The sequence below is a fragment of the Lithobates pipiens genome, unplaced genomic scaffold (genome assembly GCF_037356315.1).
Source record: "Lithobates pipiens isolate NorthernLeopardFrog02 unplaced genomic scaffold, aLitPip1_a1.2 Scaffold_8, whole genome shotgun sequence".
In the NCBI taxonomy this organism is placed as follows: Eukaryota; Metazoa; Chordata; class Amphibia; order Anura; family Ranidae; genus Lithobates; species Lithobates pipiens.
Window position 1 is genome coordinate 660,384,268 of NW_027507903.1, and position 144,179 is coordinate 660,528,446.

Sequence of the window (144,179 nt, forward strand, 5' to 3'; positions counted from 1 at the left end):
TCTAAACAGTGAAAACTCTGTTCCCTCAGTTTTCCCCTAATTTTGTGATTATCTGAAGAATATCTCCTGTGACCTATGGAAATGTGTGGCCGCTTTCAGTAAGGACAGGGTGTTTTATTAAAAAAAAAAAAAAAAAAAAAAAAAAAGAATTCCATCTTCCAAAACAAAAAAAAGGTTCCTTAATGGACAGACCTTGTAAATGCCCTATCCTTCTAGCCGTAGTAATGGCCAACAACAAGGCAAACTTCAGGAACAAAATTTTAACGTAAATTTGCACAATTGGCTTAAAAGGGTGTTTAGTCCTAGCTTCTAGCACCTTCAATAAATCCCAAGGAAGGATCTGTTCATTCTAATAGGAGTCTCCCTCTCCCTTGCTGCCAAAAATCGATTAACTAATGGCTACCTTGTGAGCCTCAAGCCTAGAAAATTTGACAGGGTTTGCGATCTGGCACTTTGTCTAAACACTCCCTCTATTTAAGGATTCCCCACTCAATAGCCATTTGAAAGAAGTCCTGGCTTGGGGTGTATAACTGCAGTGGAGGCACGAACAACCTCTTTACTGTTGCAAACCAGACCCTGCTTGGCCACCACGGTGTGACAAGGTTAGCCTGCACCCTGACCCAAGTACAGTACATACAGTACAAGAAAGTACATAGGCTAGGCTGATAAGTCAGACCCTAGCCAATGTGTTGATTTTCTCCCAGCTCCTACCATGGGCCATGGAAAATAACTGCTCCATCTTGCCGTTCCTTTTGTAGATGTCCATAGATCCTGCGTAACCATGAAAAAAAAAAAAAAAAAACATTTAACAGGTTCTTCTGAACACTGTAGTTGCTTTCCATGTGAAACTTCTTTTATTCAAAAAATCTGTTCAGTTTTCAGAGGAAATATAGTTTGCCTAAAGGCTTGTAAACCGCAAAAACTTGGGAGTAAAAACTTTAAAGACACTGGTTCGCTGCAACAGGGACAACTACTACTACTACAAATAAACATTTGAGGGATAGAGAGAGTCTAGGTCAGTGATTGTGAACCTTGGCACTCCAGATGTTTTGGAACTACATTTCCCATGATGTTCATGCACTTTGCAGTGAAGTTGATCATGGGAAATGTAGATCCAAAACATCTGGGGTGCCAAGGTTCACCATCACTGGTCTAGGTGATATGCCACAGTTGTTTCCAGAGGGATATGTGGACTGTCTGATCCTTTCCCATTGTGATAGGAACTGAGACAGCTTGCCTTCTATCTTGATCCTGGTGTAATTTTTGGTTTCTTTATTAGAGGGACCTGGGGAAGTAAACAACCCTCCTTTCTGCTTCCCTTTACTGTTGCTCCCTTTTTTATTTTTTTTGCCAGAATCTCACTTGGGCCTCAACTGGTTTTAGCTGAAGGGGTCATGAATAAACCTTTATTTTTAACAGGCATTTTTTCCCCTTTTCCGAGCACCTCTATAACTCCGGATCCAAGCCTGAACTGAACAACGGAGAACCTTCAGAAGACATACCACCCAGGTGTTAGACATGTAATCCCCTTCATATGCCTCGACCAGTGGTTCTCAGCATCAGTCCTCAAGTACCACCAAAAGACCTTGTTTGCAGGTTTTCCTTTATCTTGCACAGGTGCTTTTAAATCCGAGTCAATGGCTTGGTATTTTGGACAGCTATTTTATCTAAGAGAAATTCACAAAACATGGCCTGTTGGGGGTACTTGAGGACAGTGTTGAGAACCACTGATCTAGACCACTCTTCTAGTCGAGATGAGGTAGGTCTCAGACTCTAGCCATCACCCTCACCACATTCTCCAAATACGCTATCTCCTTGCCAATGACTATTGGGATTCCAAAACCTGTTCCATCTTGGCACTCTGGGACACATGCCCCATGATCCTGTCAAGCCAGAAATCCATATTTCTTACTACACAAGTGGCTGATAATGCCAGGGCCATAGATGACTCATTTATATCCAAAGCTTTCCACAAGAGTCTTTTGTCCTGCGATCCACTTGGTCTTTACTATTTCCAGAGTCCTCAAAGGACAGGTCTGATTTCTTGGAGAAACTGCCTGCAGGATATTGGAAGGAGGCAACCATTTGTCAAGAGGGAAGAAATATATATTTTTTTTACACTATGGTGAGTTTCTTTTTCCATTAAGACCGTGATCGTTACTTGCTGGTCTGCCTATTGAGTTGGGATCCCCTGGCTTGTTCTCGGTGCAAGCATAGCCAATTCCTGCCATTGTTGGTCTGATTTAATACTACAGGCTTTACACCGCTTGCCTTCTGGTAAGCGCATATGTTGTGTGGTGGAGGGTCACAAGAATCAGTGTCTTGTCTGCACTGAAGGTTTTTACTAAGTCACCATTTTCACTTATCTCACTGGACTTTTATATAATTTTCCACTATCCTCCTGAGTTTGAGGATTGGTTATATATCACGTATTGCTTAATCATTGATTATTGTGATTCAATTGTTTATTATAGTGATTATTTGGTGCAATAATTCAATTATTTATTTTTGTCACTGCATATTTTAGTTAAATTTTTTGGCGCAGCTTATTTTCCATTTCATGATTTGTCAAGAGGGATCGATGAGTACAGACAGGAGAGACTAAAGACTAATGCCCCATACACAAGAGCGGATTTTCCGTTGGAAAAATCTTGGATGGTTTTTCCGACGGAATTCCACCCAAGCTTGGCTTGCATACACACGGTCACACAAGTTTGCTGAACTTTCGACCATCAAGAACGCGGTGATGTACAACACTACGACAAGCCGAGAAAATGAAGTTCAATGCTTCCGAGCACGCGTAGGGATTTGCGCGTCGGAATTGCTACAGACTATCGGAATTTCCAATCTGAACTTTTTCCGACCGAAAAATTGAGAACCTGCTCTCAATCTTTTGCTGGCTGGAATTTGGCCAGCAAAAGTCAGATGGAGCGTACACCCGGTCGCATTTTCCAACCAAAAGCACTTCTCTGTCTTTTGCTGGCCGAATTTCCGATCATGTGTACATGGCATAAGTGTTCCTGCCACCCCTCTTGTGTGCTTGAAAGTCAGATGTGTGTTTGCCAAGGAGCTTTGTCCTGAAGAGCATAGTAAAGGAGCTGTTGCTTGGACTGTTCACCGAGGAAGGGTAAACCTCCTTAATGTTGTTATTGCAGAACCCGTCCACCATCTGATACACAGAAAGTTTAGTGCCCTCACTAATTCTCCCCCTCATTTCAGTTCAATCCTTTATTAAAACATCAAGACACCAACCCTGGACTGTTTATTGAGCTGAAGCAGTAAATGCCCAAATGTGCCTGGCAGTTGTGGGGGAAATAACTCGGCGACCTTTACAATTGCTGGCTCCTACAGGGGTCCCACTACACTTGAATTACTGGTTAATTTCCCAGGAAGGAAACCTCCTCTGTTCAGAGGCCCTGTCTGGGGTGGAAGCACTGCCGACTTTATTATAACCCCCCCCCCCCCCCTTCCACTTGGTGAAGGTTCTAGGCCTTCTAGTTACCTACAGGTTTAACACCCCAGCCTGCTTGGCCATTTCCCATAACCCCCAATGGAGGGCTACACAAGTGAAGTAAATGTCTGGATTATACGTATTTTGTGAGTTGTTGAATTTTTGCACCGCATTCCAAGAGTTTGAAAGGTTAAGTAGGGTAACCTGTTATCAATAAAATGATTAGTAATAAAGATAAACCCAATATTACATTGTGATACTGGGGAGGGTGGAAGTGAGGTTCTGGATGGCCAAGAGGCAAGTTCCCCTAAACTGACCAGAAAGGTGCATTCTATAGAGATGAGTTGGGGGGTGGAAAAAAGTGTGATAAATCGACACCTTACTATAGAAAGAAATGTCATGTTTATGTTTGTGTCTGTCCTGTAAGAACAACCAACCATGTCTTTTTAAACTTTTTTTTATTTCCCTTACAGCAATGTTCAAAGGTCCATGAAACCACTTTTGAGAATCTCGAAAATCTATTGGAGATTTTCATTTTGTCTGCTGTCAGCGATGGCGTTTACTGATCTGCTAGCTGAGCTGGAATGTTCCGTCTGTCTGAACATTTATACCGATCCTGTAATGCTGAGATGTGGACACAACTTCTGCCGGTTCTGTATGGATCGTGTGCTGGATAAACAGGAGTCCGGAGGTTACTTCTGTCCTGTATGTAGAAAAAGGTTCAAACGTCGTCCTGCACTGCACAGGAACATAACATTGAGTAACATAGTGGATAATTTCCTGTCTGCTCAGCCAGATCAGGAGGAGTCCGGGGTCTTCTGTTCTCACTGTGTGGACTCTCCTGTACCTGCTGTTAGATCCTGTCTGCACTGTGAGGTTTCTCTGTGTGATAAACACCTGAGAGTCCACAAAAAGTCCCCAGAACACGTCTTATGTGACCCCACCTTGTCCATGGAGAGCAGGAAATGCTCCGTCCATAAGAAGATCCTGGAGTATTACTGCACTGAGGATAAGACCTGTATCTGTGTATATTGTTGTGTGATTGGAGGACATAAAGGACATAAGATGGAGTCACTGGATGAGGCTTCTGAGAAGAAGAAGGCGACACTGAGGAATGTTCTGCAGAAACTTCTAACAAAGAGAGAGGAGATGGAGGAAAGAGTCCAGAGTCTGCAGGAACACAGGAGGAAAGTAGAAGAAGAAGAAGAAGAAGAAGAAGAAGCTGGTGACATCGAGAGAGTCACTGCCCTGTTTAGAGATCTCAGGAAACATCTGGAAGACCTGGAGGAGAGAGTCCTGAGGGACATCTCCAGGCACGCAGAACAGGTCTCTATCTTTATCCGGGATCTGGAAATAAAGAAGGAGGAGCTGTCCAAGAAGTTGCGTCACATTGAGGAGCTGTGTAACGTGACGGATCCACTGACTGTCTTACAGGAATCAGACACAGGTGACTTGTGTGATACTGAGGATGGAGATAATGAGGACAGAGAGAGACATGTGGAGCTCCTCCATGATGGAGGGGGTCTGGATGTGGCGGGGGTCTTACACACAGGTTTATCTGATATAATAACAGAGGTAAATGTATACTTCTATATACAGGGAGTTATAGATGTATTACTGGATATAAACACATCTCATAATACTCTGCATTTATCAGATGACAGGAAAACTGTATCCTGGTTAAGTATAAACCAGAATCACCCAGAAACACCAGAGAGATTCCAATATTATCCTCAGGTGATGAGCAGTCGGAGTTTCTCCTCAGGGAGACATTACTGGGAAGTGGATGTTGGGGGATCACAATTCTGGAAAGTGGGGATGTGTTACCCCAGTATAGCCAGAAGAGGAAGGCAGTCGGAGATTGGAAGGAATAACAAGTCCTGGGGGTTGGGGAGGTATGATGATCAGTATGGGGTGATACAGAACAGTAAATTGACCCATTTACCCACCCATCCCTCCAGTAACAGAGTCAGGATATATCTGGATTATGAGGCCGGGCGGATCTCCTTTTATGATCTGTGTGACCCGATCCGACACCTCCACACCTTCACCACCACCTTCACTGAGCCCCTCCATGCTCTGTTTGGTGTATTGGGAGGTTGTTTAAAGACGTGTGAGGGGAATACAGAGATGTGAGAACTCCGCCAGAGTTTGATGACATCACAAGGATGGGTGGTGGAATTGATCCATTGTTCCGCCAATGCTTGGAGGAAATGGTGACTCCTGGGAGAAGTAAGAGGGCTGCCATTGCAGGTCTCCTTATGAAAATGCTCGTTACCTTGCTTTGTACTTGTTCTGTGTCCAACACTGGAAGGCTATTCAATACAAAGCATAGACAAGACAGCCAGGGAAGTAGCATTCTCAAAGGGAGAGTTCAGCAATGGCAGCCCCCCATAATTCTGTTATGACAGATGCCTTATGTCCCTTTCTGCTCATTGTGTTTTTTATGTGTGTGTGTATGTATATATATTGGTGTATATTTATTTTATAGGCCTGTCCACAAGAGGTTATACCAAGATCATGACTGCTCAGCTGTGTTTGGTGTTTCAGTGTCTGATCACTTTTATAACACTGTAAATGGATGCAACCCCCCCCCCCCCCCCCAACTACTGCAGCTCTCCCAGCCTTCTTGGGAGCTTGGACATTAGTAAGTGGCCAAGACCGCATCACGCTTAAGAGATGGAGGAACATCAGTTCTGCAATCTCGTTTGGGACAAATTAATCCGCAAGTGATAATGATTTCATCACTTCCAGTTTTAGAGATTCTCCTCTGCCCTCTGGAGGTCAGTCGAAACATTGGAGGGTGATCTCTCCATAAAGAACACCTGTCAAAAGCTATCACAAAGGGGCAGTGCTGGAACAAGGTCACCCAGCGCCCAGGGCAAAGATGCCAAACTGCACCCCCCCACCCCCGTTTATGATGTGCAAGCTTAGAGGGTCCTACACCCAGTAAACTATTGCACCCATGGCCACTTTCCCTCCTGCCCATCCCTTGTCCTGGCCCTGCAAAGGGGATAACCAGTGACTATTTTATTCCTCATTTTCTATCATGTCGACAGTATTTAGTGCTGGAAATACACGTCTCCTTAATACAGGACAGAATTCTGGGAAATCTCTTGCAGAAAACATGAGCAGGAATAAGTCTACCCAATCTTTTGTGATAGTATTGTTTTGTTTTTTGTTTGCTTTTTTTATGTTTTTTGTTTCTAATTGTAAAATTTTGCAAATAAATTATTGAACAACATTTATTCGGCTACATTTTTTTTTTTTTGGTAAAAAATACCCCAAATCGGTGCATATTATTTAGTCCGTGTGAAAGTTATGGAGTCTACAAACTATGGGATATGTACAGTATTTGAAAACTGGCCCTGATGTACTGACAGCCAATCTCATTTCTTGAGGCCCTTAAAATGCCAGAACAGTGCAAATATCCCCCAAATGATTCCTTGTGGAAAGTAGACAGTCCAAGGTATTTAGTAAGAGGCATGGCAAGTTTTTATTTTATTTTTTTTTTTGATCAAATTTTCGGGGAAATTTTTTCTAGAATTGTTGTGTTTTTTTTTTGCAATTTTAACAAGTTATTTTTCATACACAATATAGGCATGCTTAGCATTACACTCCAAAACCTATTCTGTTTGCCTTCTGCGTATGGGGATACCAGACTTTTTCATAGCCTAGATGCATAGAGGGGCTCAAAATCTTAGGAACACCTTCAGGATTTCAAGGAGCATACCTTGCACATTTAATTTCCTGACTACCTATCATATGTAGCATTTCCCCTGTAAGAGCTGCTGATTTGTGTCCCCTGGCCATCCCTCTCTGTATAGCAGCAGCCAGACACACAGCAACTTCAACTTTTTTGGCTCAAACAGTCAAGGGGTTGCCTTTTTAACAGTTTATTGCAGTGTAAAAGGGGTTAACAAAAGCACAGTCGCTAAGATCTTTCTCCCTTAGGGCTTGCATTTTTCCCCTCAGATTCAAGCATGCATACTTCTATGTAAAGCTCCCAAATGTGATCCTCAGTGGCACCCCTCTTTGGCACCCAAAGAACTTGTAGAAAGATGGGCTCCCCAGCTAAGTACAGCTGGGACCTCGTGAGCAAGGCAGAATCTTGAACAGAGTGGTCAGGAAGGGCTTGTAGCCCTCTTACTGAGAACCTCTCCTCCTAGAAAAAATCTCTGCTCTCTGGGGCTCCAAACTATTTATGCACTCCCCAACCACCATCTGGGCACACCTACCAAGGGATTGGCTGGAGCTGCATACATATTCAGGCTGCTCAGTGCTCATTTGATTTTTCCACCCTCTGTTCTGGAAATCTCCAGAAAACAGGAGGAAGCAATAAAACTTGCAACCTGAAGAGCCCAGACCAACCTAAAGCAATCACACACCGGTCTGCTAATTAGAGATGGATGGGACATTTTGCAAATGCGGCCAAAAGTTCACGAACCGCAAAGTTTGCGGCGGGCCCCATTGACTTCAATGGCAGGCGAACCTTAAAAACCTACAGGTCCTATTTTCAGCCAAAAAATACTTACTAGCTGTGCACACATAGTCCCACCACATGGTCACTGACATAACAAAAGTATGAAGTGAATCTGGGATCGACAACTACGAGCATTCTTTTTTTTTAATCTGTGAAATTTTGACAATTCAGAACTCAGGAGCGCATGAAGGCAATGGAGGAGAGGAAAGGTCAGGGTAGGCTATGAAGAGGGTGCAGGAGATGATCACCAGCACCGAGATAGAGAGCACTGACACCAGCACCGAGATGGAAAGCACTGACACCACACCAGCACCGAGATAGAGAGCACTGACAGAAGCACTGATACCAGCAACTCGCTGCTGGGCCCCAAAAATGACACCGCTCAACCTCTTCAAACAGGAGGGTACGGGCATATAGTACGGTGTGCTTTTTTTTGTACAAGGAAGAGAGCCAAAGGTAGAAAAAAGGTCTGTGTGCTTGATTAAATAAATTGTTTATAGAGATATACATGGTCTACTGGTCACGTGTTGAATTCCTCTGAGATCCATGCCTCATTCATTTTTAGAAATGTGAGGTAGTTAACACTGTCGTGAGCTAGGCGAGTGCGCTTATCGGTCACTATCCCCCCTGCTGTGCTGAACGTCCTTTCGGACAGGACACTGGACGAGGGGCAAGCCAACGGTTCCAGTGAAAATTGGGCAAGCTCTGGCCAGGGGTCAAGCCTGCCCACCCAGAAGTCCAGGGGTTCATCACTCCTCAGAGCGTCCACATCGGCCGTTAACCTGATGTAGTCGGACACCTGTCGGTCTAGGCGTTCCCTGATGCTGGATCCGGATGACACCTGTCGATGGGTCGGCTGAAAGAATGACCTCATATCAGAAGACACCTCTTCAAACCGCCCTCTTCTTGCAGGCGCTGTTGGATTGGTACCCGCAACTCCTTCTCTGGGAGTGGGAATTCCTCTGCCAGTGCACGCAAAAGCAGAATGCAGCATTTCTCTATGCAAGGCCTGGAAGTGCTCCATTCTAACAGCCCTCTGTGACGGTGGTAACATTTCCACCATTTTGTTTGTACTGGGGGTCTAAGTACGTTGCCACCCAGTACTGGTCCTTGACCTTTATGCTTTTTATACGGGGGTCCCTGTTAAAACAGTGGAGCATGAAGGCCCCCATTTGCACTAAACTGGAAGTGGTGTGGTGGCCTGGCTCCTGCTAATCATCCAGGATAATTGTTGTCCTCCTCGTTCTCCTCTCGCCATCCACGGACAACAACAGGGATCCCAGAAAGGTTTAAAGCATGCTCTTCTTGCTCCTCCTCATCCACCCCGGCACCATCCTCCTCTGACTCCTGTTGTTGACTTGTCTGAGTAGCCCCCCTGGGAATTCATCCAGCATTGCGAATTCATCTTCCTGCTTCTCCACGGCTTGATCAATGACAGGACGCAATGCACGCTCCATAAAAAAGGCATAAGGTACCATGTCACTGATGGCGCCATGGCTGCGACTGACCAGTTTGGTGATCTCCTCAAATGGCCGCAGAAGTCTGCATGCGTCGCACACACCACTGGCGCGGTGAAAAAAACAAGCTCCCCAGAACCTGTTCTGCCGCAGAGTTCGTACAAGTAGACATTAACTGCACGTTTCTGCTGGAGAAGCCTATCAAGCATATAGAAGGTTGAGTTCCAATCGCAAATAAGACGTCTAACCGGCAGATTGTGTCGCCGCTGAATGTCAGCAAGGAGAGCCATGGCCGTGTAAGATCTTATGAAATGGGCCGAGATTTTCCTTGCTTGCCGCAGGATGTCCTGGACCCCAGGGTATTTGACAACGAATCGCTGCACAACCAAGTTTAAGATGTGTGCCATGCATGGCACGTGCGTAATCTTGCCCTGTTTCAATGTGCTAAGCAGATTGGCACCGTTGTCACACACCACTTTACCAACTGTCAAATTGAGCAGTGTTGGCCACTGATCGACTGTGAATGCAAAGCTGAAAGGAGTGCAGGGCCAGTGTGGCTCTTGGCTTCCAGGCACAACAAACACAGCACAGCATGGCAACGTCTCACCTGGCATGTCGAATAGGTCCTGGGGGGCTTGGGCGGCGCAGAGGAAGAGAAGCTAGCAGCGGAAAAGGAGTCAGCCGAGGAGGAGAGGGAGGAGGATGGAGGAGGAGAAGAGCCAGGCCTGCATGCAATCCGTGGCGGTAAAACCAAATCTACATGGGTGCCACGGGTTACATGCTTGACGGCCGTCAGAAGGTTCACCCAGTGGGCAGTAAAAGTGATATACCTTCCCTGCCCGTGTTGGCTAGACCACGTGTCTGTGGTAAGATGTATCTTGGCACCGACACTGTGTGCTAGAGATACATTCACTTGCCACTGAACATGGCCATATAGCTCTGGGATGCCCTTCTCTGAGAAATACTTCCTTCCTGGGACCTTCCATTGTGGTGGTCCAATGGCCACAAATTTTCGAAAGGCCTCCGAGTCCACCAGTTTATATGGCAGTAGTTGGCGGGCTATCATTTCTGACAAGTCAGCCGTCAACCGTTGGGCAAGAGGGTTATCCGGCCTCATCATTTTTTTACGCTCAAACGTTTGTCCCACGGAAGCCTGCCTTTTTCCAGAAAAAACGTGAGGATGGCGTGATGGAAGGTGGAGTGGAGGACAATTGTGAGGAGAGAGGAGAAGTAGAAGACGAGGCTGGACGGTGAGAGCCCGGAGTGTGGCTTTGTGTGTTCCGTTGCTCCCACTGGGCTCGGTGATGGCAGCTCATGTGCTTTAGGGCGGTCGTCCCTAGGTGAGTGTTGGGCTTACCGCGACTTATGCGTTGATTGCAGATGGCAACACTATTGTCAGCAGCGGTCACGTTAAAAAAAAAAAAAAAAAAAAAAGCCCACACTGCAGAGCCATGTGCCGACGTCCTGGGAGCGCCAGATGTGACCGTACATGGTTGATGCCTCGCTCCTGATACATTAGCAGTCTGCTTTGTCCCTCCTGTGTAATGTAAGTTCTTCCTGCTTCTCCTCCCTATCGGCTGGTCCATATCTCCCTCTAAACTCCCCTCCTCTTCCTCTCTTGTGGGCACCCACGTGACATCACTAGACACGTCATCATCGACGTCACCTTCCCCACCACTATAATTAGAGATCTCGGAGTAGGCAGCAACAGCGGGGACCAACCTCCTCCTTGGGCTGATCTGGGTACTGTCATCAGACTGCTGAGTGGCGGTTGTTGCTACCTCCTCTTCCTGATCCAATGCCAAGAGTGGCTGCGCATCGGCAATGTCTTGATTAGGAATGAGCTTCATGTTCGAGTCGAACATACGTTCGACTCGAACATCGGCTGTTCGCGCCAAATTCGTGTGGCGCTCACAGCCCACAATGCGCAGTGCATTGCTGGCTCATGATTGGCCAAGCATGCACTGTGACCCCGCATGCTTGGCCAATCACAGCGCTGGCAGCAAGCAGAGCCATGATTGGCCACAGGCAGGATGCCTGTGGCCAATCATAGTTCAGGCTGTGTAGTACACGCCCGCACTATATAAGGCTGCCAGCGCGGCGGCCTTGTGTAGTGTGTTGGCGTCTGTAGGAGTTAGTGGGTGTTCTGTGTACCTTCAACACGGTATACACCGATTGTTATTGGCCAATTTTGCGTTCTTGCTCTTCTGTAGTGGTTGTTGTGTGCGTGCCTTGACCGCAGTATACACCGCTATATCCACCTATATAGCTAGCTATATTTCTATTTTTTAATAGAGCTTGCAGTCAGTTGTAGGAGATTCTGCGTGCTATCTGCATGCGCTGAACCCAGTATACACTGCTGTATCCACCTATATAGCTAACTATCTTGCTCTTTTTAAATAGAGCTTGCAGTCAGTTGTAGGAGATTCTGCGTGCCCTGACCACAGTATACACCGTTATATCCACCTACATAGCTCTTCTCTAATTGAGCCATCTGCAGGAGTTAGTGGGTGTTGTGTGTGCCTCCAGCACAATATACACTACCCAACTGCTGGTTTTCCCATCTCCCTTCAGGTCATTACCATGTCTGGAAGGCCAGCAAGGAGAGGCAGACAGGCGCTAGCCGATAAAAGAGGGCAAGCAGGCTCTGTGTCTAGAGACAACAGTGCTGGCCATGGGACACACTTGTCCTTCTTTTCGGCAGCTGGACATGTTGAGCCGCAACATGCCAACGACTTGGTAGAGTGGATGACCAAGCCCTCTTCATCCTCCTCATCCTCTCTCACCCAGACTCAGGGTACTAGCAAAGCAGCATGCCAATGCATCGTCTTCCCTCCTCTCAATGTCATCATCAGTGACTCCTTCCCTAGACCCACCATGTCCTCCTGAGGAGTCTCCTGAACTCTTTGAGCACAGTGTTGAGTACATGCTCCAGGAGGATACCCAGTGTTTTGTAGGCTCTGATGATGATACTCAGCTAGAGGAAGGCAGTAGCGTGAATGCAGAGAGAGGGGATGCTCAAGAAGGACAGCAATCTGGCAGTCATGTTCCACAAGCTGCAGCATACTGCCAGGTTTGCTCCAGCGATGAAGAGGGAGGGGATGATGAGAGCACTGACTCCACGTGGGTGCCTGGTAGGAGAGAGGAGGAGGAGGCACATGTCCAACGAGGCAGGATGCCCTCCGGGGGCCAGCTTAGGGGCAGCACACCGACTGAATCACACCGCAGAGCTCCGCCTGTGCAGGGCGCTGCCTCTGCGCGTTATTGTAAAAGTTCTTTGGTGTGGGCTTTTTTGAGACGAGTGCATCAGATCGCACCGCTGCTATTTGCAACATATGTTTCAAGCGTATCTCGCGTTGCCAAAACATCAGCCGCTTGGGCACCACATGCTTGACCAGACATATGTTGACCTGCCATGCAGCTCGTTGGCAAGCGTACCTCAAAGACCCACACCAAAGAACAAAGCGGACCTCTCCTTGCTCCTCATCAGCTGGCATCTCCAACCCCACTAGACCTTCAGTCCTCTCTGAAACCTGCTCTGAGAGGAATGAAGGTGTAGAATTAGGTGTGTCGCAGCCAAGTGCTTCTGGGCACTCTGCTAGCAGTACACCCACGTCCTATTATAGCAGGCAAATGTCCCTGCCCCAGCTGCTGGACCGGCGAAAGAAGTTCACTCCCAGCCATCCACATGCCCAGCGGTTGAATGCTAGCTTGGCTAAATTGCTAGAACTTCAACTGCTGCCTTTTCAGTTGGTAGACTCAGCCCCCTTCCGTGAGTTTGTACAATGTGTGGTTCCTCAGTGGCAGGTCCCCAAACGCCACTTTTTCTCACAGAAGGCGATTCCGGCCCTCTACCGGCATGTGGAAGGCAATGTCCTTGCCTCGCTGGACAGGGCGGTCAGCAGTAAGGTGCATGTTACCGCTGACTCATGGTCCAGCAGGCATGGACAGGGACGTTACCTGTCTTTCACGGCCCATTGGGTCACTCTTCGGGCAGCTGGGAAGGATGCAGGACAAAGTACAGTAGTGTTGGAGGTTGGTTGTGACACACCTCTCTCCTCCACCCCCTCCTCTTCTTCTTCCTCCAAGGCCTCTTCCAGTGCTCTGTCCTCTGAACCAGCGGTGCTCCACAGGCGGTCAAGGGGCTATGCAAGCAAAACTATGCCATGCCCTGCTTGCGCTGGTTTGTTTGGGGGACAGGAGCCACACTGGGGCAGATATTTTGTCAGCTCTGCAGGGGCAGGCTGAGAGGTGGTTGACGCCACGCCAGCTTAAGCCAGGATTGGTGGTTTGCGACAATGGCACCAACCTCCTCTCCACCCTCCGACAGGGACAACTGACCCATGTGCCCTGTGTGGCTCATGTCCTTAACCTGGTGGTGCAGCAGTTCTTGGGCAGGTACCCGGGCTTACAGGATGTCCTGAAGCAGGCCAGGAAAGTCTTTGTGCATTTCCGCTGATCATTTAATGCCTGTGCTCGGCTGGCTGAACTCCAAAAGGAGTTGAACCTGTCCAAGAACCGCCATATATGTGACATGCCCACCAGGTGGAACTCAACATTGGCCATGCTGCAGCGGCTGCATATGCAGCAGAGGGCCATCAATGAGTACCTGTGCGACTACGGCACCAGGACAGGGTCAGGGGAGCTCGGTTTTTTTCTCCCCACGCCAGTGGGCATGATCAGACTTGGACACCTTTCCCACCGAAAATCCTCTGGCTTACTGGGTCTTGAGGATGGATCACTGGCCAGAGCTTGCACAGTATGCAATTGAGCTACTGGCCTGTCCTGCATCCAGCGTTCTTTCAGAACGCACCTTTAGTGCTGCTGGTGGCTTTGTTACCGATCACAGGGTGCACCTGTCCACTGACTGACCTTCATAAAGATGAATCAGTCTTGGATCACCCACAGCTACCAAGCACCTGAAGCTGATGTAACCGAATATTTTTTTTTTTTAAATATCACATCCTTTCAAGACAATGCTGATGCTGAGTGACTGTCCTGTTATGTTGATTGTCTATCCTTTTCCTCCTCCGCTGATATGTTGGAAGAACATTTTTGGTTCTGGGTGATGCCACCAGCCCAATTTTTCTGCCCCTGTTTAACAGGGGCATTTAATTACAATTTTTGATGCAATGCTTTGCAGCAGGGCTCATTCCTGCACTACAACTAGAGTATATGGGAGAGGTTGCAGTGTGGTGGCACCAGCACCAGTGCCTAAGGCCCAATAATTTTTCAGCCCCTGTTTAAAAGGGGCATGTAATTACAATTCTTAATATAATATTTCACAGCAGGGCCCATTCCTGTGCCCACCGAGAGTAACTGTGAGGACTTAGTGTTGTGGCACCAGCACCACAACCACTAAAGGCCCAATTTTTCTACCACTGTTCAACAATGGCATGTAATTACAATTCTTGATATAATCGTTCACAGCAGGGCGCTCCAGCGCCCACCAAGAGTCACTTTGAGGGCTTACAATGTTGTGGCAACACCAACACCTTGTTCCGCCATTTCTGCAGAGCATATAGGGCAGGCCCCTACTTTCAAACATCCAACTTACAAACGTCTCCTACTTGCAAACGGAAGGAGACAACAGGAAGTGAGATGAAAAAAGACGGACGGCAAAACAAATTATACAGGGGTGATAACCCTTCCCTATGGTTTCCAAAAAGCTTAAAAATAGATTTTTTGACTGGAGCTACACTTTAAAAATGTACCAGTTCAAAATTACAAACAGATTCTACTTAACACAACAAACCTACACAGTCCCTGTCTTGTTTGCACCGCCTGTATACTGCTGTTCTGAGTATATAGGGCCTGGGGGCCTCACGTCTTTCCTTTTTTTAATATGGATACGGGGTTCCCCTTAATATCCGTACAAGACCCATAGGGGCTGGTAATGGGCAGGGGGCTACCCATGCCATTTTTCTCAATGATTTTCATCCATATTGCCGAAACCAGATAATACATTAAAACCGCAAGCAGTTTTAAATTACTTTTTTTTTCATTAAATGTCATTTTGTGCAGGGACTGTTCTAAACACGGGAAACACATGCCACTTCACAGGGCTACTACTATAGACACCCTCCAGGCACGATATTTAACCACTTAAGCCCCGGACCAATTTGCAGCCAAAGGACCAAGCCCCTTTTTGCGATTCGGCACTGCATCGCTTTAACTGACAATTACGTTGTCATGCGATGTGGCTCCCAAACAAAATTGGCATACTTTTTTTCCCACAAATAGCGCTTTCTTTTGGTCGTATTTGATCACCTCTGCGGTTTTTATTTTTTTGCGCTATAAACAAAAATAGAGCGACAATTTTGAAAAAAGTTCAATATTTTTTACTTTTTGCTATAATAAATATCCCCAAAAAATATATAAATAAAATGTTTTTTTCCTCCGTTTAGGCCGATACGTATTCTTCTTCTACATATTTTTGGTTAAAAAAAATCGCAATTAGCGATTATTGATTGGTTTGTGCAAAAGTTATAGCGTTTACAAAATAGGGGATAGTTTTATAGCATTTTTGTTAATTTTTTTTTTTTTACTAGTAATGGCGGCGATCAGCGATTTTTATTGTGACTGCAACATTATGGCGGACAAATCAGACATTTTTGACACACTTTTGGGACCATTGTCATTTATACAGAAATCAATGCTATACAAATAAAAAATAAAAAACAAAAGAACCGCGCTCTTCTCAAAAAAAAACAAACCCAAAGCATGAACACACACCTTCCCCCAGAGACTACAGTCTCAGCCGGGAAGCTATATATGAAAAAGGAGGTATAAAGTATAACCCAATTGTGCATTTATGATAGATGCAAAACTCCATTAGCCTCCTATAGTAAACATATTCATCGTGAATTGAAATTCTGCAAAATAATAGAAAAAATAAATAAAATGCAAAATGTGAAAAACCTGTGAATAAAAAAAACACACGAAAATAAATAATCAAATTTGTCGCGTATAACAGTCCTCAAGAAAAAGGTCCATCTGTGACACACACATTAAAAATGCGAAACACCACATGTCAATTGAAGTGTTCAAAGGGAATGGTTCTTTACTTCATATTCCAATTCATGAAGTGTACCAGAGTGCACCACCACCAGAGGCCAAAATGGCTCCTTACCAAATATCACAAGTTGATTCGCATATCAGAAGTGAAGACAGACTGTACACCCTCCTCAATCCTCCAATCGCCACAATTCTTTAGAATCACCGTTCAATATCATAGACTCCAATTCATATGTGGTAAGTGATCCACCATAAGGGAGAAAAAAAAAACGCTCCAATAGTGTAAAATCGCTTATTTAATAAAAATATAACTCATATAATAACACTTACAAACATGCAACAAGATATGGCTTTTCAAGTGGGAAGCATCGGCCGTACGCACATCTCCACCAGCCTATACTTTTCCAAATGGTATGGATCTCAACTCTCAAAGCAAAAACAGTGCGTCACGCTGCCCTACGCGTTTTGTGAAATGTCACGTCGTCTCGGGGCACGGGTGAGAGTTGAGATCCATACCATTTGGAAAAGGATAGGCCGGTGGAGATGAGCGTACGGCCGATGCTTCCCACTTGAAAAGCCATATCTTGCTGCATGTTTGTAAGTGTTATTTTATGAGTTATATTTTTATTAAATAAGCGATTTTACACTATTGGAGCGTTTTTTTTTTTTTTCTCTCTTATGGTGGATTACTTACCACATATGAATTGGAGTCTATGATATTGAACGGTGATTCTACTGAATTGTGGTGTTTGGAGGATTAAGGAGGGTGTACAGTCTGTCTTCACTTCTGATATGCGAATCAACTTGTGATATTTGGTAAGGAGCCATTTTGGCCTCTGGTGGTGGTGCACTCTGGTACACTTCACGATTTGGAATATGAAGTAAAGAACCATTACCTTTGAACACTTCAATTGACATGTGGTGTTTCGCATTTTTAATGTGTGTGTCACAGATGGGCCTTTTTCTTGAGGACTGTTATACGCGACAAATTTGATTATTTATTATCATGTGTTTTTTTTTATCCACAGGTTTTTCACATTTTGCATTTTATTTATTTTTTCTATTTTGCATAATTTCAATTCACGATTGAAAATGTTTACTATAGGAGGCTAGTGGAGTTTTGCATCTATCATAAATGCACAATTGGGTTATACTTTATACCTCCCTTTTCATATATAGCTTCCCGGCTGAGACTGTAGTCTCTGGGGGAAGGTGTGTGTTCAAGCTTTGGGGTTTTTTTGAGAAGAGCGTGGTTCTTTTGTTTTTTATTTTCCTAATATATATTTTTGGTATATAATAGAACTGCAGCACTGATGTGAATTGATTTTTCTGTTTTATCACATTACTGTAGCGTGATTTTTCTTTCTTTTTAATGCTATATAAATACACTGATTCCTGTGTAAATGACACTGGCAGTGAAGGAGTTAACCACTAGGGGGCAGTGTAGGTGTTATGTGTGACGTTATGTGTTTTTTTTTATTGTAGGGGGCGTGGCCTGGCATGTGACGTCACTGATCGTCCTTCCCTATAAAAGGGAAGAGACGATCGGTGGCAGCCATACAGGGAAGCACGGGGAGAGGTTTGTTTACACAGACCTCTCCTCGTTCTTCAGCTCTGTGACCCGATCGCGGGACACCAGTGGCGATCGGGTCCGCTGGTCCCAAGGCCACGGTCGCGGACCACAGGACCGGGTCGGGAGTGCGCCGCCAGCAGCGCGCTCCCGACCCACGGCTACCACTTAAAGACCCACGGCTGGGCACTTAAAGAATGACGTACCGCCAAGTGATTGTGTCCAGCCATGCCATTCTGCCGACGTATATCGGCGTGAGGCGGTCCTTAAGTGGTTAAAGGAATATTTCACTTTTTTTTTCACTTTATTCGTCATTAAAATCAGTGCTCCCGAAAAAAACTGCAGTTTTTCACAACATTTTAGGCATTGACCCATGTCCCCTGGGGCAGGAGCCAGGACTTCAATGGAGTTCTAAAGTTCGTACGAATTTGCGGTCCGTTTGAAAAGTTCTGGTGCGAACCGAACCGGGGGTTCGGCTCATCCCTACCCACCATCACCTATACTAAATGCTGTCCACTGGGGAGATAATGAGGCATGCTTGAAAGTCCTGCCAACTGTGGTCATTAAGCCTACAATCAGCATGTTCTGCAAAGTTAAGCAAATTAGTGAGATGGAAGGTAGTGTGGGGTGTGCAGATGTGGGCAGAGAAGGAATTACAGTTTGGGGTGCACAGGTGTGCAAGGAGGGGATGTATAGAGGTAAGGAAGGTGGGTGCAAAGATGAGCAGAGGAGGCAGGTAGAGTTGAAGGGGTGGAGTGTTGGAGTGGAGAGGATGGGGGATGGTTTGGGGTGCAGAGGTTAGCAGGGGTTTAAGGATGCGAAGGTGTACTGACAGGGTGGATAAAGATGTAGGTAGCATGTAGGGCAGCCAAATGTGGAAGAAAATCCCAAACCCTTTTTCAAAATCACACAAAAACAATTAATGGCACTGCTGTGCTAAAGGCCAACACGTTTCTGTGGTGTCAGGAAAGCGATTTTGCATGCGTTACCAATACAGACAAATGTGAACGCAGGCTAAATGTCTCAGTTACATTGGGGCTTGGTGTAGAATTCTTACATCCACACTAGTGGCCAGTGTGAATGTCCCCCTTCATTGGTGGTCAGTGTAAATCCCTCCTTACATTGGTGGTTACTGTGACTGCTTCTATTACATTAGTGGTCAGTGTAAATCCACATTACATTGGTGGCCAGTGTTGGAACTCCTCTTTTATATAGGTAGTCGGTAAAAAATAAAAAATAAATCAACGTTGCCATTGATTACACCCTCCCCTCCCCCGCCAGCACTGCCACTGATCCCAGGAGCCCTAGGATCACTAGGAGTTTTCTGTCTATTAATGAGTACCCTCAATTCCCCAGTTCATAGTGTGCAGGCAGTGAGGAGATTATGTGCTGTAACTTCTAGCAACCAATCAGTAAGCAGAAATAATGTGCTGTAACCTCTAGCAACCAGCCAGTGAGTGGTAATGATAAACTGTAACCTCTGGCAACTAGTCGCTGCCCGTTCTGATTCAGTAAACATATTTTTAGTCTAGCTGCTATTTATGTCTCAGAGCAGGTGGAGAGCGAAACTGCATGGGGAGGAGGGGGCCCCAAGAAATTTTTTGCCAAGGGTCCAATCAATATTAAAGATGGCTCTGCCACCAACCGCTGTACCCAAGTGGCCGTGCCCCCTGCCTACATAAGAGCCGTTCACCTGCAGGGCGAGCAGTCAGTGGGAGGCTTCCCAGAAAGCGGAAGTGTTTTTATCCTATATTTTTCGGGGTCTGTCGGGCGTTGTGATTGACAGTGGATTTACTTTGGGGGACACTTTTTTTAAATAAAGGATTTGTCAAAAAACGATCCTCCTGTTTTTCCTTCTTTTTTGGTGAATGGGTAGGGTTATGATGTACCCGATACCCATTCACATAGGGGTCGTGGGATCTGGGGGCTCCCTTTATAAAGGGGGCTTCCAGATTCTGATAAGTCCCCCCACCCGCATACCCCAAAAACCACAGGACAGGGTTGTCAGGAAGAGCCTCCCCTGCCCCAAAGCACCCACCCCCCCCCCATGTTGAGGGCATGTGGCCTGGAATGGTTCAGGAGGGGGGTGCACGCTCAACCCCCCCCATCCTGACCTGCCAGGTTGCATGCTTGGATAAGAGTCTGGTATGGATTTTTTGGGGGACCCCACGCCAATTTTTTTTTTAAACCCCATGACATTTTTTTTCTTTCTTTTTTTTTTAAGTTGGGTGTCGACAATTGTAACCGCAAGTCATTTTTAATAGAATTTTTTTTACTTCAGAAATGTCAGTTTTGCTGTAACATGTTCTGCACATGCTACAAATACGCCACTCTACAGGCACATTAAGGGGGTCACCCCAGGCACAATATTTAAAGGGATTTTTCATTTTCATTGTTGCACTTTAAGCATCATTAAAATCACTGCTCCTGAAAAATCTATTGTTTTTTTTTTATTATTGATACATGTCCCCTAGGGCAGTACCCAGACCCCCATACCCCTTTTATGGCCAAGTACTTGCATATAATGCAATTTTTTCCTTTTTTTTATTCAGCTGTCAGTGGGGAAACCCATTGACAGCTGATGGGTCACTTGGTGTGAAGGACACTGCAGCCGGCTTTCCAGCCCCGTTCCTGTGCAGCGCTCAGTGCATTGCAGGGTGTTCATGGGGGATGAACACACTGTAAATTCAGGTGTTTGGTGAATAGCCAAACAGGCAAATGTTTGGCCCGAACTCATGCTCGGGCCAAACCGTTCACCCATCCCGAATAGTGTTGAATAGTGTATATACAGGACTAAGCTACTAGTCCGGCCACCAGTTGCCCCACTCCTAATTCTGCCCCTAAATAAGTCCTCATAAAGTATCTCATGATATTACACCGCTAAATGTTTTATGCAGAATTAAGTTACAAAAATTTATTTTTAACAACAGCAACTTTAACAATATTAACATAAAGCAATGTAAACATAAAAAGGAAAAAAGTGCTGTACATGGAAATGGCACAAAAGATGATCAGAGACTGTGGAAATGACACAAGAGATGATATCAGAGACTGCAGACATGATACAAGAGATGGTCAGAGACTGCGGACATGGCACAAGAGATATCAGACTGTGGACATGGCACAGAAGATGATATCAGAGACTGAAGACGCAATACAGGAGATGGTAAGAGACTGCAGACATGGCACAAGAGATGGTCATAGACTGCGGACATGGCACAAGAGATGGTCAGAGACTGAGGACACGATACAGGAGATGGTCAGAAACTGCAGACATGACACAAGAGATGGTCAAAAAATGCTGAAATGACACAAGAGATGATCAGAGACTGCGGACATGGAACAAGAGATGATCAGAGACTGCTAAAATGGCCCAAGAGATGATATCAGAGACTGCAGAAATGGCATAAGGGATGGTCAGAGACTGCAGACAGGACACAAGAGATGGTGAGACTGAGGACACGATACAGGAGATGATCAGAGACTGCAGACATGACACAAGAGATGGTCAGAGACTGCGGACATGGCACAAGAGATATCAGACTGTGGACATGGCACAGAAGATGATATCAGAGACTGAAGACGCAATACAGGAGATGGTAAGAGACTGCAGACATGGCACAAGAGATGGTCATAGACTGCGGACATGGCACAAGAGATGGTCAGAGACTGAGGACACGATACAGGAGATGGTCAGAAACTGCAGACATGACACAAGAGATGGTCAAAAAATGCTGAAATGACACAAGAGATGATCAGAGACTGCGGACATGGAACAAGAGATGATCAGAGACTGCTAAAATGGCCCAAGAGATGATATCAGAGACTGCAGAAATGGCATAAGGGATGGTCAGAGACTGCAGACAGGACACAAGAGATGGTGAGACTGAGGACACGATACAGGAGATGATCAGAGACTGCAGACATGACACAAGAGATGGTCAGAGACTGCGGACATGGCACAAGAGATGATCAGAGACTGTGGAAATGGCACAAGAGATGATCAGAGACTGTGGAAATGGCACAAGAGATAATCAGAGACTGCGGACATGGCACAAGAGATGATCAGAGACTGCAGACGTGACACAAGAGATAAGAGACTGCGGACATGGCACAATAGATGGTATCGGAATCTGCGGACATGACACGAGATGATATCAAAGACTGCGGACATGACACAAGCGATGATATCAGAGACTGCGGACATGGCACACAAGATGATCAGTGACTGCAGACATGACACAAACGATGATATCAGAGACTGCAGACATAGCACAAGAAATGATATCAGAGACTGCGAACATGGCACAGGAGATGATATCAGAGACTGCGAACATGGCACAGGAGATGATATCAGAGACTGACGACACAATACAGGAGATGGGTCAGAGACTGCGGACATGACACAAGAGATGGGTCAGAGACTGCGGACATGGCACAATAGATGATGTCAGAGACTGCGGACATGGCACAATAGATGATGTCAGAGACTGCGGACATGGCACAATAGATGTCAAAGACTGCGGACATGACACAAGAGATGATATCAGAGACTACGCATTTGGCACAAGAGATGATCAGAGACTGCGGACATGACACAAGAGAGATGGACAGAGACTGCAGGCAAACTACAGGATATGGTCAGAGACTGGTTTACCAGATGTTGCACTGTTTACTCACTGTGTCTGTGTCGTGCCCCTCTTCATGGTGTGGTGGTGTGTGTCCTCTTTGAGACTGCACCGGAGGGCACAGCGGGTACTTTATAATACAATATACTGTACTTTTACTCTATTCACTATTTTGCTGTGACACTTTGAAGCCATGAAATGCATTGATGGTGTATTTTACAGTTCTTGTCCAATAAACTCCGACCTTTTAAAGAAAACATTTCAAAGTTTCCTCCTTTACCATGGGAGCTTCTGCTGACCTTACCTTTGTGTTCTTGGTGGGGTAAAAGCCCCCCCTGGGATCCAAATACTGCTTAGTAAAGCCAATCTCAACGAAGGTTCCTCCAGAAGTTGCTACAAGTTCTTTAAGCTGTGGTTGGTTGAACTCCTATCGGATGGTGTCTAGATAGATCTGGGTCTAACACCACTTGCCAAAGCCGACACACCAATGTTCTTTTTAGGTGTTTGAAAGGCGGGCATTCTGACCACCATTAGTGGTTTTGCCAATGACTGCTCATGTAAGGGGGATTTTTTTCCCACTACCCCCCCTCCCCCAATTTTAGCAGGGGTTCCCTAAGACCTGAAAATAGTTTCAGGGGTTCCTCTTGGGTAAAAAAAATGTTGAGAAAGGCTGCCTTTATATATGATCATCAAGATATCCCTAATGACCACCAAGTGTGACCGCATATCAAAGACCCCACTCACTAAAAGATCGACTTGTGAGGAGTCACTCTACCCACAGGGGTAGGGAAAATAATATCGCGGGCAATTTCCCTTGTGGAAGGTGTAACTATGGTCCATTATCCTGAAGGGTCATAAGGTAACCCTTCCCAGCGATTGGCAATCGGAAGGTAAACTGTTAGCCCTTCTACACACGGTCAGAGTTTGCGACGGAATGTGTCCGATCGGAGCGTTTTGTCGGATATTCCGACTGTGTGTGGTCTCCATCGGACTGTTTCTGTCGGAGTATCCGACAGACCAAGTTTTCCAACTTGTTGGTAACATTTTCTGACAAAATGCTCCGATCGGACATACTCCGATCATGTGTAGATAATTCCGATCGGACAAAGTGCCACGCATGCTCAGATCAAATTCCTACATCAAAGCTATTGGCTACTAGCCTGAACATAGTCCCGTCGTAACGAAATAATGTCATCACATCGGATTTTCTGACAACTTTGTCCGACCGTGTGTATGCAACAGTTTCGGACAAAATCCGACGGACAGAATCCGACGGACAAAATCCGACGGATTTGGTTGTCGGAATCTCCGACCGTGTGTACAAGGGCTTAGGGTTATTCTTCTCTTGTGATCAGTCAAACTCCAGGTGTATTGAGAAGCAGACAATCTATTTCTGATGTGTCACACAAAAGAGAGAAGCTTACAGGGCAAAATATCCAGTAAGACTCGCACAAAGGAATGTATATTCCTCCTTCTAATACCTACAATAATACAGCCTTTACGCATCTATTGGCTGAGGAAACGCAGATAGCGTGCCTGGTACACGATGGTACTTTATTTTGGCTAATTAGGGTTTCCTGTACAATCTTATGCTACCATATATGGTTAAGCCTAATCATCCTACAACTTACTATGGAGTTAGTTAATAGTTAGTGTTGCTTACCTAATGAAATCAGTGGTGCCCTTTATATAGGGAAAACGAAACGGGAGTTTTTTAATCAAAATTGTAATTAAGTTTTTTTTTCCGAAAAACAAAATGGAGCCACCAATTAGTATACACGTGGGTTTACACCATGATTTTACTTTAATGGGACACAAATTGGATATTATACAGTATATTCAATTCTACCCAATACCTGGGTTTAAACGATTCTATTAGTTACAAACCTTTTTTATAATTATCTAAATTTTTGCACACGTATCAGCCCTTTTTGCTATGTGTAAATGGTCACTATTTTGATAACATTTTGATAATTGGCTATATTCAATTTATTTGTATTATTTGAATTATGTTTTTGTGTTTGTTATCGATTTTGTAAAATTTCAAATATTTTATTTGTAATAGTGTAATGGATATGATTGAAATATCAAAATGAAATGTCTATTCCATAATATGTTTTTAAATATATACAGTAAGTACATGTTTCAAACAAGCTTCTGCTTATTAGCCTTAAACTCATATTCAATAGATAATGTGAACAACCCACCCCTCCCTAATCATGGAACAGCAAGAGTTAACGAAAAGACTGCGCCTGCTTCTACACCCAAAAAGACGACATCGATGTCGAGGAGCAAGGTACCTACCCTCCTACCCTATATGGCTTTAATAGAATGCTACTACCCTATGTGGACAAGGACCCAGCTTAAAATCTATGTACTGTCGTGCATTATCATAATTATCATAAGATGTATACGTTTTTGTGGTCACTTTGTAGTTTGCATAAGCCTGCCTAGTCTGATAACGAAATGTCCGGCTATCAGTATCGCTTTAGAAGTTCAAAACAGGAACTGAAATAAACAGAAAGTTGATACGCTGATACTGTGTCTGTCTCGGTGAATTTTGCTTTTGGTGTGCTAACACCCTAATAATGTTAATCTGACCAGGGGCAGAAATTATCTTGGACCTTGACTGGTTCTAACCAAAACAATAGATGTCCCGCCCATCACTTTGTGGCCACATTTTATCTATAAGTGTACAAGGATCTGTCTTGTCTGCACCCTGGTTGTCATCTTTAAGGTGAGTGAAGTGACAACTGTATGCATGCCCGGGGCACATTGAGATGGACCGAGGTATTCGTGAATTTTCCTGGGCCTTGGTGCACCTGCTGTGCCAGTTTGGCCTGCTGCTGCTTATGCCATTTTGCCCACCTTCTTTTCACCCTGTCCCTTCTACGCACAGTTGCCCTAGTGGTGCGCTGTGTGTGGAGTGGATGGAAACGGGGGGTTGACTGGTGCACTGCAGTTCCTCCTATCCTATGGGGGAGCTGTGTGTGCGGCGGGGATGTACCTTTGTATACATTGTTTGTATTGTTTTGGAAAATTGAATGAGGTTACAATTTGTTTGATGTTTTAGTTGATAATGTACACAGTGTTTTGCTGTTTTACCATCAGATACTCGCCACTGGGCTCAATGATGAAAAAAAAAAATTATATAAACGGGTTGATCATATCATTGCCATTACCCTGCTAGGGACATAGATAAAACTCTCCTCGCTCCGGCCTTGTCACCTAGAGATGTTGGTTGAGCCCTTCCCTTACCAGCCTCATCACATTTGACCTGCATGAGATGTAGGTAGAACTCCCCTTCCACCAACCCCATAACCATTGTCCTGCTATACCATTGTCCAATTATATATAGAACTTCCCTCTCTCTGTGCTCTTAGACTCTGATCCCCCTGGACCCCTGTCTCCTAGACTTTGATCTCTTATGCCGCGTACACACGAGCGGACTTTTCAACATCCAAAGTCCGACGGACTGATTCCGTTAGACTATTCCATCGTGTGTGGGCTGCAACGGACTTTTGATTCGCCAAAGTCTGACGGACTTTAGAATATGGAACATGCTTCAAATTTTTCCCGATGGAACTCCGCCGGACCCGGTCCCTTCGAAAAATTCGCTCGTGTGTATGCTATTCCGACGGACTAAAACCGACGCTAGGGCAGCTATTGGCTACTGGCTATGAACTTCCTTATTCGAGTCGAGTCGTACGTCATCACGTTCGAACCCGTTGGAGTTTAGTGTGATTGTGTGTGGCCAAGTCCGTTCAGTCGAAAAGTCCGTCAGAACTCTGTCGGAACTCCGGCAGAACTCCTTCGGAAGTCTGTCGGACATAAGTCCTCTCGTGTGTACGGGGCTTTAGATTCTGATCCCGTGGACCTCTGTCTCCTAGACTTTGATCTCTTAGATTCTGATCCCCTGGACCCCCGTCTTCTAGACTTTGATCTCTTAGGCCGCGTACACACGGGCGGACTGTTCGCCCAACTTTGTCCGCTGAACAGTGTTTCAGCGGACAGTCCGCTCGTGTGTGGGCTTCAGCGGACTGTTTCAGCGAACAGTCTGCTGAACAAAGTTTTTCGGAATTTCCACTCGTGTGTAGGCTTGTTCGCCAAACTAAGTTGCGCGCATGCTCAGAAAGGATTTTCACGGCGAAGGTTGCATTGCAGTGTATTGGACGTCGAATTTCTCGTCCCGTCGTACGTGCTGTATACGTCATCGCGCTAGGTTTCAGCGGACTGTTCGTTCGTCGTGTGTGGGCAAGTCCATTCATGCAAATTTTGAGCGGACTGTTTCGGAAACTGTTTGACGAACAAGGTTGAGCGAACAGTCCCCGCGTGTGTACGCGGCCTTAGATTCTGATCCCATGGACCCCCGTCTCCTAGACTTTGATCTCTTAGATTCTGATCCCCTGGACCCCCGTCTCCTCGATTTTGATCTCTTATGCCACGTACACACGATCGGCATTCCGGCCAGAAAAAGACAGATGAGAGCTTTTCATTGGAAAATGCGACCGTGTGTATGCTCCATCGGAATTTAGCTGTCTGAATTTCTGCCAGCCAAAAATTGATAGCATGTTCTCAATTTTCCCGATGGAAAAACTTTCTATCGGTAATTCCGATTGTGTGTATCCAATTCCGACACGCCAAAAATCACGCATGCTCAGATTCAACTACGAGACATAAGCTATTGGCTACTGTCTATTGAACTTCCTTTTTCTAGTCCCGTCGTATGTGTTGTACGTCACGGCGTTATAAAAGATCGGAATTTGGTGTGGCCGTGTGTAGGCAAGACAGCCTGAGCCAAATTCCGTTGGGAAAACCATCAGAGCTTTTTCCGATGAGAATTCCGATCGTGTGTACGTGGCATTAGACTGTCCACAGAGGAGAATTGGAATGAAGGATGGAGATCACCCCCCTACTGTCCTCATCCCTCCACAGAGGAAAATTGGGATAAATGACTGAGATTGCCCCCACTGTCCTCATCCATTCACAGAGGGAAATTGGGATAAATGACTGAGATCACCCCCCACTGTCCTCATCCATTCACAGAGGAGAATTATGATGAAGGATGGAGATCACCCCCTACTGTCCTCCTTCCTTCGCAGAGCAAAATTGGTATAAATGACTGAGATCGCCCCACTGTCCTCATCCATCCACAGAGGAAAATTGGGTTGAAGGATAGAGATTTGCCCCCACTGTCTTCATCCATCCACAGAGGAAAATTGGGTTGAAGGATAGAGATTTGCCCCCACTGTCCTCATCCATCCACAGAGGAAAATTGAGTTGAAGGATAGAGATTTGCCCCCACTGTCCTCATCCATCCACAGAGGAAAATTGGGTTGAAGGATAGAGATTTGCCCCCACTGTCCTCATCCATCCACAGAGGAAAATTGGGTTGAAGGATAGAGATTTGCCCCCAATGTCCTCATCCATCCACAGAGGAAAATTGGGTTGAAGGATAGAGATTTTCCCCCAATGTCCTCATCCATCCACAGAGGAAAATTGGGTTGAAGGATAGAGATTTACCCCCACTGTCCTCATCCATCCACAGAGGAAAATTGGGTTGAAGGATAGAGATTTGCAACCACCGTCCTCATCCATCCACAGAGGAGAATATGGATGAAGCATGGGGATCTCCCCCCCCCCCCCACTGCCCTGGAGGAATCTTCATGTCATGAACAGGAATTTCCCAGCATGCTGGTCTCATCAGTGGTGTCAGTTTTGGTGTGAAGATCCAAAAATCACATTTGTTTTATGTAATATATGAATAAATTACCAATACGATATAAAACTTAGGAATCGGAGGAAGATCACCGCTCAGATCATTTCGGAATAATGTTCAGTAGATATCAATCAGTAGTATCATCATCATCTGTATGTGAAGAAAAGGAAAATGATGAATAATCAGCGTCAAGAACAGGTTACTTGGATACAATTCCATTCTTGACATTCTCTTAAACAGGATCTGTGTATTACCTGCAGGGGGGAGTGGAGCTCCCACAGACCATTTTCTTATCTTCTTCTGTTTATAGATGCAATCCAAAAACTTCTAATCCTTCATAGAGGAATAAAATGAGAGTGTTAGAGGAGAAAATGCTCCTGTGATGATGGAAAATGGGGAACTCATACTGTGCTCAGAAAAGGTCCGACAGAATCATTCCGTCGGATATTCCGATCATGTGTGGGATAATCAGTTTTTCAAAACAAAATTCAGACGGACCTAGAAATAGAACATGTTTCAAATCTTTCCAACGGAATCAATGCCTAGCGGGAAAAACGTTGGTCTGTATGCTGGTCCGACGGACCAAATACGACGCAAGCTATGTTATTGGCTACTGGCTATAGAACTTCCTTTTCTAGTCCCGTCGTATATTATCACGTTCAAAAAGAACGGACTTTGGTCCGTTCATGTGTGGGCATGTCCGTTTGGTCGGAAACTCAGTCGGAACTCCGTCGGGAAGACCGTCGGACCTTTTTTGCCGGAAAGTCTGGGCGTGTGTACGTGGCATAAGAAATGATTAAAAAAGGGGGAGCTCGTACTATTCTCTGTAAGAAATTATGAAAAGGGGGGAGGGGCACGTACTGTGCTCTGTAAGATATTATGGAAAAGTGGGGGCTTGTACTGTGCTCTGTAAGAAATTATGGAAAAGGGGGGGCTTGTACTGTGCTCTGTAAGAAATTATGAAAAGGGGGGGCTTGTACTGTGCTCTGTAAGAAATTATGAAAAGGGGGGGGCACGTACTGTGCTCTGTAAGAAATGATGGAAAAGGGGGGCTCATACTGTGCTCTAAGAAATGATGGAAAAGGGGGGCTGGTACTGTGCTCTGTAAGAAATGATGGAAAAGGGGAGGCTTGTACTGTGCTCTGTAAGAAATTATGAAAAGGGGGGCACGTACTGTGCTCTGTAAGAAATTATGGAAAAGGGGGAGCTGGTACTGTGTTCTGTAATAAATAATTGAAAAGGGGGGCTTGTACTGTGCTCTGTAAGAAATAATTGAAAAGAGGGGGGCTCATACTATGCTCTGTAAGAAACTATGGAAAAAGGGGGGGCTCGTACTGTGCTCTGTAAGAAATGATGGAAAAGGGGGGGCTCGTACTGTGCTCTGTAAGAAATTATGGAAAAGGGGGCACTCGTAGTGTGCTCTGTAAGAAATGATGGAAAATGGGGGGATCGTACTGTGCTCTGTAAGAAATTATGGAAAATGGGGGGCTTGTACTGTGCGCTGTAAGAAATTATGAAAAGGGGGGGCACGTACTGTGCTCTGTAAGAAATGATGGAAAAGGGGGGGATCGTACTGTGCTCTGTAAGAAATTATGGAAAATGGGGGGCTTGTACTGTGCTCTGTAAGAAATTATGAAAAGGGAGCACGTACTGTGCTCTGTAAGAAATTATGGAAAATGGGGGGCTTGTACTGTGCTCTATAATAAATTATGAAAAGGGGGGGCACGTACTGTGCTCTGTAAGAAATGATGGAAAAGGGGGGCTCATACTGTGCTCTGTAAGAAATGATGGAAAAGGGGGGGGCTCGTACTGTGCTCTGTAAGAAATGATGGAAAAGGGGGGGCTTGTACTGTGCTCAGTAAGAAATTATGAAAAGGGGGGGCACGTACTGTGCTCTGTAAGAAATTATGGAAAATGGGGAGCTGGTACTGTGTTTTGTAATAAATAATTGAAAAGGGGGGCTTGTACTGTGCTCTGTAAGAAATAATTGAAAAGGGGGGGGCTCATACTGTGCTCTGTAAGAAACTATGGAAAAAGGGGGGGCTCGTACTGTGCTCTGTAAGAAATGATGGAAAAGGGGGGCTCGTACTGTGCTCTGTAAGAAATTATGGAAAATGGGGGGCTTGTACTGTGCTCTGTAAGAAATTATGGAAAATGGGGGGCTTGTACTGTGCTTTGTAAGAAATTATGAAAGGGGGGGGGCACGTACTGTGCTCTGTAAGAAATGATGGAAAAGGGGGGCTCATACTGTGCTCTGTAAGAAATTATGGAAAAGGGGGGGGCTGGTACTGTGCTTTGTAAGAAATTATGAAAGGGGGGGGCACGTACTGTGCTCTGTAAGAAATTATGGAAAATGGGGAGCTGGTACTGTGTTTTGTAATAAATAATTGAAAAGGGGGGCTTGTACTGTGCTCTGTAAGAAATAATTGAAAAGGGGGGGCTCATACTGTGCTCTGTAAGAAACTATGGAAAAAGGGGGGGCTCGTACTGTGCTCTGTAAGAAATGATGGAAAAGGGGGGGCTCATACTGTGCTCTGTAAGAAATGATGGAAAAGGGGGGCTCGTACTGTGCTCTGTAAGAAATTATGGAAAATGGGGGGCTTGTACTGTGCTCTGTAAGAAATTATGGAAAATGGGGGGCTTGTACTGTGCTTTGTAAGAAATTATGAAAGGGGGGGGCACGTACTGTGCTCTGTAAGAAATGATGGAAAAGGGGGGCTCATACTGTGCTCTGTAAGAAATGATGGAAAAGGGGAGGGCTCGTACTGTGCTCTGTAAGAAACTATGGAAAAAGGGGAGCTAGTATTGTTCTCTCTAAGAAATGATGGAAAAGGGGGGGGGGGGTCGTAATATGCTCTGTAAGAAATGATGAAAAAGGGGGGGCTAGTATTGTACTCTGTAAGAAATTATGGCGGGATGGCTCGTACTATGCTCTGTATAAGAAAAGATGGAAGGGGGGGTGGACTTGTACTGTGCTCAGTAGGAAATTATGGAAAAGGGGGGGCTTGTATTTTGCTCTGTAAGAAGTGATGGAAAAGTAGGAGCTCATACTGTGATCTGTAATTCTGTAATAAATAGAGGACATTTGTATACACAATAAAATGGGAAGTGTTTTTCTGTCTTCCTGGAAATGTGTACGATGTGCAGATCGGCAGCTGTACAATGTACATCAGTGGTCTCCTATGCTGGGAGTAGATCTGACGTAGTTTGTATGTAGATGGTGGGATGTGTGATCTCATCTCTTCATAAATGACCCCACTATGCAAATACACCAAACCATCCCCTCTGTCCTCACACTTTAGGGGTTAAAAGTTGTCCCCTTTAATAGTCCCTCACCACCTTGCACATTACCCACCTAATAATGAGGGGTCATCACACTCATGGCCATCCAGCCATTGGGATAGCAGACTCTATACCTGGTATGCTGGGCTGTCCTGTGTACAGGCTGAGAACACACATCTAATTGGTTCAGTATTACAGATATATTGGATATACATTGGAGGATGGGGGTATTTAATTAAATTAATGTTATTTTTATTTCATGGTAAAACCTTGTGGAACATTGTAGGACCTAAGATTATTATTGAAGGATCTGATTTTCCCCATCTGTAATGATAAAACTTGGGATGAGGAATACATTTCCCATCATCTGGGAATTCGGTGACTGGCACAGGAAATCTCAATCATCTCTCTCGTAAACTGTACAACTACAGAAACCTCCAATGGTTTCAACAGAAATTGTATAGAATCTTTGTCACCCTGTCCTTCCATTTTCATTACAGTGCAGCCCGGGGGAAAGAAGACCTCCCAACAACGTTCTACTTCCATCTTCTCATCGATACCCAATGTTGTCTACATTTTACTATTCAGACTTAGTATGTACAGTATGTTACCTCCGATATAAACAGTTCTTACCCTCTTTCCACAGTGAAGCCAGCATCCCTGAGGACCTCACAACAACGATCTGTTTCTGAGTCTGATATCTTCTCAGCACCATACAATAACATCCTCAGCCAGGTCAGAGTTTGGTTTGTGGGGATAACGGAGCAAAGATCATTGCAGCACGATAATGTCCAATTACCGCAATTTACACTGGTGGGAGAAGGAGGAAAGAGGAGAAATGTTCTTCCAGTGATGGGCAAAAGTAGACACATCTAATAAATAATTAGTGGGTGTGGTCTTAGAAAATGAAATGTTGGGACATTTGGATGGATGATTTCATGGAATATTGGTTGGACCTCCCCTGTGAAATGGAGGTAAGTTTTCACCCACCTTAAAAGTCTTATGCCGCGTACACACAGTCGGAATTTCCGACGGGCAAATATTCAATGGGAGCTTGTTGTCAGAAATTCTGACCGTGTGTAGGCTCCATCGGACATTTTCCATCGGAATTTCCATCGCACAAAATTTGAGATCTGGATCTCAAATTTTCCGACAACAAAATCCGTTGTTGTAAATTAAATTTTTCTCGGCTTGTCGTACGTGTCGTACATCACCGCATTCTTGTCACTTGCAATTTCCGACCAACTTTGTGTGACCGCGTGTATGCAAGACAAGTTTGAGCCAACATCCGTCAGAAAAAAAACATGGAATTAGTTTTTGGAATGCGCGATCACGTGTACGCGGCATTAGTCTGGAGTTATACTGTTGCGGGTACAGTCTCGGGCAGAACCAGGTGATGTAATTTCCCGCCTGTAATGCCGTGTACACACGATCAGACTATCCGGCGGACATAGTCTGGCAGACAAACCGCTGGAAAGTCCGCCGGACTTTCCGAATGAGCGGACCTGCCCACACACAACCGGACTTTTCTGGCGCACCAAGTCCGCCAGACTACGGCGGGAGTCCGCCGGACTTTTGAAATGAACGGACCTGCCCACACACAGAGTAAAGTCCGTTCATTTTGGAGGTCTTCTCGCCGGACTCCTCCGCTATCTTCTGCTCTTTTGCTAGCTCTTTTACTAGCGGAGGAGTCTGGCTTTCTTCTTCGTCACCGACCGGGGGTCTTCTTCCGACTTTGGGGGCCTTGTCCCCCTCTTCAGTTCGTCTTGCCGGGCCTCCGCTTTCTTCCTATAGCTCCTTCACCAGCGGTGGCCCGGTCTTCTGTTGCCGCCGCCTCTTCTTCCGACTTCGGGGGTCTTGTCCCCCTCTTCGGTTCTTCTTGCCGGGCCTCCACTCCTTCTTCCAGCTCTTTTACTAGCGGTGACCCGGTCTTCTGTCATTGTTGCCGTCGCCACCGCCTTCTCTTTTCTTCTTCTTCTTCTTCTTCCTTGAGATGTTGACTCGACGCTGTCTCTGGCCGTAATCACAGGGACGCGTTGTGCGGCGACTTATATAGGGACAATGGGCTGGGTCACCGGGTGATGTCCCCGCCCCTTATGATGTCACAGTCCCAGCATCCTCCGGATAGTCTGATCATGTGTACGTGGCATAACTGAAACAGGAAGGGGTGCTGGTGAGTGATATTATCTATTGTCCAATTGGCTACTTGATATGCTGTACTTCACTGTTGGTATTTTTGTTTTGTTTGGAGTTCTATATCTAGTCAACCAAGAGGGACCAGATCCCTTAAAGGGAACCCATGCTTGTGACAGGTGATCTTGCGGGAAGTCCCCCAGGCCCGTTGAGCCCCCAGATTGGGGACAAGCACATGACACCTATATTGTATATGGGGCCAATACCCGAGGTGAGCATTTTATAAGCACGGAGGTGGAGGACTCTAAACACACTTTATTTTGTAGTGACCCACTGGAGGTGGCACCATCATTGAGGAAGACTGGTCACAGATATATGGACTTTCCTCTTATCCATATACACCTGAAAGAGCATATTATGAGTATCGCCTCTGGTCTAAATCTTTATAAGTATTGTATAAAGTAGTGGTTGCTAGGCAATCTGTTCTGGCGTTCTATCAGACCGCCGAACGGACGCACCTGCGCAGTAGCGATCGTTTAGTACGCCTGCGCGATGCGGAGAGGCGGACCACATGGCGTCGGACGCCGCCGATTTCCGGCGGACGTTTAGACGCCATGTGTGTTGGGGTGTCTATTTAACGGTCTGTTTGACCGCTGAATGGACAGGTTCGCACGGACTCCATCAGGACTGTTTTAGGATATTGTCCCCGCTGACAGGTAACCATTTTATATGATGTTACTTATTTATGAATTTATCCAATTTTTTCCCTGACGTTTTGGCTTTATAATGCCCGTCGGCCTTTTACCTTGTCTATATTCAAATGTTTTATATACCTTTTGCAGTATTGATGGCCATTAAGCTACCTAACAGTGGACCTGGTAATTGATACTCAGCGAACGGTACAATATCCTTACAAACAAGTTTGTTTAACCAGCTCAACCCTGATGTCCTGTCTTTACACGATTTCTTGATTGGCTTGTTGGTAAGCCGATTCATTCTTATTGTAACCCCCCTGGAATTAAGGATCCTTATTGGGGTGAAGGGTTTCTTTCTTTTCCTCCTTTTACACTGCTCAATCCACATGATATACATTTGACTATTCACGTTTGATTTGCTAATAATTTTCACATATTTATATCAAATAGTATGGTTTAACCACTTTTGACCTTATACCTCTGGTAATTATATGTAGTCACCTGGAGCATTTCACCTTCACTCTTCCCACCCCCTTCCCTTCCCCCCCCTCCCCCCCCTCCCCCTCTTCCCCCCCCCCCCCCTGTTTCCCTCCCTTTCCCTTTCCCCTTCCCTTTCCTTTCTTTCCCCCCCCCTCCCCCCTCCCCACTTTTCTAGTCACCTAATATCACGGTTCCACCGTCACGAGGTCTTTCTCCTTCTTCTTTCTCTCCTCCCCCCCTTCCTCTTTCTTCCTTAATTCGAGATATACCCCTCCTAATTGATAAATTATTATAATATTATTTATCCAGAGCCGGCGCTAACCAATCCCCCATGTTCACCGTGGGGGGACTCTGCGGATCTCCTTACCTGCAGCCTGTTCCTTGAAGTAGGGTGAGCTGACCTCCTCTTTTAAACATATAGGGAATTTGTGTATGTAAAATCAATAACATTATGATAACTGTATTGCTTATATCTTTACATGTGTATATTATCTAATGACTGTGATACTTTTATATAGATATCCTCCTGAAGAAGCGGGCCTTTTCCCGCGAAACTAGTCGAGGAAATTTATTGTGCACTCTCTACGGTTGAATGTTCCCTATGGAGAACCCGTCAGGAATACCTCAACTGTGATGTGCATATTATTATACTCCTTCAAGTGATAATTCAGTGTTGTTTTGTTTTATATCTTTATTAAACATTATATTGATTTTAAATTTTATTAGTGTTTTTCCATTACCAAGTACCGGTATAGTCCAATTATTATATGGCCGAATGGAACTACATATGGGGTTGGTGTGAGCGACTACCCGGTATTTCCATTTAAGCCCTCCTTCCTTTAACTACACCTGAAAGAGGAAGTAAACCCTGGTGGTTTCCTCAGCTGTCAGTGGGCTTCCCTACTGACAGCTGAATATAAAAAAAAAATGCTGGCAAGAAAAAAAAAAGAATTGCGTGGGGTCCCCCACATGCATACCAGGCCCTTTGGGTCTGGTATGGATTTTAAGGGGAACCCCATGCCATTTTTTTTTTACAAAAAATGGTGTGGGGTTCCCCCCCAAAATCCATACCAGACCCTTATCTGAGCATGCAGCCTGGCAGGCCAGGAAAGCAACCCCCCCCCCCCCCCCGAACCATACCAGGCCACAAGCCCTCAACATGGGCACCCCAAAGCACCTTGTCTCCATGTTGATGGGAACAAGGCCCCTCCCCCTGTTCATGCTGAGTCGGTGACATCACATGGAGGGGTGCCACCAGGTGATGTCACCAGATGGTCCTGCCCCTTATCTATTTAAGAGCTGGCACATGGTGGAGCAGGCAGTTGACAGTTAGTCTTCATCACAGGCAGAGCTTTTTTTTTTTTTTATCAGGTCCGGCGGTGCGGTGGGCATTGTGATTGACAAAGGATCTATATGGGGTACATTGTTTTTTGTTTTTTTAAATTTTAATAAAGAAATTTTTATTTCTTTTTGACACTTTTTTGGTGAATGGGTAATGTTACAATGTAAACTATACTCATTCACATGGGGGGAGTTATCTGGGGTCCCCTTGTTAAAGGGGGTTTCCAGATTCCCATAAGCCCCCTTCCCGCAAACCCCCACAACCACCACCCAGGGTTGTAGGGAAGAGGCCCTTGTCCCATCAACATGGGGACAAGGTGCCTTGGGGTGGGGGTTTACATTCATACATGTCCCCCCAGGTCAGTACCTGGGCCCCCCATACCCTTCTTATGGCCAATAACTAGCATGTAAGCCTTCAAAATGGGGGCTTTTGATTTTTTCGCGTTCGCGGCTCATATCTGAACTTTTTCCCTGTTTGGGAGGGAGTTCTGGTCCGAACCAAACCAAACCCATCGCTAGTTCTAAAGTGTATATACAAGAAACATTTGTCTGGTAGATGGAGAGATCTGAACCTTGTTCAACCACTTGCTGACCAGCCACAGTATATATACTGCGGCAGGTCAACTCTATTTCGTGAAACGACAGGCTCGATGTCTGCCGGCCACCCGCGATCGCCTAGTACAGAGGCAGAACGGGGATCTGCCTATGCAAATGAGGCAGATCCCCATTCTGACAGGTAACAACATTGACATCTGCTGCTCCTAGTGGTCAGGAACAGCGATCTCTTTGTTGTCCCAGGCAGTTCTGTCCCCATACAGTTAAAACACACACACACTAGGGAACACATTTAACCCCTTGATCACCCCTAGTGTTAACCCCTTCCCTGCCAGTGTCATTTTATACATTAATCAGTGCATATATTTAGCACTGATCACTGTAATAATGTCACTGGTCCCTAAAAATTGTCACTTGGGGATAAAATTTGTCCGCTGCAAATTTTCAGTCCCGCAAAAAAAAAAAAAAAAAAATAATAAAAAAAAAAAAATCGCAGATCTCCGCCATTACCAGTAAAACCATTAAAAAATAAATAAATGAAAAAGTCCATAAATCTAGTCCCTATTTTTTAGATGCGATAACGTTTGCGCAAACCAATCATGTGATTTTTTATTTTTTTACCAAAAATATGTAGAAGAATACATATTGGCCTAAACTGATGAATACATTATTTTTTTCTATATATTTTTTTGGGATATGTATTATAGCAGAAAGTAAAATACATAGTTTTTTTTTTTTTTTTACTTATAGCGTAAAAAAAAAAAACAACAAAAAAGAAAAACCACAGAGGTGATAAAATACCACCAAAAGAAAGCTATATTTGTGGGAAAAAAAAGGACATCAATTTTGTTTGTGTACAGCGTGGCACGGTCGCGCAATTGTCAGTTAAAGCGACGCAGTGCAGTATGGGGAAAAAATGACCTGGTCATTAAAGTGGTTGTAAACCCATGGGGGGGGGGGGGGGGGGGAAGCAACCTGCAAGGCAAAGGCATAATGAGCTAGTAGGCATAGCTGTCTACGGTGCCCAGTGCGCCGCTGTCTGTTTTTTATATCATCCACCCAACATCCCACCTCGCCATAGACATAAAGTCTAATCTCTGATGGAGGGGGTGGAGGGGATGAAAGCCAATAACAGTAAGTGACCTGAAGGACTATGATGGGAGCTCCCAATGTAACCGGCTAAGCAGAAGTCTGTCTTGGTTTACCGTTCATCTGGATCCCTCACCTAGAAGATTTAATCCAAAATCTGGCCAAATATGATATTGTTTATAGTATAATTTCCACTTCAGCACTTGCAGGATATATCCTGGATCTCTAAAGTCCCTTAAATAGAAGATTTATACTAGAATAGTGCAGAATATTATATAATTTATAGGATAATTCTCACTTCAGCCACTGCAGAGTACAGCCAGGATGTCTGAGCCCCTCACATAGAAGTTTTATTCCTGAATCTTCCAGATTATTATATAATATATCCAGTCTGGTGAGGGATTGGTTATTGATAAGAATGGATCGGAGATCATCACAGCCGGAGGAATTCAAATCACATCTATCCAACCTGCAGAGGCAAATACAGACACATGATAGTATATTATGGAACTACCTAAAATCTCTTATGCCGCGTACACGCGATTGGAAATTCCGACAACAAAATCCTGGATTTTTTTTCCGACGGATGTTGGCTCAAACTTGTCTTGCCTACACACGGTCGCACAAATGTTGTTGGTGATTTCCAAAAACGTCAAGAACGCGGTGACGTACAACGCGTTCGACGAGCCGAGAAAAATGAAATTCAATAGCCAGCGCGGCTCTTCCGCTTGATTGCGAGCATGCGTGGAATTTTGTGCGTCGGAATTGTGTACACACGCGCTCGGAATTTACGACGACGGATTTTGTGGTCGGAAAATTTGAGATCCGGCTCTCAAATTTTTGTGTCGGAAATTCCGACAGCAAATGTCCGATGGAGCCTACACACAGTCGGAATATCCAACAAGCTCACATTTCCAACAAGCTCACAAGCCGAACATTTGTTGTCAGAAATTCCGATCGTGTGTACGCGGCATTAGGGTATGGTCATCATAAATCAAGATAAAAAGGAAAAAGGCAATGGGATCCCATCATCAAGGTGAGAAAACCCAATAAAATCCACTCATGGTGATCCATGGACGGGGAAGGGTAATTACCTCCAGCAGTCTATTCTCCATGTAGAAAGGGTGTCTCAGGAGTAGAATGCCCACCATATCATTACTGGGATCCGAACAAATGATGGGCACATATTGATCAAGAGCATATAAGGCCTGACATAGGGGGAGGGGCTCAAGGGAAAATTTGGTTAGGAAATGATCCAAAAGTGTTTGGTGAAGTCAGACATCTGCAGATAGAATTAACAGCACAGACAGACATGAGACAAAAAGTCCACTTTCTTGTTGATATCACCCAGAAAAACTGAAATTCAAAAATAGGTAAAACCGCCTAGAAGGAGAATATAAGGAGGATGTTCCTCCCCAGAGGAGAGCTCTACTCATTTTATGGAGAAATAGTTTGTAATGAGGAAATCCAGTGGTGGCCGCTCAACACGGGATGCAGGAGTGTCGCCCCCCACTAGTCCATGCGCCCGGCCCATAATCTACATGCAGGACACATGGATTTCTATGTCTTTTTTTGAAAGCACATGATTAGACCCCGAGGCTCTAATTGGTTTAAAAAAAAAGGGTGAACTCGGGGCGCAGGGCCCCGCACCCTGAGCCCACCCACTTGTGTGACAATAGCAAATTCGTATTCTCTTTTGTCTTCCTGCATATCCTCACAGCCAATCAGAAAGTGGGTCTTACGACTCGATTGGCCCAGAGGAGAAGCAACCATATTGGCCAGGAGCATGGGGGGGGGGGGTGGCACAGAGGAGAAGACACAGGGGGAAGCCACCTAAGATGCTCGCAGCCTGGATGGGGTAAGTGAGGGGCTGAGGGAAGGATGAATGGTGTGATGGAGGGGTTTTGACCGAACGAATGGGGGGAGGGGGCAGGTGGTTTGTTTGCACCCCCCAAAAAAACTCTACATAGTATATTATGTGGTTGTGGAGGGACTCTGGAGGGGGTTTATGTCCATAGCATATAACCTTCATACCTGAACAGAACCCCCACCAGGAGAAGAGAGGGGGAGATAGACACTCACTGCCCAGTAGACATGTGCAATTCATTTATTTCCTTTTTTTTATTTCCTTTTTTTTTTTACGAATTTAGACAAATTCGTTAATTCCGAATTTCTGAATTTTTCAATTTCTGAAATCTCCAAATTTTACGAATTTCAAAATTTGTGAAATTCCGAATTTCCGAAATTTCAAAATTTTGAATTTTTGGATTTGCGAATTTGCGAATTTCCGATTTTCGGATTTCTGAATTTCCGATTTCCGAATTTCGGGTTTTCGCAATTCCGAATTTTCGGAAATTCGAAAATCAGAAAAAAAGAAAGATAATCTGTTTAATTCTAAATAATAACTAACTATTAAATTATAGGTAATGGAAGTCCCTTTCAAATTTGTGTGTTAGTGAACATAATGAGTACAAATTTATCCGAAGTTATGAATTATCTGAAATAACAAATGCCACATCTAAACAAATGGAACGTAACAATCTAAAAATAATAAAACCTTTTTATTATTAATTATTTATTATTAATTTGTTCCCTTCCATTTTATTAGATGCGGTATTTGTTATTTCAGATAATTTGTAACTTCGGATAAATTCGTACTCGTTAATTTAATAGTTCGTTATTGATTAAACTGATGTTCTTTCTTTCTTTTTTTCAGATTTTCACATTTTTTAGACTTTCAAATCTTTGAAAATTCCAAAAATTCGGAAATCCGAAAATTCAAAATTCGGAAAATCGAAAATCGAAATGTGAAAATTTCTGAATTTCCAAATATTCAAATTTCAGAATTTCTGATAAAAATCAAACAAACTAATGAAACGAAAATGAACTAATTGTTTTGTCAGTGCACATGTCTACTGCCCAGAGCCAGGACAGAGGAAAGAGGAAGCAGACAAGACCTCATAAAGATGATGTAAGTTAGGAATGTTCATCAATTCTTTTAGTGATGGGGGAGGGATGACTTTCCAGGATTTATAACTCCTATCCTGCAGAAGTGAGACAATGACAGGTAATATTTCTGGAGTATGGGCTCTATTGATTATGGAATGGCCTTTTGTACAGAAACGCTCTCCCGAGGGGGGGAGGGTTACCTTGTGGGCGCGCTTCCGAGTCCAGCATTTGCGTCCATACACATGAATGCCAGACTCAGCCCCGCCCCCCGCATCATTGGATTTGATTGACATCCAATGGCTGCACTGCTATCAATCTATCCAATCAAGAGCCGGGGACCCCATGGAAAGAGGGACAGCACATCCTCGTCGAGGGAAATACGGGGCTCAGGTAAGTAAAACGGGAAGACTAGGGGGCCAGTCACTGCCAGAAGTTTTTTCACCTTGATGCATAGGATGATTTTGCAACCCCTTTAACATTTTCATTTCCAGCCAGCAAATGAAGCTTAAAGTGGTTGTTAAGCCCCTCTAACCTATATACACCATCAACACTGCCTCCTATTGTAGTATCCCCCTCTATGTGTGATTTATAAAAAAATAAATGCTGCAAATACCTCATTTCACTGCTGAGATTGCGATCACATGACTTGCCAGCTTTCTCCTTTCCTCCTCTGAGAGATGCAGTGGGCGGGGCTGAGATTCCTCTGCTGATGTCAGTCTGGAGGGGAGGTGGAGAGAACTGGCTGGTCATGTGATCACAATCTCGGCTCTTAAATTAGGTATTTACAGCATTTATATTTATAAATCATTCACAGAGGGAGCGGCACTGCAATAGGAGGCAGTGCTGATGGTGTATACAGGTTAGAGTTATGAGAGCAGCAGGAGGGGGAGGGGAGGCTCACGCACAGATTGAGGAGGGAGGGAGGAGGAGAGATGAGAGCAGACAGCAGACTGCTGATGATAGAGGCACGTAAACTGACCACGGTGTCTGGTCTCAGCAGCCATGATACACCGTAGTCAGTTTACAGAGGGGTGGGGAGAAATTGGTATTGGTGTGGCAGGGGGCCAAATGACACAGGACAAGCACTCTAACCAAAAACATCAATTGCAGTCTCACTGTGCACAGTAGCTGCATTTGATGGGCACAGTGAGACTGCAATTGATGTTTTTTTTTTTTTTTTTTCAGTTTGCGTTCCCCAAACAATTTTGGGCACCAGCCGCCACTGCTCACAACCGCTTGACTCAAAAGTGTGAGAGTAGAGGAGAGAGCAGATTCCTGAAACCCACCTTGGGGGACTTCACTGGATATTCTGTGAAAACTGAGGATGGATTGATCCATGGTGTCTGCAGCTACAGAGATCAGTGAGGGTTTGCTGTAAAGCTTATTTGCTGCTTGTTAAGAATATGGATGATCATTTCATATGTTCATAGCCTGGTCACTGTTCTACTATAAGGGGAACCCCAAATCCCATTAAAGAAATTGCAATTAAGGAAGATTCTTGTAGAGAGCAGAAGAGATGAGAAGAGGACAGGTGATAGAAGATTCTACAATTGGTGAGGATGGAGGACACCTGAGATATTAGGAAACACTGAGAGACGGGAACAATCACAAGATGTCACATTTCCCCATCACTATAGGATTGCAGATTTCTCTTACCATAATTCCTGAATTTTACTCTCCGGGTTCATCAGAAAGGAAAGAGTATCAGACTTTATTCCATCTTCATATTTTGCTTCCTCCTCTTCTGGGCAATCTTTACTGGAAATAATACAACCCCAAAATCTAAAACACAATAGTGAGATGATAATTCCTGCGAAGAATGTATGACCTCTGACAACAAGAATAACATGTAACACCCAAAAATTTCCATCTCGCATGACTGCCTTCCCTCTGGCTCTACAGTCTCACACTGGACCTGATGAGGACTTTTCATTGTTGGCCTTGAAGCCCCCGATATACAAAACATCCATCCTACCTACACAGGGGTTTCCATTTATCAACATAGTTAGGTTGAAAAAAGGCACAAGTCTATCTAGTTCAACCAATAAAAAAACGAAAAAAAAATCATAAAATCCCATATACACAATTCTATACCCATAGTTGATCGAAAACAAGGCGAAAAACCATAGCAAAGCCTTATCCTATTTGCTACATCAGGGAAAAAATTTCTTCCTGAACCCCTGGAGAGGCAATTGGATTCTCCCTGGATGAACTTCACCTATAAATGCCATTACCCAGTTATATGATTTACATTAACCTCTCTGGTGGTAATCCAGAGTGTGGCTCTGGGTTAAATTTCAGAACCATGGGTCGTCTTTAATATTGATTGGACCCTGGGCAAACATTTTGTTGGCCCCCGCCCCCCATGCAATTTCGCTCTCCACTTGCTCCGAGACATACAATAAATAGCAGCTCAAAATCAGTTTACTGAATCAGATCAGGGCAGCGATTGCAATTGGTTGCTAGAGGTTACAGTGTATCACTACCGCTTCCTGACTGGTTGCTAGAGGTTACATCACACATTACTACTCACTGGTTAGTTGATAAAGGTTACAGCACATGATTTCTGCTTGTTGATTGGTTGCTAGAGATTACTGTATATCAATACTGCTCACTTATTGGTTGCTAGAGATTACTGCATATAAATACTGCTCACTTATTGCTTGCTAGAGGTTACTGCACACCATTACTGCTCACTGCTTGGTTGCTAGAGGTCACAGCACATCACCTCCTCACTGCCTGCACACCATCGACTGGCATTGTGAAGGGAACCCATCAATAGACAGAAAACTCCTAGGGATCAGTTGCAGTGTTGGGGGGGGGGGGGGGGTGTTATCAATGGCAATGCTGATTTTTTTACCGACTACCAATATAAAAACGGAAAATTTATGTCAAATACTTACCGTAATTTTCCTTTCCTGATGGACTCCATGGCAGCCTACGTGTGGGTTTAGTCCCGCCTCCATTACCCTATAGGACGATACTCCCATAAATCTTTGCTCCCTGCCAGAGGCCGTGTTCGGTAACTATCCTACTCCAGCCATTTGGGAGGGAACTCCTGCTGCCATGGAGTCCATCAGGAAAGGAAAATTACGGTAAGTATTTGACATAAATTTTCCGTTTTCCTGACAGACTCCATGGCAGCCTACGTGTGGGAAATAACTCGCCAAAACACACCCGGGTGGGCAAAAAGGCTGCTTAACAAAGATTTATTTGACACCTTCAACCGACAAAACTTTGACTCCAAAGTCAACTGAGGATAGAGCGGCCGGCTCAACACAATAATGAGACATAAAGGTGTGAATTGAAGACCACGAGGCCGCACTGCAAATCGCATCAGGAGCCACGTGGCGAGAGGCCACCCACGAGATAAAAAGACTTCTGGTCGAATACGCCGACACCGCCTGAGGAGGAGCCAAGCCCCTTACTCTGTATGCCTACTGGATCGCTTGAACTATCCATGCCGCAATTGACCTGACTGATGCTCTAGTGCCCTTGTTCTTCCAACAGAACAGAACGAACAGGAAGTCTGACTGCCGGAATGGAGCTGTAGCTCCCAAATAGAGCTTTAATGAGCGTCCAACATCAAGAGGACGAATTTCCGAGGAATTAGAGGATCTGAATAAGGGTAGAGAGATTTCTTGATTTTCATGAAAAACCGAAGTGACCTTAGGGTTTGACCCCAACTTTGGAACTGGGACCACTCTGTCCGTAAAAAGGTTAGAAAAGGCTCCTTGACTCCTAGAGCTTGAATCTCTGATACTCGTTTCGCCGAGGTGACCGCCACCAGGAATGCAGTTTTCAAGGTGAGTTCTCTGATGGAAAGAGCCTTACTGAGAAGAGAAAAGAAGCCCAGCACTAGAGGCAGATCCCATTTAGGGAATCTGGGCTTTCTCTGGGGCCTCAATCTTTCTGCGCCTTTGAAGAACTGCTGGATAAGGGCATGCTTAGCCCACAGAACCCCTGTAAATGCGGAAATAGCCGAGACTTGAACCCGAAGGGAGCTAACTGATAAGGGTAAGCCCAAGCCTGATTGCAGGAAACCCAAAACGTCTTGAACTGTGGGTAAAACGTAGGAACTGGTTCTGGAGGACACATAAGATAAAAATTTGGTCCAGATCCGTTCATACATCTTATTAGTACTTCTTCTCCTTGCACTTAAGAGGGTGGAAAAGGCTTCCTAAGGACACCCCAGTGCTTCCAACCTTCCCCTCTCAAGAACCAGACCCTCAACTGAAGGTGAGCCGGACATGGATGGAGAATCAACCCCTGGGAGAGCAGGTCCCCTCCGGACAGAAGAGGAACTGGGTCCCGAAAGCTGAGGAGGGATAGGAGAGGAAACCAAGGCCTGTTGGGCCAATGCGGAATTATTGCTAACACCTCCACTTCTTCCCATCTGAGTCTCTTCAGGAACTGAAAGATAATTGGAATTGGAGGGAAGGCGTATGCCTTGTGGAACCACCACTGCTCTGTTAGGGCATTTATCCTGTAGGCCTGCTGATCCTTGAACCTTGAATAAAACCTTGTTAGCTTCCTGTTGAAACAGGAGGCGAAGAGATCCACTTCTGGAGACATCCCCAGGGATAGAACCCACTGAAACACATCTTCGTGAAGGGTCCGCTCATTGTTGTCCAAGTGGACTCGTGATAGAAAGTCCGCTTGGACACTGAGAACTCCAGGCACATAAGCTGCTGTTAGGTTGGCCAGATTCCTCTGGGCCCAACGCATTATTGGATCCACTTCCCTCAGCAGAGACCGACTTCTGGTGCCCCCTTGCTTCCTTACGTATGCGACCGCAGTCGTATTGTCCAGCCTGAGGACTACGGATGCACCCATTATCAGATGCGGAAATGCCAACAGCGCTAGGAAGGCTGCTCAAAGTTCTAACACATTTGACACTATTCCCTGAGAGGGAAAGACCCCAAATGCCCTGAGCCACTTCCGATAGACAATGTGCCCCCCAGCCCTTATTGCTGGCATCTGACGTTACTGAGATCCATTTGATTGGAAAAAGAGAGTGGCAATTCAATAGATTCTCCCGACAAAGCCACCAGAGGAGGGAACCTCTCATGGTCTGAGTAATTTCGCTGGACTGGACCTTTTCTCCCGACCATTGGCGAAGAAAACCCATTTGAAAGGGACGCATCCACCACTGTGCCCCCTTCACTATCGGTATAGTAGACACCATGGTGCCTATGATCTTTAGGCAATGAAGAGCACTGAGACGAGACGAAGAGAGAGTGAGGTGGATCCTGTCCCGTACTACTGCAATCTTCTCCTCGGGCAGAGAGATGGTACCTTTTGCCGTATTGAACAGGGCGCCGAGGAACACAAGAGACTGTGTAGGAACTAACTGGCTCTTCTCTAAATTCAGGAGCCACCCGAGTTCCTTGAGGGTTGCAATGACTTGATCCCTGTGTTTCAAGAGACAATCCTTGTCCTGAGCAAGAAGAAGCAAATCGTCCAGATAATGATGAATCCGGATTTTCCTGACTCTCAACAATGCTACAACTGCTAGAAGGACCCTCGAGAATGTGCGAGGAGAGGTTGACAGACCAAATGGAAGGCAGGTAAACTGTAAATGAAGCTGGCCAATGGAGAAACAAATAAACTGTTGGAACTCTGTGGTAGTGATGGACGAACGTTTCGCCCGGCGGTCGTTTCGCGGCGAATTTCCGACATTCGCGGTCCGCACGTTCGAACGCCTTTTTCCGTCGTTCGCCGCGGCGGACTTACGTGTTTAATGTATACAAGAACTTTAACCTTTGGTGACACGTTTATCATGTGATACAGGACAGCCAATTGAGACATGACAGCACATGGACACTTGGACATTCCCCCTAACCTATAAATACACCCGATCCGGTGGCCATTTTACATTCTTTCTTCTGTTACGATAGGGACAGGTTCCTGTGTGGAGTAGGGAGAGATAAACCACTAGCTATTTGGTACACAAAAGTTCTTTTCAGGACTGGTATAGGTGTTAGGTGTTGATAGGTTTGCTGTGCTGCTGATTCTTGCAGCAGCCTGAGTGTCTTTTGTTAGTTTAGAGAAAGGGAAAGGACGGTGTATGCTACAGGGACAGCCAGATTAGTCTTTCATCATCATCATCATCATCATCATCATTAGCTGTTACTATCAAGGTCCACAAAAGAGCTGTTCCAGTAACCACTAATCGTTCTCTTTTTTTGCCAATTTGTATAGGGACAGGAAGGAAGCAGTGTTGTCAGGCAGTGAGGGTAATTTTAAAGACTTGCTGTTATTATTAGTTCCACAAAGGTTCTTTTCAGGACTGGTATCAGTGGTACAGTAATAGGCTTGTACATGTATAATATTCTTTCTTCCAAATATAGAAAGGATATTATACTTGACTGCTGCCCTTCTGCTGCAGTCTGCTAAACATTCACAACTCACTTGTTCCACAAAAGTTCTTATAAGGACTGGTAACTTGGTATAGGGTGCTACGGTACATAGGCTTGAGTGCGGTACAGTCTGCTGTTCTGTAAGGACCGCTATCGGTCCACAATAGATAGGGTTGACGTGCACCACTGCTGACCGCTGCCCTATACTGCAGCAGTCCTTCAGCGGTATAGGGACTGACGTACAGTCTGCTAATCACTAACACACAACCTGCTTGTTCCACAAAAGTTCTTATAAGGACTGGTAACTTGGTATAGGGTGCTACGGTACATAGGCTTGAGTGCGGTACAGTCTGCTGTTCTGTAAGGACCGCTATCGGTCCACAATAGATAGGGTTGACGTGCACCACTGCTGACCGCTGCCCTATACTGCAGCAGTCCTTCAGCGGTATAGGGACTGACGTACAGTCTGCTAAACACTAATACACAACCTGCTTGGTCCACAAAAGTTCTTATAAGGACTGGTAACTTGGTATAGGGTGCTACGGTACATAGGCTTGAGTGCGGTACAGTCTGCTGTTCTGTAAGGACCGCTATCGGTCCACAATAGATAGGGTTGACGTGCACCACTGCTGACCGCTGCCCTATACTGCAGCAGTCCTTCAGCGGTATAGGGACTGACGTACAGTCTGCTAAACACTAATACACAACCTGCTTGGTCCACAAAAGTTCTTATAAGGACTGGTAACTTGGTATAGGGTGCTACGGTACATAGGCTTGAGTGCGGTACAGTCTGCTGTTCTGTAAGGACCGCTATCGGTCCACAATAGATAGGGTTGACGTGCACCACTGCTGACCGCTGCCCTATACTGCAGCAGTCCTTCAGCGGTATAGGGACTGACGTACAGTCTGCTAAACACTAATACACAACCTGCTTGGTCCACAAAAGTTCTTATAAGGACTGGTAACTTGGTATAGGGTGCTACGGTACATAGGCTTGAGTGCGGTACAGTCTGCTGTTCTGTAAGGACCGCTATAGGTCCACAATAGATAGGGTTGACGTGCACCACTGCTGACCGCTGCCCTATACTGCAGCAGTCCTTCAGCGGTATAGGGACTGACGTACAGTCTGCTCACTTCCTTGACCCAAAAAAGCACACCGTACTATATGCCCCTACCCTCCTCTTTGAAGAGGTTGAGCGGTGTCATATTTCTACTGGGGCTGCTTATGATATCCCTGTGCTGTGCTGACTTCCTCCTGGGGGTTCTTATTATGAAGGGATCACACTATCCCTGTGCTGTGCTGACTTCCTCCTGGGGGTTCTTATTATGAAGGGATCACACTATCCCTGTGCTGTGCTGACTTCCTCCTGGGGGTTCTTATTATGAGGGGATCACACCATCCCTGTGCTGTGCTGACTTCCTCCTGGGGCTGCTTACGGTGCTGCTGTCAGTGCTGTATGTCACGGTGCTGCTGTCAGCGCTGTATGTCACGGTGCTGCTGTCAGTGCTCTGTATTACGGTGCTGCTGTCAGATGCCTCTATCACGGTGCATGTGTCATTCCGGTATGTCACGCTGCTGGTGATCATCTCCTGCACCCTCTTCTTTGCCTACCCTGGTCCCTGACCTTCCCTCTCCTCCATTGCCTTCATTAGCTCCATAGTCCTGAATTGTTAGAACAATTTCCCAAATAAAATAAAAATGCTTGTAGTTATCGATCCCAAATTCACCTCATACATGTATTATGTCATTGTCCAGATGGTGGGACTACGTTTTACCCCCTAATAATTACCACGTGGCCGCAAATTCGACATGAAGGTTTGCAAAGTTCGCCTCCCATTGAAGTCAATGGGGCCCGCGGCGAACGTTCGGTTTCGCGAACGTTTGGGTCCGTTCGCATTTCGCTTTCGCGAAACGTCCCGTCGGAAGTTCGTCCATCACTACTCTGTGGCCACTGGGACGTGAAAATAGGCGTCTTTGAGGTCTATTGAGACAAGCCAGTCTCCTGGCTGCCCTGAATGTTGAATCGTGGACAGCGTTTCCATTTTGAATTTCTTATGAAGCGATTTAGACGCGTCAAGTCTATTACAGGTCTCCACGTACCGTTCTTTTTCTGGACCAGGAAAAGAGGAGAGTACATTCCCAAGCCGCGATGATCGTCTGGAACAGGAATAACGGCGCCTTGATCCAACAAAGATTTTATGTAGGTTAGAAGAATTTGTCTTTTTTCTTCCAACTCTGGAAAGGATGTGGGAACACACTTGAGTTTGGGGACACTGCTGAACGACCACGTGTGCCCGGAGGAAACCGTCTTGACGGTCCAAAAGTCCTGGATCAAGGCCGCCCAGATGTGCCGAAAGCGGAACAAACGAGCTCCTACCCGGCCACCTGGACGGGTACGATCTCAAAAGGACTTAGTAGGCTCCTTTTCCCCATCGAACTGCCCTTTGCGAATTTTTTGAGAGATGTCTGTCTGGACCTCCAAGATCTGGAAAATTCCTGTCCAGGTCTGTAAGTGCGTGCCTCCCTGGCACGATCTTGACTCTGCTTTCCTGGGAAAAATCTCCTTTGATTCTGCAGGTGCCTATCCTGGGGGAGAAATCCCTACCTACCCCCAGTGGCTCGAGTCATAGCACTATCCAGCTTATTGCTGAAAAGGGAAGAACCATCAAAGGGAATACGGCACCAAACCTGCTTAGAAGCAGGATCGGCTAGCCAAGGACAGAGCCACAGGGCACGCCTGGCAATTACAGAAGAGAGCATAACTCGAGCCACCAGTCGGATAATATCGATTGAGGCCTCTCCTAAGAAGGCTGAAGCTAGTCTTAGTTCTTGAATGGGAGAACTCTTGGACAGATCTTCAGAAACATTCCTGAGCGTTTCATCAACACTATTGGACCAAACTTCCATCGCTCTAGACAGAGCCGCTAAGGCCAGGGTCGGCTTACAGGCCATGCCAGCCGTAAGATAGATCCTCTTCAGGTCAGAATCAAATCTCCTATCCAGAGTGTCCTTACCTTAGAAGGGAAAAGTCTCTGAATTTTAGATAGAAGAGAATTCTTTTCTCTACCTTACTCCAATCATCCGAGATCACTTCTCCCAACTCTGAGAGGAAAGGGAAGCTAATACGCTCCTTCTTTAACTGCTTAAAAAACTCTCTTTGTTTCGCTGGGGCCACTACCGGCTCCTCCCAGTTCAGTGTTTCCTTGATAGCTTTTACCAAGGGAGGGAGCAGGGCAAAGTCAAAACCCGAACCAGACTCTTCCTCCTCAGATTCACTCTCTGAGAGGACAGCAGACGGATGGCTAGGCAACGAGGAATCCCATGTGTCCTGGGCCTGAGCATCCCTCCCCGGAGACCTTGGAGACTCTAAGGGAGACAACTGGGGGGCTTCAAATTTCTTTAGACTGTCCTTGACCAATCTTTCCACCATTGACCTCAGCTGTTGGTCAGAGTCACTCCTTTCACCTGTCGCTTTAACATAACAGGCATCACAAAGGGACTTGTCAGCAGGAACCTGCGTCCTGCATCCCCAGCATAAACCTTCAGCTGCGTTACCTGGGCAGGCTGTTGAAGGGCGGGAAGATTCCCGGCTATGGAGACTGGATCTCGCAGGAGAATCATGTCGTCTGGATCTGGAAGAGGAATGCCGGCGGTGGGATTTAGACAAATCACTTCCTCGGTGAGAACTCCGTCGCTGAGTAGACCTAGAAGGGCTGAAAAAGGGAAAACCCCAGCAGTGTTAGTGGAACATTCCCTAATGTTCCACTGTCGCCCCCCCCCCCCCCCCCGGCAGGTAACCCAAAAAAACAAGTACCTTCTCCGAGAGGGCTGGCCACTAGCAGGCGGTGAGGTATCCAAAGGATCCATCAGGGCTGGAGATAAAACAGCCTTAATTAAACACAGAAAACAGCTGAGGAGGCAGAGATAAACTGACCTTAACAGAGACACATACCTAATGCTGAAAAACCAGGGCTCAGGAATGGCACTGCAGGCTTTACAAGTATCCCAGTATCACTGCAAGTTGTTTTCTGTTTTTAAAACTGCCGCCTTAATGACGTCACGAATTGCGTCATAAAAATGCTAGTGCGCATGCGCGAAGCCCACAACGCCCATGCGCAGAACGACCGAGCGGCGAACGAGGAAGTAACCGGGCGGCTGGAACGCAAGGAAACCAGCCGCCCAGCAAGCCAGATACAGCGCTGTGCGGTGTATGGGGAAAGAAAAGCCACTGCAAAACAGCAAAGAAACATACAGAACTGACACAGAAAGGCTGCCATGGAAAAAACAAACAGCTCACTAGTGATGGACGAACTTCCGACGGGACGTTTCGCGAAAGCGAAATGCGAACGGACCCAAACGTTCGCGAAACCGAACGTTCGCCGCGGGCCCCATTGACTTCAATGGGAGGCGAACTTTGCAAACCTTCATGTCGAATTTGCGGCCACGTGGTAATTATTAGGGGGTAAAACGTAGTCCCACCATCTGGACAATGACATAATACATGTATGAGGTGAATTTGGGATCGATAACTACAAGCATTTTTATTTTATTTGGGAAATTGTTCTAACAATTCAGGACTATGGAGCTAATGAAGGCAATGGAGGAGAGGGAAGGTCAGGGACCAGGGTAGGCAAAGAAGAGGGTGCAGGAGATGATCACCAGCAGCGTGACATACCGGAATGACACATGCACCGTGATAGAGGCATCTGACAGCAGCACCGTAATACAGAGCACTGACAGCAGCACCGTGACATACAGCGCTGACAGCAGCACCGTGACATACAGCGCTGACAGCAGCACCGTGACATACAGCGCTGACAGCAGCACCGTGACATACAGCGCTGACAGCAGCACCGTGACATACAGCGCTGACAGCAGCACCGTGACATACAGCGCTGACAGCAGCACCGTGACATACAGCGCTGACAGCAGCACCGTGACATACAGCGCTGACAGCAGCACCGTGACATACAGCGCTGACAGCAGCACCGTGACATACAGCGCTGACAGCAGCACCGTGACATACAGCGCTGACAGCAGCACCGTGACATACAGCGCTGACAGCAGCACCGTGACATACAGCGCTGACAGCAGCACCGTGACATACAGCACTGACAGCAGCACCGTAAGCAGCCCCAGGAGGAAGTCAGCACAGCACAGGGATGGTGTGATCCCCTCATAATAAGAACCCCCAGGAGGAAGTCAGCACAGCACAGGGATAGTGTGATCCCTTCATAATAAGAACCCCCAGGAGGAAGTCAGCACAGCACAGGGATATCATAAGCAGCCCCAGTAGAAATATGACACCGCTCAACCTCTTCAAAGAGGAGGGTAGGGGCATATAGTACGGTGTGCTTTTTTGGGTCAAGGAAGTGAGCCAAATGAATTAAGAAGGTCTGTGTGCTTGATTAAAAAAATAGTTTATAGACATATACATGGTCTACTGGTCACATGTGTTGAATTCCTCCGAGATCCATGCCTCATTCATTTTTAGAAATGTGAGGTAGTTAACACTGTGGTGAGCTAGGCGAGTACGCTTATCGGTCACAATCCCCCCTGCTGCGCTGAACGTCCTTTCGGACAGGACACTGGATGAGGGGCAAGCCAACAGTTCGATTGCAAATTGGGCAAGCTCTGGCCAGAGGTCAAGCCTGCCCACCCAGTAGTCTAGGGGTTCATCACTCCTCAGAGCGTCCACATCGGCCGTTAACCCAATGTAGTCGGACACCTGACGGTCTAGGCGTTCCCTGATGCTGGATCCGGATGACACCTGTCGATGGGTCGGCTGAAAGAATGACCTCATATCCGAAGTCACCAACACATCTTCAAACCGGCCTCTTCTTGCAGGCGCTGTTGGATTGGTACCCGCAAATCCTTCTCTGGGAGTGGGAATTGCTCCTCTGCCAGCGCACGCAAAAGCAGAATGCAGCATTTCTCGAAGCAAGGCCTGGAAGTGCTGCATTCTGACAGCCCTCTGCGACGGCGGTAACATTTCCGCCATTTTGTGTTTGTACCGGGGGTCTAAGTACGTTGCCACCCAGTACTGGTCCTTGACCCTCATGCTTTTTATACGGGGGTCCCTATTAAAACACTGGAGCATGAAGGCCCCCATTTGCACTAAAGTGGAAGCGGTGTGGTGGCCTGGCTCCTGCTCATCATCCAGGATAATGTCGTCCTCTTCATTCTCCTCTCCCCATCCTCGCACAACAGGGATCCCAGAAAGGTTTAAAGCATGCTCTTCTTGCTCCTGCTCATCCGCCCCGGCACCATCCTCCTCTGACTCCTCATCAGACTCCTGTTGTTGACTTGTCTCAGATAGAGTAGCCCCCCCTGGGAATTCATCCAGCATTGCGACTTCCTCATCTTCCCGCTCCTGCTCCTCCACAGCCTGATCAATGACACGACGCAATGCACGCTCCAGAAAGAAGGCATAAGGTACCATGTCACTGATGGCGCCATGGCTGCGACTGACCAGTTTGGTGATCTCCTCAAATGGCCGCAGAAGTCTGCATGTGTCGCGCATGAGCAGCCACTGGCGCGGTGAAAAAAAACCCAGCTCCCCAGAACCGTTTCTTTCGCAGAGTTCATACAGGTAGACGTTAACTGCACGTTTCTGCTGGAGCAGCCTATCAAGCATATAGAAGGTTGAGTTCCATCGCGTCGGGCAATCGCAAATAAGACGTCTGACCGGCAGATGGTGTCGCCGCTGAATGTCAGCAAGGCGAGCCATGGCCGTGTAAGATCTTCTGAAATGGGCCGAGATTTTCCTTGCCTGCCGCAAGATGTCCTGGACCCCAGGGTATTTGACAAGGAATCGCTGCACGACCAAGTTTAAGACGTGTGCCATGCACGGCACGTGCGTGATTTTGCCCTGTTTCAATGCGCTAAGCAGATTGGCACCGTTGTCACACACCACTTTACCAACTGTCAAATTGAGCGGTGTTAGCCACTGATCTGCCTGTGAATGCAAAGCTGAAAGGAGTGCAGGGCCAGTGTGGCTCTTGGCTTCCAGGCACAACAGACGCTGCACAGCATGGCAATCTCTCACTTGTTGAATAGGTTCTGGGGATCTTGGGCGGCGCAGTGGAAGAGACGCTAGCAGCGGAAAAGGAGGAGTCAGCCGAGGAGGAGAGGGAGGATGGAGCAGGAGGAGGAGAAGAAGAGGCAGGCCTGCATGCAATCCGTGGCGGTAAAGCCAAATCTACACGGGTGCCACGGATTACATGCTTGACGGCCGTCAGAAGGTTCACCCAGTGGTCAGTAAAAGTTATATACCTTCCCTGCCCTTGTTTGCTAGACCACGTGTCTGTGGTCAGATGTATCTTGGCACCGACACTGTGTGCCAGAGATACATTCACTTGCCGCTGAACATGGCCATATAGCTCTGGGATGCCCTTCTGTGAGAAATACTTCTTTCCTGGGACCTTCCATTTTGGTGTTCCAATGGCCACAAATTTGCGAAAGGCCTCCGAGTCCACCAGTTTATATGGCAGTAGTTGGCGGGCTATGAGTTCTGACAAGCCAGCCGCCAACCGTTGGGCAAGAGGGTTATCCGGCGTCATCATTTTTTTACGCTCAAACATTAGGCCCACGGAAGCCTGCCTTTTTGCAGAAAAATGTGAGCTTGGCGTGATGGAAGGTGGAGTGGAGGACAATTGTGAGGAGAGAGGAGAAGGAGAAGTAGAAGACGAGGCTGGACGGTGAGAGCCTGCAGTGTGGCTTTGTGTGTTCCGTTGCTCCCACTGGGCTCGGTGATGGCTGCTCATGTGCCTTCTTAAGGCGGTCGTCCCTAGGTGAGTATTGGGCTTACCGCGACTAACGCGTTGACTGCAAAGATTGCAGATGGCAACGCTATTGTCAGCAGCGGACACGTTAAAAAAAGCCCACACTGCGGAGCCATGTGCCGGTGTCCTGGGAGCGCCAGATGTGACCGTACATGGTCGATGACTCGCTCCTGATACATTTGCAGTCTGCTTTGTCCCTGCTGTGCAATGTAAGTCATTGCTGCTTCTCCTCCCTATCTGCTGGTCCATATCTCCCTCTGAACTCCCCTCCTCTTCCTCTCTTGTGGGCACCCACGTGACATCACTAGACACGTCATCATCAACGTCACCTTCCCCACCGCTATAAGTAGAGATCTCGGAGTAGGCAGCAACACCGGGGACCAACCTCCTCCTTGGGCTGATCTGGGTACTGGCGTCAGACTGCTGAGTAGCGCTTGTTGCTACCTCCTCTTCCTGATCCAATACCAAGAGTGGCTGCGCATCAGAAATGTCCTCTTGATATGGATCGGAAAATAATTCCAGTGACTCAAGCGGAAGGTATGTGGTGGTGGTGGTGGTGGTCGTGTTGTTGGTGGTAGTGTCTTTGGGGGTGCACATAGCAGAGAGTGAAGAAGAGGGTGCAGATCGAGAGGATGAGGAGGGTGCAGAAGAGTAAGGCTGAGCGAGCCACTCAACCAAGTCTGGTGCATCCTTTAAAGTAATTGAACGCACCTTCTGCAACTTCCCACTTTGGCTCAAGCCTGTTGCTCCTGCCCTACCCCTACCACCCCTGCGGAAGGGCCTGCCTCTTCCTCTGCCTGTCATTTTTTAAATGACCCTGTGACAAAACTCTTAGTCCCTATACCGCTGAAGGACTGCTGCAGTATAGGTGAGCGGTCAGCAGTGGTGCACGTCAACCCTATCTATTGTGGACCTATAGCGGTCCTTACAGAACAGCAGACTGTACCGCACTCAAGCCTATGTACCGTAGCACCCTATACCAAGTTACCAGTCCTTATAAGAACTTTTGTGGACCAAGCAGGTTGTGTATTAGTGTTTAGCAGACTGTACGTCAGTCCCTATACCGCTGAAGGACTGCTGCAGTATAGGGCAGCGGTCAGCAGTGGTGCACGTCAACCCTATCTATTGTGGACCGATAGCGGTCCTTACAGAACAGCAGACTGTACCGCACTCAAGCCTATGTACCGTAGCACCCTATACCAAGTTACCAGTCCTTATAAGAACTTTTGTGGAACAAGCAGGTTGTGTGTTAGTGATTAGCAGACTGTACGTCAGTCCCTATACCGCTGAAGGACTGCTGCAGTATAGGGCAGCGGTCAGCAGTGGTGCACGTCAACCCTATCTATTGTGGACCGATAGCGGTCCTTACAGAACAGCAGACTGTACCGCACTCAAGCCTATGTACCGTAGCACCCTATACCAAGTTACCAGTCCTTATAAGAACTTTTGTGGAACAAGCAGGTTGTGTGTTAGTGATTAGCAGACTGTACGTCAGTCCCTATACCGCTGAAGGACTGCTGCAGTATAGGTGAGCGGTCAGCAGTGGTGCACGTCAACCCTATCTATTGTGGACCGATAGCGGTCCTTACAGAACAGCAGACTGTACCGCACTCAAGCCTATGTACCGTAGCACCCTATACCAAGTTACCAGTCCTTATAAGAACTTTTGTGGACCAAGCAGGTTGTGTATTAGTGTTTAGCAGACTGTACGTCAGTCCCTATACCGCTGAAGGACTGCTGCAGTATAGGGCAGCGGTCAGCAGTGGTGCACGTCAACCCTATCTATTGTGGACCGATAGCGGTCCTTACAGAACAGCAGACTGTACCGCACTCAAGCCTATGTACCGTAGCACCCTATACCAAGTTACCAGTCCTTATAAGAACTTTTGTGGAACAAGCAGGTTGTGTGTTAGTGATTAGCAGACTGTACGTCAGTCCCTATACCGCTGAAGGACTGCTGCAGTATAGGTGAGCGGTCAGCAGTGGTGCACGTCAACCCTATCTATTGTGGACCTATAGCGGTCCTTACAGAACAGCAGACTGTACCGCACTCAAGCCTATGTACCGTAGCACCCTATACCAAGTTACCAGTCCTTATAAGAACTTTTGTGGACCAAGCAGGTTGTGTATTAGTGTTTAGCAGACTGTACGTCAGTCCCTATACCGCTGAAGGACTGCTGCAGTATAGGGCAGCGGTCAGCAGTGGTGCACGTCAACCCTATCTATTGTGGACCGATAGCGGTCCTTACAGAACAGCAGACTGTACCGCACTCAAGCCTATGTACCGTAGCACCCTATACCAAGTTACCAGTCCTTATAAGAACTTTTGTGGAACAAGCAGGTTGTGTGTTAGTGATTAGCAGACTGTACGTCAGTCCCTATACCGCTGAAGGACTGCTGCAGTATAGGGCAGCGGTCAGCAGTGGTGCACGTCAACCCTATCTATTGTGGACCGATAGCGGTCCTTACAGAACAGCAGACTGTACCGCACTCAAGCCTATGTACCGTAGCACCCTATACCAAGTTACCAGTCCTTATAAGAACTTTTGTGGAACAAGCAGGTTGTGTGTTAGTGATTAGCAGACTGTACGTCAGTCCCTATACCGCTGAAGGACTGCTGCAGTATAGGGCAGCGGTCAGCAGTGGTGCACGTCAACCCTATCTATTGTGGACCGATAGCGGTCCTTACAGAACAGCAGACTGTACCGCACTCAAGCCTATGTACCGTAGCACCCTATACCAAGTTACCAGTCCTTATAAGAACTTTTGTGGAACAAGCAGGTTGTGTGTTAGTGATTAGCAGACTGTACGTCAGTCCCTATACCGCTGAAGGACTGCTGCAGTATAGGTGAGCGGTCAGCAGTGGTGCACGTCAACCCTATCTATTGTGGACCGATAGCGGTCCTTACAGAACAGCAGACTGTACCGCACTCAAGCCTATGTACCGTAGCACCCTATACCAAGTTACCAGTCCTTATAAGAACTTTTGTGGACCAAGCAGGTTGTGTATTAGTGTTTAGCAGACTGTACGTCAGTCCCTATACCGCTGAAGGACTGCTGCAGTATAGGGCAGCGGTCAGCAGTGGTGCACGTCAACCCTATCTATTGTGGACCGATAGCGGTCCTTACAGAACAGCAGACTGTACCGCACTCAAGCCTATGTACCGTAGCACCCTATACCAAGTTACCAGTCCTTATAAGAACTTTTGTGGAACAAGCAGGTTGTGTGTTAGTGATTAGCAGACTGTACGTCAGTCCCTATACCGCTGAAGGACTGCTGCAGTATAGGTGAGCGGTCAGCAGTGGTGCACGTCAACCCTATCTATTGTGGACCTATAGCGGTCCTTACAGAACAGCAGACTGTACCGCACTCAAGCCTATGTACCGTAGCACCCTATACCAAGTTACCAGTCCTTATAAGAACTTTTGTGGACCAAGCAGGTTGTGTATTAGTGTTTAGCAGACTGTACGTCAGTCCCTATACCGCTGAAGGACTGCTGCAGTATAGGGCAGCGGTCAGCAGTGGTGCACGTCAACCCTATCTATTGTGGACCGATAGCGGTCCTTACAGAACAGCAGACTGTACCGCACTCAAGCCTATGTACCGTAGCACCCTATACCAAGTTACCAGTCCTTATAAGAACTTTTGTGGAACAAGCAGGTTGTGTGTTAGTGATTAGCAGACTGTACGTCAGTCCCTATACCGCTGAAGGACTGCTGCAGTATAGGGCAGCGGTCAGCAGTGGTGCACGTCAACCCTATCTATTGTGGACCGATAGCGGTCCTTACAGAACAGCAGACTGTACCGCACTCAAGCCTATGTACCGTAGCACCCTATACCAAGTTACCAGTCCTTATAAGAACTTTTGTGGAACAAGTGAGTTGTGAATGTTTAGCAGACTGCAGCAGAAGGGCAGCAGTCAAGTATAATATCCTTTCTATATTTGGAAGAAAGAATATTATACATGTACAAGCCTATTACTGTACCACTGATACCAGTCCTGAAAAGAACCTTTGTGGAACTAATAATAACAGCAAGTCTTTAAAATTACCCTCACTGCCTGACAACACTGCTTCCTTCCTGTCCCTATACAAATTGGCAAAAAAAGAGAACGATTAGTGGTTACTGGAACAGCTCTTTTGTGGACCTTGATAGTAACAGCTAATGATGATGATGATGATGATGATGATGAAAGACTAATCTGGCTGTCCCTGTAGCATACACCGTCCTTTCCCTTTCTCTAAACTAACAAAAGACACTCAGGCTGCTGCAAGAATCAGCAGCACAGCAAACCTATCAACACCTAACACCTATACCAGTCCTGAAAAGAACTTTTGTGTACCAAATAGCTAGTGGTTTATCTCTCCCTACTCCACACAGGAACCTGTCCCTATCGTAACAGAAGAAAGAATGTAAAATGGCCACCGGATCGGGTGTATTTATAGGTTAGGGGGAATGTACAAGTGTCCATGTGCTGTCATGTCTCAATTGGCTGTCCTGTATCACATGATAAACGTGTCACCAAAGGTTAAAGTTCTTGTATACATTAAACACGTAAGTCCGCCGCGGCAAACGACGGAAAAAGGCGTTCGAACGTGCGGACCGCGAATGTCGGAAATTCGCCGCGAAACGACCGCCGGGCGAAACGTTCGTCCATCACTACAGCTCACCATTCCTGTAGACGGACACCAGCCGAGGTAGGTCCCCACACATGCCGGACTTCTGGGAGGAGGGGGGGGCGAAAGTCACCTGCTAGTAGCTAGGCTCACGACTAATCACGCGGCTTCACCTGTCAGTGACCAGGCATACACCTCTTCAGCGCCTCTTCCATATGCCCCTTTTCCATACTCCGCTAGTAGCTAGAGCTTATTGGAAATATGCGACTCCAAGTCGCTCAGCCGGTCCGTATCGCAGAACAAAATGCAAGTCTTCAGGGTAAAAAGACACATGTTAGGTCCTATGGAGGAGGACAAAAAAAGAACACGGCCTCTGGCAGGGAGAAAAGATTTATGGGAGTATCGTCCTATAGGGTAATGGAGGCGGGACTAAACCCACACGTAGGCTGCCATGGAGTCTGTCAGGAAAGAGGTGTTTTAACACCGATCACCAATCTAATAGAAGCCTTCACAGTGTGACTGTTTGAGTTGGTGGACAGGTGTCTTTTATACTGATAACAAGTTCAAACAGGTAATGAGTGGAGGACAGAGGAGCCTCTTAAAGAAGAAGATACAGGTCTGTGAGAGCCAGAAATCTTGCTTGTTTGTAGATGACCACTTATTTTCCACTATAATTTGCACATAAATTCTTTAAAAAAGAGAAAATAGCCCTAAGTACATTCAACCTGAAGAGTTAAAAAAAAACATTTTCTCTTCAGTTCAAATGCTTTTCACTAATAAGAAGAGATTGAATCTGGAAAATGCTGCAATATGACCACTAGATGGAGCTGATAAGAAATAAGTATTAAAAGCTGAGTTCCACCCAAAAATTCTACTTCCGCTGATCAGATTCCCCCCCCCCCCCCCCGCCACCCTCCACCATTTGACACATTTCAGGGGGAGGGGGGGAGCATATATCTGTCTAATACAGGTATTTGATCTCGATTCCAGCGATAGATCGCCGCAGAATCTGCTGGCCCCTCCTCCATCCCCCCACTGTCTTCTGGGAGGCACACAGGTCCCAGAAGACAGCAGGGACCAGTGAGGACGCGCAGCGCGACTCGAGCATGTGCAGTAAGGAAACAGTAGGGAAACAGCATTCAAAAAAAGTCCATAAACACAAATAAATATAAAAAAAAGTGAATAAAAAGGGAGTAAAAATGATGAGAGAAACAAATGAAAAAACACAGAAAAAATAAAATCAGTCCATTGGGGTAATGCGTTCCAGAAGATATCCACCTTCACTGGAGGGGAGAAAAAGGAAAACAAGGAAAAGAACAAGGGATCCCAGTCTGAAGAGAGAATCCCACACTATGAGTGGGGACCCTTCCCCCGAATTGATGGACCCCCTCAAGAGCGAGGTGGTAAGTGCAGGCAGATTAAGCCCTCTGCGGGGTCTCATAGATCTCCAACGTCTCCAGGCTCTTCGTATTGTGGACGGGACCCACTCAGCAGCACTTGATGAAGCTAAACAGGCAGGCACTCAATCTGGGGATATATACTTGGACCCAAAGCCACAAGTGTAAAGAAGGAAGAAGGGAATCCGATCGTGAAAAAACATTTAAAAAGAAGCCTTTAATGCTCATAAAAAAGGGGGGAACATAAGCGGTAAAAAACGCAATGTGACAAGTACAGCTTTAAAACAGCCGGCAAGCTAAAAAACAAGCAAACGCCCGTGTATAGGGGTCACATGTGGCGTGATGGCGTCAGCGCATAGCACCGCCCTACATGTTTCGTAATACCTTACATCTTCCTGGGGCACTTCCTGATTCCCTTACTAAAGATGCCGGTGCCTGCACCCGGGAGCCGAGAGACAGATCGGGTGAGGACATCGCGGGTGCCTTAGACAGGTAAGTGTCCTAATATTAAAAGTTAGCAGCTGCAGTATTTGTAGCTGCTGACTTTTATTTTTATTTTTCAGGCGGAAATCCGCTTTAAGTGTAATGAATCATCTACTGCAGAGAGTGATCTCTTATACAGAACACATACAATGTTACAGAGTGACCTCCTAAATGTGCTGTACCACAATGGCAGGTTCCTAGTGGCTATTTCTTGTCACGTAAGGCAATTCCAGCTCTGTACCATCACGTGGAAAGCAATGTTGTGACATTGTTGGGCAAGGCAGTCAGCTGCAAGGTCCACATTACTGCTGACATGTGGTCCAGCAAGCATGGTCAGGGACAATATATTTTGTTTACAGCACACTGGGTAACTCTGCTTGCAAACTTGGAAGGATGCAGGACAGGGCTCAGTGCTGGAGCTTGCTGTGCGGCAGGTCTCCATACAGCTGGTGGTGATGATGCAAGATTTGTCAGCTCTACCCCCTGTTCCTCCTCCTCCATACCCTCCTCTGCTGAATTGTCCTATGAACCACCAGTACCCACTAAGTGTTCAAGGGGCCATTCACTAAGTCAGGCTAAAAGATTCTATGCAGTGATTCAGCTGGTGTGTCTAGGGGACAGGAGCCACACCGGAGCAGAGATTCTTGCAGCTCTGCAGAGACAGGCCCAGAGATGGTTCATGCCACACCAGCTGGAGCCAGGAATGGTGGTGTATGATAATGGCACAAACCTCCTGCCACCCTTAGACAGGGAAAGTTGACACATTGTCCCATGCCTGGCACATGTCCTCAATTTAGTGGTTCAGCATTTCTCAAATGGGTACCCAGGGTTGGAAGATCTGCTAAAGCCAGTGCTCAATTAGCTGAAATTCTGTGGGAATTCCACTTGCCCTTAAAATAACTGATTTGGGACATGCCCACCAGGTGGAACTCAATTTTGACAATGCTGCAGTAGCTGCAGGAGGTACGTCAATGGGTATCAGCGTGAGTATGGCATACCAACAGGCTCAGGTCGGCTCAGCTTTTTTCTCCTTGCCAATGGCTGCTGATAAAGGATGCATGCACTGTACTGTCACCATTTGAGGAGGCCACAAGGATGGTGAGCTGTGACAATCCCTGTTGTGTTCCTGCTGGAGCAGATAATCCATGGCATTATGAACAGGGCACTCAAGGCAGAGCCGAGGGAGGAAGAGGAAGACTTTCTTTACTCTCAAGGCCTTCTTTATGCAGACGCTATTCTTGCGATGCCACACAACACACAAGAAGAGAGGGAGGGGGGCATGGCCTGGACGGAGACCGAGATGGCTGCCTAGCTTGGGAGCTCCTGCGTTCTGGGGACATATTTCCTACTTGTACGGGAGCCTACCACCCTCTCCTGCTATGCACAGGTCCACTAGAAGCTCGTCCACCTCCCGCATCCCCAAGGAATCTCAGACCCATTTGGGGAGAAATATTCCGGAGATATTTTGATCGCAGAAGTTCCAGGCACGCGCGGGGCCCTCCCTCCCCCTAGCCTTTTGGACTTAGAGAAAGTCGCCCAGGATATTAAAAGTATGGTAACAGCGGCGATTGCAGATTTGAAGGCTGACCTGCTTGCTGTCACCCACAGCATCGACAATGTGGAACAAACGGCCCAGACACATGCTGCAGCCATTCGTCAGGTACAATCTGCCTATGATTCCCAACTCTCCCAGGTTTTTGAACTTCATAGACATGTGGAAGACCTGGACAGACCTCCCCCTATCCCCCCTCCCTCCCCCGCTTCCTCTCCCCATCTCCCCTCCTTCGCAGGCCTTCCTTATTTGCCATAAATTGTTTTCTGTCAAGATTCCGAACATTGGCCAAAATGTTTATACACTGTTTATATACTGTTGATACTCTGTAGCCCACGGCCCGAGAATCATGCTTGTTAAGTTATAACGTTCTCACTGTTTTATTTTGCTGTTCATATGTATGTTTTCTAGGCTCTCTTCCAGTGGTAGGCTCCCTACTACGCTATGACCTACCTCAGTTTAGGTGAGGTCCTTTCTATCTTTATCTGGTCCCCCAGACCGTGGCTATCCCGTGGTCCCCGCCCTTTCCACAGTCCCCACACAGCGGTCTCTCTGAGATAAGGCTGACACTCCAGGACTTCCCCCCTTCCCTTCAGGTGGGTAGCAGGACTAACCCCACCTCTGGTATACTTCTCCCCTGGATCTCTACCCCCACCCCCCCATCTTATTCTCCCTCTTTTTCCTTTCCTATCCTTTCCCTTCTTCCTCTTATTCTCTCTTGCCTTCCCTTTTCTCCTCCCCTGCTTTGATCTTTTATCCCCCCCCCCCCCCAGACCCTATATCCCCGCTTTTTCAGACCTCCCCTTGCCCCCACCCCAGCCCCCTCCTTCAATTCTCTTTGGGGGTGTGGCCATCACCCCCCTTCCTCCGTGCAGAACTCAGCATCTTCGCTACCGGGAGATAGCCTCTCCCACCGTTTAGCCTCCTACAATGCAACCCACGCTCCAAGTTAGCAGTCCCTTGAAGCTGCAGTGTGTATCACTTAATGTGAAAGGCCTCAACCTGCCGGAAAAGAGGTCTCAAGTTCTTTCCTCCCTCACTAAATTCAAAGCTCATTTTATTCTCTTACAGGAGACTCATTTCTGATCTGATGCCATCCCTAGGCTAACCACATATGCCACCATGCCACCAATCCTGGCGCTAAATCGAAGGGCGTCTCCATCCTTGTCTCTAAACATGCAAATTTCCATCTGACTGACTACCTAATAGATCCACAGGGCAGGTATATCTTCCTTAAGGGCACATACGCTTCCACTCTGATCACATTGGCTAACATCTACTGCCCCAATAAACATCAAGTGACTTTTTTCCGCAAAACCTGTGTCCTTTTATCCTCTTTCCAGAGCGGGCTAGTCCTCCTGGCTGGCAACTTTAATGTGCCCCTGAACCCCCTGCTAGACACGTCCACGTCTTATGCCAGATCAAAGCCCAACTCCAAGCCTTGTCTCTCCATGATGCCTGGCGCACTCTCTATCCTTCCACTAAAGACTACACCTACTTTTCGGCCCCCCACCAAAAATATTCCAGAATCAACTTCTTTTTTCTGTCTCAGACTGACCTCCCCCTCCTACAACACTCCTCCATCGAACCCATGTTCCTCTCCGACCAACACCCCATCACAAACACGCTGTCTTTTCCCGAATCCTGTCCCAAAACTAAGGTCTGGCGCTTTAATCCATCTCTATGAAAGGACCCAATTGCCCTGGAACACATACACTCCCACATTCAGTTATATTTCCAGGAGAACACCGGTTCAGACGTTACCCCTGTCTCCCTCTGGGAGGCGCACAAGTGCATGATCCGAGGAGAACTGTTAGTCCTGTCCTTTTCGGGCCAAAAAACTTCATCAGGAACGTGTTACTACTCTCCTGAGGAAGTTGAAAACACTAGAACTGTCTCATAAACGAGTACAAGCACAAACTACCCTTCAAGAACTGATCAGTACTCACACTCTACTTGCGGAGGAGTTAGGCAGGCGCACTAGAAGACGGTACATTCTTGGCCAAAGGATCTTTTACAAACATGGCAACAAGTGTGGCCGCCTCCAGGCGCGATCGGTTCAATCAGCCAAGTTGTCTTCCACTGTCCATAACCTACGCAACCCCAGAGGCTCCCTACTAGCCAAAAACAAGGACATTGCAAACGAGTTTGAAAACTTTTATGCCAAGCTCTATAACCTTCAGCCGCACCAACCGCCCCAGACCGCCCGCGATGCGCACAAAACTCTTATCACAGACTTTATTTCCCTACACGGGCCCAAATCCATCTCCCAGTGTGTGCAATCTCTAGAAGAATGATTTTCGCCCCTTGAGCTGGAAACGGCCCTGAAACAAATGAAAATTGGCAAAAGTCCTGGGCCCGACGGTTATACACTCCAATACTACAAGACCTTTTTAGATGTTCTCTCCCCAAACCTTTTACATACCTTCAATGCCCTGGCTGACCCACAAGTGCAACCAGGCAGGATGTTGGCGGCACACATCACCGTAATAGCTAAGGAAGGCAAGAAACCCCTTCTAGTGGCAAATTATAGGCCAATATCGCTGTTGAACATGGACATAAAAATTTATGCCAAGATCTTTGCTAATAGACTGTTGCCCCTGATCTCCGGCCTGATCCCCACTGACCAGGTGGGCTTTGTTCCCGGGCAGGGAAGCCCAGGACAACACCACCCGTGCGCTGAACTTACACCACTGGCTCACTTCTTCCAAAACCCAAGGCTTCTTCCTTTCACTAGATGCAGAGAAGGCGTTCAATAGGGTGGCCTGGGACTACATGCGGGCAGTTCTGGAGGTGATAGGACTGGGAGACCGCATGCTCACTTCCATAATGGCATTGTACTCAGGCCCCACTGCGGCGGTGAGAGTTAACAGCCACCTGTCGAACGCCTTCCCCATCAGCAATGGCACTCGCCAAGGTTGCCCCCTTTCCCCACTGATCTATATTCTAACCCTAGAGCCCCTCTTGAACAAACTTAAAGCGAACCCAGATATCAGGGGAGTTTTGGTGAGGGGCAGGGAGTTCAAGGTCTCAGTCTTCGCTGACGACATCTTGCTTTCCCTGACGTCTCCGTGCACCTCCTTGCCATTACTCCTCCAGGATTTGGAGGCCTTCGGGAAGATCTCGAACCTCAAAATCAATTACACAAAAGCTCACGCTTTAAACGTAACCCTCCCCCCCCAGGAAGTAGCCCATTGCCAGGAGTCCTTCCCATTTCACTGGGGAACGAACTGCAATTTCCTACCTAGGGATTAAGATCCCACCCCACCTCTTGGACCTTTACTCACTCAACTTTCACACTGTCTTGGTTCAGACCCAAAACTATCTTAAGGATTGGCTGAACTTAAATGTATCATGGTTTGGCCATTCAGCCCTGATCAAAATGATTATTCTACCTCGTTTGCTGTACCTGATCCAAACCATTCCTATCACCCTACCTGCTTGCTTCTTCTCCTCCTACCGGAAGGCTTGCTCTTCCTTCCTCTGGAGGGACTCCCCACCAAGGATTAAATATGCCTGGCTCACCTTACCCAAATCCAAAGGAGGTATTACTCTTCCAGATCTACATAAATACTATGTCGCCTGCCATCTCGCGAGAATTGCGGATTGGAACATCCACTCCCTCGAAAAAATATGGGTCTCCCTTGAAAACGCTTTTTCCCCCACTCCTATTCATCTTCTTCCCTGGCTGCTCCCGAAACAATGGCCGCAAACACTTGCCACACACCCATTCATCTACACTTCGTTAATGCTATGCAAGAAAATCCCGGCCAGCAGAGCTCTTGCACCAACTCCAGGCCCACTAACCACACTGAGAGGCAATCCCGATTTCTCCCCTGGAAATTCACCTAATTTCCTCAGACGGGAATGGCCTTTCGTTGATGTCCTTGCCTCCCACTTTTACCCAGACGGTAAACTCGCCTCCATAGATACTCTTAGAAATCTCTCGAAGACCTCATCCTTTTCGTTCTGGACGTACAGACAAGTATGCCATTTCTTATCCACCCATGCTACCCCAGACAGATGGACGAGACAACTCACTCCATTTGAGGACCTGTGCAATCGTAAGATTCCTCAAAAACATCTCATCTCCCTCCTGCACGCTCTCCTCCTTGAACCCGGTGACTTGACCCTTTTTCCATCGTAAACCTCATGGAACAGGGACTTGACTACTCCTTTATCTCCAAGGGAATGGACCGGGGTCCATGAATATGCACATGGGGTTCACTGAATGTCACCATCCAGGAGAATGGCTACAAAATTCTCACTAGGTGGTACAGGACCCCCTCCCGCCTTCACAAATTCTCACCCGCCATACCCAATACCTGCTGGAGATGTAATTCAGGAGTAGGTTCCATGATCCATATATGGTGGGACTGCCAATGTATCCAACCCTTCTGGAGGGAGGTCCATAGACTTATCTCAGCAATCATCACCTTTACTCTAGACTATACACCAGCACAGTACCTTCTTCATCACACGTCTTTATCTAAAAAGGCTTACTTCAAGTCCTTGGCCATGCACATGGTCAATGCCGCGAGACTATGTATCCCCAAGCACTGGCGCACTAACCACACCCCAACTCTCAAGGAATGGTTTGCAAGCATTTCAAGAATTGGTGACATGGAAGAGTTGATCCACATTTCACAGGAGAGACTGGAGAAATGTTCTCATATCTGGGCCTGTTGGTCTCACTTCACAACTACCCCAGAGTACAAGCAACATATCCCTCCAGATTAAGAGGAGACTCTCATGGGGAACTGCAACCCCATCCCACCTTACGGGGCTGGGTGAGGTGCTACCCCCCTTCCTCCTTCCCCCTCCCCCTTCTTTACCCACCCCCTCCCTTTTCCCCATCTGGCCCCCCCCCCCCACTCCCGTCTCCACTGTCACCTCTCTCTTTTCCTTCTTCCCTTTCCCTTTTCTCATTTTCTTTTTCTCTTCTCTTCTCTTGCCACCCTCCTTCTCGCCTTCTCCTACTCTACCCTCCTGCCCTTAAACCTTCTTTCTGGTGATGCAGGCGTGTGCTGGTAGCCGCCTGTGGCACCCTATCCAACAGTAAAGGTCATATGCAAGCGAAAATAGAATTAAGACGACAAAGACTTCAGGTTGGGTCTCCCTCCCTCTTTATCTAACTGGGTACACCCAGGAGACCCCCCCTGGCCTATTATACATTGTTTCTTTGGCTGTATCATATGCTGTATCAGTTTGATTGTACGTATCTGTTTCTGTTTTTATTGTAACCTCAATAAAATCTTTATGGAAAGAAAGAAAAGAAGAGAGGGAGGAGGATTCTGTCTGTTTTGGAGGCACTGAAGCAGAGCAGAACCCTTGGGAGAGTAGTATGTGGCTGGGAGGAGGCAGTTTCAGATACTGTAATCCTCAGTGAGCCTGAGGAGTCTGCTTCTTATGCCTACATGGGCTCCCTCATTCTTTAAAGCCTGCGAAAGGACCCGAGAATATGTGGCATCAAGGAGAAGGATCACTATTGGTTGGCAACCCTCCTTGACCACCGTTACAAGGTGAAAGTCTCGGAGCTCATCCTGTCCCCACAGAGGGAGCAGGAGATGAGATCTCTTGAGGACCCCTTAAAGAGGAGTTTATGTAATGCCTTTTCAGACTCTGGTAGATTACAGTCTGGTGGAAAACGTAGTTTTGAGTCTTCTGTTGATCAATAGAGGAGCGGTGGAGAAGAGGACCACCTTAGTGATGCCTTCCAAATTTGTTTAGTGCTCAATGCTCATGGCTGTCAGCTTCCATATCTACATCATATGGTGGGAGATTATCTATTGGCAAACACAGATATGGAGAGCTTTCCAGTAGACAATCCACTGGATTACTGTGTCATTAGAAAAGACCATTGGCCAGAACTTGCCCAGTATGCAAAATTGAGCTGCTGGGCTGCCTTACATCCAGTGTGTCTTTCCCGAACGGGCATTCAGTGCTGCCGGAGGTTTTGTGACAGATAAGAGAGTGTGTTTGTCCACAGACTCTGTGGACAGGCTGACATTTATCTAAACAAATCAGTCCTGGGTTAGCAGTAGCTATTAAACCCCAATGCCGATGTCGCTGATTAAGTGCTTGCTAGATCATGAATCTCTGAAAGACTATCTACACTGCTTAGCTTTGTGGGTTTTGATTTCATCTGGAAGAAATGTTTGGGTATAGGCTTCAAAAGCACATTTAACACCCAAGGAACAATTTTTCCACACCTGTTTGATAGGTGGAAATTCTTTCAAATTTTGACAGCAAGGCCAATTCTTGCTTTCATCAAGAGCACCTCTATAGGGTTACGGTGTGAAGGCATCACCGACACCCAAAGACCAATTTTTACACACCTGTTTGACTGCTGCATATCTTACACATTTACCGGACTGAACCCTTCACATAAGGAGCCCATCCTAAGAGAAACTCTTGCTTGACCACCTGCGATCCTCTGATGTCCAGCTGAAGGTGTAACACACTGACAGTAGTTCTGAGTGTAACAGAAACCATTTGATAAATGAGAACATGTCACTGATATGCATCACAGGACCAGGCTACTCTAAGACCCTGTACACACAGTCGGAGATTTCGACAACCAAATCCCTTCGGATTTTGTCCGAAACTGTTGCATACACACGATCGGACTAAGTTGTCGAAAAATCCGATCATTCAGAACGTGATGACGTAATTTCGTTACGATGGGACTACGTTCAGGCTAGTAGCCAATAGCTTTGATGTAGGAATTTGATCTGACCATGCGTGACACTTGGTCCGATCAAAATTCTCTACACATGATCGGAGTATGTCCGATCGAACCAGTTGGTCGGGAAATATTTCCAACATGTTGGAAAATTGGGTCCGACGGATATTCCAACGGAATCAGTCCAATGCATACCACACACAGTCAGATTATCCGACGACATGGTCCGATAGGACACATTCCGACGGATTCTCCGACCATGTGCACAAGGGCAAAGACTTCTTGGATTTCTATCATATCCTCCCTTTACATAGATGCTTGACACTTTCTGTTGCCGGGGTGGCTGGAGGTGAGCAGCTCTACCATTTCTTTCTCTCCCTGGGCTCCTATTTCACATGGCAGGTTTCCGTTACACTCCGAACTCCTGTCAGTGTGTTACACCTCCAGCTGAACATCAGAGGATCGCAGGTGGCCAGACAAGAGTAGCTCTTAGGATGGGCTGCTGATCATAGTGGATATGTTAGGCTACTTCCACACTGGGGCGTTGGGGGTGTCGGAGGTAAAGCTCCCCTATTTTTTACCGTCCCTTTTGCATCGCTTTTTGAGCATTAGCAGGGAGCTTTTAACCCCTGCCATCGCCCGAAAAAAGGGTTAAAAGCTCCCACAAAGTGCCCACAAAGCACTGCAGTGGCTCTTTGCCGGCTCTTCGGCAGCACTGCCCAATGATTTAAATAGGCAGGGGAGCTTTAAGAGCGGTGTATACACCACTCCTACAGCGCCTCAAAGATGCTGCTTGCAGGACTTTTTTTAGCGTCCTCCCAGCACACCGCTCCAGTGTAAAAGCACTCGGGCTTTCATACTAAAGTGAGAGGAGAGGATCTTTACAGGCTATGCAGGCACTGTTTTTAGCATTATAGCGCCTGTAAAATGCCTTAGTGTGAATGCAGCCTTTATAAATGATTTATCCATTGATCATGTGGTGGCATTTTATGTTGTGCGGTTATGTCAGTCAAATAAAAGTTTTTATTGCTCTAGGTTTGCACTTTCTATGTCTCTTGTTGGATAATCAAAGGGAAAGCTGCACAGTTCTTGTCATTTTTGCTTAGAGCTGATCTTGGAGTCTTTGTCTGCAGGGGCCACACCTGTATGTGAATGGGGGATTGTATCCATTCTGTATAGCAGCTCCCTCTTTTCTGATCATTACACTATCAGTGGTGAGCACAGGAATCTCCATACACTGAGATCAGCTCTTCCTCACATTATTTCCTCTTCTGGTCGAATGTTCTTAGGAACATTTTCTCTTAGGATGGAATGTTACACTTACACTGTGAAAGGCAGCATATAGAAACTGACATCTCATACACATTACAAACATTGCTGGGAATTTTTGTGAATTCTGTGAAACTTTTAAAAAAAGAAAGCCCGGAGCAAAAGACATCAGCGCAGGGTGGGCATGACAGGGTTAACAGGGTGGTGTGCAGTGCTGGGGAAAGATGAGAGGATGGTGCTGACTGGAAGGGAAGAGCAGGAGGGGCGGAGCAGAGTTCACTGAGCAGGGGGAGTGGTTCCTCCCTAGCTCAGTCTGCGTGGAGGAAGGGAGCTTACAGGATGGCTGCAGTGGAGGAGCTTTTTGCTCATTTGAAGGCCCAGGAGGCTTCACAGGGTCCATCATGGCTGGAAAGCAGACTGGCAGAGGCGCTGGGAGACCCAGGTACAGTGGCCCGGGCGGTGGGGTGGGAAATGGCACAAGCGCGGTACACCAGGCCGCCGGCTCGTTTCTCTCCAGACCCCCCTCTCCCCCTCCTTTCTGGGAGACAGTCAGGGCAGGCAGAGCTGGTTCTGGGCCTCCCGCGAAGTGCACGGCGGTGCCTGCGGGGGGCAGGCAACAAGCAGCAGGCAGCACAGAGACATGTGGGGGATAGCGCCAGCAGCTCCAAGGCGGATGCTGGGCCCAGCAGGAAGGTTGGATATAGTGATGGACGAACTTCCGACGGGACGTTTCGCGGACGCGAAACGCGAACGGACCCAAACGTTCGCGAAACCGAACGTTCGCGGCGGGCCCCATTGACTTCAATGGGAGGCGAACTTCGCAAACCTTTAGGTCAAATTTGCAGCCACGGGATAATTATTAGCTTGGCAAACATAGTCCCACCACATGGCCAATCACATAATACATGTATGAGGTGAATTTGGGATTGATAACTACAAGCATTCTTTTTTTATTTGGGAAATTGTTCTGACAATTCAGGACTGTGGAGCACATGAAGGCACATGAAGGAGAGAGGGAAGGTCAGGGACCAGGGTAGGCAAAGAAGAGGGTGCAGGAGATGATCACCAGCAGCGTGACATACAGCAATGACACCTGCACCGTGATAGAGTCATCTGACAGCAGCACCGTGATACAGAGCACTGACATCAGCAGCGTGACATACAGCATCAACACCAGCACCGTGATATACAGCATTGACAGCAACACCGTGATAGAGAGCACTGACATCAGAAGCGTGACATTAAGCACTGACATCAGCACCGTGATATACAGCACTGACAGCAGCACCGTGATAGAGAGTACTGACATCAGAAGCGTGACATTAAGCACTGACATCAGCACCGTGATATACAGCACTGACAGCAGCACCGTGATAGAGAGCGCTGACATCAGAAGCGTGACATAAAGCATTAACACCAGCACCGTGATATACAGCACTGACAGCAGCACCGTGATAGAGGGCACTGACATCAGAAGCGTGACATTAAGCACTGACATCAGCACCGTGATATACAGCACTGACAGCAGCACCGTAAGCAGCCCCAGTAGGAAGTCAGCACAGCACAGGCATGGTGTGATCCCCTCATAATAAGAACCCCCAGGAGGAAGTCAGCACAGCACAGGGATAGTGTGATAAGAACTTTTGTGGACCAAGCAGGTTGTGTGTTAGTGTTTAGCAGACTGTACGTCAGTCCCTATACCAATGAAGAACTGCTGCAGTATAGGGCAGCAGTCAGCAGTAGTGCACCTCAACCCTATCTATTGTGGACCGATAGCGGTCCTTACAGAACAGCAGACTGTACCGCACTCAACCCTATGTACCGTAGCACCCTAGACAGACCAAAGAGCTTTGTGGAACAAGTGAGTTGTGAATGTTTAGCAGACTGCAGCAGAAGGGCAGCAGTCAAGTATAATATTCTTTCTATATTTGGAAGAAAGGAATATTATACGTGTACAAGCCTATTACCATACCACTGATACCAGTCCTGAAAAGAACCTTTGTGGAACTAATAGTAACAGCAAGTCTTTAAACTGACCCTCACTGCCTGACAACACTGCTTCCTTCCTGTCCCTATACAAAGTGGCAAAAAACAGTAGACTGGAACGATTAGTGGTTACTGGAACTGCTCTTTTGTGGACCTGATAGTAACAGCTAATGATGATGATGATGATGATGATGATGATGATGATGATGATGATGATGAAAGACTAATCTGGCTGTCCCTGTAGCATACACCGTCCTTTCCCTTTCTCTAAACTGACAAAAGACACTCAGGCTGCTGCAAGAATCAGTAGCACAGCAAAACTATATACACCTAACACCTATACCAGTCCTGAAAAGAACTTTTGTGTACCAAATAGCTAGTGTTTTATCTGTCCCTACTCCACACAGCAACCTTTCCCTATAGTAACAGAAGAAAGAATGTAAAATGACCACCAGATCAGGTGTATTTATAGGTTAGGGGGAATGTCCAAGTGTCCATGTGTTGTCATGTCTCAATTGGCTGTCCTGTACCACATGATAAACATGTCATCAAAGGTCAAAGTTCTTTTACACATTAAACACGTAAGTCCGCCGGGGCGAACGACGGGAAAAGGCGAGCGAACGAGCGGACCGCGAACGACCGAAATTCGCCGCGAAACGACCGCCGGGCGAACCGTTCGTCCATCACTAGTTGGATATGCAGGAGAGGCCCAGGCTTCCGGCCTAGTGTAGGCGGGGGTGGGGCCTAGTCGGGAGAAGACCAGAAAAGTGGCTACCAGGTACCCCATGAGGACAGCAAGAGGCACTACAGAGCGAGAAGGGCGGAAGGAGGCGAAGGGCAGTGGCCAGGGGCGGCACTGCGGGAAGGCACACTCAGACCCAGGAAGGTGATGGGCAAGTCCATGGGCGGATCTGGCATAAGGAGGAGGGAGATGGAGGACTGCGGATCCCCGGCATCCAGTGCCGCATCTGCCGGAGGGCTGTCGGCCAGTGAAGATGACATGGTAGGCGTTCTTTCTGAGGGTGAGCTGTCGCAGTCGGAGGATGATGAGCAGCAAGGACGTCAAGCAGCGGTGGAGATGGGACCATCGGCTGGGGGGACCCCTTACAGGCATCACGGTAAGTCAGCATTGCTGGGGTCAGTGGTTTTGGGGGGATGGGGGCACAGGGGGAGTGTATGGGGGCGGTTAGGGCTCAAGCGGTGTGGTCGGTCTCGACCGTGCCCCCCGTTCCGGCCACGTTGGCTTCTGCCAGCGCCATGGTGTAATCAGGTTTTCAGGGTTTTTTAGCATGCTTGAAGGAATTGGTCCATAAGTTTGAACCGGGACAAGGTGGGTTGCGGGCACCAGTGGCAGCGTGGGTGGCCCCTGAGGTGGGGGTCTAGTGAGGTGACGACGGTTACCAGGAATCCTCCGGCATTGGCTGGGGAACAGGCGGTGCCCGCAAAGGGGTGGCAGACAAGGAGGCTGTGCCTAAGACTACGGGAGAGTCATTTAACGACACGACTAAAAAACAAGATTTGGTGAGATTGGCAGATGCAGCAAAATGCGAGGTCTATGTGTGCTTCGAGGGACCTCTCGGGCACACTTAAAACCGGAGGTGAAAGAAAAGATCTGGAGTGGGGAATACATTGAAATTTTCACGTTGTTACCTCTAGAGAAGTTTAATCTGGACAGGCCTGAAGACCACAAGAAGGAGGATGAAGAAAAGAGGAGATACAGGCTCATTCCCAGGACTTTCCCAAATTGGCTGCAGGCGTTTGCAATAATGGTGAGCTTAATAGGGGAAAAGAATCTGGAGCACTGCTAGGCCCTGTTCTATTACTTGGACACCGTGGGAGAGGCATACAGAGTCTACGGGGGACAGCTTGGCTGAATTAGGACAAGCAGTTCAGGCAGTGGAGGGTGATTCGTCCGTCCTTGAGGTGGGATCATAAGGACATTAGCTTATGGATGCACCTGATGACTTTTACTAGGCCGACGGGTCAATTTTTTCAAGGGGGGGGGGGCGGTGGATGAACCAACCCTGGACAATCGAACACAAGAAAGAAAGGGGTGTGTTGGTAATATAATGAGGGGTCCTGCAAGTTTGGGGGGTTGTGCAAGTACAAGCACAATTGCTCTGGATGCGGAGGTGGACACCCCATGTCCCATTGTTTTAAGCAGGTAAAAAGGTCGGGCAGGAGACGCTGCTGGTAAAGGGGACAACTCCGGTGAGGGTGGAAAAGATGCAGTCTTTTCTCAATAGGTACCCAGATAGGGAGACGGCGCAATTGCTGGTACAGGGGTTTTTCAGAGGGGTTTTGAATTCTGTTGCGACTGGTTAACACTCCCCCACTGGCGCGCAATTTGAGGTCTGCTATGCAACACACCAGGTTGGTTTCAGACAAATTACGAAAAGAGGGGGCTTTGGGCCGCATGGGGGGCCCCTTCGCGGCAATGCCCATACCGGACTTGGTGGTTCCACCATTGGGGGTAGTACTCAAAAAGGAGCCTAATAAATTTAGGCTCATACATCATTTATCGTATCCAAAAGGGGGTTCTGTGAATGATGCCATTGACCCGGAGATATGCTCTGTATCTTATACATCGTTTGATGCAGCTCTATTTTGGGTGAAAAAATATGGAAAGGGGCACTGATGGCAAAAACTGATATAGAATCAGCTTTCCGTTTGCTCCCGGTTCATCCAGATAGCTTTAGGTTGTTGGGCTGTCATTGGCAGGAGGAGTTCTACGTGGATCGGTGCTTGCCCATGGGGTGTTCGATCTCCTGCGCATTGTTTGAACAGTTTAGTTCTTTCATTGAGTGGGTGGTCTGGGATGTCGCGGGTTTGAACTCGGTCATGCACTACCTGGATGATTTCCTCTGCGTGGGCCCGCCGTCTTTGGAAGTGTGCACGGTCCTGTTAGCTATGGTAGAGCATGTCACCAAGAAGTTCGGTGTTCCGTGAGCACCGGAGAAGAAAGAGGGTCCGATGACTGTGCTGAGTTTCCTGGGCATCATTTTGGACTCAGAGAGAATGGAATGTAGGTTGCCGGAGGATAAATTGGTGGCTCTGAAGGGTGAAATACAGGGGGATCATGGGACTACATAAGGTGCAACTTAGACCATTACAATCGTTATTGGGCAAGTTGAACTTTGCGTGTCGCATCTTGCCGATGGGTAGGGCGGCTGTCGGCAAGTACCGTGGGGGTTACATCCCTCAAGCACTATATGCGCTTGGTGAGGGCACATAGGGATGGCCTGGCGACATGGCACTTGTTCCTGGTTAAGTTTAATGGCAGGGTGTTGTGGATGTCCGGGCCTGTTAGCAACTTTGACCTGGAGCTGTATATGGATGTGTCAGGGGCAGCTGGCTTTGGGGCCTTTTTCCAGGGCAAGTGGAGTACGGGGCCTTGGCTAGAATCATGGACGGCAGCAGGGCTCGTGAAGAACATGTTGCTGTTGGAATTATTTCCCGTCGTACTAGCAGTAGAATTGTGGGGGGAATCTTTTCAGAATTTGAAAGTGCGGTTCCATGGGGACAACTTGGGAGTGGTACAGGTGATCAACAAGGTGTTGGCGGCATTGCCACCGGTAGTCTGGTTGCTTGGACACCTGGTTTTGCGCTGTTTACAGTTGAACGTGTTTATCTATGCTGTTCACCTCCCGGGTGTAGAGAATGTCATCGCTGATGCCTTGTCTCACTTTCAGTGGGACAAGTTCCAGGACTTGGCACCAGGGGCGGAACAATGCGGGGTCCCTTGTCCCGGGTGGCTGTGGAAGATAGCCTTGGAAGAGTAGCCGGATGGATCAGATGGTCGGTGAGTGACTCGATGTGGTCAGCGTACAGTAGGGTTTGGGGGGGGAATGGATTGCATTGGTACAACAGATAGCGGAGGGGTGAGAACAGGACCTCCGTTTGTTAGTTTTATATTTTGTTTCTAGGAATTTGGAGGCAGGGGTGTCAGTGTTTGGTCTGGACAAAAAACTGGCGGGGTTAGTGTTCTGGTTTGTTAAAAGGTTTTCCGGACTTGACCAAGGATTTGTGGGTGAGACAGGCGGTGAAGGGTTATAGGCGTTCTAAGCCGGGCCGGGATACGAGACGCCCGGTTTCTTTTGATTTATTGGGCAGGTTATTGGCCAAATTAGCGGTTACATGCTCATAGGAGTATGAGGTAGTTTTATTCAAGGCAGCATTCACATTGGCGTTCTTTGGGGCCTTTCGGATTGGCAAGTTGGTGAGTCCCTCCACGAAAGTATAGGGGGGGGTTAAGGGTGTCAGAGTTAGTTTGTGAAGGGGATAGACTGTCCTTACTGGTGTGCAAGTCAAAAACGGATCAGCGGGGCAAGGGACGGAAGGTGCAAGTATATTCACTGCCTGGTTCACCCTTGTGCCCGGTAGATTTGGTGCAGGGTTTCCTGACTCTGCGCCCGGAGGTAGGAGGGTCTCTCTTAGTGCACCCGGGATGGGCGGTCCTTATCTAGATTTCAAAATTGCGGTATTTAAAAAATGTTTAGAGGGTTTGGGGGATCAAAAGTTTTCGTCCCATTCATTCCGCATAGGGGGCGGCTATGGAGGCGGTCAGATGGGGGCTGGATGAGGCTGCTGTAAATCGGATTGGGAGATGGGAGTCTAGGAGGTTTAAATCATAGGTTCGCCCTCATCTGTTGTCAGTGTAATGTAAGATAGTTAATGGGTAAGGGTTTTACACTGTGGTGTCTTGTATACGGTTAATATTGATTGTTTTTGGGGGTTGTTTTTTCTTCTTTTCTTTCAAGAAGAACACAGGGATTGGTCTGGATTGTGGGCCACTCATGTGTGTTGAGGGGTTAAGAGAGGTGATGCTCGTCCGGAGGGGAGACAGCTAGGTTTTTCAAGACAGAAGGCATGTATCAAGTGGTTTGGGGTGCTGGGTATGCTTTGGGGCAGGACGGTCTCCCAGGTGCATAGGTTTGCGCGTATGGACCAGCCTCCTGACGTGTTAGTTCTACATGTGGGGGGCAATGATCTCGGCAGTAGGTCTATGTTGGACTTGGTACGTGATATCAAGTTTGATTTGTGGCTACTCCGCTTTGCCCTCCCACACATGATTATTGTGTGGTCTGACATGGTGGCACGGACCACTTGGCGTTTAGCACGGTCAGTGGACGAAATCAATCGGGCACGGAAGAAGGTGAACAAGGAGGTTAGTGGTTTTGTTGTCAGGAATGGTGGGTTGGCCGTCCGGCACCTGGAATTGGAAGTGGATACTTGGCGGTATTTGAAGAGCGATGGAGTTCACCTGAACGATGTGGGGATTGACTTGTGGGCGCTGGGATTTTAGGATGGGATACAGCGAGCTTTGAGGGTTTGGCAAGGCACACAAGGGTAAGGTTTTCCCCTGGTGTGCTGTGGCATTGTGTTGGTCCTTGCTGTTGAAGGATTAGCCCCAGGTTTGGAAGATTTTGGGACCCATCGGTGGTATGGTACCCGAGGGTGGTATTCCAGCTAAAGGTGGTTATCGGGTGCACTGCGGTCAGTGTTTGTTGTCTCTGAGATAGCATGTCAGCTGGAGGCCTATTTTAGTTTTAAGGTACCGCAGTGCCGGGATGGATCTGGTGTTAAGATTGTTTGTTTTTTTTTTCCCCGCAAAGATCAACGGGTGGAATTTAATGGAGGAGGTGGTTTAGTACAGGTTTATACAGTTATGTTAATTTATGTTAATTGTATTTGAATGTTTAACAATAAAGATAATTGGCTGCTAAGGCCAAGTTTTTACCCCTAGATTGGAGTGGACTCCTTTTCTGAGGTTGAAGGGTGGGGTACATAGCAGTGGGAAGTATGTGGGATGGTAATAATGAGTTAGCATGACACATCTGTTATACAATGGTCATGGACAGGTGGTCTGTTTACATGCAGCTACTCATAGAGGAGGCAGTCTGTGTCCGTATCCGCACACAGACTTGCCATCCGCCTGCTTAGTGGGGATCAGCGGAGAGATCCCCTGCTGAGCAAACATATAGCAGCCTCTGTCCACCCCATGTGAAAGGGGCATTACAAGTGAGGTAGATGCCGGAGAACATGTCTGATAATCACTGTTATACTGTATGAAGGTTCCTGCCCATTCTCTGAATTCAGTTGGGATATCCTCACACTTACTTACTTGACCTTCTGACAACTGTGTATTAATGGAGAAAGAACTTTTTGGCACTCTGGATCCACAAGGTGTCTATGAACCTCTAAAGACTGAACATTTTCTCTCGTCAAAGTCTTCAAGCAATATCTCAGCTGTTTGCAATAATTTCTATTCTGCCAAAAGTGAGCAATAGGTGATCCATGCAACTTCAAACTGGAACAATGAGACATGACTCTCCTAATGAAGTTCTCATCCTGAGTCTCGTATAGACAGGATATGGTTGGAATATAGAAAGCCTGTATGATGTCCTTCATGGCCCATTTTATCATTGTAGCTCTGGCTCGGAGTGAAATGTTGATTCCTGTGGTCTCAGAGAATGTCTTCAATGGCTTTTCATGTAAGAAACCAAACAGGAATTGTACAGCTAATGTTAAATGTACGAAACCGCGCCAGACGTCACCGAATGATTTCCCTTTACAGATCTCTGGGAGGAAAGCACCTTTCATAAATCCAAACCCATCATCCAGCACATAATACAGAGCAGCAAGGAACTCCTGTACACTTAGGTGGATGAAGCTGTAGCGAGTCTCGGTGCGAAAAATGTTCTCATTCAGAAATACAGACTCCACCTCATCCAGAGAAATTCCACGCCTTTCTAGATCTTTCTTCTCAAATAAGATTTGTTGGTTCAGAACTCCCCGATTGGCCAGAGCACACAGCTTCTTCAGACAGGTTTGTTTCCGGTGTACAGACTGCTCCTTCTTGCTATGATGGGTTAGTAAAACCTCCAGGTAGAGAAGGTAAATTGAAGTCATCGTAATACACTGAATTACATCCAAATCTTTTCTTATTTCTTGTTTCATTGCAGTGCAGACAACCCAGCATGTGATGGGGACGGCACACATGGTGTACACAACTTCATTTTCTTTTATTATACTGAGAACCTTGTCTGCATCTTCTTTATTTGCATAGAATTTATGGACATATTCCTCTCGAGCTTCCCTTGTAAATCCCAGGATTTCCACATTGCGAGAATCATCGATGAATGTGTTAAGTTTCTCCATGGCCAGTGACCTCGTGGTGATGATCAGAGAAGATTCTGGGAGAACCTGTCCCCTGAGCAAGCTTTGGAGAATTATTTCTTTGTGGGTTTCCATAGAAATGTCAAGACAACCCTCAGATTTCTCCTCCGGAGACCACCTCAGTTCATCAAACCCATCAACTATGGTGAGAAGTTTTCTCTGACTTTCAGGATCCTTCAGAATAGACACCAGGTCATCTGAACTCAGTCTGCAGGTTCTGGATAAAAGTCCCACAAGACTTATGTTTTCAGGGAAGGTGTTGATTTCTCTACAGTTCAGATAAAACACAAAGTCAAACTTGTCTTGGTAGAGATCCCCAGAGGCCCAGTCCAGCATGATCTTCTTGGAGGTCATTGTTTTTCCAATCCCAGCAGGTCCTTCTAACACCACAATCTTAGGGATGAGCCCATTTTCATCAGGGTCAAAGAGGGTCTGAATTGTGATTGGAGAGTATTCATCTTGTCTTTTCTCTATGATCTGTATCTGTCTTCTGTCTAAACCACTTATTTCATACTCTTTTCCCTTTTTATTCTGGGGTGCCTTTCTCATTAATATCGTGGTGAATCTTTTCTGTAGATGAACAGCCTCCCCCATACAGGAATTATAGTGGGTAATCCTCTGAAACTTCTGTTTCGCAGACCCTCTGTATTCCTTTCTGAAATCTTTATGAGAGAAATGAGAATATTTTATTCCTCATATACACATGAAATAGTATTTACAGTATATGACACTGTTGGAAATATTGATTTCTAACCACAAATCCCAAGAATGTAACCCTAAAAGAAGATATCCCCCAAAAAAACTAAAACAGGAGAATTGTGAAAGTATCTAAACTATGGACACTCCATTCAGACCAGAGGCATAACTAGAACCTCTAGGGGCCCTTTCCATTGATCCCTTTCCTCTGGTCCCAGGGCCATTGCCTCTGAGGCCGAGGGCTTTCCCCTGAGGCCAGGGCCTTTCCCACTTGCTCCTATGATGGGGTCCTTTATAAGCCCCAGTTCACACTGCTGTGACTTATCATGTGACTTTCAACACATAAAGTCGCATGACAAGTCAAAACACATAACATTTCAAGGGGGACCATCTTAATTAATGCAATTCAAGTCGTAGCAACAAAAGCAAAAAGGTTCATGCACTACTTTTCTGCAACTTTGGTGCAATTTGAATGCCATGGATGGCAAGGTTAAATCACAAAAATGTTGCAAAGGAAGTGGCAAGGAAATTGCAAGCAGGTCACATGACTTTCAGGTCACAGCAGTGTCAACCGAAACCATACTCTGCAGTGGGACCGCCTTCCTGCCGTCTTGGGGCCCCCCCATGGTGGTGGAACACCAGGGCCCAGTCGCAAGTGTGACCTTTCCAACTCTAGTAGTTCTGCCACTAATCTAGACTACAACAGAACAAAATGATCATCCAGAAGATATTTCATATCAAACGCAGATGTCCTACTAACCTGATGATCTGTTGTCATGCGTCATCTTCTTCAGGTTAGCTGGAAATAAGAATAGGGAAGTGATTAGTCCTGACAAACCTCTGAAATGTATAAAATAATAACTGAGAGTTATTAGTGCAGCAGATCCTCCCAGACACCATCATCAAACCAACCCTCTGTAGATTGGAGTCTCGCCTCCTACGTTTCTCCACTCAGAAAGCCTAGAGGCGATTCAGTTCGCATTGTGCGCTATACAAGTATTTCATTCATTCATTCATTCAGGTGATGGGGAGTTTCTTTCTCTGCCTGGTAATATATTTCAGCACATTGCAGAAGAACCCCCAATTCTCTATGCAGGGTTTACAGGCACACACCTAGAATCTGGAGCCTTGACTCCTCTTTCTGATGGAGGTTCAGGTGGATCCATGGGGCACAAGGCACAAGAGTCTCCCGGGAATACAGCTATAAATATTGAGGTTTTGGATAATAGACAAATGGCTGCAATTGTATTGCTCTGCTCGGCATGCTGAATGATGTCATTGTGTTATGGTGACTGACTGCTGGTATCCTAGAGAATTGTTACTGTGCTTCCATTTTAGATTGTTTCTGAACTCTGTAATCTTTTCCTTCTTCCAAAATCTTGATATCCAAATGAATTTTATTCTGTAAACTCCCTCAGTAAGGAAAGTTTAACTGCGGGTAAAACAAATCCCAACACCTGAACACAATTATGCAACTTTGACCTGTGTTAATAAATCTGTACATATCATAACTATTTTGTGCACCCAGGTGGATTATATTGCCTTTTTCAGGACAAATTGGGCTGCATTTGGTGGAAAATGGTAACAGATATCTCCTGATTTTTTTTTTTTTTAATTATTATTATTATTATTATTATTATTATTAGGGATGAGCTTCAAGTTCGAGTCAAACTCATGTTCGACTCGAACATTGCCTGTTCGCCCGTTCGGCAAACAGTGAAAAATTTGGGGTGTTTGCGGCAAATTTGAAAAGCCGCAGAATACCCAGTACAAGTCTATGGGAGAAAACTAAAGTGCTAATTTTAAAGGGTAATATGCAAGTTACTGTCCTAAAAAAGTGTTTGAGGACCCGGGTCCTGCCCCAGGGGACATGTGTCAATGCAAAAAAAAAAAGTTTTAAAAACGTCCGTTTTTTTTGGGAGCAGTGATTTTAATAATACTTAAGGTGAAACAATAAAAGTGTAATATTCCTTTAAATTTCGTACCTGGGGGGTGTCTATAGTATGCCTGTGAAGGGGCGCATGTTTCCCGTGCTTAGAACTGTCCCTGCACAAAGTGTCATTTCTGCAGGAAAAAAAGTCATTTAAAATCACTCGCGGCTATAATGAATTGTCGGCTCCCCGTAATACAGAGAACAGTCATTGAAAGTCATTGATTGAAAAAAAAAAAAAATAATAAAAAAAGTGTGGGCTTCCCCCATATTCAATTAGCAGGCCCTTCAGGTCTGGTATGGATATTAAGGGGAACCCCGCGTCAAATAAAAAAAAAAAAAAAAAAGACGTGGTGTTCCCCCTAAATATCCATACCAGACCCTTTATCCGAGCACGCAACCTGGCAGGCCACAGGAAAAGAGGGGGGGGGAACGAGAGAGCGCCCCCCCTCCTGAACCGTACCAGGCCACATGCCCTCAACATTGGGAGGATGCTTTGGGGGTCTGTGACCCGTCCAAGCACCTTGTCCCCAGGTTGATGAGGACAAGGGCCACGGAAACCTGCATTACATCAGAGGGGGGTGGGGTCACCCACACGTCATTGGGGAAGCCAGGCTTTCCCACTTGCGTCAGAGGGGGGCGGGGTCAGGTGACGGTGGCCCCTCCCTCCTCATATAAGAAATGTCAGGCTGCCAGGATCCCCGCAGTGTCTCTGCCAGTGGAGACAGAGGATGGATGGACTGCCCTGCGCTGGAGGGAGCGATCACCCGTCGCTGGATCAGATCAGCCATCTCTGGACCCCGGAGAGATGATCATCCATCGCTGGATAGCAAGAGGGGATTACCACCGCTAGAATCTTTTTTTACATTTTTTTTATTTGTAATAAAGGACTTTTACAACGGTGTGTGTCTTTTTTAACATACTTTTACATTTTCTTTGTGAAATGGTAGGGGTACTTTTGTACCCCCTTACCATTTCAAACAGGGGGGGCTGGATCTGGGGGTCCCCTTGTTAAAGGGGGCTTCCAGATTCTGATAAGCCCCCCGCCCGCAGACCCTCACAACCAACGGCCAGGGTTGTGGGGATGAGGCCCTTGTCCTCATCAACATGGCGACAAGGTGCTTTGAGCAGTCACAGACCCCCAAAGCGTCCTCCCAATGTTGAGGTCATGTGGCCTGGTACGGTTCAGGAGGGGGGGCTCTTCCAGCGGCCTGCCAGGTTGCGTGCTCGGATAAAGGGTGTGGTATGGATTTTTAGGGGGAACCCTGCGTCATTTTCTTTTTCATTTGATGCGGGGTTCCCCTTAATATCCATACCAGACCTGAAGAGCCTGGTAATTGAATTTGGGGGAACCCCATGCTTTTTTTTTTTTTAATCAATGACTTTCAATGAGTGTTCTCTGTATTACGAGAGCCGAAAATTCATTATAGCCGCGAGTGATTTTAAAATACTTTTTTTCCTTGCGAAATGACACTTTGTGCAGGGACAGTTCTAAGCACGGAAACATGCGCCCCTTCACAGGCATACTATAGACACCCCCCAGGTACCAAATTTAAAGGAATATTACACTTTTATTGTTTCACTTTAAGCATTATTAAAATCACTGCTCCTAAAAAAACGGCCGTTTTTAAAAAAAAAAATTTGCATTGATCCATGCCCCCTGGGGCAGGACCCGGGTCCCCAAACACTTTTTAGGACAGTAACTTGCATATTACCCTTTAAAATGAGCACTTTAGATTGTGAACGTTCGAGTCCCATAGACTTTAATAGGGTTCTAAAGTTCACACGAAGTTTAGGTCTGTTCGCAGGTTCTGGTGCAAACCGAACAGGGGGGTGTTCGGCTCATCCTTAATTATTATTATCAAAAGGAACACTGTCTAAAAATAAGGGAAAATATATATTTTTTTTTTATGTTTTTAATGTAGATGTATATTTCTTGCTATTGCCATGACTTACCATCCAAAAAAACAACCCAAAATAAATTCTCCCATTCCTGATGATCACAGTGATATCACATATGTGTATGGTAGTTGTTGTTTGTACCCGTAGTAGGGCCATAAACAATAGTGCACATTTTTCTTTTATTTCTACCTAAAAATGACTGGGATTAACGTTTTATATCATGTATACTGCATGTATACAATGTATTATATATTGTATCCTGTATGTATACAATGTATTATATAATATATCCTGTATGTATACAATGCAAATATAATGTATCCTGTATGTTTACAATGTATTTTATAATGAATCCTGTATGTATACAATTATATAATGTATCCTGTATGTATACAATGTATTATATATGGTATCCTGTATGTATACATTGTATTATATAATGGATTCTGTGTGCATACAATGTATTATATTATATATACTGCATATATACAATGTATTATATAATGTATCCTGTATTTATACAATGTAAATATAATGGATCCTGTATGTATACAATGTATTATATAATGTATCCTGTATGTATACAATGTATTATATAATGTATCCGGTATGTATACAATGTAAATATAATGGATCATGTATGTATACAATGTATTATAGAATATATCCTGTATGTACAAAATGTATTATATAATGAATCCTGTATGTATACAATTATTATACAATATATCCTGTATGTATACCATGTATTATATAATAGATTCTGTAGGTATACAATGTATTATATAATGGATTCTGTGTGCATACAATGTATTATATTATATATCCTGTATGTATACAATGTATTATATAATGGATCCTGTATGTATACAATGTATTATATAATATATCCTGTATGTATACAATGCATTATATAATGGATCCTGTAAATAAAAAATAAAAACACAGGGGCGGGCTGAACAGTGACTGATTACTATGATAGCCAGTCAAAGACTTGGTAAGGTCCTAGTCTCTGTGCAGTGCACTCCCAGCATGAAGAGAGGTACACAGATATGTGGCCCCCAGGATAAAGACCCCCTTCTGTGAGGCCCCATATGTGCGTACTGTCAGCTGGGAGAGGTTCATCCAGTTGGAAGCTCCTGATTGGTCACTGGCTTTCCCTGGATGACATTCCTAGTTCTTCCTCACACAGATATTGATCAGGAATTGGTAGGAAATTGTCATTATAGACCGGAACTCACCATTCTGTTCTCTCCTCTCCTGGAGGTCATTTGCGGGTCCCATCAGACCAATCACTGTAAGGACATCAATGGTGACGTCCAGAGCCCCTTCTTCTCCATATGTGTGTATCAGGAGGTCCTTGGTGGTGATCCAGTCTGCATTTTCTAGTTTTCCTCGGGGAATGGGAAGTTTATCTTCATTGTAGAAATCAGACAATTTGTTCCTAAATCTCTTGAAGTCACTTCCTTTCAGATCCTCCAGAGAATATACAATAAGATCCCCGGGGGTTTGTGGGACCCTTCCCAGGACACCAGAAGCCGACCCTGCAGAGAGGACAATCAGAAACTATAAACATTATTCTTAATTTGGATGATCTCTGACACATAAGAGCAGATAAGTCTGTACTGGCAGCCGGCGATGCTATAAAGAGCATATAGAAGAGAAAATAATTTATCTCCAATTTGTGGCAGCCCGTCCATTAGGAACTCAGGGGCACCGCCCCCCCCCCCCCAATCCATGCGCCCGGCCCTTAATCATGCAGGGCGCTGGACGCATTGATTAAGAATGTATTTTTGAAGCACGTGATTAACCAGTAGGCGTCTGCGCTATAGCTGAAAGACGGCTACAGCGCGGCACTCAATTGCCGGGAGGGCGTCCCTGCATGCCGCCGCGGGCATGCATCAGGGGAGAAATCTGTGTTGACCGTGTCCCTTGGACACAGCCAATCACAGATCATGCTAAATGTTCAATCACAGCGGCCATTTAGCACTCGATCGGAGCTTGCAGTGAGAGATGATCTCATATGTAAACATATGAGATCATCTCTCATTGCCGGCTCTCCCTCCTCTCACAGAGACCGCGTGTGAGGAGGAAGAGCGACCTGTGCTGCAGCGTGAGAGAAAAAATCATAAATTACAGTGCCACACTAACACAACACAGTGCCATCTGTCCCCAGTGCCACCTATCAGTGCAATTTGTCCCCAGTGCCACCTCTCAGTGCCATCTGTCAGTGACATCTGTGCCCAGTGCCACCTATAAGTGCCATCTGTCCCCAGTGCCACCTATCAGTGCCATCTGTGCCCAGTGCCGCCTATAAGTGCCATCTGTCCCCAGTGCCACCTATCAGTGCCATCTGTGCCCAGTGCCGCCTATAAGTGCCATCTGTCCCCAGTGCCACCTATCAGTGCCACCTATAAGTGCCATCTGTCCCCAGTGCCACCTCTCAGTGCCATCTGTCAGTGACATCTGTGCCCAGTGCCACCTATAAGTGCCATCTGTCCCCAGTGCCACCTATCAGTGCCACCTATCAGTGCCATCTGTCAGTGACATCTGTGCCCAGTGCCACCTATAAGTGCCATCTGTCCCCAGTGCCACCTATCAGTGCCATCTGTGCCCAGTGCCGCCTATACGTGCCATCTGTCCCCAGTGCCACCTCTCAGTGCCATCTGTCAGTGACATCTGTGCCCAGTGCCACCTATAAGTGCCATCTGTTCCCAGTGCCACCTATCAGTGCCACCTATCAGTGCCATCTGTCAGTGACATCTGTGCCCAGTGCCACCTATCAGTGCCATCTGTCAGTGACATCTGTGCCCAGTACCACCTATCAGTGCCATCTGTCCCCAGTGCCATCTGTCTCCAGTACCACCTGTCAGTGTCACGTGTCATCAGTGCCACATATCGGTGCCATTTGTCATCATCGGTATAAAAAAAAGTGGGCAAGTGGGACTTTAAATGAAGCATGTCAATTGAAAATAAAAATAATGACTACATGTGAGTAGATAAAATGATTTAGATTTAATTTATAATCAATAAACATCATTTTATCTACCTCACTTGTATCAGTTATTTTCATATTCAATTGACACGCTTCATTTAAAGTCCCACTTGCCCACTTTTTTTCTTTATACAATTTGCCCGGGATGGAAGCATGCCATTGCTACTTGGTACTGTGGCAGGTCACTTCTCTCAAATCTACATAATTGGGTGGAAGACACCCGCTCCTTTGGTGACCGTGCTGCACAATTATTCATTATCCTTAGTAAATATTCCTTTGTATGTTTATCCCGATTCATTTATAATCCCGGTTTCGGGTTCATAAACCCGCGACTTGAATTATTATTTTTTATATATGTGTTTCCATCAGTTATTGATAACTCCTTATTATTATTACTATTACTTTATTATTATTATTATTATTATTATTATTATTTTTTCCTGTTTTTTTTTTTTTCCCCTGGAATCTATCCATCGATCAATCGAACATATGGTTTTATGGTTTATGTTATGTGTTTGCTGGGTATGTTGCTGTCTTTTTTTTTCCGGGGGTTGCGATGGGCTCAGCTCCCTCCCTACCTCTCTTTATGTATCTCAAGGGGCGGTGGGGTCCGATCTCAGCACATCGGCGTCGTGCACAAATGGGCCCCTCGAGCGGCGTCAACAGATGCTGCAAGGTGGGATTCTGCGTGTTTTTTTTTTTTCTTTTCTTTCCACCTGATGCTGCAGCTAAGATGAGTGGGCACCCACTGAGGTATAGATTATCCTCAGCTGTGAGTGTTCCCTCACCTCCTCACAGCTGCATGCCGCTGGCAGGGCCCCCGCCCAGGACCTGGTGTATATGAGCTGGGACAGACAGACGGTTCACTCCTCCACTGAGCTCCACTAGTAAGGGATCACGTTTACATTCCTTGTAACAGGAATAAAAGTTATCATTATTTTTTTTTAAGTGTCAAACTAAAAATAAAAGTAAAATTTATAATAATATTTTTTTTTTAAAGCGCCCCTGTCCCCGTGAGCTCGTACGCAGAAGCGAACGCATACGTAAGTCCCGCCCACATATGAAAACGGTGTTCAAACCACACATGTGAGGTATCGCCGCGAACTTTAGAGCGAGAGAAATAATTCTACCCCTGGAACTCTTCTGTAACTCTAAACATGTAACCAGTAAAAAAAAATTGAAGTGTCGCCTATGGGGATTTTTAAATACCAAAGTTTGGCGCCATTCTACGAGCGCGTGCAATTTTGAAGCGTGACATGTTTAGTATCTATTTACTCGGCGTGTCTTAATCTTTCACATTATGCAAAAAAATTGGGCTAACTTTACTGTTTTTTTTTTTATTTAAAGCATGAAAAAAACGTGTTCGAAAAATTGCTGCGCAAATATCGTGTGCGATAAAAAGTTGCAACAACCGCCATTATATTCTCTAGTGTCTTTGCTAAAAAAACATATATAATGTTTTCGGGTTCTATGTAATTTTCTAGCAAAAAAATTATGAATTTTATATGTAGGAAAGAAATGTCAGAATCGGCCTGGGCGCGAAGTGGTTAATTCAACATATAGGTAATAGAGTTTTATTCATGTTTTTTTTTTTTTTTTTCTATGCTGATACATTGTTTCATTCAGAGCACTGCACACATTTGAATGGATGATTTTGTATTTTCTTATCATCCATTCTCACTTATTTTACACACATTTAGCTTTCTCCGATTTCCCAATCATTTTTGCATATCTCATTCACACACATTTTTCAGTAATTAGCTACCGTATATACTCGAGTATAGGCCGACCCGAATATAAGCCGAGGCCCCCAATTTACCCCAAAAAAACTGGAAAACTTATTGACTCGTGTATAAGCCGAGGGTGAGACATGGCTGTCCATCCCTGTGTGTCCGTCCATCCCTGTGTGTGTGTCCGTCCATCCCTGTGTGTGTGTCCGTCCATCCCTGTGTGTGTGTCCATCCATCCCTGTGTGTGTGTCCATCCATCCCTGTGTGTGTGTCCGTCCATCCCTGTGTGTGTGTCCGTCCATCCCTGTGTGTGTGTCCGTCCATCCCTGTGTGTGTGTCCGTCCATCCCTGTGTGTGTGTCCGTCCATCCCTGTGTGTATGTGTCCATCCATCCATCCCTGCGTGTGTGTGTCCATCCATCCATCCCTGCGTGTGTGTGTCCATCCATCCATCCCTGCGTGTGTGTCCATCCATCCATCCCTGCGTGTGTGTGTCCATCCATCCATCCCTGTGTGTGTGTCCATCCATCCATCCCTGTGTGTGTGTCCATCCATCTATCCCTGTGTGTGTGTCCATCCATCCATCCCTGTGTGTGTGTCTGTGCAGCCTTGTGTGTCCAGCCTACCTGTGTCCCGAGCCTCCGTCCCGAGCCTCCGTCCCGTGCCTCCGTCGTCCCGTGCCTCCGTCGTCCCGTGCCTCCGTCGTCCCGTGCCTCCGTCGTCCCGTGCCTCCGTCGTCCCGTGCCTCCGTCGTCCCGTGCCTCCATCGTCCCGTGCCGCCTCCGTCCCGTGCCGCCTCCGTCCCGTGCCTCCTCCGTCCTGTGCCTCCTCCGTCCTTCCGGGATCGCCGCTCTTCATCGGCGCCTCGGCGGCCATTCTACCTTTCAAAAGCCGCACCTCCGCCTGTGATAGGCGGAACACTCAATTTCCCAGCAGTCTGTGTTCCGCCTATCACGGACATCCTCTCATCCTCGTCCGTAGTAATGGACTTAAAGGGACACCCAACGCCGAAAAAAATCGGCGTGGGGGTTCCCCCAAAGTCCACAACAGACCCTTGTCCGAGCACGCTACCCGGCCGGCCAGGAAAGGGGGGGGCGAGCGAGCGCGCCCCCCCCCCCTGAGCCGTACCAGGCCGCGTGCCCTCAACATGGGGGGTGCCTTGGGGAAGGGGGGGCCGCGCGGCCCCCCCACCCCAAAGCACCTTGTCCCCATGTTGATGAGGACAAGGGCCTCTTCCCGACAACCCTGGCCGTTGGTTGTCGGGGTCTGCGGGCGGGGGGCTTATTGGAATCCGGGAGCCCCCTTTAAGAAGGGGGCCCCGGATACCGGCCCCCCACCCTATGTGAATGAGTATGGGGTACAATGTACCCCTACCCATTCACCTGTGAAAAAAAGTACAAAAAAAAACACAACACGGGGTTAAAATATTTTATTGCACAGCTCCGGGGGTCTTCCGTCTTCGGGGGTCTTCTCCGGACTCCTCCGCTATCTTCTTGTAGCTCTTTTGCTAGCGGAGGAGTCCGGCTTTCTTCCTCCCCGCCGCTGGCCTCTTCTTCCCCCTCTTCGGTTCTTCTGCCGGGCCACCGCGCCTTCTTATAGCTCTTTTAGAGGCGGTGGCCCGGTCTTCTGTCGCCGCTGTCGTCGCCGCCGCCTTCCGTTCTTCTTCTTCTTCTTCTTCTTCTCCTTCTCCAGGAGATGTTGACACGTCGCTCCCTCCGGCCGGAATGCCAGAGCCGTGCAATAAAATATTTTAACCCTGTGTTGTGTTTTTTTTTTGTACTTTTTTTCACAGGTGAATGGGTAGGGGTACATTGTACCCCATACTCATTCACATAGGGTGGGGGGCCGGTATCCGGGGGCCCCCTTCTTAAAGGGGGCTCCCGGATTCCGATAAGCCCCCCGCCCGCAGACCCCGACAACCAACGGCCAGGGTTGTCGGGAAGAGGCCCTTGTCCTCATCAACATGGGGACAAGGTGCTTTGGGGTGGGGGGGCCGCGCGGCCCCCCCTTCCCCAAGGCACCCCCCATGTTGAGGGCACGCGGCCTGGTACGGCTCAGGGGGGGGGCGCGCTCGCTCGCCCCCCCCTTTCCTGGCCGGCCGGGTAGCGTGCTCGGACAAGGGTCTGTTGTGGACTTTGGGGGAACCCCCACGCCGATTTTTTTCGGCGTTGGGTGTTCCTTTAAGTCCATTCCAGGCAGCGGTGCCCGCGACGTCTCCTTCGCGGGCCCCGCCTACCTGTACACGCGCTCGAAATGGGCGGACTTTTCTCCGTGCGGGAAAAGTCCGCCCATTTCAAAAGTTGAGTGAACAAGCCTACACACGCGGCAACTGTTCGCTCAAACAAAGTTTCAGCGGACAGTTTTTCGGAATTTCCGAAAAACCTTGTTCAGGAGACTGTCCGCTGAAACTGTCCGCTGAAGTCCCACACACGAGCGGACTGTCCGCTGAAACACTGTTCAGCGGACAAGGTTGAGCGAACAGTCCCCGCGTGTGTACGCGGCCTCAGTGGTTTTTTTTGTTTTTTGTTTTTGTTTTTTTGTTTTTTTTCAGTAATTGTATGCATTCAGATCATGGACTACCCCTAGGGGTTATTGATTATAAATTAAATCTAAATCATTTTATCAACTCACATGTATTCATTATTTTTCCCAAATCCCACTTGCCCAGTTTTTTCTTTATACAATTAACCCGGGATGGAAGCATGCCATTGCTACTTGGTACTGCAGCAGGTCACTTCTCTCAAATCTGTCATCAGTGCCACCTGTCATTGTCAAATGCCATCTGTTATCAGTGTCACGTGTCATCAGTGCCACGTATCCGTGCCATCTGTCATCAGTGCCACATCGCTGTCACGTGTCATCAGTGCCATGTATTAGTGCCATCTGTCATCAGTGCTATGTATTAGTGCCATCTGTTATCAGTGCCATGTATTAGTGCCATCTGTCATCAGTGTCACGTGTCATCAGTGCCACGTATCAGTGCCACATCAGTGTCACCTGTCATCGGTGCCATCTGTCATCAGTGCCACATATTGGTGCCATCTGTCTTCAGTGCCATGTATTAGTGCCATCTGTCATCAGTGCCACATATTAGTGCCATCTTTCATCAGTGTCACATGTCATCAGCGCTACATATTAGTGCCATCTGTCATCAGTGCCACATATTAGTGGCATCTTTCATCAGTGCCACGTATTAGTGCCATCTGTGATCAGTGCCACATCAGTGTCACGTGCCATCAGTGCCACATATCAGTGCCATCTGTCATCAGTGCCACATCAGTGTCATGTGTCATTGTCCTGTTGCTTTAGGGCCTTCAAAAGTGTAATAAGTAGTCAACAAGTTAGATGTGTCATTTATGCTCCTAGAACACCTGATGGCACTCCCTGCATGTTGGGCCTCTCTATGTGGTCAGGCTGTGGAAATGCCCCACACATGTGGTATGGTTAGAGGAGTAGCAGAATGTATTTTGGGGCATCATTTGTGGTATACACATTTCATGTGAGAGAAATAACCTTTCTTGATCATACATCACAGGACACAGGAGCTTCATTACATAGTGGGTTATATAGGCACCTCTGGTGATTGGACACTGGTTGACCCCCAATTATGGAGAATTCCTCTCCTATATAACCCCCTGCCATATGGGAGGCACCTCAGTTTTTGCGGCAGTGTCTAAGGTGGTTGGCCACGTAAAACATGTGCTATGAAGAAAGCTCTGTGCATGTCCCTGCGGGGGTCTAAGGGCTATGATAACCGGATCCATATCTCGGGCCGATATTTGACTCCCAAGATGGTATGGTACCCGGGCCTCGTCATCCGAAGAAACGAGGTTTTGCCTGTAAGTCCTCTCCTTTTGGAAGACTGGGCGCTGGGAAAACCAGACTTGGTGTACTATTTGCATAGTGGCATGAAAGTTTCTGGCAAAGTCTTTTACAAGGTCCAGGTAAGAGGTTCCTCTGAGAAGGAACCCAAAAAATCCTGAAGGTTGGCACAACTCTGCCCGCCATGATGGGTGAAGGCTGGAATCTGTTTTCAGCAATTCCTGTGGCAGGGACAGGTAAGAGAAGTTAATCCTATATAAATCATATATTGTGGATTTCTTCATGTGAGTAGTTGTATGTCTTACCTGGTTTCCACTACTAGAGGGAGTAAGAGCAGCCTGATGCATACTTACATGCCTTTCAAATACACATGCTCAGTGAAGCCTGTTTTCATATGGCTCACATCTTCCGCTGCAGACTCTGCTACAATAGAGAGGTAAGAGAGAGGTCCCACGTAGTCTAGGGGTCCTGCACGGCTCCATAGGTGATCCTCCCCCCCCTTGGACGACCAGCAGTCCTCATGCATACATGCGCGCGTGCACGCGCGCTGAGCACACTCCCATACTAATGGAAGGAGGGGGGGTGGTTGCGGGCAGTGCACGCTGGCTTTACTGTGCAGGCGCCAAAGTGGCAATTTTAAAAAGCCCAGAACATCAGGGGGCTGTAAGTGGAGACACAGGAGCTGTGGGCAGTAAGCATCCTAAGGGATTGGATCCAGGCAAGCCGAAGACACCTACTCAGTATCAGGTTGTGCAGTTTAAGCATATATATTTATTGTGAGACTTGTAGCACAACAGTGACTGCACTTGTACTAGTACCTCTGCTTTGTAGCTTAGGACTATGTCTCCTCATAAGAGGGTCTCAGGGGGAGGTAACAAGGGCACTGGTAAATCACCGCCTAGGTCCAGGGGTTCTAAAAATGTCTGTAGATTACCATCCCCCCCTGCAAGACTGGAGCCAGCCTCACAGGATGAGTTAGTGCCCCTGTCAGGTTTTGCAGCCTCTCCTAATGTTTCAGCCCCAGTGTATGTCACTGAAGACTCCCTTAAGGCTACATTGGAGGGTTTTGAAGGGAGAATTATGAATTTTATTTCAGCTTCCCTGAAAAATATCAGAAAAAGGGGTAGATCCCCTCCCTCTGCTGAGATTCCTCTTTCAGATGACACCTCCGACAATGAGGAGAGATCCCTATCATGGGATAGGCATCAAGAGCAGTCAGATGAGTCAGAGGAAGAGGAGAGAGTCCCCTCCTCCCAGGAACTCAGAAAACATGTTCCATATTATACTGAACTGGTGCGTACCACTTTCAGGATGCCTGCTGCTGAAGTCGCTACATCCTCTGTTTCTTCCCTGGGGGTCAGGAGAATCCCACAGACTGCCTTTTCCTTTCCAATTCATCCCTTAACCTCCCTGGCGGTACCATTATTTCGGATTTTAGGTGCTAAAAGCGGTACCATTATTTTGCATGAAAATTTGGCGTTTTATATTGTAGTCCTGCAATTCTTAGGAATAACTCTCTTAAATCTGTCCAAACCAGAGTCTAGCAGACATCCCGGGTATGATAAAGTTTGAAAAATTAAATCATAAATTATAATATAATAAATAATTATAAATAATTGTACCAAATAATAATATAACAATAATAAAAATTATTCAATAATGTAATCAAATCAAAAACACTGAAATTTGCTCAGTTGCAGAATTGTCACTGTCATTACTTTTCAGTATTTGATGACGGATCTCCCCACAAATCGCTATCGCTCAATTCTGCGAGTGATTCTAATTTATTATCGCTGTTTTCTAGCTGGTCTAAAATCATTTTTGATGTACAGTGACAGTTTTGGTTGCTATGGGCAATCTCCAGTTTCCAGGCATAAAGAACAGTTTTTATTATATAAAACTGCATGCAGGGCACTGGGCAGACCACTAGGGACAACGGGGATGTGAAATATTTACATACAGCAATGTAATCTGTAAGATTACATTATACTGTATGTTTACTGTTTGTTTCACTTTTTGAATTTGGCACCGATCTCCGTGCCCGTGCGTCGCAACGCTCGCAGGGCACGGAGATCGCCGATGTGATAGATCGAGCGAGACATGGCTCGCTCGTACAGCGGGGAGACAACGCTGGATCCGAAGGAGAAGGTAAGTAAACCTCCTCCTGGATCCAGCGACGCTGTCCCGAGTCTGACTCGGGGATACCGCTTTTGGTATGAAAAATCCACCCCGAGTCAGACTCGGGAATACCGTCAGGGGGGTTAATGGATAAATTGTTGTATGAGGATTGGGGACATCCCGATAAACTGTTTGCTCCTCTTAAAAGGTTTTCTATGCTTTATCCTCTGGAGGAAAGTTTCACCAAGAAGTGGGGGGTCCCATCTGTTGATGCGGCTGTTTCTTGTGTGAATAGAAACCTGACCCGTCCTTTGGATAATGCTCAGGTATTTAAGGATCCAACTGATAAGAAGCTGGAAACATTATTAAAAGCCTCCTTTTCCATGGCTGGCGCTGTAGTGCAACCTACAGTCGCAACTGTGGGGTTGTGTCAGTTCCTCAAGGAACAGGTTAAGCAGATTCTTGGGCTCCTTCCCAGTGAGGAAGTAGAGAATTATGCAGAAATACCTCAAATTCTGTGTTTTATGATTGATGCGATTTTGGATTCTGTCCAACAAGCATCTCGCTTGTCTCTCCTGTTGGTACACATGTGAAGGGCCCTATGGCTAAAAAATTGGGCAGCTGAGCTATCATGTAAGAAGTATTTGATTGGGTTCCCGTTTAAGGGGAAAGCTTATTTGGGGAGGAATTAGATAATCTAAAAGATTGCAGGGGGTAAATCTACTCTCCTTCCAATCAAAAAGAGCAAACATCCATCATTTAGGCGTTCTTTCTCCCGGAGCATCAAGCTCTAAGCAGTGGCGACGGCCTTCCCAACCTCCCTCTAGAGGAAAGGCCCAAGGTCACCCCAGGGGCAGAAAAAGACTTGGGGGCGAAAACCTGCCAAGCAGAGCCCAAAAGCTTCCTTGTGAAAGGGCACCCCCACTCGGCAGTGGGGGGAAGGCTCCTGCACTTTGCAGAAGCCTGGCGGGAAGAGATTCGGGACAAATGGGTAACCTCCTCGATATCTCTGGGCTACAAGCTAGAGTTTCAGGGGATTCCACCTTCTCGCTTCCTAAGGTCAAGGATCCCCAAGGGTCCAGTAAAGCAAAAAACGCTACTTCTGGCCTTAGATCACCTGCTATCCCATGAGGTGATAGTGGAAGTGGACTCAAAACAACAGGGTTCAGGCTTTTACTCAAATCTCTTCACCGTTCCAAAGCCAAATGGAGGTGTCAGACCTATCCTGGATCTGAAGGATCTGAACCAGTTTTTGCACATCCGGTCTTTCCGAATGCAGTCAATACACTCTGTGGTCTCCTCCCTGCAAGGGGGAGAGTTTATGGCATCGATAGATATCAAGGATGCATATCTTCATGTGTCAATTTTTTTACGCACACCAAAAGTATCTAAGGTTCGCGGTAGATCAGCGCCATTTTCAATTTGTGGCCCTGACGTTCGGTCTCGCTACAGCTCCTCGAGTCTTCACAAAGATTCTAGACCCTCTCTTGGCAAACCTAAGATCTAAGGGTATAATCGTGATGGCTTATCTAGACGATTTGCTACTCATAGAGCAAACAGTAGCGCTCTTGAACCACAGTTTTACCAAAACGTTAGAGCACCTGAAACACCTAGGTTGGATTATAAACCTAGAAAAGTCATCCCTACAGCCTGCTACCAGGTTGGAGTATCTGGGCATGGACATCGACACCACTCAGGGTGTGGTGTTTCTACCAAGCCCAAAGGCCATGGCTATAGGGGCTCTGGTGCACCTAATTCTGGGCAGAAGAACTTTCCCCAATCGGTTGTGTATGAGACTGTTAGGGAAAACGGTCGCCTCCTTCGAGGCCGTTCCATTCGCCCAGTTTCACTCAAGGCCTTTGCAAAGATGCATCCTTGCAGCTTGGAACAGGAAGCCCCAGGCCTTGGACCTTCCTATGTGTCTATCCCCAGGGACACGCAAGAGTCTCATTTGGTGGTTACAAACCAAGAATCTGCTGAAAGGCAAAACTTTTCTTCCTCTTCCATGGAAGATTATAACTACAGATTATAACTACAGATGCCAGCCTGATGGGCTGGGGAGCAGTGTTGGAGGAGACGTGCACGCAGGGGAAATGGTCTGCGACCGAAAGGTTATTGCCCATAAATATTTTGGAAATTCGGGTAGTTTTTATGGCTCTCATAAACTGGTCTTACAGACTACGGGGTCTCCCTGTTCGAGTTCAGTCTGACAATGCCACAGCTGTGGCCTATATCAAACACCAGGGTGGCACCAGGAGTCTGGTTGCACAAAGAGAGGTGAATCGCATACTTGCTTGGGCAGAAAGGCATGTTCCATGCCTTTCTGCAGCCTTCATTCCAGGAGTGGAAAATTGGCAAGCGGACATTCTAAGCCGCCAACAGTTATGCCCAGGAGAATGGGCTCTACACCCCGACATATTTCAGATCATATGTCACAAGTGGGGCACTCCAGACATAGATCTGTTTGCGTCCAGGTTCAACAGGAAGCTGGACAAATTTGTATCAAGGACAAGAGATGTACTTGCTCAGGGGTCAGATGCTCTGACAGTTCCCTGGGATTGGTACAATCTAATTTATGCCTTCTCACCATACCCGCTTCTGTCGCGGTTCCTGGGAAGAGTCAAGAGGGAAACAAAGTTGGTTCTTTTGGTAGCCCCGGCTTGGCCCAGGCGACCTTGGTACGCAGTAGCACAGCAGAGGAGGGTAATATGGCGCTCGCTGGGGATCCCAAAAATATTGTTGTATGATAACAGAATGTTAGTATAAACAATTGATCGTATTTATATAGCCAAAGTATATTGATTTTTGTGTGGGTTTTGGGTATATCCACACACGAGTATCCACGATGAGAAGTTCAGGGTCTATGTAGATCGTCAAAGTGGTCCGCGAGGGGGATCAGCAGTACAGGCTGTACCCTAAAGGGCTGCCAGTCTTAAAGCAAGAAGTAGCTCTAGGAAACAATGGAATAGAGAAAGAGACGGCGCCCTCTAAGTGCAGCAGTGAGGTTACTCAAATTTATTAAAAGTGGTTAAAAAACACTCACATTAGATTAGTGGTGTAAAGGCACATCAGAGATGTAATGTTTCATCCGTATGTCCATGGGGACGACTCGCAGGGCTGTAAGGCAGGGTTTCCAGCATCTGACTTTTTGACCGATGGTTGGTGTTTTGGTCTATTCCATGTATTTCCTCGAAATGGTCAGAGTAATCGGGGTACTGCTGGTAGCTGTGGTGCCCTTGGTCCGATGTTCAAGGAGTCGGTGTCCTCAGGAGACGGGCTGGACAAAGCGGCGCTTCGGAGCATGCATGCTCCTTCATCAGGCTTTAGGTCCTTGGTACGCAGAGATCATGAAGTTGGCTGTAGGCAGGCCGTGGATCCTTCCTCTCCGCCCAGATCTGCTCTCGCAGGGTCCAATTTACCATCCTGCTTTACACAGTCTGAATTTAACGGTTTGGCTGCTGAGACCCACATTCTGAGAGATCGTGCACTTTCGGAAGCCAGTCCTTTCTACTCTGGTCAATGCCAGAAAGCCGGCCTCCAGGCTTATTTACTGCAAAATCTGGAGGGCATATGTTTCCTGGTGTGAACCCAGGGGATGGCATCCTAGATAGTATGTCATTAGCAGGATCTTGGCCTTTCTCCAGTCAGGCCTAAAAATAAATTTGGCCGTAAGCACTATCAAGGTGCAGATTTCGGCCTTGTCAGTGTTTTTACAGAAGCCCCTTGAATCACATTCCCTGATGCGGGCTTTCATCCAGGGGGCTATGCGGTTAAGGCCGTCAGTCAAACCTCCGGTATGCCCATGGGATCTGAATTTGGTTCTCTCGGCATTGCAGGGGCAACCATTTGAACCTTTGCATCTGGCTTCATTAGTTCTTTTGACTAAAAAATTGGTTTTCTTGATAGCCATATCCTCGGCTAGAAGAGTGTCAGAACTAGCAGCTCTTTCCAGCAAGGAACCTTATCAAGTTATTCATAAGGACCGAGTAGTGATGCGTCCGAATAGGTCTTTTCTGCCTAAGGTGGTTTCGGGATTCCATTTGAATCAAGACATAATCCTACCATCCTTTTTTCCGGATCCACAGTCCGCAGAAGAAGAGTCTTTGCACACTTTAGATGTGGTAAGGGCAATCAGTATCTATCTTCAAGCAACTGCTCAGATAAGAAAAACTGATTGCTTATTTATTTTGCTGGAAGGCCCTAGGAAGGGCCAGGCGGCATCAAAATCCACTCTCTCAAGATGGATTAGAAAGGTTATTCTTCAGGCCTATAGTGTAAAGGGGAAGATTCCTCCTTTTCAAGTGAAAGCGCACTCAACGAGGGCCGTAAGTGCTTCTTGGGCAGTGCATCACCAGGCCTCCCTGGCTCAGATCTGTAAGGCTGCAACTTGGTCATCAGTCCACACATTCACCAGATTCTATCAGGTGGATGTCAGAGGGCAAGAGGATACCGCCTTTGGGCACAGTGTACTGCAGGCTGCAGTTTAGATCCTCTGGTCCATGATGGTCTATATTTCTGATCTGTGTCTCCCTCCCCTCAAACTGAGCATTGCTTTGGGACATCCCACTATGTAATGAAGCTCCTGTGTCCCGTGATGTATGATCAAGAAAATAGGATTTTTGTATACAGCTTACTTGTAAAATCCTTTTCTTGAGAGTACATCACGGGACACAGAGCTCCCGCCATTCTTGGGTTTTATGTGGTTTCTTATTGCTTTGCTACAAAACTGAGGTGCCTCCCATATGGGAGGGGTTATATAGGGGAGGAATTCTCCTTAATTGGGGGTTAACCAGTGTCCAATCACCAGAGGTGCCTATATAACCCACTATGTAATGAAGCTCCTGTGTCCCGTGATGTACTCTCAAGAAAAGGATTTTACAGGTAAGCTGTATACAAAAATCCTATTATTACAATGAAAATTTTGTTGGAAAAAAAAATCTTAATTTTGCAAAGAATTGTTGGAAAAAATGACAACATCAAAATTTACATTATCCCCTTGATCGCCCCCTAGTGGTTAACCCATTTCCTGCCAGTGACATTTACACAGTAATCGGTGCATTTTTATAGCCCTGATCGCTGTATAGATCAGTGACGTGTCACACACAGCCACGCCCCCCCCCCCACAGTTAGAAACGCACCCCTAGGACACACTTAACCCCTACACTGCCACCTAGTGGTTAATCCCTTCACTGCCAGTGTCATTTACACAGGAATCAGTGCATTTGTATAGCACTGATTGCTGTATAAATGACAATGGTCCCAAAATTGTGTCAAAAATCTCAGATCTGTCCACCATAATATGGTGAAGAGTCTGGCCAGAACAGGTTAATAGATTCAATAGGCACTCAAATGGTTAGGTGATAAATATACTATCGTCCAAACTAAAAGGTAATGTATAAAAACATAAAAAACAATATACGTATTTAGGGAATAGTGAGGGGCCCTCACTGCTATGCCGTAGTAGTATTTTGAGTAAAGATCAAGTGGATATAGGAAATTCCAATAGTTAGAGCTAGTGATTCCCAATGCGATTGTATAAGATTAACAAAGTTGCATGAAGTGACAGTGCTGGATATGAAGGAGGTCCGTGAAGATAACTACTACATCATAAAGTGACTTAAATAATATATATAAAACAGTCGACGAGATATATAGTGATTCCCAATGCGATTTGTTAAAACTGACAGAATTGACACATAAAAGTGCCGGTGCTGGACAATAAATAGGTCCGTGAGAATATCTACTACATCAGAATCTATAGATAACAGTATACAAAAGAACAGTCACTAACTAAATAAAACAATAGTGCAAATAATGGTTGACCTGTGACTGAAGGAATCGCATAAAGTGTCAATGCCAAGGGAGGGTTAAAAAAGAGTGAATATGTGCAAATGTCCTATACCATAGAAAATGGTATCAATGCAGTGAGCAGCAAAATAATAACATGGAACAAAAAATATATTAAATCAAAAACGAAACAAAAAACGCTAAAGCAATCTTGGTGTTGGGGGAGGGAAAGAACCCTCTGGAAATAGTCCAAAAAAAAAAGGAGGTGTGCACAATATTTAAAAAATTTGTAAATAAAAGAAAATTGAACAATGATCTTTGTTAAAAAATGTCCATTCAACTTGTGCGACAACTGGTGGCGATTATCCCGAAAATCGCATGTAACGAGGCAATCGCATACAGCGCTGGTGCTTTAAATATATGTGCACTATAAAGTAACAGATTAAACGGTGGTGGTAATGGTGATGGTGGATGTATCCCACGTGGTCCTGTGTGATCGAAATATGGGTGTCCCCTTAGGGCCGGTTCACACAGCGAGCCACGGCGAGGCGTCTCCGACTTCCTCGCCGCGACTTGCAGGGGGGGTCAGCGGCGACTTGCAGAGGACTTCTGCATAGAAGTCAATGCAAGTCGCCCCCGAAGTCGCCCCGAAGTAGTACAGGAACCTTTTTTCTGAGTCGGAGCGACTCGAGTCGCTCCTCTCAGAGCGGTTCCATAGTACTGAATGGGGGCGACTTGCGGGAGCGAGGCGAGGCGAGCCGTGTCGCCTCGCCTCGCCTCGCAGTGTGAACCGGCCCTTACCTTACAGCTGTAAGGTAACAGCATATGATATATGTGTCCTCAGGGTTCCTGGTGATCGTTATCCCTCGAGGTCCTGTTCCTATGTCCCCGGATCCTGGCGTCTCCTGCCTATTGTGCCGTATTGGACTCTTTATGTGGTCACTCAGCAGTACTTCAGCGTGGGGGGGGTACCTTGGCGATGGGTGTTTATGTAAGGGGTTAAACAAATGAGGAGGAAGGGAGCCCCATAGTGTAGTAATTTTTTAACAGTATTGAAGTTTATTCATAAAAAAACGGATTAAGTACTCACAAACAGATAGTTTTCTTGTATGAGGTATAAACGAGCCTCGAGCTCGATTGCGTCACTTCCGGTAGCGTCCCGACGCGTGTTCGTCACGGTCACGTGACTTCATCAGGGGATGCCTAGTGCTCAGGGAAGTGTCTTTAAATAGAGACATTAATTGCTTGTTTGTCGGCCATTTTGGGGAAGACCCGGAAGTGTCCCGGCGGCCATTTTGCAGTATACATGGTCGCCGGAAGTGTGCGGGCGGCCATTTTTTTGGTTATCACGCCGTGTTTATTATGTTACTGGCTGGAAAAAGGCGTGTGACTATTTTTGAAGGTGTCTCCAGCGGAACATATCCACATTTGCATATGGATGTCGCCGCCCACCTTAATAAATAGCGTATTTGGTCGTAAATAAAAAAACGGGGAAGGGGGCGAGGGGGGTTATTCCAAATATGCAAACCGGGCTATTGATTTACACCTATGGTGAAGATACTCAATGCTCTGTTTTAAAATGAATTTGTTAACAGGAATCTGGATTAACCGGATGATGGTAACCATGGCGATGGATTTAAAAATATATGTTCAAACAGTGCACTAAAATTGATTGCGTGTGAAGTAGAAAATGGAGAAAATATCCAAATATGCGTAAAATTACATACAAAAAATATCTATCTATAAAAAAATTATTTTTAATTCTACATTTAAATATAAAGAAAAGTTAATAATTATTAAATGACATAAATAAGATTAAATAATTGGTGAGACCTTAATAATAAGCGTAAGATGATATAATTTTATCCGAATGGTAATTAAAATTGAGATTAAAATCTAAAATTAGTTTAAAGAAGTAAAAATCAGATAAAATATAATAGAAAAATAAAATAAAAATAAAATTGAAAAAACGAGGGAAATAATTCCCATTGCTGCCGTAAATGACGTTTAGAGCGGGTTTATACAAACACATTCTGAGTATTTGAGCGCGAAAGCTAAGATCCATAAAAGGGGTGCATATATATGTGTGAACCCATCCATATATGCATATATCATATATATCTATGCATGCCACTATTGTGATTCAGTAACTCAGGTGATCATATTGCATGCAAACAATCAAAGTATATAATGGGGGCTATTCTAAAAAAGAGGTTAAGGTGCACCCAGGGTCTGAGGTGTGAGGAGGAAGATATATGGACTATACAAAGTATATAGAATGGTCTAAAAAATATATAGAATAAAATTGCCAGAGGTTTGAGAGGTGATTAAAAATCGCTAATAAAACAATTCAAGTCAAATTCCATGTTGAGTCCCTTTGGCGTGAATGTGTCTAGTGTAAATATCCATTTGGACTCAATTTGACTGAGGGTTCTTACTTTATGTCCCCCTCTCCAATGTTTAACATAAGGTTCGATTCCCCAGAATTTGAGTTATTAACTTTTCTTTATATTTAAATAAATGTAGAATTAAAAATAATTTTTTTATAGATAGATATTTTTTGTATGTAATTTCACGCATATTTGGATATTTTCTCCATTTTCTACTTCACACGCAATCAATTTTAGTGCTCTGTTTGAACATATATTTTTAAATCCATCGCCATGGTTACCATCATCCGGTTAATCCAGATTCCTGTTAACAAATTAATTTTAAAACAGAGCATTGAGTATCTTCACCATAGGTCTAAATCAATAGCCCGGTTTGCATATTTGGAATAACCCCCCTCGCCCCCTTCCCCGTTTTTATTTACGACCAAATACGCTATTTATTAAGGTGGGCGGCGACATCCATATGCAAATGTGGATATGTTCCGCTGGAGACACCTTCAAAAATAGCCACACGCCTATTTCCGGCCAGTAACATAGTAAACACGGCGTGATAACCAAAAAAAATGGCCGCCCGCACACTTCCGGCGACCATGTATACCGCAAAATGGCCGCCGGGACACTTCCAGGTCTTCCCCAAAATGGCCGCCAAACAAGCAATTAATGTCTCTATTTAAAGACACTTCCCTGAGCACTAGGCATCCCCTGATGAAGTCACGTGACTGTGACGAACACGCGTCGGGACGCTACCGGAAGTGACGCAATCGAGCTCGAGGCTCGTTTATACCTCATACAAGAAAACTATCTGTTTGTGAGTACTTAATCCGTTTTTTTATAAATAAACTTCAATACTGTTAAAAAATTACTACACTATGGGGCTCCCTTCCTCCTCATTTGTTTAACCCCTTACATAAACACCCACCGCCGAGGTACCCCCCCACGCTGAAGTACTGCTGAGTGACCACATAAAGAGTCCAATACGGCACAATAGGCAGGAGACGCCAGGATCCGGGGACATAGGAACAGGACCTCGAGGGATAACGATCACCAGGAACCCTGAGGACACATATATCATATGCTGTTACCTTACAGCTGTAAGGTAAGGGGACACCCATATTTCGATCACACAGGACCACGTGGGATACATCCACCATCACCATTACCACCACCGTTTAATCTGTTACTTTATAGTGCACATATATTTAAAGCACCAGCGCTGTATGTGATTGCCTCGTTACATGCGATTTTCGGGATAATCGCCACCAGTTGTCGCACAAGTGGAATGGACATTTTTTAACAAAGATCATTGTTCAATTTTCTTTTATTTACAAATTTTTTAAATATTGTGCACATCTCCTTTTTTTTTTTGGACTATTTCCAGAGGGTTCTTTCCCTCCCCCCAACACCAAGATTGCTTTAGCGTTTTTTGTTTCGTTTTTGATTTAATATATTTTTTGTTCTATGTTATTATTTAGCTGCTCACTGCATTGATACCATTTTCTATGGTATAGGACATTTGCACATATTCACTCTTTTTTAACCCTCCCTTGGCATTGACACTTTATGCGATTCCTTCAGTCACAGGTCAACCATTATTTGCACTATTGTTTTATTTAGTTAGTGACTGTTCTTTTGTATACTGTTATCTATATATTCTGATGTAGTAGATATTCTCACGGACCTATTTATTGTCCAGCACCGGCACTTTTATGCGATTCTGTCAGTTTTAACAAATCGCATTGGGAATCACTATATATCTCGTTGACTGTTTTATATATATTATTTAAGTCACTTTATGATGTAGTAGTTATCTTCACGGACCTCCTTCATATCCAGCACTGTCACTTCATGCAACTTTGTTAATCTTATGCAATCGCATTGGGAATCACTAGCTCTAACTATTGGAATTTCCTATATCCACTTGATCTTTACTCAAAATACTACTAAGGTATAGCAGTGAGGGCCCCTCACTATTCCCTAAATACGTATATTGTTTTTTATGTTTTTATACATTACCTTTTAGTTTGGACGATAGTATATTTATCACCTAACCATTTGAGTGCCTATTGAATCTATTAACCTGTTCTAGCCAGACTCTTCACCATAGTACTGCGCATCACTACTTCTCTGCCCTCTTTTTTCTTTAATTGGGGTTCTAGTACCCCATCCCAGTGTGTGCAGCGGTACAACAATTAGACTTCTTTCTGATTAGGCGCAGGAATAATTCCTTTTACACTTAGCTTGATACCTATCTTGACCCATTCTTGCAGCCATCATGGACGTTTTTTCATTTTTAGATAAAAGACAGGTTAATTTGGGAGAGGTTTTTAATGCAACTATACCCACCAATAAAAGCAGTGACCTTGAAAGCCTAATGAGGAAACTAGGGCACAACATGGAAAAGAAGGTCAGTCTATGGTGGGACATCACCACCTTTGAACAATATTTCAAGGATGGGATTGTCCCCAGACGCTTGAGATGGGATGTCATACCAAACGATGGATTGACAGATCAAGAATCAATTGATGATTGGTTCAAATTTTTTAATGGGAAAGGTTTAGAACTTCTAATGTTCCTATTAGATAGAAAAAAGAAAAAACAAAAAATAGTAGATGAGATCATTATGGGAGTGAAGGAGGAATTGGAAGCTTATAAGGATACAGCGGAATTCACATCCCTAACAGCACAACTAAACAAAGACCTCACAAAAAAGGATAGAGAAGTCCAACAAAGGAAAAGCAAAAAATACAATCGAGACATAAACGATTTTAAAACCGATCGAGCTTTCAAATGGCAAAGCCAAGTGGGACATCTAGACCCAATCTCAGCCTACTCTACTCCAGAAAAACTAGTAAGAGTACAGCCGGAACATACTAACATGCGAGTAAACCAAGAAAACCAAAATCCAAATGGGCCATATGATACATATGAACGAACCAGACCTGACACGATGAGGAACGAAGCTAGACAAGGCAACCATCACCAATATACTCCCCGAACAAACGATAGAGGACATACACCTTACAGAAACGAGAGGAGACCTTACCACCAAGATAGGACACCCCGAAACGGTTGGAAAAAACCTTTTTGGAAGAACAACAGGAGGAATAACGGACCAAGACCTCACTATGATAATAGAACCTACCATCAACAAAGAGATAATAGAGGAGCAAACAATGACAATAGAGGGCACCCCTATGATACACAAGCACCAAGGGGAAGAAGCCCCTATAGACAACACGAGAGAAGGGAAGAGGTATACCACAACCCTCTCCCTCAAACACCATACCGCACATATGAAAGAAGCCCAATTCCGACATACAACTACTATGCACCTCTGGAGCAAAGATAGGAAGACGACAGAGCGGATAGACACAGACAATCCGACATGGAATATGAGAGGTCTTTTTTAGAGAGGGGCCGAGAGAACGTTCCAGCGAGGAGGAACGAAAATCCAAGGAACAAGAGAAGAACACCAGAAAGAGGGGATGTAGAGGGGGGAAGAGATCACAAAAGAAAAAGAGAGTGAAGGGAGAGGGAATCTTTAACCTCAGCGGACAACCACTCTCTCATGAAGAAATAGGGGTTCTCGATAAGGGTCTAAAATACGCACCTACAAAAAATCTCGATAAATTTCAAACATACATTGGAATCCAGAAATTTGTGAGGAAATTAAACATTAAGAAGTACCTGATCAGCAATCCATGTAAACCCAAGACCACAAGATCCACCAATGAAATTATGCACAGTACCCTGAGAAATAAATCTACCTTTAATCTAGTAACAAAAGACAACAAACATATAGAAGTATTTAAACGTATTGTTCTGGAGGAGGTGAAAGGACTAAAGATAAAGAAGCGTGATGAACCGAAAAACACATTAAAAGCGGTATTCGTAAACTAACAAAAAGAAAAGACCTGGTCATACGACCAGCAGATAAAGGAGGAGGCATTGTAATACTGTCTAAAGATCAATACAATGCAAGTATGAACTCCCTACTCGAAGACAAAGACACATACGTCCAACTGTTGAGTAATCCAGTCTTCAAATGCAGGAAAGCACTCGAACAAGTGGTACATTTAGGCCTCAAGAAGGATATTCTCAACAAGAAAGAAGCCAAATATTTAATACCTGAGGCATGCAGAACACCAATTATTTATTCACTCCCGAAAATCCACAAAGATAGGGATAATCCACCTCCCAGACCAATAGTCAATGGCATCGACTCTTTGACAGCGAGAATGGGGCAATATATAGATTACTATCTACAGCCGGCAGTACAGAAGACACGGGCATACCTGAGAGACACCAAGCACATATTACAAATCATAGAGGATATACCAACAGAAGAAGGACCTTGGTGGCTTGCCACAGCAGATGTAGCCTCACTATACACAAGAATTCTGCACCACCAAGCCTGTGAGGCAACAAAATGGGGACTACGGAAATATACAGATCTCCCCTGCTTCCAGAGAAAATTCCTCATAAAATGTCTCGACTTCTGTCTGAAAAACAGCTACTTCTGGTACAATAGGAATTATTACCATCAAAAGACGGGCGTAGCCATGGAAGCGAAATTCGCCCCTAGCGTCGCAGGCCTCTTTATGGCACAATGGGAGGAAGAAGAAGTATTCGCCAATCCTCCAAACAAACTGCACACATACCGAAGATATATCGATGATGTCATCATATTGTGGAAGGGCGAACGATCAAGTCTGACGACCTTTTTGAAAAAATTGAATAAGAACAACAGGAACATAAAACTGTCATGGGAGATAAGTAATAAATCCATTACTTTCCTGGACCTGGAAATAATACAAGACAATAAGAAACTTCTTTCCAAAACACACTTCAAGAGCATAGACCGTAATAGTTATTTACCATTGGAAAGTTGTCACCACAGGAATTGGCTGTACAATATACCAAAAGGCCAACTTATGCGCCTGAGGCGCAATTGTACACAAGAGGATCACTTTCTTGATCAAGCCAGTAACATGAAACTAAAATTTATAGAAAAAGGCTACGATGAAGAATTTATTAACAAGAAAATATCAGAAGTCGCTAACTTAAATCGCAAAGACCTTATAAAAAACAAACCCCACAATGTGACCACACAGGACAATATTCCTATTATTTTGGATTTTAATGTGCAGTTCAAACAGGTTGAAAAAATCATTAAACGCAATTGGGAGATACTACGCTCAGATACATGCCTTAAAGATATTTTGCCCACTCGCCCAAAATTTGTTTATAGGCGAGCCCCTACCATTAGGGATAAATTAGTAAAGAACATCCCAGATCCACCAAGTAGGGGCCTTTCCTTTTTCACGGGAAAAGGATTCTTTCCCTGCAAACGATGCTACGCATGCACCAAAACAAAGCGTCCTAATGAAAAGAAAAAAGAGTTTACTTCAACCAGTATAGGCAATAGCTACGATATCAAAGAGTTCATCTGTTGCAACACTATTGGAGTGGTATACGCATTGGAATGCAGCTGTGGCCTCCAGTACATAGGCCGTACCAAGAGACCACTTAAGGTACGTGTCAAAGAACACGTAAAGAACATACTGAAGGGATTTGACAAGCACAGCGTATCCAGGCATTTTGCGCTATACCACAAGAAAGATCCCTCCCAACTCAAATTCTGGAGAATCGAACCTTATGTTAAACATTGGAGAGGGGGACATAAAGTAAGAACCCTCAGCCAAATTGAGTCCAAATGGATATTTACACTAGACACATTCACGCCAAAGGGACTCAACGTGGAATTTGACTTGAATTGTTTTATTAGCGATTTTTAATCACCTCTCAAACCTCTGGCAATTTTCTTCTATATATTTTTTAGACCATTCTGTATACTTTGTATAGTCCATATATCTTCCTCCTCACACCTCAGACCCTGGGTGCACTTTAACCTCTTTTTTTAGAATAGCCCCCATTATATACTTTGATTGTTTGCATGCAATATGATCACCTGAGTTACTAAATCACAATAGTGGCATGCATAGATATATATGATATATGCATATATGGATGGGTTCACACATATATATGCACCCCTTTTATGGATCTTAGCTTTCGCGCTCAAATACTCAGAATGTGTTTGTATAAACCCGCTCTAAACGTCATTTCCGGCAGCAATGGGAATTATTTCCCTCGTTTTTTTCAATTTTATTTTTCTATTATATTTTATCTGATTTTTACTTCTTTAAACTAATTTTAGATTTTAATCTCAATTTTAATTACCATTCGGATAAAATTATATCATCTTACGCTTATTATTAAGGTCTCACCAATTATTTAATCTTATTTATGTCATTTAATAATTATTAACTTTTCTTTATATTTAAATAAATGTAGAATTAAAAAGAATTTTTTTATAGATAGATATTTTTTGTATGTAATTTTACGCATATTTGGATATTTTCTCCATTTTCTACTTCACACGCAATCAATTTTAGTGCTCTGTTTGAACATATATTTTTAAATCCATCGCCATGGTTACCATCATCCGGTTAATCCAGATTCCTGTTAACAAATTAATTTTAAAACAGAGCATTGAGTATCTTCACCATAGGTCTAAATCAATAGCCCGGTTTGCATATTTGGAATAACCCCCCTCGCCCCCTTCCCCGTTTTTATTTACGACCAAATACGCTATTTATTAAGGTGGGCGGCGACATCCATATGCAAATGTGGATATGTTCCGCTGGAGACACCTTCAAAAATAGCCACACGCCTATTTCCGGCCAGTAACATAGTAAACACGGCGTGATAACCAAAAAAAATGGCCGCCCGCACACTTCCGGCGACCATGTATACCGCAAAATGGCCGCCGGGACACTTCCGGGTCTTCCCCAAAATGGCCGCCAAACAAGCAATTAATGTCTCTATTTAAAGACACTTCCCTGAGCACTAGGCATCCCCTGATGAAGTCACGTGACTGTGACGAACACGCGTCGGGACGCTACCGGAAGTGACGCAATCGAGCTCGAGGCTCGTTTATACCTCATACAAGAAAACTATCTGTTTGTGAGTACTTAATCCGTTTTTTATGAATAAACTTCAATACTGTTAAAAAATTACTACACTATGGGGCTCCCTTCCTCCTCATTTGTTTAACCCCTTACATAAACACCCATCGCCAAGGTACCCCCCCCCCCACGCTGAAGTACTGCTGAGTGACCACATAAAGAGTCCAATATGGCACAATAGGCAGGAGACGCCAGGATCCGGGGACATAGGAACAGGACCTCGAGGGATAACGATCACCAGGAACCCTGAGGACACATATATCATATGCTGTTACCTTACAGCTGTAAGGTAAGGGGACACTCATATTTCGATCACACAGGACCACGTGGGATACATCCACCATCACCATTACCACCACCGTTTAATCTGTTACTTTATAGTGCACATATATTTAAAGCACCAGCGCTGTATGCGATTGCCTCGTTACATGCGATTTTCGGGATAATCGCCACCAGTTGTCGCACAAGTTGAATGGACATTTTTTAACAAAGATCATTGTTCAATTTTCTTTTATTTACAAAGTTTTTAAATATTGTGCACACCTCCTTTTTTTTGGACTATTTCCAGAGGGTTCTTTCCCTCCACCCAACACCAAGATTGCTTTAGCGTTTTTTGTTTCGTTTTTGATTTAATATATTTTTTGTTCTGTGTTATTATTTAGCTGCTCACTGCATTGATACCATTTTCTACGGTATAGGACATTTGCACATATTCACTCTTTTTTTAACCCTCCCTTGGCATTGACACTTTATGCGATTCCTTCAGTCACAGGTCAACCATTATTTGCACTATTGTTTTATTTAGTTAGTGACTGTTCTTTTGTATACTGTTATCTATATATTCTGATGTAGTAGATATTCTCACGGACCTATTTATTGTCCAGCACCGGCACTTTTATGTGTCAATTCTGTCAGTTTTAACAAATCGCATTGGGAATCACTATATATCTCGTCGACTGTTTTATATATATTATTTAAGTCACTTTATGATGTAGTAGTTATCTTCACGGACCTCCTTCATATCCAGCACTGTCACTTCATGCAACTTTGTTAATCTTATACAATCGCATTGGGAATCACTAGCTCTAACTATTGGAATTTCCTATATCCACTTGATCTTTACTCAAAATACTACTAAGGCATAGCAGTGAGGGCCCCTCACTATTCCCTAAATACGTATATTGTTTTTTATGTTTTTATACATTACCTTTTAGTTTGGACGATAGTATATTTATCACCTAACCATTTGAGTGCCTATTGAATCTATTAACCTGTTCTGGCCAGACTCTTCACCATAGTACTGCGCATCACTACTTCTCTGCCCTCTTTTTTCTTTAATTGGGGTTCTAGTACCCCATCCCAGTGTGTGCAGCGGTACAACAATTAGACTTCTTTCTGATTAGGCGCAGGAATAATTCCTTTTACACTTAGCTTGTCCACCATAATGTCGCAGTCATGATAAAAATCGCATATCGCTGCCATTACTAATAAAAAAAAAAATAATAAAAATACTTTAAGCCTCGGTTCACACTGGGGCGACTTGTCACGTGACTTAGCCGCCTGACAAGACGCGATCCATTCTGTACAATGGAACCGGTCTAATAGGAGCGACTCAAGTCGTTCCAACTTAGAAAAAGGTTCCTGTACTACTTTGGGGGCGACTTGAGGCGACTTGCATTGACTTCTCAGTGTGAACCGGCTCTAAATCTATCCCCTATTTTGTAGACGCTATAACTTTTGCGCAAACCAATCAATATACGCTTATTGAGATTTTTTTTTTACCAGAATACATATCGGCCTAAACGGAGGGAAAAAAAAAATTGCTTTTTTATATATTTTTGGGAGGATATTTATTACAGCAAAAAGTAAAAAATATTATTTTTTTTTTTCAAAATTGTCGCTCTTTTTTTTGTTTATAGCGCAAAATATAAAAAACGCAGAGGTGATCAAATACCACCAAAAGAAATCTCTATTTGTGGGGAAAAAAAAGGAAGTCAACTTTGTTTGGGTGCAACTTCACACGACCGCGCAATTGTCAGTTAAAGCGACGCAGAAAAATGTCCCAGTCATTCAGCAGCCAAATCCGAAGTGGTTAATCCTTACTAGCTATATGCACTCCTGGGCCCTGGCTTGCTGACCTCCTGGTGGGCCAATCCTGAGGACCATAACCTGGTACTAACTTGCAGATAAATGCATATCCACCATCAGAAGCTCTGGGGAACACCAGTTAGAACTTAGACCCCACACCAAAGGTGAGCCTACATCATCCACTAGGGTGACCTGCTTATCCCATTGGCTGGTGGAAGTCCCACTACTGTTATGGCAACTGGTTTTCGAGCCTGACCCCAGATCGTCACAGTGATTGTGAAATTGATGAAAGCTCCTGAACTCTTCTAATGGGTGGACTGACCACATGTGTACAGGAAATGTCCAGACCACGGAGACATAAGATGTCCTGTCATCTAATTCCAATCTCTGGAGATGTGAGATGGAGGAAAACACTGGAAAGGGTTATCAGGATCAGCAGTCATACCTTGTGAGGGGGTTTTGGAGAAGAAGGTTCCCATGACATCAGGAGATGACCCGAGATGATGTCACCTGGAAAGAACACAAACAACCTCATATGTAGTGCATTGAACTAAAATAATAAGTAGAGTTTTGTGCCCTCATGTGGATAACTATTGGCTATCTGGTTGTACATTTAGAGAAAATCAAAATTGGATGGACATTATATACAACCCTTAAAACTATGAGGGCCAATCAGAACCTTCATCCCTGCATTCATCTGATTGGTATGTCAGGGTCACAAAGGAATTTTACCCTGTTTATGGGCAAAATTTATACAGACTCATACTTTCAGTTGTCACCTCCACAAATCTGTGCTATTCATAGCCAAGACTGGTACTAATCAGCACCAAAGTATCTTCCAGTAAGATTTCTATAGAGAGGTCAGGTAAAAAAACAAAAAAAAAAGTATATGGCCTCAAAATGGAACCAGTCTGTGGTCATCAGAGGTGTCCATTCATTAACCACTTGCCGACCGCACTATAGCTGAATGATGGCTACAGCGCCGTCATCCCGTTCTAGGAAGGTGCCTATTACCATCCTCCCATAACCGTGCTCCCACATGCCTTCTGCGGTGCACACCCAGTGTGTTCTGCGATCGTTGTGTCCTTTTACCACGTGATCAGCTGTGTCCAATCGCAGCTGATCACAAAGTACACACACTTGCCTGTTGTTGGCATTCCTTTCCTCATGCTGTCACAGTGTGAGGAGAAGAGAGCCAGTAGCCGGCTTGTGTGAAAAGGGACATCTACACTGATAATCAGGGCAGCCCCAACAGTGTCCATCAGTGCTGCCTATCAGTGCCAATCAGTGCCCAGAAGTTCTGCCAATCAGTGCCCATCAGTGCCTCCTCATCAGTTCCACTTATCAGTGATGCCTATCATCAGTGCCCATTAGTGCCACCTATCAGTGTCCATCACTGCCGCCTATCATTTCCTATCAGTGCTGCCTATCAGTGCCAATCAGTGCCCAGCAGTTCTGCCAATCAGTGCCCAGCAGTTCTGCCTATTAGTGCCCAGCAGTGCTGCCAATCAGTGCCCATCAGTGCTGCCCATCAGTGCCTCCTCATCACTGCCACTTATCAGTGATGCCTATCAGTGCTGCCTATCAGTGTCTTTCAGTGCCACCTATCAGTGTCCATTAGTGCTGCCTATCAGTGCACATTAGTGTTGCATATCAGTGCAGCCTTGTCAGTGCCACCTATCAGTGTCCATCACTGCCGCCTCTCAGTTACCATCAGTGCTGCCTATCAGTGCCAATCAGTGCCCATCAGTGCTGCCTATGAGTGCCAATAAGTGTCCAGCAGTCAGCGCACATCAGCGAAGAAGAAAAATTACTTGTTTGAAAAATGTTATAACGGAAACTATGAAAAACGTTTTTTTGCTCAATTTTTAGGTATTTTTTCAAGGCAAGTGGTTAATATTGATCATAAAAACAGGTTAAGCACCATCAACACGTTCAGTGCCTCTTTAGTGGCCACTTTGCCAGGAAACATAAAGTACACTTTAATGGATGGGATCTGTGTGCACTCCTTCAGCCCAGGAGTACAGTTTTTATGAAATTAGATTAGAATTAATCATATGAATTCTGAAGGAGACCAAGAAGAAATGTTTTTTGTATGATTGTCCACCTTAATAACAGAGACTTAAGCCTCGTACACACGATCGGATTTTCCGCAGACCCTTTGGGCACCTTCTGCTAATGTTGTGTTTGGTGAGAATTACTTTACGAGCATGCGTGTTTGTACTTTTGTCTGATGGACTTGTGTACATATGATCGGAAAATCTGTCAAAAAGTCCTGTGTGTTTGTAAACACAAGACCCTGTGCTGTGAATGTGTAAGGGATACCGAATGCAGGTATCCAGCAAGGATGACCAGATCGGTCTGCTGTTGGAGAGAGGGCCGACTGCCCCAACTCCCTGGAGCCATGAAGACATGGAAAGTTCTAGGTAGAGGCCAGCGGCACTCTGCCCTGTTGCCAGCTGGTGACCCCACATCCTCCACTTTGGCTGACTCTTGAGGAGGGAGGATAGCTTCTTCCACCCTGGGTGGTGGATATGCTGATGGGGGCGGATGATGACCACCGTCTCTCCCGGATGGTTGATCTGCTGCTGTGGATGGATGATGACCACCTCCTTTCTCAGATGATTGATCTGCTGCTGAGGGAGGGTGACCATTTCCTCTCCCAGATGGTTGATCTGCTGCTGGGGAGGGAGGGTGACCACCTCCTGTCCCGGATGGTTGATCTGCTGCTGGGGACGGATGATGACCACCTCCTCTCCCAGATGGTTAATCTGCTGCTGGGGAGGAAGGGTGGCCACCTCCTCTCCCGGATGGTTAATCTGCTGCTGGGGGCGGATGATGACCACCTCCTCTCCCAGATGGTTAATCTGCTGCTGGGGAGGAAGGGTGGCCACCTCCTCTCCCAGATGGTTGATCTGCTGCTGGGGACGGATGATGACCCCCTCCTCTCCCGGATGGTTAATCTGCTGCTGGGGAGGAAGGGTGACCACCTCCTCTCCCGGATGGTTAATCTGCTGCTGGGGACGGATGATGACCACCTCCTCTCCCGGATGGTTGATCTGCTGCTGGGGAGGGAGGATGACCACCTCCTCTCCCAGATGGTTGATCTGCTGCTGGGGAGGGAGGATGACCACCTCCTCTCCCGGATGGTTGATCTGCTACTGGGGATGGATGATGACCACCTCCTCTCCCGGATGGTTGATCTGCTACTGGGGATGGATGATGACCACCTCCTCTCCCGGATGGTTGATCTGCTACTGGGGATGGATGATGACCACCTCCTCTCCCAGATGGTTGATCTGCTGCTGGGGACGGATTATGACCACCTTCTCTCCCGGATGGTTGATCTGCTACTGGGGATGGAGGATGACCACCTCCTCTCCCAGATGGTTGATCTGCTGCTGGGGAGGAATGATGACCACCTCCTCTCCCAGATGGTTGATCTGCTGCTGGGGAGGGAGGATGACCACCTCCTCTCCCGCATGGTTGATCTGCTGCTGGGGAGGGAGGATGACCACCTCCTCTCCCGGATGGTTGATCTGCTGCTGGGGAGGGAGGATGACCACCTCCTCTCCCGGATGGTTGATCTGCTGCTGGGGATGGATGATGACCACCTCCTCTCCCAGATGGTTGATCTGCTGCTGGGGAGGAATGATGACCACCTCCTGTCTCAGATGGTTGATCTGCTGCTGGGGAGGGAGGGTGACCGCCTCCTGTCCCGGATGGTTGATATGCTGCTGGGGACGGATGATGACCACCTCCTCTCCCGGATGGTTGATCTGCTGCTGGAGAGGGAGGATGACCAACTCCTCTCCCAGATGGTTGATCTGCTGCTGGGGAGGAATGATGACCACCTCCTCTCCCAGATGGTTGATCTGCTGCTGGGGAGGTAGGATGACCACCTCCTCTCCTGGGACTGCAGATCTGCTACTGGGGAGCAAAGAAGACTTCCTCCCCCTTCTCTGGTCCTTGGCCTGCCCCTAACTGTGTGCAATGTGTGCTGATTTTACTATGAGACTTGGCTGCTTTTTCTCCCTACTTTGCAGGGGAGTAGAAACAGCCAGATCGCCGATCTGTGTACAGAGTCCTGTGTGTTTGTAAACACAAGACCCTGTGCTGTGATTGTGTAAGGGATACCGAATGCAGGTATCCAGCAAGGATGACCAGATCAGTGGGCTACACCTTAAGGAATCAGGAAGCAGACTGAATGAGATGAAATAAAGTCTATTAACATAAATATCACTCTTTCAACACCAGTAATCCACAGACAATGTAAAAAGTGATAAAATATACAAGATCTTGCGGCAACCCTTCATGCCAAAAAAATATCAGGACCCCTTGAAATCCATACCAGACCCTTATCTGAGCATGCAGCCGGGCAGGCCAGGAAAGGGGGGGAGGGGAGCATTTAACCCCTCCCCCCTGGACCATACCAGAGAACATGCTCTCAACAGGTTCTCAAAGCATCTTGGCCCCAAGTTGATGGGAATAATCCAGTGGAAATGAGCTGGATAGAAGTGCAAAGAGTTAGGAGGACAAATTAGGATATTAGTGAAGGGGATGCTGGGACTTGTAGTTCTCCTATGACTGGACACGCAGGTGATATTAGTGAAGGGGATTCTGGGACTTGTGGTTCTCCTATGACTGGACACACACAGGTGATATTAGTGAAGGGGGTGCTGGGACTTGTAGTTCTCCTATGACTGGACACACAGGTGATATTAGTGAAGGGGGTGCTGGGACTTGTAGTTCTCCTATGACTGGACACACAGGTGATATTAGTGAAGGGGGTGCTGGGACTTGTAGTTCTCCTATGACTGGACACACAGGTGATATTAGTGAAGGGGATTCTGGGACTTGTAGTTCTCCTATGACTGGAAACAAAGGTGATATTAGTGAAGGGGGTGCTGGGACTTGTAGTTCTCCAATAACTGGACACACAGGTGATATTAGTGAAGGGGATGGTGGGACTACCATGTATACACTATACTGTATATATGGAGAGTGCACAATATACAGACTCCTTTCCATATACCATGTATACACTATATATATGAGAGAGACAGAGACAGAGAGAACAATATACAGACTCCTCTCTATATACCATGTATACACTATATATATGGAGAGTACACAATATACAGACTCCTCTCCATATACCATGTATACAATATATATATATGGAGAGTACACAATATACAGACTCCTCTCTATATACCATGTATACACTATATATATGGAGAGTACACAATATACAGACTGCTCTCCTCTCTATATACCATGTATACACTATATATATGGAGAGTACATAATATAGAGACTGCTCTCCTCTCTATATACCATGTATACACTATATATATGGAGAGTACACAATATACAGACTGCTCTCCTCTCTATATACCATGTATACACTATATATATGGAGAGTACACAATATACAGACTGCTCTCCTCTCTATATACCATGTATACACTATATATATGGAGAGTACACAATATACAGAATCCTCTCTATATACCATGTATACACTATATATATGGAGAGTACACAATATACAGACTCTTCTCCTCTCTATATACCATGTATACACTATGTATATGGAGAGTACACAATATACAGACTGCTCTCCTCTCTATATACCATGTATACACTATATATATGGAGAGTACACAATATACAGACTGCTCTCCTCTCTATATACCATGTATACACTATATATATGGAGAGTAGACAATATACAGACTCCTCTCTATATACCATGTATACACTATATATATGGAGAGTACACAATATACAGACTGCTCTCCTCTCTATATACCATGTATACACTATATATATGGAGAGTAGACAATATACAGACTCCTCTCTATATACCATGTATACACTATATATATGGAGAGTACACAATATACAGACTGCTCTCCTCTCTATATACCATGTATACACTATATATATGGAGAGTACACAATATACAGACTCCTCTCCTCTCTATATACCATGTATACACTATATATATGGAGAGTACACAATATACAGACTTCGGGTCTATGTGGAATTGGGGTGCTGTGAGCGGAGTTCCCATTTCCTGCCGGATCTCAGAATATGGATTTCCTCCCCATTTCTGATTGGTGGGGGTCTCACCTTGTTGGATCTGCCCATCCGTCCTCCAATCAAATTGTTTGTACTTGACAATGAAGAGAGCAGCTGGCAATATATCTAGGAAAGGTGAAGCAACCAATCACAGAAGACTTCAGTAAGAGATAAGATTGGCACTGGGAGCGTTCAAATCCAACTTCCAATACGAGGCCAATACTATTCTCACAGATTCCAGGAAGAGGAGGAGAGGGGGGAGGGGAGACGTGCTTCCGCCTGCAGAGACTGTTTGGTTATCAGTCGCCTTGAACACTAAACATGGCGGGGTGTGTCCACATTCCTCCGCTCGTATAATGTATAACACACTGTACAGGTTTAAGGCTCTGCGTGTGCAGAAATATTGACTGATGTAATAAAATCCCACCGACAGGAAGGTTGATTTCCTTCTAGAATATCATTTAATGTCACACTGGAGCTTCTCTAGACTCCGGAGAGTAGGGTCGCCACCTCATCCCTTTAAAACTGAACACACATTAATTACACGGGTTCTGTGCCTGATTAAGGTGGTAATTGAACTCATTTGAGTAAGAAGGGTAGTGGTGCGCTGTACACAAGGAGGATATATCTATTGATAAAAGCAGTATATAAAATTCGCAATGGGGGGGATATCCAGTAAACAATACAGGTCTGGGTATGTCTATGTGACTAGTTTAAACAGCAACACTCATTTCTACTAATAGTCCACAACATAAATACATAAAATAGTGAAAATTCATATAAAATCCAAAGTGCAACGTGTTGCGATCCTGTAGTCGCATAAAAGTGCAAATATTCCAATGTGCCGCAGTGACGGATAAAACAATAATGTTTGTTGCTATTAGTGTAAAATCTACAACATAAAACCGTGAAATAATAAAAACAAGAAAAAAGAAGAAAAAACACAATATAACATTCAAAAGTGCAGCGTGTTGCGATCCTAAAATCGCATAAAGTGCAAGTGTTCAGCTGTGGTGCACATAGGCAAACCTTCAAACATAAATGATAATTAAGTGACAAAAAATATAAGTGTATCAGACACAAAGTCCGTTTTCAGTGCAAAGTGCTGCGATTATTCTCAAAATCGCATAGGGTGTGACTTCTTCAACAAGATATATGATGTGGAGCTGTTGCAATGGGAAGGGCAGTGGTGCTGGTGGAAGGGGATATGGCCTTGGTGGTCCCGTATATACCAGTAATGGATGTCCCCTTACCTTAAGGTAACAGCGTATATATAGAGAGCTTTTTGGGATCCTTTAGCGGAATTTTCCCTTTAATGTGGGGTGCCCAGGTCCTGACCAATGATATGGTCCCTTTAAGGGGGTTTCCTCTGTGGTATTGCAGTCAGGGTTCAAACAAACAGTCTGTACAAGCAGTGTATAAAAGAGCTGCGGGCTCGGTCTACGTCACTTCCTGGTTGCTGTGTCCCGACGCGTGTTCGTCACGGGTCACGTGACTTCATCAACCTGTACAAGCAGTGTATAAAAGAGCTGCGGGCTCGGTCTACGTCACTTCCTGGTTGCTGTGTCCCGACGCGTGTTCGTCACGGGTCACGTGACTTCATCAACCTGTACAAGCAGTGTATAAAAGAGCTGCGGGCTCGGTCTACGTCACTTCCTGGTTGCTGTGTCCCGACACGTGTTCGTCACGGGTCACGTGACTTCATCAATCTGTACAAGCAGTGTATAAAAGAGCTGCGGGCTCGGTCTACGTCACTTCCTGGTTGCTGTGTCCCGACGCGTGTTCGTCACGGGTCACGTGACTTCATCAATCTGTACAAGCAGTGTATAAAAGAGCTGCGGGCTCGGTCTACGTCACTTCCTGGTTGCTGTGTCCCGACGCGTGTTCGTCACGGGTCACGTGACTTCATCAATCTGTACAAGCAGTGTATAAAAGAGCTGCGGGCTCGGTCTACGTCACTTCCTGGTTGCTGTGTCCCGACGCGTGTTCGTCACGGGTCACGTGACTTCATCAATCTGTACAAGCAGTGTATAAAAGAGCTGCGGGCTCGGTCTACGTCACTTCCTGGTTGCTGTGTCCCGACGCGTGTTCGTCACGGGTCACGTGACTTCATCAACCTGTACAAGCAGTGTATAAAAGAGCTGCGGGCTCGGTCTACGTCACTTCCTGGTTGCTGTGTCCCGACGCGTGTTCGTCACGGGTCACGTGACTTCATCAACCTGTACAAGCAGTGTATAAAAGAGCTGCGGGCTCGGTCTACGTCACTTCCTGGTTGCTGTGTCCCGACGCGTGTTCGTCACGGGTCACGTGACTTCATCAATCTGTACAAGCAGTGTATAAAAGAGCTGCGGGCTCGGTCTACGTCACTTCCTGGTTGCTGTGTCCCGACGCGTGTTCGTCACGGGTCACGTGACTTCATCAATCTGTACAAGCAGTGTATAAAAGAGCTGCGGGCTCGGTCTACGTCACTTCCTGGTTGCTGTGTCCCGACGCGTGTTCGTCACGGGTCACGTGACTTCATCAATCTGTACAAGCAGTGTATAAAAGAGCTGCGGGCTCGGTCTACGTCACTTCCTGGTTGCTGTGTCCCGACGCGTGTTCGTCACGGGTCACGTGACTTCATCAATCTGTACAAGCAGTGTATAAACGAGCTGCGGGCTCGGTCTACGTCACTTCCTGGTTGCTGTGTCCCGACGCGTGTTCGTCACGGGTCACGTGACTTCATCAATCTGTACAAGCAGTGTATAAAAGAGCTGCGGGCTCGGTCTACGTCACTTCCTGGTTGCTGTGTCCCGACGCGTGTTCGTCACGGGTCACGTGACTTCATCAATCTGTACAAGCAGTGTATAAAAGAGCTGCGGGCTCGGTCTACGTCACTTCCTGGTTGCTGTGTCCCGACGCGTGTTCGTCACGGGTCACGTGACTTCATCAATCTGTACAAGCAGTGTATAAAAGAGCTGCGGGCTCGGTCTACGTCACTTCCTGGTTGCTGTGTCCCGACGCGTGTTCGTCACAGGTCACGTGACTTCATCAATCTGTACAAGCAGTGTATAAACGAGCTGCGGGCTCGGTCTACGTCACTTCCTGGTTGCTGTGTCCCGACGCGTGTTCGTCACGGGTCACGTGACTTCATCAATCTGTACAAGCAGTGTATAAAAGAGCTGCGGGCTCGGTCTACGTCACTTCCTGGTTGCTGTGTCCCGACGCGTGTTCGTCACGGGTCACGTGACTTCATCAATCTGTACAAGCAGTGTATAAAAGAGCTGCGGGCTCGGTCTACGTCACTTCCTGGTTGCTGTGTCCCGACGCGTGTTCGTCACGGGTCACGTGACTTCATCAATCTGTACAAGCAGTGTATAAAAGAGCTGCGGGCTCGGTCTACGTCACTTCCTGGTTGCTGTGTCCCGACGCGTGTTCGTCACGGGTCACGTGACTTCATCAATCTGTACAAGCAGTGTATAAAAGAGCTGCGGGCTCGGTCTACGTCACTTCCTGGTTGCTGTGTCCCGACGCGTGTTCGTCACGGGTCACGTGACTTCATCAACCTGTACAAGCAGTGTATAAAAGAGCTGCGGGCTCGGTCTACGTCACTTCCTGGTTGCTGTGTCCCGACGCGTGTTCGTCACGGGTCACGTGACTTCATCAACCTGTACAAGCAGTGTATAAAAGAGCTGCGGGCTCGGTCTACGTCACTTCCTGGTTGCTGTGTCCCGACGCGTGTTCGTCACGGGTCACGTGACTTCATCAATCTGTACAAGCAGTGTATAAAAGAGCTGCGGGCTCGGTCTACGTCACTTCCTGGTTGCTGTGTCCCGACGCGTGTTCGTCACGGGTCACGTGACTTCATCAATCTGTACAAGCAGTGTATAAAAGAGCTGCGGGCTCGGTCTACGTCACTTCCTGGTTGCTGTGTCCCGACGCGTGTTCGTCACGGGTCACGTGACTTCATCAATCTGTACAAGCAGTGTATAAAAGAGCTGCGGGCTCGGTCTACGTCACTTCCTGGTTGCTGTGTCCCGACGCGTGTTCGTCACGGGTCACGTGACTTCATCAATCTGTACAAGCAGTGTATAAACGAGCTGCGGGCTCGGTCTACGTCACTTCCTGGTTGCTGTGTCCCGACGCGTGTTCGTCACGGGTCACGTGACTTCATCAATCTGTACAAGCAGTGTATAAAAGAGCTGCGGGCTCGGTCTACGTCACTTCCTGGTTGCTGTGTCCCGACGCGTGTTCGTCACGGGTCACGTGACTTCATCAATCTGTACAAGCAGTGTATAAAAGAGCTGCGGGCTCGGTCTACGTCACTTCCTGGTTGCTGTGTCCCGACGCGTGTTCGTCACGGGTCACGTGACTTCATCAATCTGTACAAGCAGTGTATAAAAGAGCTGCGGGCTCGGTCTACGTCACTTCCTGGTTGCTGTGTCCCGACGCGTGTTCGTCACGGGTCACGTGACTTCATCAATCTGTACAAGCAGTGTATAAACGAGCTGCGGGCTCGGTCTACGTCACTTCCTGGTTGCTGTGTCCCGACGCGTGTTCGTCACGGGTCACGTGACTTCATCAATCTGTACAAGCAGTGTATAAAAGAGCTGCGGGCTCGGTCTACGTCACTTCCTGGTTGCTGTGTCTGCATTCAGTTAGCTTAGGAAGCCGAGTAAGGCTGGATTCACACCATTACAAATTGGATTAGGGATCCCCGCGTCCAATTTGCAATAGCAGGAGCCGGTTCACATATCTCCACATCAGGTCTGGCGCATTTTGCACAAAAATGCTGTGCGTGTTTTGCTCTGTTTCAGGTCCAAATTCAGACCAAAATTTGGGTTGAAATCGGATCTGAAACAGTGAACCAGCACGCACCGGACCCCCGCTGTCAGATGTATGTGGCTCATATGTGAACCCAGCCTTTTTCATATGTGTTCGGATTTAAAGGGATGAGGTGGCAAGCCTACCAGAGAGAGACATAATCCCTAACCTGTATATTATTATTATTATAATACACGACTTATATAGCACCAACAGTTTATGCAGTGCTTTACAATGTAAGGGGGGGGACAGCACAATTACAGTATAGTTCAATACAGAAGGGACAGGAGGGACCGGCTCATAGAGCTTACATTCTAAAGGGAGGAGGTGGTGGTACAAAAGGTAATAGATGCGTAGAATGATTTGATGGGGGTGGCTCTGGGACAGTTGTTAGGTGGGTGTGGGATAGGCTTCCCCGAATAAGTGAGTTTTCAGGGCTCTCCTAAAGGTGGACAGGTTAGGGGCTGATCGGATATACAGGGGCAGGGAATTCCGGACGATGGGAGAGGCTCTGGAGAAGTCCTAAAGACGAGCATGAGAGGAGGTAACAAGGGAGCTAGAGAGCAGGAGGTCCTGGAAGGAACGGAGGGGGCGATTTGGGCGATATCTGTAGATGAGGTTGGTGATGTAGATGGGGGCAATGTTGTGGATGGCCTTGTATGTTGTTGTTAGTATTTTGAATTTTATATGGTGGGGTAGGGGAAGCCAGTGAAGGGATTGGCAGAGAGGGGCAGCAGTCGTGGATCGGTTAGTGAGGGGTATTAGTCTAGCAGCAGCATTCATAATAGACTGAAGGGGGAGGAGCCTACATAAGGGTCGGCCATTAAGGAGAGAGTTGCAGTAGTCAAGACGGGAACTAATCAAGGAGTGAATAAGTTGCTTTGTAGTGTCATTAGTCAGGAAGGGTGGAATTCCGGAGATGTTGCGGAGGTGAGGGCGGTAGGTTTTAGCCAGTGATTAAATGTGGGGGCGGAAGGAGAGATCAGAGACAAGGATTACACCCAGCAACCTGGCATGTGTGGAGGGACCAATGGTTGTGCTCAGGGCCGGACTTACTATTGGGCTTGACTGGGCTCAAGCCCAGGGGCCCCGCCCAATAGGGGGCCCCGCAGCCCTGCCAAGATACATAGCTGAACCTGTCACTCACAGTGTCTTGTGCAGCAGACAGAGTGTAACTCCCCTCCCCCTCTCCAGCCCACCACATTTGACTACACAGGTGCTGAATGGGGGATCTGGGAGGGAGATGCACGGTACCTGAAGCCCCAGGAGGACATAGCAGAGCAAGGTATGACTATAGGAAGATCCTGCAGCACTGAACACACACATCATTCTGGCTGAATGGGAAGAAGATGGTGGGGAGCCCTGTACAGTCACATGTAATGCTGGCCGAACAGTGTCTTCCACTGTGTATTGTATACACAGGCAGGGAGGAAGTGATGTCATTCTCCTCGGGGCGGTCTTATTGACCGGGCTATGAGGAGAAGACACAGTAAGTCTGCACCAAACACTACACTGACACTAAATAACACATAGGCACACAAACCCCCCCTGACCCCCCCCCCCCCGATCCCCCCCCAGTCACAGTGTCACTGATTGCAGTGATCATTTATTTACTGATCACTGCATTTAGTGTCAGTTGTAAAAGTAAAAACTGTCAGGGCAGTTAGTGTTAGGTCCAAGGTAGCCCTCTACCCCCCCAATAAAGATTTAACCTTTTGCCAGTGTCACTAAGCGATCATTTTTCTGATCGCTGCATTAGTGTCGCTAGGTAGCTAGTTATTTTTTTAGGTTCACCGCCAGGTTTTTATAGCGCTAGGTACCCCGATATACTACCCAATAATGGTTTTAACCCCCTGATTGCCCCTAATTAACCCTTTCACCCTCTTTTGCCAGTGTCACTAAGCAATCATTTTTCTGATCGCTGCATTAGTGTCGCTAGGTAGCTAGTTATTTTTTTAGGTTCACCGCCAGGTTTTTATAGCGCTAGGTACCCCCATATACTACCCAATAATGGTTTTAACCCCCTAGTTAACCCTTTCCCCAGCGATCACAGTATAAGTGTCACTGGTGATGCTGGTTAGCCAGTTAGTTATTTAGGTTCCCCGTCAGGTTTTTATATAGCGCCAGGGACCCCCATATACTACCTAATAAAAATTTGAACCCCCTGAATGCCCCTAGTTAACCCTTTCACCAGTGATCACCGTATAAGTGTTACGGGTGACTCTGGTTAGTTTGCTTTTTATAGCATCAGGGCACCCACCATTTATTACCCAATAAAGGTTTAACCCCCTGATCACCCAGCGGGTGATATCAATTAGGTTTTAGGGTCAGGGTCTGCGTCGCCCCCGGCAGCGCTAGGTTAGTGCCAGTACCGCTAACACCCACGCGCAAAGCATACACCTCCCGTAGTGGTATAGAATCTGAACAGATCAATATCTGATCTGATCAGATCTATACTAGCGTCCCCAGCAGTTTAAGGTTCCAAAAAAACGCATTGTTAGCAGGCCCAATACCTGCTGGCACCTGCGTTTTGCCCCTCCGCCCAGCCCACCCAAGTGCAGTATCGATCGATCACTGTCACTTACAAAACACTAAACACATAACTGCAGCGATCGTAGAGTCAGGCCTGATCCCTGCCATCGCTAACAGGTTTTTTGGTAGCATTTTATATTTAAATCCGGAAGGCAGTGCTTGGTTTTCGGGGTCCCGTACGTGGATAGGCTCCCAAAAAGTCCCCCACATGTGGTATCCCCGTACTCGGGAGAAGCAGCAGAATTTATTTTGGGGTGTAATTTGACTTATGCCTATAGCATGTGTAAGCAATATATCATTTAGTGACAACTTTGTGCAAAAAAAATTGTAATATTCCTGCAACTTGTGGCAAAATAAAAAAAATATTTCCTGGACTCAACATGCCTCTCAGTAAATAGCTCTGGGTGTCTACTTTCCAAAATGGGGTCATTTGGTGGGGGGGGGGGGTTGTGTTATTTTGGCATTTTATGGCCTTTGAAACTGTGATAGGTAGTGAGTAGGGATGAGCTTTGTGTTCGAGTCGAACGCATGTTCGACTCGAACATCGGTCGTTCGTGCGTTCGCCGAATTCCGAACGTTTGGGCCGTTCGCGGCAAAATTCGTGTGGCCCACAATGCACTGCGATGGCGCAATGCATTGCTGTCTCACGATTGGCCAAGCATGCACTGTGACCCCGCATGCTTGGCCAATCGCAGCGCCAGTAGCGAGGAGAGCAATGGTTGGCCACAGGCATCCTGCCTGTGGCCAATCATAGCTCAGACTGTGTAGTGCACGCCCCACACTATATAAAGCCGCCTTTCAGGCGGCCTCGTGTAGTGTTTGTTAGCATCTGAAGCAGTGGGTGTTCTGTGTACCTTCAACACAGTTACACACCAATCGTTTTTGGCTGATTTACTATTTTGCTCTTGTGTAGTGCTTACTGTCTGTGCCCTGACCGCAGTATACACCACTATATTCACCTCACCTATATAGCTAGTGATCTAGCTTTAATAATAGAGCTTGCAGTCAGTAGTGTTAGTGCGTGCTGTCTGCGTGCTCTGTACCCAGTACATACCACTATATACACCTACATAGCTGTTCTCTATGTTACCGGCCTCAAAATGTGAATTAAGAGAGCCGATGATTGTAGACGCGATGAGATAAGGTGATCAGCTTGGCGTGGACTGCAAAGAATCACACAAACAGCATGAGATATGACCACTGACTTTATGGCTGGAAGTAGTTTAATTTTTACATAACAATACATCTTTTACATTTTTATAGTCACATGTTTATAAACATTAACAATATATATAATACCGATTTTAACTAAAGTATTTTAAAACGTAGTTATAACAATGAACATTACTATATTTTAATAACATATATATCCCTGTTATTCAGTGTTATAGATAATTATCTTTATCTCTCTGGTACATTTTAAGTGTGCAATAATCATACTAGCAATGCATTGCTTTAATACAAATATTATCATGGTAGTACTCTTTTTTAACCACTAGATGGTGCATATTGCATGTCTGTATGATGCAATACATAAGCTTTACATACAATAGGTTTTTTTCTTAATGCTAACAGAAAACATGTGCGTTATAATCTATGCAATTTTCAATAATCAGGTTTAAATATACCTATTTAGAAAGGTTTAGTGTTTATCATAGACATTTGTTCTGACTAATGCAGTATTTTCATGTTCTTATGCACTTTTCACTTGTTTCTGACACATGCTGTTCTAAACTTCTAATTACAGCAAAACTATAGCATAAAATCTGCTGAGACTTTTTTTGCATCTGCTCAAGATGTTTAGGAATCTTTCTATCACAGGTTAATACAGATTAGGAACAATTTAGAGTACATACCTGCAAAGAATCACACAAACAGCATGAGATATGACCACTGACTTTATGGCTGGAAGTAGTTTAATTTCCAGTCACATGGTGTGTGGCCTTATATAGACTCTGTTTGTGTACCTTCTCTGCCATCTACTGGTTATTAATAGAATAGAAGGTAGATGTTTAGAAATATAAAAAAAAAATGAATATGTACTTTGCTTTGGGGTGTCTGTTTTGTGACCATATAAACCCCACTCCGTCACACTCTCCCCTCCTTCAGTTAATGGCTCCTGACATTAAACTCAATTGGTATCCGAACACTATTTAGTGATTTAAGTAACCCAAATAGGTACTTGTTGCCACCAAGGAGCTACGTTAACTACCTGGCATGTCATGGGAGTAGCTAGCATTGTAGGAGTTTGTATGGTGTGAATCTGACTTGGTATGTATCTTGGCTGACCTAGTGTGTCATATGTAAAGATCTCTTTAGGCTTAGCTTGTCTGGTAGATCTTCTGACAGGAGTTGAGTCTTCTCCATCAACATCATTTTCCATTTGCATATCTTGGTTCACAGGTAAGTTTTGACTTAATGAGGGTAATTCTGCAGTGTCTAGTCCCACCATATCTGTAGCCCAGATTTGGTCGCCAACTACTGTTCCATCATTTTGTTCTTGTTCAAGATTGGGTGTGGTAGTTGTAGGATAGAACTCTTCAGCAGAAACTCTTAATGGGATTTTCTGTACGTTTTGAGAGTTTGGTTGAGACACAACACAATCATGACTTTCTGTAGTCTCTGGTATATAAGGATAATACCATCTTTCTTCATCTGAACATTCCTCCTCCTGGTCCACATCCATTCTGGTATCCTTTCTGTTACTTGATTGTCTTTGTTTCATCGGTACTCTTGGAATGTGTCCTTCAATTGGTAGGTCATTTACTGGTAGTAAAAGATTTCTGTGCAGTACTCGAATAGTCTTTTTACCACTTTCAGGCTGAATTTTGTACACAGGCCCATCTTTGATTCTTTCTACCACTTTGTGTACTGATTCTTCCCAGTATGAACGAAGTTTACCAGGTCCTCCTCTTTCAGAGAGATTTCGTACTAAGACCCGATCACCCGGTTGAAGAGGTGCTCCTTTTATCTGTTTGTCATAGTACTTCTTCCCTTTAGCAGATGATTTTTTGCTATTCTCGGATGCGATTTTGTAAGCTTCTTGCATTCTAGATGCCCATTTCTGAGTAAATATTGGTTGACTTTCTGATTCCTTTTCCAAATTTAGGTTGAGCATTAGGTCAATTGGCAAACGAGGAGATCTTCCATACAATAGAAAGAATGGTGAGTATCCTGTGGCTTCATGCCTGGTGCAATTATATGCATGAACCATATGTGGAAGATGTTCTTTCCAATCTGACTTTTTCTCTTCCTCTAAGGTGCGAAGCATCTGTAACAAAGTACGGTTCAGTCTCTCCACTGGGTTACCCTGTGGATGGTATGGAGTAGTTCTTGAATGAGAAATCCCTGCCAATCGTTGCAATGTCTGAAATAAGTTGTTTTCAAATTCTCTTCCTTGGTCATGGTGGAGTTTCTCTGGATAGCCAAAACGTGGTATGAAATCTTGAAAGATCTTTTCTGCCGCCGTTTTTCCAGATTTGTTCTTAGTTGGATACGCTTGTGCAAAGCGTGTGAAATGGTCAACTATTACAAGTATATACTCATATCCTCCTTTGCTTTTCTCCAAGTGAAGATAATCAATGGATACTAACTCCAAAGGTGAACTGGTAGTAATCGAACCCATAGGTGCTCTTTCGGTGATATTTGGACGCTTTCGTTTGATGCAGCTGCACTTCTTCAGCACATATTCATCAATGTCTTTTTGCATAAATGGCCAGTAAAATCGTTCACGTGCTAGGTGGGTTACTTTGTCAGTACCAATGTGACCCATGTCATCATGAAGATTTCTTAAGACCAATGGTTTTAACTTTTCTGGTAGAATTAGCTGTTTTCGGGTTCCAGAGTGTCGGTAGAGGATTCCTTCATCGACTCCGAGTTTATTCCATTCATGTATCAAACGTCTTGTTTTGCTGGTCATACTCTCCTTTTCTTTGTGGTTTGGAATCCAGTCGTTCTCCTTTAGCCAGACCACTTCTCTAATGTTGGTATCGTCTTGTTGTAATGCTCTGATATTCTCCTGAGTCATTGGGCAGATTGTCTGTCCTTTCAGCAATTCTTCGGCCACATCACTTTCTGAGTGAAGAGTCAATGAAGCCACCCATAATGCCTCTTCTTCGTCAACAGCTTTGCTCCCTTGCCACATAGCTGACACAACCTCAGATGGTACAAGCTCTGTGTACTCACTCAGATTCTTTGTGAGTTCCACCGGAAATCGTGACAGTGTATCTGCGTCTGCATTCTGTTTACCTGGCCTGTACTTGATATCGAAGTGGAAATCAGCCAACTCGCCAACCCAGCGATGACCCACAGCATTCAGTCTGGCAGTACTCAATACATATGTCAATGGGTTGTTGTCTGTGTAAACGGTGAATGTTGGAGCGTAGTACAAGTAATCTCTGAATTTGTCACAGACTGCCCACTTGAGAGCTAAAAACTCAAGTTTACCAGAGTGAAGATGGTAATTGCGCTCTGCTGGAGTCAATGTTCTGGAGCCAAACCCAATAACACGAAGTTTTTCTCCTTGTCGTTGGTATAGTACAGCACCTAGGCCTTCATTGGAAGCATCAGTGTGTAAGACGAAGGGTAAATCAAAATCAGGGTATGCTAGAATTGGTGGATTGGTTAGCATGTCCACCAGTCTGGATACTACAGCTTGATGTTTGGGTGTCCATTGAATCAGTGTTTTAGATGGCACTTGTGCTTTGTTCCCGTTTTTCTTTGTAGATTCCCTCCGATTGTTTTTGGGGATGGATGTAGCAGATTTTTTCTCAGTGTTCTGCAAAAGTTCATACAGTGGTTTAGCAAGTCGAGAGAAATCTTGAATGAAGGACCTGTAGTAGCTCAGGAATCCTAACAAAGATCTGACCCCTCCCACTGTTTTGGGTTCTTTCCTTTTCAAATGTAATACCGCTTCAAGATCTTTTGGGTCAATTTTTATGCCTTCTTCTGACACCATTCGTCCAAGGTATCGAATCTGTCGTTTAAAGAGTTCACACTTCTTCGGTCTAAGTTTGATACCATGCTCACGCATTCGACTAAGCACTTGCCTAATATCATTGACATGCTCCTGAAAAGTTTTGGAGTAGCAAAGTACGTCATCCAAGTATGGAGAACAACATTTGTCTCTGATGCCCTCTAATACATTCTCCATGCATCTCTGAAAAGCTGCTGGGGCATTCGTTAATCCAAATGGAATACGGTTCCACTCCAGGAGTCCCCAGGGGGTGCTGAAAGCCGTCAGATGTCTGGAGTCTTCATGCACAAAGCCTTGATGATACGCACTACCCTGGTCCAGGATTGAGAACCACGTAAATCCTCCTAAGCTATCCAGCAGATCTTGTATTCTGGGTAGTGGATGTCTATCTGGGATAGTCTTTCGGTTTAACTCCCTAAAGTCAACACATAGTCGTAGGCTACTGTCCTTCTTTCGAACACAAACAACTGGTGATGAGTATGCGGAAGAAGATTTTGTTACCCAACCTCGGTCAAGAAGGTTTTGGATATATTCTTTCACTTCTTTGTATAGGGGTTTCGGTATCGAATTGTAGCGTTTCTGGACAGGAGTTTCATCTTTCAGATTTATCCTCAGTTTCAGGTTAGGGATGCATCCTATCTCTCCCTCATCTCGAGCAAAGACATCTGATTCATCATATAACATTTGTCTCGCTATCTCCTGTTCTTCTTCTGAGAGATCTTCCAAATTGACAGGTGGGTGCCACTTAACAGATTTGTTAGTGGGTAGCTGATTTCCAGTTTCCACTTGATTCAACTGGTTTACATGAAACAACCTTTTCTTCTGGTCAATTCCCTTTCCATCGTCTTTGTTTGGAGACAATGGTAGAATCTCAGCTGCTGGAGAAATGGTACCCAATACTGTTCTGGGTGGAAGGTAGATGTCATGTTGAGCACAGTTCAGTATAGGTATCTTCACCAGTTTAGAGAACCCATCTGGCACATCTACCACTGAAGGAAATAGTTCAAGTCCTTCCTCAACTGGATATTCGGGAAGTGGTTCAAATGACATGATTCCTCCTTTCGGCCATGCTCTAATTCTGCATTTGACTTCACAGAGCTCGCCTCCTTTAATCTGGAGTCCCTTCTTCCCCACTTTAACCATACGACTATCGAATATTTCTCCTGGGTCAGTTGCTTGACTGACAGCATTGACAATGTTATTCGCTACACTCTGTCTTACTTTCATAGCTTCACTCAGCAAGATAGTCAGGTTTTGGGTGCTGTTTGGTCGGTCACGGTTTTCTCTGATCAATTCTTCGATAACATTAAACCCAAGAATTGGATTGTCATTACAGCAGTCACTCACCAGCATTGGCACGTAAATGGCTAAGTTTCCATGTCCACTACTTTTGAATTCCAGGCAGACTTCAATCCATCCGATGAATGGAATGAGAGAACCATTTGCAGCTGTAATGGATAAGTTTTCATCACAAAGTAAATCTTGTATGTGACTAATGGAGACGCTGGGTAGAAACTTTTCTAACCATGCCTTCCCGACAATGCTGACCTGAGCTCCTGTATCCATCAACATGTCAACCGGTACACCATTCATCCGACATGACAGTAGGCATTTTCCTCCAATTAATTGTGCTACGTGTTGTTTGGAGAATCCATTCTCTTTTGGGAGTGTTCTAGTTGACCGGTGGGTGAATACCCTGTTTACCTTAGCATGGGACAGATCATTTGAGGTGGTCACTGGTTGTCCCTTTCCCAGTGACCGTCTGTCGTTTCCCGACTGCCTTCTTTTCTTCAAGCAATCAACCGCTCTGTGTCCTGTCCAACCACAGTAGAAACAATGGTAGCAGTTCTGACTCTCTCGTTTAATGCAATCATCACACCTGGGCTTGCAGTGAGTTGTATCTGGAACTTGAACATTGGTTAGTGGCTTAGTCATTTGATTTCCAACAATAGGAGTTAGCTTCATCATCTTTTCCAGGTTCTTTGTGAGAGCAGAGACCTGTGTTGTTAGTTCCATTAATGCAGTGTGATTTGCTCTAACATCTCCCTCAACTCTCTTTTGCAAGGTGTCTTTTTCACTATTCCCTGGTGTCTGTGATGAATGAACAGTAAGAGGTTTATGTTTAGGTGCACTGTTTAAGCGTCTCTGCCTTTCTGTTTCCTCATCAACTGATCTGGTGACTTGCTCTATGATAAAGTCATCCGTTACTGTCAAATCAGACACGTAAGGCTTGATATCTCGTCTAACATTAGAATTTTTCTCATTTAGTCCCTGATACAGTGTATGAAGGAATATGCCTTGCACCAGTTTTTTGTCATAGTTAAACTCTTGCCTATCATGTTGTGATGTAGACAGAACTTTTTGTTTTAACCCCACTAGCCTGTAAACAAATTGTTGTGCTGTTTCTCTTTCTTGCTGGGTAGCATTGCTAAGGTCCTGAAATAACTCATTACCACTTCGTTCTCTCATATGTGACTTCAAAAACCTTTTCAATTCAGCAACAGTAAGATCATCTTTGTCAGTCAACATATCTTTAAAATTACCAGGTTTGATTATTCTCAACACTGTGCGTATAATTTCAGATTCAGGGAATTTTTCTGTTAGACCCTCGTCAATTTGTCTGCACACGCTACTGTAACTCATGTCCGAACCATGATCTGAAATTACACCACCATGCATTTTAAATTCTCTACGTGGCAATAAAGCAACAACATCAGTTAATCTCACCACCTCCGATACCTGTTCAGTCCTTGCAGTCCCACTACTTATTTTTTTTGCAGCGGTTGCAATGTCCACAGTTGGTGTACTTTCCTTGTTAAGTTTTAGTTCATTGATCTTGTCTTGGATGATGAGTAGGTACGACATACCTTGATCTTCCAACTTTTCCAGCTGATCACTTCTCAAGTAGTCTTTAATAAATTCAACAAGTTCCATTTCGTTGGTACCAGTCACTGATGGAACGTCCACGTCTCTTTCATCTCCCAGCGTAATAGCGAGGCTATGCAGCTGTTCTTCATTAAGCAGATGAATTTGTTTCCGGATATCCCACATCAGCGCACGATGAGGAGACGCCATCTCTGTTGCAATCTGAAGACTTGCACTCACAAGGCAGACGACACTCAGGACTCTCCTTGTAGCTCTGTAGCAGGCTCACGCTTGTCTCGCGCTTCCTTTTCACTGGTAACACAACGAATCCCGGCACACGAGCCCCCAAAATGTTACCGGCCTCAAAATGTGAATTAAGAGAGCCGATGATTGTAGACGCGATGAGATAAGGTGATCAGCTTGGCGTGGACTGCAAAGAATCACACAAACAGCATGAGATATGACCACTGACTTTATGGCTGGAAGTAGTTTAATTTTTACATAACAATACATCTTTTACATTTTTATAGTCACATGTTTATAAACATTAACAATATATATAATACCGATTTTAACTAAAGTATTTTAAAACGTAGTTATAACAATGAACATTACTATATTTTAATAACATATATATCCCTGTTATTCAGTGTTATAGATAATTATCTTTATCTCTCTGGTACATTTTAAGTGTGCAATAATCATACTAGCAATGCATTGCTTTAATACAAATATTATCATGGTAGTACTCTTTTTTAACCACTAGATGGTGCATATTGCATGTCTGTATGATGCAATACATAAGCTTTACATACAATAGGTTTTTTTCTTAATGCTAACAGAAAACATGTGCGTTATAATCTATGCAATTTTCAATAATCAGGTTTAAATATACCTATTTAGAAAGGTTTAGTGTTTATCATAGACATTTGTTCTGACTAATGCAGTATTTTCATGTTCTTATGCACTTTTCACTTGTTTCTGACACATGCTGTTCTAAACTTCTAATTACAGCAAAACTATAGCATAAAATCTGCTGAGACTTTTTTTGCATCTGCTCAAGATGTTTAGGAATCTTTCTATCACAGGTTAATACAGATTAGGAACAATTTAGAGTACATACCTGCAAAGAATCACACAAACAGCATGAGATATGACCACTGACTTTATGGCTGGAAGTAGTTTAATTTCCAGTCACATGGTGTGTGGCCTTATATAGACTCTGTTTGTGTACCTTCTCTGCCATCTACTGGTTATTAATAGAATAGAAGGTAGATGTTTAGAAATATAAAAAAAAAATGAATATGTACTTTGCTTTGGGGTGTCTGTTTTGTGACCATATAAACCCCACTCCGTCACATCTATTTGAGCCCGATTGTCATTTGCTGGAGTTATTGGAAGTTGTGTGTGCCTCCAGCACAGCACAGTATACATCTGTATATACCCCTTTAACTCTGCTGTTTTCTGGTTATTATCTGCGTGCCCTGACCGCAGTATACACCGTGATATTCACCTCACCTATATAGCTAGTGGTCCATCTTTAACAATAGAGCTTGCAGTCAGTAGTCTCACTCAGGAGATAGTGCGTGCTGTGTGCGTGCTCTGTACCCAGTACATACCGCTATTATCCACCTACATAGCTGTTCTCTATTTGGGCCCGATTGGCATCTGCTGGAGTTATTGGAAGTTGTGTGTGCTTCCAGCACAGCACAGTATACATCTGTATATACCCCTTTAACTCTGCTGTTTTCTTGTTATTGTCTGCGTGCCCTGACCGCAGTATACACCGTGATATTCACCTCACCTATATAGCTAGTGGTCCATCTTTAACAATAGAGCTTGCAGTCAGTAGTGTCACTCAGGAGATAGTGCGTGCTGTGTGCCTGCTCTGTACCCAGTACATACCGCTATTATCCACCTACATAGCTGTTCTCTATTTGGGCCCGATTGACATCTGCTGGAGTTATTGGAAGTTGTGTGTGCTTCCAGCACAGCACAGTATACATCTGTATATACCCCTTTAACTCTGCTGTTCTATAAAAAAGGCATCTGCAGGAGTTAGTGGGTGTTGTGTGCCTCCAGCACAATATAAACTACCCAACTACTGTTTTACCCAACTCCCTTCAGGCCATTACCATGTCTGGAAGGCCAGCAAGGAGAGGCAGACAGGCGCGAGCCGATAAAAGAGGGCAAGCAGGCTCTGTGTCTAGAGACAACAGTGCTGGTCGTGGACGCGGTGCATTGTCATCAGCATGTGGCCATGGGACATGCTTGTCCTTCTTTTCTGCAGCTGGACATGTTGAACCGCAACATGCCAACGACTTGGTAGAGTGGATGACCAAGCCCTCTTCATCCTCCTCATCCTCTCTCACCCAGTCTCAGGGTAGTAGAAAAGCAGCTGCCAACACATCGTCGTCCCTCCTCTCAATGTCATCATCAGTGACTCCTTCCCTAGACCCACCACGTCCTCCTGAGGAGTCTCCTGAACTCTTTGAGCACAGTGTTGGGTACATGCTCCAGGAGGATGCCCAGTGTTTGGTGGGCTCTGATGATGACACTCAGCTAGAGGAAGGCAGTAGCGTGAGCACAGAGAGAGGGGATGCTCAAGAAGGACAGCAATCTGGCAGTCATGTTCCACAAGCTGCAGCATACTGCCAGGTTTGCTACAGCGATGAAGAGGGAGGGGATGATGAGGGCACTGACTCCACGTGGGTGCCTGGAAGGAGGGAGGAGGAGGAGGAGGAGGCACATGTCCAACGAGGCAGGATGCCCTCCGGGGGCCAGCTTAGGGGCAGCACACCGACTGAATCACACCGCAGAGCTCCGCCTGCGCAGAGCGCTTCCTCTGCGCAGAGCGCTTCCTCTGCGCGTTATTCTAAAAGTTCTTTGGTGTGGGCCTTTTTTGAGACGAGTGCATCAGATCGCACCGCTGCTATTTGCAACATATGTCTCAAGCGTATCTCACGTGGCCAAAACATCAGCCGCTTGGGCACCACATGCTTGACCAGACATATGTTGACCTGCCATGCAGCTCGTTGGCAAGCATACCTCAAAGACCCACACCAAAGAACAAAGCGGACCTCTCCTTGCTCCTCATCAGCTGGCATCTCCAACCCCACTAGACCTTCAGTCCTCTCTGAAACCTGCTCTGAGAGGAATGAAGGTGTAGAATTAGGTGTGTCACAGCCAAGTGCTTCCGGGAACTCTGCTAGTGGTACATCCACGTCCGATTATAGCAGACAAATGTCCCTGCCCCAGCTGCTGGACCGGCGGAAGAAATTTACTCCCAGCCATCCACATGCCCAGCGGTTGAATGCTAGCTTGGCTAAATTGCTAGCACTTCAACTGCTGCCTTTTCAGTTGGTAGACTCGGCCCCCTTCCGTGAGTTTTTACAATGTGCGGTTCCTCAGTGGCAGGTCCCCAAACGCCACTTTTTCTCACGGAAGGCAATTCCCGCTCTCTACCGGCATGTGGAAGGCAATGTCCTTGCCTCGCTGGACAGGGCGGTCAGTGGTAAGGTGCATATTACCGCTGACTCATGGTCCAGCAGGCATGGACAGGGACGTTACCTGTCTTTCACGGCCCATTGGGTCACTCTTCTGGCTGCTGGGAAGGATGCAGGACAAGGTGCAGTAGTATTGGAGGTTGTTCCGCCACCACGCCTCCAAAATGCTACTATTGGTTGTAACACACCTCTCTCCTCCACCCCCTCCTCTTCTTCTTCCTCCATGGCCTCTTCCAGTGCTCTGTCCTCAGAACCAGCGGTGCTCCGTAGGCGTTGCAGGGGCTACGCAAGTATGCAGGCAAAACGATGCCATGCCGTGCTTGCGCTGGTTTGTTTGGGGGACAGGAGCCACACTGGGGCGGATGTTTTGTCAGCTCTGCAGGGGCAGGCCGAGAGGTGGTTGACGCCACGCCAGCTTAAGCCAGGAATGGTGGTTTGCGACAATGGCACCAACCTCCTCTCCGCCCTCCGACAGGGACAACTGACCCATGTGCCCTGTGTAGCTCACGTCCTTAACCTGGTGGTGCAGCGGTTCTTGGGCAGGTACCCCGGCTTACAGGATGTCCTGAAACAGGCCAGGAGAGTCTGTGTGCATTTCCGCCGATCATTTAATGCCTGTGCTCGGCTGGCTGAGCTCCAAAAGGAGTTGAACCTGCCCAAGAACCGCCTTATATGTGACATGCCCACCAGATGGAACTCAACATTGGCCATGCTGCAGCGGCTGCACACGCAGCAGAGGGCCATCAATGAGTACCTGTGCGACTACGGCACCAGGACAGGGTCAGGAGAGCTTGGTTTTTTCTCACCACGCCAGTGGGGCATGATCAGGGATGCATGCACTGTCCTGTCACCGTTTGAGGAGGCCACAAGGATGGTGAGCAGTGACAGTGCATGCATCAGTGACACTATACCTCTTGTCCACCTCTTGGAGCATACGCTGCGTGGAATAATGGACAGGGCACTTGAGGCAGAACAGAGGCAGGAAGAGGAGGACTTCCTTGCCTCTCAAGGCCCCCTTTATCCAGACAGTGTTCCTGCTGTGCCACCCATCACACAGGAAGAGGGTGAGGAGGAGGAAGAGGAGGAGGAGGATGATTGTGTCAGCATGGAGGTGGAGGCTGGCACTCAGCATCAGCAGCAGCAGTCTTATAGGGATGATTTACAGTCCCAAGAAACACGTGGACTTGTACGTGGCTGGGAGGAGGTAGCTGCGGATCATGTTGTCCTTAGTGACCCAGAGGACTCCGGACCGAATGCCTCAGCTAACCTACGCTGCATGGCCTCCCTGATCCTGCAAAGCCTGCGGAAGGATCCTCGTATTCTTCGGATCAAGGAGAGGGACCATTACTGGCTGGCCACTCTCCTTGATCCACGGTACAAGGGTAAGGTTGCCGACCTTATCTTGCCATCGCAGAGGGAGCAGAGGATGAGACATCTCCGGGAGGCCTTGCAGAAAGCTCTGTGCAACGCGTTCCCAGAGACTGGGAGGTCACAAACTCCTGGTCCTGGACAACGTGTTGCTGAGGCATCAGTCAGAAGGAGCGGTGGAGAAGGTGGCCGTCTGACTGATGCTTTCAGACAATTTTTTAGTCCGCAGCCCCAAGGTATGATTGGTTCCAGCACCCATCGCCAGCGTCTAATTTACATGGTGCAGGAATACCTAGGGGCAAGGTCAGACTTGGACACCTTTCCCACTGAAAATCCTCTGGCTTACTGGGTCTTGAGGATGGATCACTGGCCAGAGCTTGCACAGTATGCAATTGAGCTACTGGCCTGTCCTGCATCCAGCGTTCTTTCGGAACGCACCTTCAGTGCTGCTGGTGGCTTCGTTACCGATCACAGGGTGCGCCTGTCCACCGAATCAGTTGATCGACTGACCTTCATCAAGATGAATCAGTCTTGGATCACCCACAGCTACCAAGCACCTGAAGCTGATGTAACCGAATAATTTTTTTTGAAATACCACATCCCTTCAAGACTGCCTATGCTGATGCTGAGTGACTGTCCTGTTATGTTGATTGTCTATCCTCTTCCTCCTCCGCTGATATGTTGGAAGAACATTTTTGGTTCTGGGTGATGCCAGCAGCCCAATTTTTCTGCCCCTGTTTAACAGGGGCGTTTAAGTACAATTTTTGATGCAATGCTTTGCAGCAGGGCTAATTCCTGCAATAAAACTAGAGTATATGGCAGAGGTTGCAGTGTGATGGCACCAGTGCCTAAGGCCCAATTTTTCTGCCCCTGTTTAACAGGGGCGTTTAAGTACAATTTTTGATGCAATGCTTTGCAGCAGGGCTAATTCCTGCAAAAAAACTAGAGTGTATGGCAGAGGTTGCAGTGTGATGGCACCAGTGCCTAAGGCCCAATTTTTCTGCCCCTGTTTAACAGGGGCGTTTAAGTACAATTTTTGATGCAATGCTTTGCAGCAGGGCTAATTCCTGCAAAAAAACTAGAGTGTATGGCAGAGGTTGCAGTGTGATGGCACCAGTGCCTAAGGCCCAATTTTTCTGCCCCTGTTTAACAGGGGCGTTTAAGTACAATTTTTGATGCAATGCTTTGCAGCAGGGCTAATTCCTGCAAAAAAACTAGAGTGTATGGCAGAGGTTGCAGTGTGATGGCACCAGTGCCTAAGGCCCAATTTTTCTGCCCCTGTTTAACAGGGGCGTTCAAGTACAATTTTTGATGCAATGCTTTGCAGCAGGGCTAATTCCTGCAAAAAAACTAGAGTGTATGGCAGAGGTTGCAGTGTGATGGCACCAGTGCCTAAGGCCCAATTTTTCTGCCCCTGTTTAACAGGGACATGTAATTACAATTCTTGATATAATATTTCACAGGAGGGCCCCTTCCTGTGCCCACCCAGAGTAACTGTGAGGACTTATAGTGTTGTGGCACCAGCACCACAACCACCAAAGGTCAATTTTTCTACCACTGTTCAACAATGGCATGTAATTACAATTCTTGATATAATCGTTCACAGCAGGGCACTCCAGCGCCCACCAAGAGTCACTTTGAGGGCTTACAATGTTGTTGCAAAACCAACACCTTGTTCCGCCATTTCTGCAGAGCATATAGGGCAGGCCCCTACTTTCAAACATCCAACTTACAAACATCTCCTACTTGCAAACGCAAGGAGACAACAGCAAGTGAGATGAAAAAAGATGGACGACAAAACAAATTATACAGGGGTGATAACCCTTCCCTATGTTTTCCAAAAAGCTTAAAAATATTTTTTTTGACTGGAGCTACACTTTAAAAATGTACCAGTTGAAAATTACAAACAGATTCAACTTAACACAACAAACCTACACAGTCCCTGTCTTGTTTGCACCGCCTGTATACTGCTGTTCTGAGTATATAGGGCCTGGGGGCCACACGCATTTCCTTTTTTTAATATGGGTACAGGGTTCCCCTTAATATGCGTACAAGACCCAAATAGGCTGGTAATGGGCAGGGAGGGCTACCCATGCCATTTTTCTGAATGATTTTCAACCATATTGCAGGAACCAGATATAACATTAAAACCGCAAGCAGTTTTAAATGGTGTTATTTCCGCTTAATGTCATTTTGTGCAGGGACTGTTCTAAACACGGGAAACACGTGGCACTTCACAGGCATACTACAGACACCCCTCAGGCACCATATTTAAAGGAATATTTCACTTTTTTTTTTTCACTTTAATCGTCATTAAAATCAGTGCTCCCACCAAAACGGTAGTTTTTAAAACTTTTTTTTGCAGTGACCCATGTCCCCTGAGGCAGGAGGCAGGTCGCCAAACCCTTTTTAGGACACTATCTTGCATATTAGCCGTTAAAATTAGCACTTTCCAATTCGAACGTTCGAGTCCCATAGACTTCAATGGGGTTCTAACGTTCGTACCGAACGCGGGGGTCGTTCGCAAGTTCTGGTGCGAACCGAACCGGGGGGTGTTCGGCTCATCCCTAGTAGTGAGGAGTGAAATCAAAAATTTGCACCCTTAGAAATCCTGAAGGCAGTGATTGGTTTTCGGGGTGCCGTACGTGGCTAGACTCCAAAAAAGTCCCACATATGTGGTATCCCCGTACTCAGGAGAAGCAGCAGAATATATTTTGGGGTGCAATTCCACATATAACTATGGCATGTGTGAGCAATATATCATTTAGTGACAACTTTTTGTAAACTTTTTTTTTTTTTTTTTTTTTTTGTGTCATTATTCAATCACTTGGGACAAAAAAAAATATTCAATGGGCTCAACATGCCCCTCAGCAATTTCCTTGGGGTGTCTACTTTCCAAAATGGGGTCATTTGGGGGGGGATTGTATTGCCCTGCCATTTTAGCACCTCAAGAAATGAGATAGGCAGTCATAAATAACTATATAGCTAAATAGCTATAACTTTTGCGCAAACCAATAAATATACGCTTATTGACATTTTTTTTTACTAAAAACATGTGGCTGAATACATTTTGCCCTAAATGTATGACTAAAATTGAGTTTATTCGATTTTTCTTATAACAAAAAGTAGAAAATATCTTTTTTTCTCAAAATTTTCGGTCTTTTTCCATTTATATCGCAAAAAAAATAAATATCGCAGAGGCAATCAAATACCACCAAAAGAAAGCTCTATTTGTGGGAAGAAAAGGACGCAAATTTCGTTTGGGTACAACATTGCATGGCCGCGCAATTACCAGTTAAAGCAGTGCAGTGCGAAATTGTAAAAAGACCTCTGGTCCTTAGGCTGTTAATTGGTCCGGGGCTGAAGTGCTTAATGTTTTTGTGAAGGATTTCCTGCTGATTCAGGCTGGAAGTTTCACAGACCCATTAACTGTTTACTGTCCTCCACTAATCCTGACCAGATCACTGTTTGTAAAAAAAAAATGTTATTTTGGAAATGAAATGCTGCCTTGTCACTTGGTTGCACTTTTCAAAGAAGGATTGCTGACTCGATCTTGCAGAACCAGTTTAAATAGAGTGTCACAGCCCTGCAATACTATATATATGTACACTGAGTTCAACCATATCAGCAGTCTCTGACCATCCCATGTACCGTGTCTGCAGTCTCTGACCATCCCATGTACCGTGCCTGCAGTCTCTGACCATCCCATGTACCGTGTCTGCAGTCTCTGACCATCCCATGTACCGTGTCTGCAGTCTCTGATCATCTCTTGTACCATGTCTGCAGTCTCTGACCATCTCTTGTACCGTGCCTGCAGTCTCTGACCATCTCTTGTACTGTGTCTGCAGTCTCTGATCATCTCTTGTACCGTGTCTGCAGTCTCTGACCATCTCTTGTACCATGTCTGCAGTCTCTGACCATCTCTTGTACCATGTCTGCAGTCTCTGATCATCTCTTGTACCGTGTCTAAAGTCTCTGATCATCTCTTGTACCGTGTCTGCAGTCTCTGACCATCTCTTGTACTGTGTCTGCAGTCTCTGATCATCTCTTGTACCGTGTCTGCAGTCTCTGACCATCTCTTGTACTGTGTCTGCAGTCTCTGATCATCTCTTGTACCGTGTCTGCAGTCTCTGACTATCTTTTGTACCGTGTCTGCAGTCTCTGACCATCTCTTGTACTGTGTCTGCAGTCTCTGACCATCCCATGTACCGTGTCTGCAGTCTCTGACCATCTCTTGTACGGTGTCTGCAGTCTCTGACCATCTCTTGTACTGTGTCTGCAGTCTCTGACCATCTCTTGTACTGTGTCTGTAGTCTCTGAACATCTCTTGTACCGTGTCTGCAGTCTCTCATCATCTCTTGTACCGTGTCTGCAGTCTCTGATCATCTCTTGTACTATGTCTGCAGTCTCTGATCATCTCTTGTACCATGTCTGCAGTCTCTGATCATCTCTTGTACCATGTCTGCAGTCTCTCATCATCTCTTGTACCATGTCTGCAGTCTCTCATCATCTCTTGTACCGTGTCTGCAGTCTCTTTCTTTTTCAAATATTTTATTGAATATAATTGTCATGAAAATCTCACGAAGAGATTGTCCTCCAGGTCTTCTGATGTACGATCGTCGCGGGTACGCACGATCGTACGAACGCCCTTACGTTCATACACAGGTGCGCGTGCGCGGGCACGCGCACGGTAGCGTGCGTGCGTCCGTATTGGCACCAAACGGCCTATTTAAACCAGCCTTTTGCCAACAGTCTTTGCTGTCTGCTCAACAGCGTTATACCTGTGAGACCTGATCTGTGTTGTTTGTTCCTGTTTGACCCGGCCTGCCTGTGACCCATCTGCTATCCGCCTGCACCCGACCTCGGCTTGTTGTGACTATTCTCCTGCCTGTTCCCTTGTACTTCGTTCCCGCCTGGTATCCGATTCGGCTTGCTCTGACCATCCGTCTGCTAGAAGGGTAACCTGCTTATATACTGAACTGTTCATCTGCTATAAGTGCCTGCTCATATTGAACTACCTATCTGCTGCAAATAATCTGCTTATACTGAACTGTTCATCTGCTATAAGTGCTTGCTCATATTGAACTACCTGTCTTCTGCAAGTCACCTGCTTATACTGGATTGTATTATCTGCTACAAGTGATCTGCTAGTATTACACTATCCATCTGCTTCTAGTACCTGCTTATATTGACTGTTATCTGCTGCAAGCACTTGTGTATATTACCCTGTTCACCTGCTACTAGTGACCTGCTTCCCTGCACTGTTTATCTCCAAGTTACCTGCTCCATTGAACTGTGTTGTCTGCTATAAACTACCTGCTGATCCCTTCACTGTGATCACCTGCTCCACTGATCCTCGCCTACCCATCCTACCCATCTGTTGATCCT

The 144,179-nt window shown here is 45.9% G+C and overlaps 2 protein-coding genes across 3 annotated transcripts; one reads left to right on the forward strand and one right to left on the reverse strand.

Annotated features, from left to right (window-relative positions):
• The first annotated feature begins 4,003 nt into the window (after positions 1 to 4,003).
• Positions 4,004 to 5,907, forward strand: LOC143961809 (E3 ubiquitin/ISG15 ligase TRIM25-like). The gene has a single exon (XM_077471140.1). It carries the CDS (start codon positions 4,004 to 4,006, stop codon positions 5,585 to 5,587), a length of 1,584 nt encoding a protein of 527 aa, XP_077327266.1. The 3' UTR covers positions 5,588 to 5,907.
• On the reverse strand, positions 4,021 to 118,989 carry LOC143961807 (NACHT, LRR and PYD domains-containing protein 3-like). Of its 2 annotated transcripts, XR_013270560.1 has the most exons (11): positions 118,794 to 118,989; positions 113,098 to 113,162; positions 85,934 to 86,236; positions 81,621 to 81,659; positions 79,110 to 80,826; positions 42,506 to 42,631; positions 38,199 to 38,369; positions 32,241 to 32,417; positions 28,580 to 28,658; positions 28,380 to 28,475; positions 4,021 to 4,154 (listed from the first exon to the last, which is right to left on the reverse strand). XR_013270560.1 is itself a non-coding variant. In XM_077471138.1 (10 exons), the coding sequence occupies exons 2-9, from the start codon at positions 113,129 to 113,131 to the stop codon at positions 28,616 to 28,618; spliced, it is 2,610 nt and encodes an 869-aa protein (XP_077327264.1). In that variant the 5' UTR covers positions 113,132 to 113,162; positions 118,794 to 118,989; the 3' UTR covers positions 24,116 to 28,475; positions 28,580 to 28,615. The 2 variants fall into 2 exon arrangements, 1 of the variants encoding a protein (XP_077327264.1); XM_077471138.1 differs by lacking the exon at positions 4,021 to 4,154 and having other exon boundaries at positions 24,116 to 28,475.
• Positions 118,990 to 144,179: the final 25,190 nt, after the last annotated feature.

Bases quoted from the DNA above. Each gene is read 5' to 3' on its own strand.
- LOC143961807 (XM_077471138.1), bottom strand. From the start codon at position 113,131: ATGGGAACCTTCTTCTCCAAAACCCCCTCACAAG. The intron at 38,370-42,505 runs GTAAGAGAAATC...TTGCCTCTGCAG, and splicing joins AGTAAAATTCAGGAATTATG to GTTGGATAGATGTGATTTGA. The intron at 28,659-32,240 runs GTAAGAACTGTT...TCCTCTATGAAG, and splicing joins GGCTTCACTGTGGAAAGAGG to GATTAGAAGTTTTTGGATTG.
- LOC143961809 (XM_077471140.1), top strand. From the start codon at position 4,004: ATGGCGTTTACTGATCTGCTAGCTGAGCTGGAATGTTCCGTCTGTCTG.